Source organism: Prinia subflava, chromosome 12 (genome assembly GCF_021018805.1).
Source record: "Prinia subflava isolate CZ2003 ecotype Zambia chromosome 12, Cam_Psub_1.2, whole genome shotgun sequence".
In the NCBI taxonomy this organism is placed as follows: Eukaryota; Metazoa; Chordata; class Aves; order Passeriformes; family Cisticolidae; genus Prinia; species Prinia subflava.
In genome coordinates this window covers 17,733,234-17,855,129 of record NC_086258.1, presented here as the reverse complement: position 1 = coordinate 17,855,129, position 121,896 = coordinate 17,733,234, and the positions used below count along the sequence as shown (strand labels likewise).

General features: G+C 47.2%; 2 protein-coding genes across 11 annotated transcripts; one reads left to right on the top strand and one right to left on the bottom strand.

Annotated features, from left to right (window-relative positions):
• Positions 1–2,140: 2,140 nt before the first annotated feature.
• Positions 2,141–98,377, bottom strand: LOC134556854 (uncharacterized). 9 transcript variants are annotated; one of them, XM_063409236.1, is made up of 28 exons: positions 97,754–98,377; positions 35,837–35,957; positions 35,448–35,537; positions 34,216–34,295; positions 33,909–34,031; positions 33,700–33,779; positions 33,483–33,603; positions 33,094–33,183; positions 32,637–32,741; positions 32,255–32,420; positions 31,710–31,804; positions 31,163–31,312; positions 30,815–30,969; positions 30,361–30,496; positions 30,149–30,283; positions 29,766–29,942; positions 29,413–29,568; positions 28,826–28,927; positions 28,421–28,523; positions 28,077–28,136; positions 27,870–27,999; positions 25,379–25,752; positions 13,038–13,158; positions 8,890–9,052; positions 7,881–8,198; positions 6,315–6,467; positions 5,429–5,551; positions 2,141–4,268 (listed from the first exon to the last, which is right to left on the bottom strand). In XM_063409236.1, the coding sequence occupies exons 4-22, from the start codon at positions 34,240–34,242 to the stop codon at positions 25,455–25,457; spliced, it is 2,409 nt and encodes an 802-aa protein (XP_063265306.1). In that variant the 5' UTR covers positions 34,243–34,295; positions 35,448–35,537; positions 35,837–35,957; positions 97,754–98,377; the 3' UTR covers positions 2,141–4,268; positions 5,429–5,551; positions 6,315–6,467; positions 7,881–8,198; positions 8,890–9,052; positions 13,038–13,158; positions 25,379–25,454. The 9 variants fall into 9 exon arrangements, with proteins under 9 accessions (XP_063265306.1, XP_063265304.1, XP_063265305.1 ...); XM_063409234.1 differs by lacking the exon at positions 13,038–13,158 and having other exon boundaries at positions 33,483–33,779; XM_063409235.1 differs by lacking the exons at positions 2,141–4,268; positions 5,429–5,551; positions 6,315–6,467; ... (1 more) ...; positions 8,890–9,052; positions 13,038–13,158 and adding an exon at positions 23,306–23,447 and having other exon boundaries at positions 33,483–33,779.
• LOC134557048 (urotensin-2 receptor-like) lies at positions 54,172–65,251 on the top strand. Of its 2 annotated transcripts, XM_063409664.1 has the most exons (3): positions 54,172–58,423; positions 60,792–61,708; positions 61,820–65,251. In XM_063409664.1, the coding sequence occupies exons 2-3, from the start codon at positions 60,932–60,934 to the stop codon at positions 62,078–62,080; spliced, it is 1,038 nt and encodes a 345-aa protein (XP_063265734.1). In that variant the 5' UTR covers positions 54,172–58,423; positions 60,792–60,931; the 3' UTR covers positions 62,081–65,251. The 2 variants fall into 2 exon arrangements, with proteins under 2 accessions (XP_063265734.1, XP_063265733.1); XM_063409663.1 differs by having other exon boundaries at positions 54,173–58,423; positions 60,792–65,250.
• Positions 98,378–121,896: the final 23,519 nt, after the last annotated feature.

The window sequence follows — 121,896 nt, the reverse complement described above, 5'->3', positions numbered from 1 at the left end:
ATCTTGGGGTTCTTCACACTTAAACCACCCCTGATTTCCTGCTGCTGAGCAACCCCCGGCCCCTAGGAGAAAGTTGTCTACAAGGAGCCCCTACCTCCCCTCTGAAGACAACTGGGAAAAGGGAGGCTCAAATTTGCTCTTCCCAGTTCCAAAGTCAGGCAGTTTTCCCCAGTTGTGGCCTCCCTGCAAATGCAGGGGCTTGGTAGCATCAGTTCAGATTGCCAAGACTCCCACAGGCTTAGATTGGTGGCTGCAGATGCAGAAGTCTTGGCTTTGTAAGGAGAAAGGAGATGAGAGATGCTCCACTACTTCAGGAAAACCCTCAATTATTGTACAAACCCCGCACACAGATCAGCAGATTGGATCTGCATCTTGGCAATGACAATGTGAATAACTCCCATGCAGGAGGAGCTGAGTTCCTTCAGCAAACACCAGCCCCTCACACCCAGCTTCGCCCACAGGGCAGACCTGACCCACAAACCAACCCACCCAGCATCACCAGCAGGAGAAAGAGGATTTGACAGGAAATCTGTAGAACCCTAACAAGGTCTTTTGATTTTTTTGCTAAAAGGATCTATTTGAGGAAACATCATTACCTGAAACTTTCAGGCTTTTCCTTCTTCCTTAAGTTCATTGCAAAGCCAAGACAATAAATAATTCCAATCTTTACCAAAACAATAAAGCCTTTTCCACCAAAACAAAGTATACTCTCTCAAAGTGAGAATTAAAGTTGCAACCCAGAAGGCTGTTTATATTCTACACATGTACTTAACAAGTAGAAAGAGCAACAGTTTCTAAGAGAAGAGATTGGCTCTGAGACAGAAGCACTTAAAGAAGATCGTGTGAGCACCTTGTTGGCATTTCTCCCATTTGCAGATGCCAAAGCATCTGCACACAGATATAAAGAGTCAGTGCAAGGCACCCGTGAGGAATTCTGCTTGTCTTAGGTTGCACTGCAAGATGTATTCAATCACCATCTGTTAAACCAGCTGGGGCAGGGTTCTTTATCCCTTCCAGGACCCATCCTCCCTCCAGGGGATCTCTGCTGTCCATGGGCCATCGAGGCTCCCTGCAGGGCTGATCCAATTCCATCATCCATGGGAGATGCTGCACCCAGGGGAGGAGCCCAGCATTCCCACCTGGATAAACCCTGGCATTCAGAGCCCAGCACAGCCTGTGTGCACTGCATTCCCACCTGGATAAACCCTGGCATTCAGAGCCCAGCACAGCCTGTGTGCTCTGCATTCCCAGAGGAACACCAGACCCATCTCACCACCACTGGAGCCTCAGGGGAAAACTACACCCTCCTACAGGATCAGTGCTTCAACAGAACCACATCTCTTGCTCCAGGAGGACCTGACTGGACTGCTACCAACTGGGTGTCAGGTCATATTCTGACTGTCAGTATTTTCTTTTTATCTGTTTTTTTGTACTACTATGTTTGTATTTTTTTTTAATTTTCCTAGTAAAGAACTGTTATTCCTATTCCCATATCTTTGCCTGAAAGCCCTTTCATTTCAAAATTATAACGATTCAGAGGGAGGGGGTTTCCATCTTCAAGGGATGCTCCTGCCTTCCTTAGCAGACACCTGTCTTTCCAAACCAGGACACCGCTGGAGGGCAGGGAATGCTCACTCTGGATGCTTTTGTGTCTCCCCAAGGGGTGAAGAGTTGGGCCTCAAGCAAGGGGGGGATCAGCCCAGGATCCATCATTGTTTGGGGATCCACCAAGAGCAGCAAATGGGAGAGACCCTGGCTCAGACAGGCCCCATTCAGAGGAAGGTCCCTGGTCCAGGAGAGCTCCAAGGGTCTGGGTTTTCATCCCTATTTACAGGGTCACAAGAGAGGGGCTTTAATCTCAACAGTGTTTCGTCCTGGCCCCACTTCAGACTGGCACACGTTCTTTGGAAGTGTGAGAACAGGGATGTTGTGCCATTCAGGCAAGAAAAATCATTTCCAAGGCTGCTCCTAAGGAAGCCAGGAGCTGGTTGGACAGCAGCAGTGCCTGGGAGCAGAGAGTGTCTCTGATGAACTCCAGAGGAGCAGAGCCAGAGGCTGCTCATCAAGGCTGAGGCTGAATGAGCATTTCTCAGATCCAAGTGTGGCCTGGAAAAGGGAGGATGCACCACCACACAGTGAATTGCCAGTGCTTAAGATGAAGTTTTATTGTGATTATTATGACCCTGAAATGCAAAAACAGCTATCAAATTATGGCTTTTTGGTGAGTCAGGCCTTTAAGTATTTTTTGTCATTTTTTTATGCCATAAGACAAAATAAGATGATCTTTTAGGTTCCTTCCAACACCAACCATCCCATGATCCTATGACTACAAATATTTGCCTCTATGTGTACATATTCAATAGTAAAATGCACTTGCTGAGGACAAACACTGTAGATGCTTAAAGCAAGTTCTCACTGCTTTTCCTGAGATGTGGCACCTTTGCTGTGCATCAGCACAACACAGCTCCAAAGGGGCAAAGTGGAACAGTTGGTAGGGATGTCCCCAAATACCACAATCTGCATAATCACCTGTAGGAAGAAGAGAAGTGAAGGAAACAGTATTTGAGTGAGACATAAAGATGAGTCTGGGACTTGTGTTTCCTGACTGATATCACTGAGGTGCCCATATGAGTTTCCCTCTCAAAACATGTCCAGGTCTCTGGCCCCAGCTGTTGTTACAGAGTAGAAATTAAATCTGCACATCATTAAATCTCAAGACCTCAAGATAATACAGTGCAATTTCAAAAGAGAACCTTCCTCACTCCTTCCAAAGCTTCCAGCAGTTTTGTTGAGGGGAAGAAAAATGGAACTGCAATTGTGATAGAGGCTATATAAAGAGGAAAAATATTTTTCCATCTATTTCTTAGTTCATCCACAGTCTGGACTTTTTACAGGCAACCTTAGTTTTGATTTATTGAGTAAATATAACATTCCTTATGACAAAACACAGCTGACAACAGGATCATCAACACCACAGCCTTGGAATACCTGGATTCTCAACCCTTCAGGAAGGTTTAAGTGCATTCCACCACACTAAAATTGAAAATTTGCATCCAAACAGCTGAGAACTGAGTTAAAAGTGTGAGTTTAAAGCCCTGACTGGGGAAAAAAAATCCCCTCCAACCCAAAAAAGCATTGGTCTCCTTTGCCAAAGAAAAGGTATATTTAAGCACAGAGGCCCTTCTACCTTTCTAAAAAATAATTATTATAATTATTTGGATCTTTTACATTAAGAACTTTTCCTTTTAGATTTGACTGTAGCAAAGTTCAAGAAGGACACAACGTCCTACATCCTTTGTGATTTCCTGCTGGAAGTTTCAGCTACAGGTGTATGGGGAACTAAACAATGGGAAAAATGACAGCAAACTTTAACTTTGCTTGAGAATTTGCTCTGCCATTTGTGCTCCCACTGATTTTTGCTCAACAGTCCTGATACTAAGTTAGATCCAATGCAAAAGTTGAGGATTTATTCAAATCAAGTGGGAATGGGGAATGATTTAAAGATACCAAGTACCCCACGGGATTTCTGATTTCTGTATTCATCACACGCTGTCTAAACTTGCCTAATTTGTCAGGAAGATTGATGGAAGAATTCTGTTCAGCCTGGGGGGAGGCCAAGGCCTCTGTGACCCTGAGGGAGCTGGACACAGCCTCCCACCCACCCCTGCTCAGGAACAAACACACAGACATGTCCTCAGCCTGGGGGTGGGGGCAAAATCAAACATCTCTTCCAAAAACCAAACCAGTCCAACCAATCAGCCAGCTGTGCAAAACGCTTTGGAGAATCCTGAGACGACCTGAGAATTAAAAATATACAAACACTTTGGGTGGTGCAGTGGTATTACCAAGGGAAAGACATGCAGAGGGCATGGGAAACATTTCAGAGCAGTTCACACTTCCACTCAGAGAGAATTCAGCTGGTTTCAGCCTGTGCTGCTGAGTCAGCCACACACCCTGGGGTGCCTGCAGCCAAGCATCAGGAGAGGATGGGGGCTCCTGGTGCTGCTTGTGCTGCTCACAAAGGCCTGGAGCTGGACAAGAGTCACAGTGCTCAGGGAAGGTGTGGATGTGGTGAAGGTACATTGGTGAAAACAGGACTATTTGTGAATAAAAGAGCAGGACTTTGCATGGAAAATCAGTCTGTGTTCAGCTGGTTGCTGTACATCAGGAGAGAGGAGGAGGATGCAGCTGGTGGAGAGGTTTTCTCCCTTGTAGATGGTTATCAAAGATGTGTCAGGCTTTCTCTGTCAGGAACCTGTCTGTGTTGCCTAAATTGCAGAATTGGCAAAAAAAAAAAAAAAAAGTGAGGCCACCAAGGAAATTGGTAGATTCCAGTTAGAATTACAAACAAAATGCCTGTATTTGTGAAGTCCTCTAGGGCACCTCCCCTCTCCCATCTGCTACTGGGCCACCCCTTGCTCCACAAAGGGGGCAGCAGCCTCATGGCCATGAACGTGGGTTCAAGGCTCTGCTGTGACTCTGCCCTGGTGCTGTGACCCATCAGCCTGTGCCTTAGAGGGGCTCTAGGACACACCTGAGACATCACTGGGCATTGCACCCCTGGGTAGGACCTCAGGGCAGCCATTACTGGTAAATTTTTTACCCCTCACACCAATATATCCAATTATCTATTGATGTAACAACAGCAGTGAGACTCATTTAGTGTTCCTTTGCTGGGCTTTGCAAGCACTGGTGCAGCTCCTCCCAAAACAAATTTAGACTAGGAAATTTAATCCTTTGACTTTTACAAAGAAACAACCAACATCAGTTTCTAGGGGATGGACTAGCTGAGTAACTGAGAGGAGTCCCAGGCATACACAAGGTGCCAAAAACACTGGAGCCAAGAGGACACAGGATGGAGGGGGAAGGACATATGGCAGGTGCAAGAAGTGTCTGTAGAAGTCTCCAGAGAGCCCATCCCACCTCTCTCCATGCATCTGGGTTTGCAAAACAAACTTCCCTCTTGGATGCATTTAGGGAAATACTCGTTCTTAAATTAAAGCTGAGAGAAGGGCAGGGCTGAGAGAAGGAGCCACTCTCCTGAGGGCCCTGTCAGCCCGTGCCTGGATGTCCATCTGTGTCCTGGCTGGGACTCATCTCTGCCAGAGAAGCTGCACAGCAGTGCTGCAGTCTGGGACTGCTCCAAGGAACAGGATCCCACGGAGGGAAGGCTGACCCTGTGATTTCCTGGTCCTGCCAGTGCTTTTCCCCTTGTTTCAGGAGGAAGCAGTGAGGCAATTCCGTCTGTGCTTACTTTTCATAACAAAGGCCCCGAGTGGGCACTGTCATGGGAGTTCATTCTGGCTGTCAGCACAGGGAAGACCATTAAGAACTGCATGAAGAACACAATGGAGATGAGATCCAGGAGGAAAACCCTTTGTGCTTTTTCCACTTCCAAGTATGCAACACACGATTTGTCAGCCTTTACCTCGGCGACGCCGCTGCCTCAAGAAGCAATACGTGGTGGCACATCCTGCCACAGCCACAGTAACCAGCAATGCAGACACGATGCCAATGCTGTTGTTTTTGCTGGTGAGAAATTCAGCATTACCTGCAGAGCAGAAGAAAACAGAGCATCCAAGTGAAGCAAGCAGGAGTGCCAAGCCATGACCTGCCTCGTAATACCACACAAAGGAACTGGCCCCATCTGATAAAGAGAGAAGGAACTGATGAATGAGAGAACAAAGAGCCTCCAGGTCACCATATCTTACTGAAGGTACCTGGCATAATGCTCACTTTATCAACATTCAAAGAAATTCTTGTCAGCCCACCACAACAGATACCTTTGAACATCAATCTTGTCTGAAATAACCAACAAGTGGTGAGAGACCCATCCTTGATGAAGTGTTCAAATAAGGAAATCCACTTTGAATGGTTTTTAAAAACCTTCTTGTCCTAAAAATGACCTAAGGTAGATGACGGGTTTCTACCATGAAAGAAATCTGAATATATAAATGTCACCTTTAGTTGACAAACGTCCTCTTAGTCTGGAGGCAAAGTCTCATTTAGCACTTACAGATAAGGTCAGTCCTTGGGAACTTGCTGCACGCCCAACATGTGGCCCCCTCCCTCAGCACCCCTGTGTCTGTCACCAGATAATTACAGGAACCTGGGCCTGTGGGCATCTCTGTCCAGGACTGGACATGTCCATTTGCCAAGGCTAAGGCTCTGAGACTAGATGGCTGCATCATGTGCAGATTCAAGTTATGAATGTACAGGACATCTCCCTGCCCATGTAAAACTCCATTCACATCAAGCTGTCTGGACAAACCCCTCTCAAAGCAAAAGGCAAACAAAAATGAGATGAGATTAACCTATAATTCCCTCAGGAACGCCAACTGGCAGTGCGGTGAGTTTTGGACCCGACTTTTGAATGTAGCACTTCAGGATAGGGTTGCTTCTCCAGACATTTGTCTCAGCTTCACAGCAAACATTCTTCTCAGTACTGATGTTATCTCTTCCATTTTCTGAGAAAGATAGAAGGTAAAAAAGTTTTGATTCTAAATAAGGATCATGTAGAAAATCGTCAGTGAAGGTGTTGAAGAGGTTAACAGATTTAAAAAGTGGATCATGTTGCACAAAATGTTGGAGATTGCTATGATTGCTATGAGTTAGAGATGTTTAATTCCCTAACAGTCCAAATCAACTATTGTCATTAAATTTCCTTCTCACTAAATGAATCACAACTGATCAGTTGTTCTAGGAATCAAGAATGGAAATATCTGAAGAAGGTAAGAAAGTTTTCACATGCAGTTAAGAATAACAAGACATCTGTAAAAAGCCTAGCATTACCTCTATGCAATAAAAATATATTCAAAAATTTTGTCTTTTACCCACAGGAACCAAAGAAAAGGAACAAGCAAGCCCAGTAGCTGAGTAAATCTCTAAGAACCTGCAGTGCATCTCCTACCAACCCTGCATCCCACTGTGCCATTATAGAGATTATTTTTATAAGAGAATCTGGAAAACTCCCTCCTACCTTCACCTGTACATCCACCCCTTCCCCTCTCAAGGGATACAGTCATCCCTGTCTACAGCAATTTCCAGATTGAGTGTTTTAGTGTCACCAAAGTTTTACACAGTAGTGACAGCGTGTCAATATTTTGCAGTGGTGAGCATAAATACAAGAGAGAAGTGGTTTATGGTGGCCAGAATTAAATACAGGAGGAATTGCTAGGTTAAATAAAGGCATACAAAGGAGAGAACTCTTTTTTCTTTGTTTTCTTCTGTCAGCAAGAAAATTAGAAAGGATGCTCTGACTCCAACAGGAGAGGTGATAACAGCTGCTCTCAGAGAACCAACTACAGACAGAAATGTCACTGACTTGGATGGAGCTCAACTAAGTCACACCCCTGCAACCTGAGCCACCATGTGGTTTTGTCCTCGTGGAGCCACTTGCTCCATGCTCTGACAGGGGTTTGAATCCCTGACTTTGGCAGTTTTGTGAGGAAGATGGAAAGATGCTCCTGGGTGTTAATTGAATTGGACAGAAGAGCAGCACAGAGCAGCTCTGGAGGCTGCACCTGGGTCTGGGTGTGTTCTGGCTGAAGCAGGTGGGACTCACACATTGCAGCATGGCACAGAATTCCACCATGGGAATTGCTGTTGCCAAAAAAAAAGAAGAAAAACATATCTTTATAAGTCAGAGTAATGTATGTTTATCTGAATCTCTCCTAATGTAGTTTTAAGCAGTATGTGACCTGAAAGAACTGAATTTACTTTTGTGAATTACTTTATGACTTTTTTGCACAGAAGAAACCTATTCATTCCAGTTTATTCACTCATAAGCCTTGCTGTCTGCCCTAACAGAGGACAGTCCAGTTTCCTACCCAGCAGTATGTTTTCCAGCAGTAAATAACCAGGCTCCCAACACAGCATACCTCCAGCATTCAGGGTGCCACACGAGAATCCTGCTCCCTCATCTTTCTCCCACAAGATACCATAAATTCCTTCCAGACAGGAATCTGCTCGTTCAAAGCAAATAGTGATGTGTGTTTCATTGGTCACCAGCTCAGTTATTGCATCTGAAAGTGTCTTGTTTGATGTTCCAGCGATTATTTCAAAGTTTTCAAAACTTATTGCCTTAGTCTTGCATGTGCTGCTCTCACAGTCCTTACAGTGGTAGACTGTCACACTTATGCTGCCAGAGGAAGAGTCTTCTGTCCCTTCAGCAGGACCAACAGCAGACATGGCAATATCTAAATCAGAAAACAGAGAAAAAAAACATTTTCTACCAATTTTCTACCCAGAGGTTTAGCATCAGAGAACAGGATGGGTTTTGGTGGACAAGCTCAGTCATGGCTTTGGAGACGCTGTCTGCCAATGGGCAAGTTTTATACAGTATTGTGGCCAGTTCACAGGATAATTTTTGGGGTAGGAACATGATAGGATTCCCCCACTGCTTCCACTGTTTTTTTAAGTAGGAAGCTGGTAGCTTGGGAAGTGAGTTGAAAGATGTTTCTCTTGCTGAGCTCATCTGTTCTTGTCCTCTTTCCTTCCCCAACTCCTTGGCACAATCCCACCAGGTGTCCCTCCAACACACTGCCAGATCCCAAGACCACTGAATTTCAGAGCTGAGCTGCCAGATTGGCCACTCTGGGTGCAGTGTCCCAGGCTTCCTCCCTCAGACTCTCCTGGGAAAGAGTCGGTCCTTTGGGAGAGGACTCACCTCATCTGACATCAGGCAGACCCAAACAGTCACCTCTCCCAAAGGAGGTGATTGTGACAGGTCAAACACATCAACCTCCACCTCTGTAATTTCTCTTCTCACCTTAGAGGTTTTGTGGTCTTGGTTTTAACTGGGCACAGCTGAGCTTTCTGCTAACAGCTCAGAGGTTTTGAGCTATGGAAGTGCGGGGGAAAGCACTGAAGTCAAACACAGAGACTCACTTGGATGGGGAGCAGCAAGAGCCAGGAGCAGCAAACCCAAGTGCAGAAGGTGGGGAGAGTCCATGGGGCTGCCCAGGGGGCTCAGCTCCAGCTGGGCTGGAGCTCTCCCAGATCCTCCACAGAGCCAGGGCAGGCTCAGCAGGCTCCTCACTCAGTCTTCTCCCTGTTGGGAATTAAAGGCAGTGCTTAGCACCCAAGTGTCTCCGTTCTCTTTGTCCAGACAAAAAAATAACAATAAAAGCTCACAGACCAAATGCCAGGCAGCTGCCTCCAGCCCAGGTCACGGTGATGGGAGCAAGAGGAACCCTCACACTGCTCAGTGCTACTGCACCCTGCAAGGGCTTTGCAAGGGCCAAACTCACAGCCCCTTCCACCTCTGGCTCAAGCACAGCAGTGCTTGACACGAGGTCCCTCTGCAGGGAGAGGGAAATCCCTCCTGAGCCTGGGGGGCTCCATCCATGTCCACGACCTCCGGGCACCTCCAGGCAGTGGCCCTGCACAGAGCCCTCAGCAGGAGCAGCAAATAACAGCTTGGTTTGCTGTCACTTCCAAAACACACCAGAAAACTAACTAAGGAAGATGGATTATGCTGAAGGAATATTTTGCTTGGCCTAAGATGAAATATTTATTTTGAATTTAGGAGATCTCATGGGATATATCTGTTCAAGTCAAATGAACAAGCAAACAATAACTTGGTATTTCTTTTCAAAACATCCTCGGATTTAGTCAGAAATTAATTATCAACCATTTAAATAAAACTGTCACGACTTTGTGAAGTAAATTTTTGCAAAATACTGTCAAATAAGAAAAGAAATTATAGAAAATTCACCTAACTTTCCTCACCAGACTAGCTCTGGAAAACACCAATTGCTTTGTTCCTGGGAGCTTTTCATCCAAAGCTTTCATTAAAACAACTTTTTTTGCTGTCACTACCTGAGAAGTACCTTGAGGAAATTTCCAAATTAGTTAGTACACTAATTCCTAATTACACATTCAACAGAAGTTAATAAATGTTTGTCTTTCATGGTCTGTGCTGATCCATGTCTGCTGAGACTTCCATCCCATTTCCCAGAAAGAGGTGATCCAGGAGAAATGCAACCCACGGGACACACCCTTGGGTGCAAACCCAGTCCTTGAGACCAGCTGCAAAATTTCCTGTGGAATAAAACCTGGGACACCTCCGGCTCTCGACACCCCTGTGCAGGATCAACTGCAGGAAATGCTGGACAGAGGCAGCCCCTGGCACTGCTCCATGCACACCCTGCAAGGAGTGATCCCTCCTCTTCCACCACCACACCAGGGAACCGTTTGCACTTTATGCACAGAGCTCCTGCTCACCTGGACAGTCCTGCAAGGGTTTCCTCTGACCCCACCAAGTATTAACAACAAGCTCTTCTCATCCTCTTCCCATACATCAAAAAAATGTATCCTGTCTATTTATTTATTTTTTTTTTCTGATCATTTTGCACACATTATCCCATTTCCTGATTCGCAAAGCAAAGTTAACAACGCCTGTCCCTCCTGCCCTGAAGATGAACAGAGTTCCATGGATTGACACCAGTCTTGGAATCACAGAACCATAATCTGGGAAAAGATCCTCAAGACTATCAAGTCCAGCTGTTAACACAGCGCTGCCAAATCCACTCCATAGATCATGCCACCTCTTGTCTTTTAAATGCCTCCAGAGGATTTAAAGCCCAGAGCATGGTCACTGCACAGAGCAGCTGCAGCACATCTGGCAGAGTTTTTATACCCAGAGGTTAAGATTTGGGTTTTCCCCAGTAGTTTTCAGCCTGATGTCTATATCTTGTATCCTCATTCATTTGGTTCTCTCTTGTGTGGTCTCCTTGCCCCTCTCCCTATTCTGGTCAAAGGACCTCTCCCTTCCTCTCCTCCCTGGTGACATTCCCTCCCTCTGCCCCTCTTCTCTTTGGTTTCAACAGCCAGAACATCAAATCTCTGTTTCCCACCACTGATCTGTCTTAAAATCCGGAGACTCTCCAGCTGTCTTGGCCAGCTCTTGCCATTGTTTTAAACTTACTTCTATGAAACACTCAAATCTAAAGTGAAACACATTCTTTGGACAGAAAACATTTGTCATCCAGTTTGGGTTTTTTTTGCCTGCTTCCCGTTCTTTTTCAAAGCAACATAAATTTTCACTTTTCAGAGCTACTGGAATTGTCTGCAGAGCTGTAAGAGAGCAAAGTCAGATCTAAAAGCAGAACAAGCAGCAGATGAATAAAGTAACAAACAGGAAGAGCTTGAATTCCTTCAGCAAACCCCAGCCATTCACACTCAGCTTCCCCCCCGGTCCGACGTGACCCACAGACCAGCCCACCTGAGATGACCAGCAGGAGAAAGAGGATTTGACAGGAAATCTGCAGAGCCCTATCAAGGTCCTTTAGTTTTCAAAAGGATCTACTTGAGGAAACATTACTGCCTGAAACTTGAAGGCTTTTCCTTCCCCCATGGCAAACACAAGATAGTAATTAACTCCAGTGTTTGCCAACAGAAGGAAATTCAGTCTCCAGTGCAATGGCATCACTCCAGGGGAGCAAAGGTTCTCTCTCAAAGTTAAAATTGAATGACCTGGAACACTCTGACCCATGTTTCCTCCTACTTCAGCACAAGTTAAACCAGCTGACTGCCTTTCCAGTGTGTGTCCTCAGGCTTTCTGCCTCCAGCACAGGTTCAGTGGGGACCCCCAAAGTGACCAAAGCAGAGTCCCCCCAACACCCCCCAGGAGCCAGCAGAGCAGAGCTGCTGCCCCAGGGTTTACACATCCTCCCCTCTCCAACCAACCATTAAGCCCAGTCACAGACACACAAAATCCAGTGCTGTTCTCCAGCTGTAAACGCTGCATTTTCTCACTCCTTTTCCCTCTTCCAGCCACAGACCCTGGGCCTTATAGCTTTAAGAGTGATTTAGTCTGTAGGTTTTTTGGTCTGTAGGTTTTTTGGTCAGGAGCAGCTTGGTGGAGCATGACACCACAATCTCTAAAAGATGTATCTGGCATCCTAAGGGTCCCATGGAGAAGGCTTAAGTTGCAGTGAGTTTGGAGAAAATAATAGTACTGAAGGAAGTAAGGCAACAGAATAAAACTCAAGGAACTTTAGAAGATCCTACAGATTTTATTTTCTAAGTTCTTTCCCAGAAGAGGCGAAGTACTTACATAAGATCATTTTAGTATCACTTTCTCTATCACTTTTCCCTCAGTTTCGTGAGTGAGTGTATGACTGACTCAGTTTGTATCCACAGCTCCAAAAGCCATTGCAGAGAGAGCAACCAGCAGGACATTGTGGTAGAGCTGAGAAATCTCTGCAAAATATCCTAAGTGTAAAGCACACTTTGGCTTTCCCCTACCTGCTCTGAAAAAATTTTTCCACAGCAATCACTAGAAAACATTGGTAACACTTTTTTACTTCCTGCAGTGCATCAAGTAGAATTAGTGGTTTAACTACTTCTGGTTTAAAACCACTGTCCTTAGTTACTAATGCTTTGTGTTTTGGTTCTGTTTTGGCTCAGTCTGAAGCCAGAGCTGCCAGGTTGGATTGATCATTAGTTAGGTTCGACCTGGGAGCATGAACAACCAGCACCAGCTTGGGTGGCAGCTTCTCCTTGGAAAGGAGGAGAGCTGCAGGGATTTCTCTTGCAACTCTGCTGACAAATTCTCCCTTATTTGCAAACATGACAGGATGGCACTTTTGGAAAAGAAGATATTAGCAAGACATGCTAAGGAGTGATGAGGAAAAAAAAAGATAAATGGATATGGGGAAAATTATTCAGGAATTACATGAACAGGAAAATGCTATTAATACACTTTTTCTTTCTGAGGTCGCTCACACTTTTATATAAATGCACCAACAGGAAGCTGTCGAGTTTCTGCATTCACACAATCAGTGTGAGTTCACACAGAGCTCTCTGGAAGTTCCAGTCTGGGCTACAGATGTGCTGGTATTTCATTACAGAGATCACCAGCACCAGTAACACATCCCTCCCTCTGGAGAAAACGTGCAGCACATTGATAATTTCCCTACAGCCACAGACATTCCAGTGCCTGCTTCTGAATGTTTACTTCAAAGCAAGAAAGGAAGAATTTGTAAGAGAACAGGGTGGAAAACAAGACCCCCTAAAGAAGAAGACAGTACCTCAGAAGTTGTGTCCAAGGAAGCCTTCATGCCTCTTCTCTTCTCCAAGTGCCTGCACAGCCTTTCCACATCCCATTTCATTTAGTGCCTCTTCCAGAGGAAATGCAGAAGTCCATGGGATCTGAGAGATTAAGGCACTTGACTGACTCCTCCCATCTGTAAATTTTCGCTTTCACTTCAAGTGCTTTCATCAGTGTCAAAGAACAATGCAAACAGGGCAAGTCCTTTAACTGCTGGGACTGCAGTAGGAAAACATAAAAAAAACCCAATCACAGTCCCAAAAACTTCCCAGGAGCCTGCTTAGAAGTACCTGGGCAGTCACCCTGTCCCCTGGGTACTGCAGCAGCCAAGTGAAATGACTGGATTTGAGATCTGCTGCCCAGGCTGGCACCACCTGGCCATGCAAGGGCTCCCAAGGTCTGTTGTGAGTTCAGAGCCTGTAAGCACAGGGTACAGATGAGGATAAGATCTGCTGCTTTCTTCTCTCTTTTTTTGGATGAGTTTTTTTGGGGTGGCATAAGGCAAATCAAACTATCAGAGCCAATTTTAACTCTCAGCAAATGCAGAACAAGGTTACAACAGGAGGGTGACATGGAGAGTTCCTGATCCTCTCTTTTCGCCTTTTCCCTGCTCCAGATCTCAACTCCAGATCTCTCCCCAGAGCCAAAAGATTTTTTGCCTTGACTTTGGCCTCTGCCTTTGACACACAACAAATTTATGGTTTTATTTTGTTGCCCTGTGTGAGCTGTCCCTCAGCTAGTCACAAGCATCAGACCCAGCCCTGGGCTGGCACAAACTGCAGCTGGATCTAAGAATAGCAATACTTTCTCTCAGTCCACAGTTCACCCTTTCACCAAGCCTCTGTTTTGTTGCATTTTGTCCATATTTCTATCACGATCCACAGCCCAGAAAGTCCAAACAAGGATTTCCTGCTTGCAAATTCTGCTCTGGTAGCAAATGAGTATTCCTGGAAGCCTTAACGTGCTTGGTTTATGCTGAGCACTGCAGCACCTGTGCCCCTGAAGTGGAATACGTGAAGGCTGATCCTTAGGGAAACTCAGTTTCAGGGGTTTATTTAGCAGACATCATAGAAAACTGATCAGCCTTCAATTTAATCACTGTGCTGCACACCCACACTGCCCCTCCAGGGAATGTGTGTGGCTTGGTTTGCTCTCACAGCCCCAGCTCAGAGCAGCTGTGTGTCAGATAAATGCTCCAAAACTCAGACATTTGTCTACCATTTCACTCTCATGTTTCAGGCTCAGGACATTAAATTGGAGACATTTCCTTGAAAAGAAACCCAAAACCACCACAACAACAAACACAGCCAAAACCAAACAAGCCAACAACAAAGCCCACAATAGAACACCTTGTTTCCCTTATCTTATGCCCTTCCCTCATGCAAGGTCTACCCTGACCTGGAAGGATCACCCCTCCACCATAAAAATAAGGTTTCCACATCTCTAGAGATATGAAATATAGGCAGCAGTGAGTCATGAGGTGGGTAATCATTTACAGGAATGAGCCAAGGTGATGTAGCCACTCCTGCAGGAAACCCCAGGTCTGCAGGTTTTTTCCCTCCAGTCCCCTGGCTCTCAGCACAGTCAGTCTGGCAGCGGTTTCACAGCAGGGTTGTGCTCCAAACAAACCTGTGTGCTGCTCCCAACCTGTCCCCAGTGCCACCCACACCGAGTTCACCCTGAACAACCCATGGCAGCAGAGTCTCCCTGGGTGCCACGGGCTGGGCTGGACTGCTCAGACAGGACTGCCTGAACGTGCTGTAACATGGGATGTGAACTGGCACAGGGGAACGAGCTGCAGTTCTGGAATGCAGCAGAAAAAATCCACTTTGAGGGGCTTGGGGGCTTCTAGAAGATTGCCTGGTTTGAGGAATTGCTAACAAGACTGAAACCTTCAAACCCAGCCAACATAAATAGCAACTGTTCTAGTGCAAGCTGGCAGAACTGAAGATACCAATGTTCTGGGAATATGACACAAAAATTTTAATTTTTCTTTTGTCTTGTTTCATTTTCCACAGAAAGCGTTAGTCTCTAAGGACAAGATTTGGTAATACCAAACCACATAAGAGTGGTTTCAGATTTACATCTTCCTCAGAGAGACAGGATTGAGTTCCCCTGGCCCTGCTATAAGGTGATTTTCCATTTTCAGTGTTCCCTCTGTGTGATACCAAATCCTCAAACATCTGCTTTCTGCAAGCATAGGGCAGAAATTCAGGGGTAACATATGCTGCCTAATTTAGAATTACCAGAACCAGACAAAGATCTTCTGTATCCAAAAACTGGAGAAGCTTGTACAGCGTTTGCACTGCATCCTTTGACTATAAACTCTGTGATGGATAGAAAAAATATTAGTAATTTGTGTCTTCAGTAAGAAGTTTCTCCTTCTGGTTAATTAAATTGTATTTATATTGCAGTAATCCCAGAAACTCCACTCCTGAACAAGGCTTCATTTCGACTTCCAAGAGAGAGAACCTCCAACATGAATTTTCTCCTATGGCCAAGGAATCCTACACTTTGATTCATCCTGACAGCACAAAGTCCCTTCTATCTGAATCCAGTATTGTCACTCCAGAAAACCACTGTTAACTTCAACCAGAATTTTACCCAGAAACTCAACATGATAAATGAACCAGAAGATATGAAAGTCAAATGTTATGAATATAGAAGAACCTGTTTTTCTTAGCTATATGCATGATTACAAGTGCTTTGGGCTTTTATTCCTTTTTGTTTCAAGCAACTGTAGTATCTTATATATCTTATTTCATGTTCTGGGAAGTTGAAAGGATGAAGACAGGGATCTTTCCCAAGTCTCAGCATTAACAGCCTTTCACCCAATAGACTGCTGGTCTCAGTGTGTTTCATCTCAGATTTTGGCTTCCAAATCTCACTTATTTACAGAACCTCCACTTTCATGTTGGCAAGGAATTCCCATGCTAATCTGGTACATTAAGAAAATAGAACATGAGATTGGAACATGAAAATGATAACCCCTAAGAAGGACAGCCATTGTAGGGTCATAAAATTCTCTTTTATTGCCAGGCTATTCACCAGTCAGGTGCCACAAGAAAAAAACAAAGCTGTTTTCTGGCTTTGGTTAATAAGTTACCCTACAATTTTGAGCATACATGTTCAGCTTTCCTCAGAAGAGTGAGAAGAGAGGCTACTGTGAAAAAACACACATCTCCTATCTTGGCACCTGCAAATTACTGCAAAAGGAATCAACAGCTACCTGAGACGTTGGAGGCAGAAAGAGCTCATGCTAAGCCCCTGTGCACACCCCATGAGCAATCTCTACTGCCAGGAGCTGCCCTGGAGGCAGAAGAGTGACCAAGGGCAGGAATGAGAAGAGATTAACTTCTTAACCCCAAGGACAGATGGACTGTAGACAATTTTGATCTTTTGCTCAGAGTCATCAAATCATTATGGTTGGAAAAGTTCTCCAAAATAATGAAGTCCAACATTTGACCAAACTTCTTTGACTTCAAGGCCATGGTCAGAAACAAAGATGCGGCCACAGGGGTGAACCTTCTCTGTACAGGAGCTACTCTTCAGTGTTCCATGGGTTAACACAGCTCAAGGATCCCCTCATGCTCTGGGCACTAATGTAAATTATAGAATCACAGAATGCTTTGTGTTGAAAGGGAACTTGGAGGTGTAGTTAATGATCTAGTCCCACGCCCTAGGGATAAGTTCCACTACAGCAGGTTGTCCAGAATCCCATCCAGCAGGCCTTGGACACTTTCAGGGATGGGGCAGCCACAGCTCCTCTGGGAAACCTTTACCAGGGCCTCACCATCCTCAGAGCAAAACAACTTCCTCCTAATCTCTCATCTAAAGCTACTCCATGAGTCTGAAGCCATTCCCTCCTGCCCTGTCACTGCATGTGCTTGTGGAAAATTCCTGGCCATCTCCCTTGCAGGCTCCTTCAGGTCTGGAATCCTCATCATTGTTAGTTCCCAGGGCAACTGTGCTGGGCAGGACCCCATTGCCAGGGCACAAACATTTCACCAGCTTTTCCTCTGATGAACATGGAAATGCTGTGATGTCCCCCATGTGCTGTCCTCTGCTCCAGAAATCTGCAGGGTGCTGGATGAGTCAGCATCGTCTTGATAGGCTCACCTGGAACAGAGACTGGACAGAGCTGGAGAATAAAGCAGAGATTTATTGAAAGGCCTCCAGGATACACCTTGGGCAGGACAGGGCCTGACCAGGGCTACACCTAAGGTGGATTAAGAATGGTCACAAAAATGGGTGACCAGTCACAAGGTCTCACATTATTATAAGTTTTGGTCCCTTTGCATATTGGGGTTTAATTTTCCAGTTACAGCTCCAGGCTGTGAGGTCCCATCCTTCTTGTTCCTCCCTCCAGCCCACTCTTGTTTGTGCTTTTGGGCTGAAAGTTGTCCTTTGTGTGCAGCAGGAGAAGGATTTGTTTTGTGTCCCTGCTGTGTGCAGAGCTGAGTGACCCTGAGTGTGAGCTCAGAGCTGCACCCCTGGGCAGCACAGAGTCTGAAATACATGAAAACTCAAACTTAAGGCATCAATAACACTTTCTCCAGCAAAACTACTTGACAGTACAAACAAATGGATGGATGGAGCAAATGTAGGTGATCTTGAACATCACAAGGCAACAAGGCCCAACACAGCAGCTGCCCACCTGCCCTGTGCTGTGGCACACTTGTGCCAGGCCCAGCAGCTCTGTAACCACCCAAACTCCTTCATTCCTTCACTGCAGGATGATCCAATCACCTTCTCAAGTATTAGGTAGCTTCTGTTGTGATTTTTTTTTTTTAATTTAAGTGGTGGGAGAGTTATTTTGAGGCCTGCCAAGAAGCTGACCTCTCTCCAAGACAAGATCATGCACTATTTGTGTTTGGGCTGTTTCACTGTTGACCTGGTTAGAGCTACAAATATTGGCCGAATCACCCTGAAACAGCAATTTTGTCTGGGGAGACAGCAAGTGTGAAATAAATCACCTCTCTTCCAGAGCTGAGTCTCGTTTTTGTACTATTGCCAATACCAGAGTTTGGAAAATTACTGTAAGGAATGCAACCAAGATTGTCTTGCAAGAAATACATTGGGAGCTCTAGTGTTTGTGGCAATGCTCCAAAACCTCTACAAAATAAACTTCCTCTAAAAGTCAGACCATTTCCTAGAACACTCTCTTCCAAGAGGGCCAAACCAGAGCTGTATTTGCTGTTGTTACTCTCTGACTTCAAAATGCTTTGATATCTTTTCAGAAGAAGCAGCCCCCTTTTCCAAGCATTGGTGCACCCGCCGTGCGTGTCCAGGGGAGCTGGTTTTGGCTGCTATGGCACAGTCAGTACCCAACAGCATCCCAGAAATCCAAAACCCCTCCAGTTTTGCAGAGACACAACCTGAGATCAGCTGAGTTGTCAGAGCAGGTGCTAATAGTGCCAAGGTTTTGGGGTTGATCCCAAATGGGCCATTCACTTAAGAGCTGGACTTGATGATCCTTGATGATCCTTCTGAGTCCCTTCCAACTCAGGCTATTCTGTGATTCTGTGAACCAACAATATTTTGGATAAAGCAGTTCCATCACAGTTTGATGGATCCAAAGATTCAAAGCCTTCTGTGAAAGGAAACTAAACAGTTAACAGTTAATTAACAGTTAACTAAACTTATCAGAATAAGTTGTTTACTTGCTGCATAATATCGAAACTAGCTGTTACAGCTGTTCCTTTAATAAAAGAGGGGTCATAAAAGAGAAAGTTGTAAATTAAATCCAAAATGGGACCCACATTTTCTTTGATTACTCCCTGAAAAAAAAATCTGAGCCGCCTGTAAAAGGAGACACACAGCTTCTTTCAAAATCATCTTAAAGAAATTGGATATTTCCCTGGCCATCTTGTCCTAAGACACAGGGGTGTGCAGAGGGGCCCTAATACCCTTTGGGATAAGCAACTCCTGCTTGCAGATTTGCCCTACAGCCAGCAAGTGCACAAGGGTTTATGCACTGGAGCCCAACGCAGCATCCTGCAGTGCAGTCAGACGGACTCATGGACAGACACACAGACAGAGAGGCTGCCTACCCACGGGCTCACTGGCTGAGCTCACACATGTCAGTGCCTCCACCTTGCCCTTGAGATGGCAATCACAACCCACAGGCCAAGGCCAGGGACAGAAGTGACACAGAAGAAAAACCCAGTTAATTTTCCCTTCCTCTTCAATCAGGCCTGATATTTTTCTTCTCAGTGTTTGCTTTCTGTTGCAACATAAGCACAAGTTTATCTTTGAGTTTATGGCTGCGGGGGAGATTTATAGTCGGGGTCATTGCCACATTGTCTGATTATCCAAGCTCTCTCCTCATGCCCTGCACCATGAGTGTGTCTTGGCCATCCTGACTCACCCCTTTCCAACACACCCTGCACACTCAATTCTGTGATTTGATTTCCAAGCCCAGCCTTGTTCCTTCTTCCACCAACCTGTTTGCCCTGACAAGCAGAAAATTTAATCTTTTTTTTCTTTCCTTAGAGCCTATGACAGTCAACAGCCTAATTTGAACCCTCCTTGGAAAAGTCACTGCTGAGGAACATTTGCAACCAGCCTCATCCTCCTTCATCTCTTTGTTGTATTCTGGACTGCACAGACAAGGTTTAGTGCAGAGCACGTGTTGTTCTCTTTGCCCTACCCCTGTCCCATGATGTGATCCATGCAGCCACACTGAACCCCAGCCAACACAGGAATGAACCAAATACAAGGGTACTGCTGCCATGACCTGCCCCAGCTCATAAAAACTGTTAATGTAGATATGTCTCACACAAAAACAGCCTAGAGGCAATTTTTCAATCTCTGGAAAAGTTGAGGTTGCACATTTGGGACCATAATTGAAAGCACTTCCAGCTTGAAGTGAGTCACAAGAAGCTGTGACATTGCTCTTTCTACCACAAGTCTGTGGTAGAAAGAGCAATGAGCAAATCATTTAAGTGCTCCAAAGCAGAGGTCTCTACAGTGTGAGACAGGATGGGGCACAGGAGGAGGCAGCTCCCAATGACTGATAGCCCAACTTCAGATTTATTTGTTTTTAGAACTCCATCACCTGGTTTCTGTGAGAAACTGGATCTCACCAAAAGATTCACAGGTCTGAGAAAACTGTGCTGCAGCCCTTTTAGCCCCAGCACAAAGGGATTAATTCACCACCTGCCAGGTAAAAGTCACTGCTTTTCTGCACATCCCTGCCCTGCCAGAGGCCAAGCAAACACAGTGCTGCCTGCAGCAGCAGGGTGGGATCTTCCTTTTGCAAGGGGAAATCCTCAACAAGGGAAAAATCAGCTTTAAGCTGTCAAGCTTTCCCCATCAGCCTTTCATCAGACAAGGAACATGTTCCTCAGAAGAGGAACAGCAGCAACAGCTAGCAACAGCAGCAAACTGGATCTGAAAAATATGCACATGTGGGAAATGGACAATGTGGGAAATACAGGCTGCAGGAGCAAGGGCTCAGGAGACAACAAAGATGTGCAAGAGATGGCCATGGAGATGTAAATGACCCTGAGAAACAAGGAATGTCACCTCCCCTGTCCTTGCAGGACAAGAAAGTGGGGTTCACAAAAACCATCATTGTGCTCTGTGCTTAAAATGATTGAGAGAAGGGCCCTTTGCTCGGGGACCAGGTGCCAGCCCAGAAACTCTCAGTACATTTGGGATTAGACAGATCCATGGGAGGAAAGTCCAGCAACCAGGGCTCTTCAACACTTTGGCTCTGATGTGAATTCCAGCTCAGGGAGTCTTGCCCTCCACAGGTGTCAAGTCAAGATGTTCTTTGCCTCTGAAATAAACACAATAACTTCCTTTTTCTGCTCAGAAGAGCATGAGGGAAAGTGGATGAAACAGGTGAGGCAGCAGGCACTGAATCCAAACAACTCTGAGTTTTTTGAGGATTATGGATGGAACAGAATGGGGTTAACTAAGAGGCACTGTATTTGCATTTTTCCATCCATAAACACACATTTAAAAATTGAGTAATTAAAAACACTTGTGAAACATCCAAATCACAACCAGAGTGACTTTCATTTCAACACAATGCTGGTTCAAATTCAAATCATAGAAACTTGTAACACAAAACTGCAGCAAAACATTGGCAAGAGACAGTCAGGAGCTACATCAGCACCTCACACCCCACATTTCCTTTAGATTAATTCCCAGAAATGTTGTGAGTTTTTATATCAGACCATGCCCACTTCTCCTCAGCAATGAAATAGGAAACCCATGGAATAGATGACATGACAGATAGATAGATAGATAGATAGACAGACAGATAGACAGATAGATAGATAGGTGACATGACCTTAGTATCAACATAGCTTGTTGATACCATTAATGTTAAAATGGTAAAGGCAGAAATCAATCAGGTAGGCATCATAAAATAGTGAGCAAATATTTTTGACATGATGTGATAAGATCTCTAAAATTGCACTGTGAGAAGGCAACTCCCTGAAATTTCAAGGGACCCTTTCCTTTTGTTCTATTATGTCAGGGAATTAGGCTGATTTCCCGTAAAAAGCCTGGATCTTTGACCCCTCCACTACTGGGCTGAAATTTCCAGGGCTGGATCTGTTCCCAGTGGCCTGTCAAGAGTCAGAGCCCATAGATAAGAAGGAGAATGAAGGGAAGAGGTTGATTGTGCAGATGAAGCTCCCAGGACAGGTGAGGGAGGTCACTGCTGTTCATCCAGAGTTGAGTTTGAGTTTTCTCTCATACATGTTTAGAGTATTCACTTTGTCTCCTCAGTCTCCAGCCATTTAACTCACACTTCTTAAACTTCCATTTCCTTCTATTGTGCTGACCCCTGGGCAGACAAAAGCTCTACAGGGATGTTTATTCTCAGAGAGTCCAAAATAATCTACAATTACCATCCTAGTGCAGAACTGATATACCCTTCAAAAACTTCTGCTTCAAATATTTTGTTTATTATTTTAAAATTATTTTTATGACCAAGCACAAGCTCCTGCTCTAAGAGAAAAACTCATTAACAACCATAACAGCACATGCACTGAAGCTTTTGAAGTCTGAAAGGTTGCCTTTTAAAAGCATCCCCAGTCTGGGCATCAATCCTTTTCCTGCAGCCCATGCTGGGGCTCAGCCCAGGGCAGGGGGTTCAGGGCTGGGGCAGGTCCAGCTCTCACCCACAGCACCCCCAGGCCCCTCTCCCAGGGCTGCTCCATCTGCCCATCCCCAGCCTTGCCCCGACCCAGGTGCAGCCCCAGCGTTTGTCTTGTTAAACCTCATGAGATTCCCATGGGCCACTTCTGGGGCTTGCCCAGGTCCCTCTGGATGTCCCTGTCCCTCAGGGTGGCACTGCACCCTCGGCTTGGTGCAAACCTACCAAGGGTGCCCTCAATCCCTTCATCCGTGTCTTTAATGAAAATATAAAATAACACCGGTCCCAACACAGACCTCTGGTCACTGATGTCCACCAGGACTCTGAGCCATTGGCCACAGCCCTGTGCAAGTGACCATCCAAACACTCTCTTATCCATCCTACAGTCCACCCATCAAATCCACCTCTGTCCAATTTAGAGTCACTTTAGGGTCAAGCACCCCTAGCAGCAGGTACACAGGAGATCCTTTGAGAACTCTGTGTTCCCACTTGCAGGTTATTTTTCAGTGGTGCTCCCCAACAGCTGCTTTCCTGCAAGCCTGGAAAAGCCTGGAGGGAAAAGCATCAGACCCCATTAGCATGGGATTTGGTTTGGGGTTTTTCTAAAGACTAAAATGTGGTCTCTTTTCTCATAGAAAACAATAGACTGGAGCAAACTCAGTGCACAGCTCTGTGCCCAGGCACGTTGGCATGGCAGGGCCCTGGGGCATGAGGTTCCCTGGGGTGGCAGAGGAGCCATGGCAGAGCTGCTGGGCACCCCCTGCCTGCCAAATGCGTGCCTGGTGCTCTGCCACCTCACAGAGCTCATTTACTGCTCACACAGCCTTGGGCAGAGGGTCAGGACATGTATGATCCTCCCAGGGGCTGGCAAGAGAATAAATCCACATATTGCAAAATCTGTGTCAATTGGAACCATCTGCAGCCTTTCAATGCCTTCAGAGCCCAAGCATCGCAGCCTGTGGGTTTGTGTTTGTCCTCCTGGCAGGAAACAATGCTTTTTCTGAGACCAGATTAGCACCAGAAGGTGTCATTGTCACCAGTGTGGAGCAGACACAGGACCAGCAGAATGCTTGTCTGCAGCTTTTGGGTGCCCTCCAGCCAGCTCACAGGAATAATTTACTCACCAAGGGTGAGACCCCTGTCAGATTTGCTGGTGATTGATAACATGAGGTGACAACAGGAAAAGGAAAAGCAAAGCAGGTAAGTCCATCTAGCAGAGAAAAACAGGACCCATATTCCACTGTTTCTATTTTCTCACTTATTTCTTCTTTTCTAGAACAAAATTAAATAGATAAATGTGTGTTTCCTGCAGAGTAAGATAATATAATTCATAAAAAACAACATCAACATTCATCAAGAGCCTAGGGTGTCTGTACAATGCCTGACATTCTCAGAGGGAGTCTGTAAATTGATTGTTTTAGAAAAAGGAAAGGCAAAGCTTGTGTTTTCCTTACCAGGGAGTAAGTGTCCTTCACAATGTTTTTGTCACAATAGAAGTTTCTTTAATGTAAACAGAAGCAGCAACGCTTCCTAAACTGAGAAACAAGTTAGCTGAAGGACTAAAATGAAACCTCCCATCCCTGAGACAGCAGAGCTGCTGACCAAGTCCCCAGACAGGACCATTTCTGTTCTTTGTAGAGACAGCCCAGAGCCTAAGAACCATAACATGCTCATATCCCTGATCCAAACACCTAATTCAGGCAGAGCAGGAGCAAAGCTCTGACTTTGGACTTCAACCATCACTAGAAACTCACTTTCAAACCCTCCCACGCCTTTTTTTCCTCACCCCAAGCCATCAGGGCTGCTGCAGCAGCCCAACCACATCCAGCTCCTTCCCAAAGCCAGGCAGCATCTCCCAAGCCACTAACCACTCATTCCAGCAGCACCAGTACTGCTGTCAGAGAAACACAGATCATCTTGCTGGAGAACTCAGGGGGTTGTGCCAGGCTGGTTCTCCAAGATCCAGATAATAGATTTACAATCTCAGTGTGAAATATTTAAGATACAGACCTGGGAAACACACAGCAGCCATTTCCACCTCAGATCTAAAGCAGCTACTCAAAAGTTTATTCCCAGGTAGAGTTGTCCTGTCCTTTTTTCAGCTCTCCTTGACCTTTTTACCTCACTCCAGAAGGGCAGAAGATCACTCACACTCTGCTTATGCTTTCATTTACACAAATCCAGGCACTGAAACTTTTCCTTCAGTTCCAGCCATAGGAATGTTTTGAAGCACGGCTAGGTCAGCTGTAAGACCATTTATAGATGAAAACACCTGGACACAAGATGGTTTTTAATACCTTTACCACAAATATGCTTATAAGGGATCAATTCCTTTTATCCTTTTTGCAAAAGGGTCCAGAATGTGAACAGGATTTTGGTGAAATGGTGTTTGCATGTAGGGTTTGGGAGAAAGCTCCCACCTGGTCTCTGTGTCACAGCAGCAGTCCCAGTCCTGGCACAGGATCACATTATATACAGAACTGTGCAAATCAGAAACTACTTTGGTCAGTCTTTTGTTTCTATATTTCTTTATTTCTATATTTAATCTTTTGTTTCTATATTTAATCCTGAAATCACTACAAGTGACTTCAAACAAACTAAAAGCATTAGAAAGGGACAACAGCCTCTGAACCTGAAATGAGGAACCAATCCTACCAGTGTTAAGATTGTGGTCCCTGGGGAAGCCACACATTTCCTCGGGGAGAGACGCTAAATACTCAGCAGATAAGAAGTGTCAACACAAAAGAAATCACAGAAGTTGTCCATTAAGGCTTTTTGTGCCTGGAATTGTGCACTGCCCAACACAAACCTGTACTGTCCTTGCACTTCTGCAGCTTGGATGCTGTGCTGCATTTCCAGTATATGCAGGCACTAATTGAGGTATTAATTGGACTAATACCAAGTGTCTCTTCAGTGGCAGCTGTCTGCTACAAATCCAGCTGAAGGCTGTCCCCTGAGCTCACATCTCACCTCCCAGCCTCACCCGTGTCCCTGCAGTGCTCCTGTGCCACTTTAGTGCTCAGCATCCAATACTGAGCACAGAACAGACACAGCCTCAGCCTGGGCTCTCACTCCTGAGCCAGGAGGGAACAGAGAGGAGCTGTGTTCCCCAAATTGTTCCACGAGTGGATTTCCTTCCTCCAGCTGCTGGTCTGCACCCTTTCCCCAGCCATGCCAGCCTTGCATTCCCCTGCAGTACTCACGGAGGTGTTTCACAGTCCAGAGGCTTCTGGCAGGCTCCGAGGAGCCTGAGCTGCAGCTTCCCTGTGTCCGTGCAATCTAAACTCCAGGCAGCAACTTGCCCAGTGGCTTTGTGCCTTCCATCCCTTCAACCTGTGGCATAAGAAGTGTTTTCTTCTGGAGGAGAGCCTCAGCTTGAAGATGGAAACAAGGTTTGTAGGTAATGTCACTACCACTTGTAAACTCAAAGCATATTCCTTCCCCGGGGCAGCCGGCCATCAGCTTGCTCCAAAGCCACTGGCAGAGGTGTTTGTGGGCTGCTGTTGGAGGCATGATTGCCTTAGGAAGGGCCCTAAGCTCTTCTTGAAGCTTCCTTCCTGTTCTGCTCGTGGTTGGCCTGAAAAAAACAGTAACGCTTAAAAAAACCCCGAAACATTAAATTGTTCTGGTGAAAACATTCAGGAGAATAAACTTGTCCAGCTTAAGAGCTTTGCATAAGTCATTCATTTCTTGTTGCAGAGCATGGTGGACAAAGCTCAACTTTAAAGTGACGTTAAAATGAAAAACACCTTTGCAGGCAGACAGAGGGGAATGACAGGATTCACTGATCAGGGCACTGCCCAAACAGGGCATCAAGGCACAGATCCCAGCAGAAAAACAAGGGACAGGGCACTGAAAGAAATAAATAATATCAACCAAATATTTCTTAAGGGCTTTTTGTAGATAGATAGATAGATAGATAGATAGATAGATAGATAGATAGATAGATAGATAGATAGATATGTAGATATGAATCAATTATTTGAGCTGATGGAAATCCCTAACAGCTCAACTCCAACACAGCTGATCTTCAGAACAGGCATTGTGCTCAGGGCAGGGGTTGTTCTCCCTTTGCTTTACCCCTGGAGCAGCAGCTTTCCTGGGCAAGCACAGGACAGAAAAAACCAGATAAACCCTCAGGCACTGATTTGAGTTTTGCCCAGTGATTGAACCCTTCGCTGACCTGACACTCCCGCCACTCCCTACAGAGCAGGACGGGATTTTGCACGCTCTGCTGGAGCAGCCTGGGATAAAAAGCTCCTGTGCCAGTCCCAGCACCAGCCACTTGATGGCCATCCTGCTCTGCAGGAGAAGGACACCGGGGACAGAGCAGGGCCCGGGGCTGGGACCTGCCAGGGACCCCTGAGCTGATCAGCAGGGAGCAGAGGGGTCCCCTGACACCCCTGAGCAGCTGCCCCACGGTGCTGCCCCTCACCTGGGAGCTATGAACCAGAGATTTGAGATCACTTAAAAATCACTGACAAGGGTATGAGCTAAAGATTTAATATTAAGTGACAAAGCATGACAACTCTACTACTTACAGGAGAGCTGAGGCAGAGCAAGGGAAAACAAAAAACAAGAAGATATGGAAAAGATGAAGGCCTGGAAAGCTGGAGATTCCCCAGCCAAGAAAAAGAGGATTAAAGGATGAAAAAATGTGTTGCAAAATAGCATGAAGAGTGAGAAAGCAATCACCAGTAGAGGACAGAATACTAATTAGACTTAGAACCAATGAACATTAATTTCTTTGTTTGCTAAAAATGTATAAATAAGTGGAACAGTTCTGTATTGGTGTCAATGTGGAGGCCAGAATTTGGTGGGTCAGCCATCCCTGTTGGCCAAAAATAAAGGAACACCTCCCTCTCTAACACTCAAAGACACTGTTAAAGGGAGTCTTTATCCTGACAATTTCGGAGGGTTTCGGTAACAGCAGCACTGGTGAAAAGACCCCAAACCCTGCAGCCTGCACATGCTCTGCCCCTCTAAACAAAAAACAGGGCAGGACACACTGGTTCCTCCCCCAGGTGCCCGGGCTGCCCATTCCTTCTCACTCTTCGAGCCCTGGTGCTGCTTTTCCCAGTGCCTGGGGATGGCATCACCTCCTCGTTGTTGGGGATGTGTGGTGGGGAGCTGGAGGCTTTCCCCAGAGTGCGTGGAGGGAGCTTGTTTTGGTGGGAAACACAGAGATGCCACATTCAAAACAGAGGGCTTCACTCATTTCCAGCTTCGAGCCCCTGGCATTCCCCAGGAGCTCTGGAACCCACTGAGGTCCACTCAGTGCTGAACATTCTCTCATGATTCCACACCTAGTGGGGCTGCCAGAGCCCATCTGGGGTCTCATAGCTGCACTCCAGGACTCAGTGGGGCATTTTGGAATACATGGAATGGAATCTGGAGTCTGTCGAGGACACTGTGGGGCTCTGCAGAGACAATTCAAGGTTCACAGGAACATTTTGGGGTAGCAGGGATGCAATTTGAGGCCCTCTGCACAAAATCTGGGGCCCCGTGCCTGCAATCTGGGGCCAAGTGGGACATTTTGGGATGGCAGGGGTGTGAAGAGGAAGCATCCCACTGCCTGTGGGACAGGCCAAGAAGGACACAGTCTGCTCAGCACACTCTGTGGGATACCACGGGCTTGGATGCGTTTCTCCACCTTTATTAATCCACAGAAAGCTGCAGCTCTGCTGAGCTCACCGGCGCCAGCAGCACAACTGTGGAACGATCCACGATCTTCGCTGGGCCCTTGGAGCCCTCAGGATCAAGCCCGTGTGGGCTGCCAGGGAGCTGATTGAGATATCCCTGTCTGTCTCCAGGGGCTGAAGGGCTGTGGCCAAAAGAAACAGAGCCAAGATGAAGCCTCATGTGTGCAGAGCCCCTCCAGATCCCCCACAGCCCACTCACCTCTGAGGACATGAGCCTGAGTCTCCAGATCCTGGTTCCTCATGTGCCTCGTGGCGCTCCCTGGGCACAGAGCTCTGTCATTCCCTGCTCCCAGGGCGCTCCCAGCAGGGTGACACCGGCCCTGCCACCCTCCCACTGTGCAGGGCTGGCCCAGGGGCCACCCGCAGCCATGGGGGTGGCACTGAGCAAGGTGGCCACCGAGCCCAGCTCGTGGCAGGGGGGCAGAGGGAGGCTGAGGCTCTGCACAGGGTGGCTGGGGTAGCCACAGGGTGGCTGGGGTAGCCACAGGGTTGCTGCCTGTGCAGGGCAGGGACGTGGCCATGAACCCAGGGGCTGGGACTCACTGATGAACCTGACGGCCGCCAGGCGCACGGAGGGCTGAGGGTCCCTCAGGTAGGGCAGGCTCTGCTGCATGTACTCTTCAGCCCTGCTCTCCCTCTTCATCAGCTGCAGGGAGCACCAGGGATGTCTCCAGGCTTGTCACAGAGCCCCCCAGTTGGCTGGAGCTGTCCCTCCTGCCAGCACCCCTCATTGCTGAGCCCTCCCTCCTGCTGGGTACAGCAAGGGGAACAGGACCTGGAGAGGAGCCTCTGGGGCTCTGCTCTCAAGGACAGGAACAAGGTCCTTGTGCTCCTGCCCAGCCCTGGCAGCAGGACTCAGAGCAGCCTCTGCTCCCCTGGGCTCTCATGGGCACACACACAGGGCAGGGACAGCCCTCACCCAGCCTGGGCCCTGTGGCTCATCCTTACCAAGCATTCTCCAAGCTCCCACATCCGCTCTTTCTGCAGCAGGTGCCTGAGCTGCTTCCATTTGAAAAGCTCTGCAAGAGCAAAAAGGGCTTCCCTAGAAGCCTGCAGAACAGCATTAGCTCAGAGGTGGCACCAGGGCCTGGGGAAAGAGACCTCTTGGCTTTATTCCTGTGGTGATCCCACCCTTAGAAAGCTGTGACTTGTCCTAGCCTGAATGTCTTGGAGTATCCTGGGGACAGCCCTGGGTGACTGACTGAGGCTTGAAGCACTGGCCTCTGATGCTTATGGGGAAGCTGAGAAGCCTCTGGGCTTCTGGAGGGTTCAGAAGCCTCTGGGCTTCACGTTCAGGCCTCGGGTGCTGCCTCAGTGTCCACGAGCTGCTGCTGGGCCTGGCTGGAGCAGGCAGGACTGGTGTTAAAAATGGCTGAGCCACCTAGTCCACCCCTGCTCGTGCTGTATCCACACGGACCCTGCCCAGGGGCTGCACTGGGGGAGCCCTGCCCCATGCCAGCAGCCCTTGCCCCAGTACCTGCTATCCCTGGGAGGTGCCAGCCCCCCAGATCAGTGCTCAGCCTTCAAATCCGTACCTTGGCTACTCCGGCGTACTGATCGTTCACACGGAAGAGGAGCGGGATCACTGCACTCTGCACCTCCCTCCTCATCTTCCTCTCATCCCTGCTCACCACGGACCTCAGCAGGTCTCTGAGGAGACAGAGGGCGAGCTCTCGCAGCTGGCTGCACTCCTGCTAGGGAGGAGGAGAGGTGAGCTTTGGAAACTGCCTGCCCGTGGCTGCGGTGAGGGCAGAGCGGGCACAAGCAGCGTTGGGCTGCAAAGCCCAGAATCCATTCCAGGGGGCTGAGCCTGCTCTGAGCGCTGCTTTCAGGGCAGGGCTGTGGGGCAGTGCCCGTCTGTGGGGCTCAGACCCCACATCAGCCTCACCGAGTCAAAGAGGGGCACGATCTTCCCCACCAGTGCCACAGCGATGGAGCTGATCTTTGACTTTTTCAGCTGACGCAGGACGTTTCGGAGGACCACAACAACCTTCAGTTTTTCATCTTCACTGCCAACTTCCAGTATCTTCATCATGCTTGGCAGGAAGGCTTCAATTTTTTTAGCCTTTATGAAGAAGAGAGTTTCTATTTTCTGACAAGGCTACGTCTGGACATCTCCCAGGGCAGCCACCCCAAGGCCCCACCACAGCAGGGAGGCTTTTTGGAGCGGTCACCCCACATCCTGACTCCCAGCCCAAAACAAGCCACTGCCTTGTACTCAGCCCCAGGCCCTGGCTGCCAGCGTGGCTGCCCCAATACCACCCTGCTCACCATCTCAGCTCTCTCTGACAGCCTAACGAGGACTTCCAGCATCAGGAAGGCCGTCACCTCATTGAGATGCCCCTGATCCCTCCAGATGTGGGGCTCATCATCAAACGCCTCCCAGTCAGTGTGCTCCAAGGATGGCTGGAGGAACAAACACAGACACGAGGTGCTGGCAGAGGGTTCATGGAAAGGGATCGGGGCCTTTTCTGGTAACTCACAGATCTGTGAAAGGTGCTGGTGCCTTCTCTGGGAGGGTCACACCACTGGTGCAGGAGCAAGGTAGCAAACTCCGTTATGACCTTGTCCAAAATCATAGGTGTGAAGGACAGAGTGTCCCACAGCTCCTGCACAGCGCTGGAAGCCAGGGGGCTGCCTCAGCCACAGCACCATGGCCAGGACCAGCCCTACAGAGCAGAGCCCGTGCTGGGGGTCCCCAGGGCCCTGCAGGGGGAATTCTCTGCAGGGCTGGGAGCATAGAGCTGGATCTGGAGTGGCTTGGTTGGCTTTAGCTGCTACGGGCCTGGCCAACATGCCAGAGAGCTGGAAAGGTTTGTGGGATGGAGAGCCCAGCTCCGTGGGATGCCCTGCAGCATTCCTTGGATCTGGCAGCCACGGAGGCTCAGGGTCCCTCTCCCCACACAGAGCAACCCTTCAGATGGTCAGGGCCAGTACCTGTCTCCTTGAAGAGCCATCTCACACAGGCCGATGACCACTGCTGAGGAGTACTCGTTGGTCATCAGGAGAAACAGCGACTCCACTTTCTTACAGCCTGACTCTGTGGTGATGCACGGCAGATTTTCAAGAATGCAGTTCACTGTCTTGGGTGGCTGGAGAGGATACAGTGAGGATGGCACTGCCACTGCAGTGCAGCCATGTCCTCAGCTGCCCTTCCCATTCCTCTCTGCTGCCCCTGGACAGCTTCACATGCCCAAGTCACCTGGATTTGTGAGGAAGGGATGGAGGGAGGAACAAGGCCTGAGAGGGCTGAAGATCAGGGCAATGCAGCCCCAGGGCACTCACATCTGTCAGCCAGAAGTCTGGGTCTTCTATGACCACATCCAGCATGCTGCTGGGCACCTCCTTGTCAAGGATGCTGTCATCTCTCATGGCACTGATGGCCTCGAGGATGACATCTGTCCTCTCACTAGAGTGGAGGTACTTTCCAAAGGCCTACAGCAGGAAGGAGGGAAGACATGTCACTGAGTGCCCTGCTGGTGCTGCTTGGCTGGGCAGAGGGTCCTGGCAGTGCTGGCAGCAGACCCCACAGGAAAGTCCTTGTGTGGGAGGGGGTGAGGAGAGAGGGGCCTCCACATCAGGGAGGAGGGCTCATGGGCATGGAGTGCTGGCCCTGCAGAGAACCAGGGGCTTGCTGGGGGCCAGGGCTGGAGCTCCTGCTGGAGCTGGAGCTGCTGGCAGGACACCAGAGTTGTAGCCATGTGTTGTCCCTGCTCAGGGATGGCAGGAGCCTTCTAGCCCCACCAGCCCCACTGATTTTGGGTCCCTTTACTCACACAAGTGCCCTGCTGATGCCACAGATGAGAGTCCCAGCAAGGAGGGGGATCATTACCTGGGTACAGTCTCTGATGCTCAGGGAACACAGCGAGGAGGTGGTCACAACTTCCCAAGTGAGTTGGTCTGATTCGTCCCTTGGCCTTGACTTGTCTAAACAGCAGAGCAAACACAGAAGGGACAGTAAGACAGAGCTGCTTTTCCAGCAAGGTCATCAAACCACCCTGAGATCTGCTTGCAAGATGACAGGACAGAATCAGTTGAGATTTCTGGAGGGCATCAGGAAGAGCTTCCTGCTATAGGCAAGAGGCACCAGCCAGGGTGGTGGATCTGCACTTCTCCAACGGGGAAGACTCAGCTTTGGGACCTGGGAGTCAGCTGGAGCTTTGGCTGTGGGGGCCACAGGGTTCAAGGTCCTGAAAGGAAAGGGGGGAAGGAGAGCAGTAACAAACAGATCCTGGACTTGAGGTGAGCACTCAGCTCCTGCAGCAAAGTGACAGCTGGGATTCTAAGGGAAGCAAAGGAGGTCAGGAAGCAGATCTGTCACGAGAGGTCTGTGTGCACAGGGATGAAGGCCACAGTTGCTCTTGCTTTTATACTTACAGAAGAATTCAACGAGGGAAAAAAGTGCATGGAAAGCTGAGTAGCTTGCTTGTTCCTTGGCATATCGGAACAGAATGAGACGTCCCACCAGCCTTCCCATGACTGGGACTGAGATGTCTTCAGGGGAGACACGTCCAGAATCATCTCTTCCAAAGCTGACAGAGGCCTGGTTGAGGGAGGTGTGAGAAGAAGGGCTAAGAGAAGGAAGTTGGTGCCAAACACCTGTACCCAAGAATGTGCCCAGGTCTGGATTCCTGGTGAATCTGGGCTTTGCAGGGCTCTATGGCCCCATCTCTTGGGGCAACCAGCTGGGCAGCAGCCCTGGCATGGAGAGTGGCAGGGAGGGGGGCCTGGGGCTGGCTGGAGGGTCCCTGGTCCTTGCCTTCAGAGTGGAATAGTTGGACAGTAAAGGGGTCAGGACACCAATCCTCCCCACAGCCCTGTCCTGCACGACTTTTCTCTCGGATTTGGTGAAGTCCAGCAGCATCTAGGAGGAGAGAAGCTGTTAGTGAACATGAAGAATAAACACAGCTCTGCTCCTGGGCCAGACTTGTACCATCCCTCACGGCTTCCTCTGACCTCACACAAAGCCTGCAGTGGGGTGCCTGTCCCTGGGGTCCCTGACAGGCCTGGACAAAAGGTCCCAGGACAAGGTTTTGGCCATGCAGGTGAACCCTCTGCAGCCACTGTGCTTCACAGGAGCCTGGAAGCTCCTGCTTCCTCACAGGAGCTGAACGCCCTCCCCACACCACGCTCTGCCTGCTCAGCACTGGACTGGGCAACTCCTCCCCTCCAGGGTGAGGAACAGCCCTGGCACCCCCACTCTGCTCGTGCCACACCTCAAAGATGTCCTGCAGCTCCTTGCTGACACTGGAGGCAGGGAAGCTGAGCACCACGGTCCTCAGCATTGTGTCCAAGGCTTTCAGGGTCTGCAAACACAACAGACAGCAGTGCCTGTCATTCTGCTGCTCTGTCCCCCATGCCCAGGAGGCTGAGCTGAGCTCTCAGGGCCTGAGGAGGACACCTGAACTGCCCAGGTGAGACACAGGGATACACAAACTGCTGGGGACACAGCAGCCAGGCCCATGGAAAGGGCACAGAGCCACGAGGGTGGGAAAGCAACAGCAAGACCTCAGGCTGCCTCTGATCTGTGGTGATGGGGCAGCACAGGGGGAGCAGGGAGCAGCCCAGGGGGACTGCAGGCTCCTGGAGCTCCCCCAGCTCTTACCTTGGTGTAGAGGGAAGCGCTGTGGTATGGCATTTCCCTTTCTGAGGGAAGCAAGAGGACACTTGAGAAACACGCAGAGAGGAGGCTTTTGGTTTTGCCCTCCAGCACATTCTCCACCAAGCTGCAAGGACAGAGGAGGGACAGTTGGACAATGGTGCTGGGAGCAGCCCTTGAGGCCTTGTGCAGGTGCCCCAGAGCTCTGGGGCAGGGGGCCCACCATAACTCGTCGATGGTAATCATGGCGAGATACCGGATCTGTGAGGACACACGGTCCCGGGGCTCCTTTTCCAGGAGGTCCTGCAGAACACAGCCAGGATGGGACCTGGCAGCACCCAGTGCCTCCAGTCCCTGGCTCACCCAAGCACTGTCCACACTGAGTGCCAGGGGTGTCTGTCCCCATCCCCAGAGCACCGGGTGCCCCCTCACCGTGATATTCTCTACCACTTCACACGTTTGGCAGAATAAAGCCAGGCCCTGGGTCAAGCCACGTTTCAAGGCGGTTTTGCACAGGACGTAGGTGCTCTTCAGAAATGTGAACTTGTGGGTGTCCTGGCAGCCAGGGGACAGAGACAGACAGGGAGTGTGGGAGGGTGGACACAGCCAGCAGGACTGGAGCACTGGGGGTGCAGTGCCCTGTGAGAAAGGCAGCTCTGCCCAGGCAGCAGCCCTCCACAGCCCAGCAAAGCCCCTGCCAGCAAATGCCAGCACAGCCACTGTCCAGCTGGCCAGTTACCTTGTCAAGGCTGCTGACAAAGGCCATGATGAATTCCACAGCGTCCTCTTCTACTTCGTATATAGGCAACCAGCTGGCATCTGCCAGAGGGGAAGAGCAGGAGGGCTGCAGAGGCTCTGGCCACAGGAGACAGCCAAGGAGACCTACCCTCCACCCAGCCCCCTGCCCACACCCCTGGCACAGCCTTTTCCCTGAGCAGCTCGTGGCTGCAGGTGATGGGCAGAGGAGCTGCTCTGCTGGAGCCAGGAGGATCCCTAAGCCCTGGGCTGAGGAACGTGCTGGGATATGGACAGGAAAGGTCCAGAGTCCCACTGCTTCTCCCTGCCCATGCCAGCTGGAGCCCCTCTGTCCTGTTTGTTTTTGGGAGAGGCTGTGCTGAGGCTGGCATCCAGCCCCGAGCTGCTCTGGCACTCAGGTGACATCATGCCTGTCCCCCAGGCCTGCTGTTGTCATCGTGCCAGGAAAACATGATCCTGGCATCGTGCAGGGTGTGCTGGTGGGCCCCAGCCCTGCCCAGCCCCATGGGGCCCCACGCTCACCAAGCTGCAGTGACTGCATGGTGGTTGTGTCGTAGAAGGAGAAGGGTGGGGAAGAAGGGCTGCTCTCCTGGGAAGAGCTTTCCTCCTCCCAGGCCTGCCTGGGGGAGCCAGGGGGTCTGTTCTCCATCCTGTGGGATAGACAGTATGGGGGATCCTGGGATAGGTGTTGGGGTGGTGTGGGAAGCTTTGGCAAAACACTTCAGCCCCACAGGGCTGCCAGGGGTGGTGGGGCAAGACATGGGCTGCACTCGGGGGCTCCTTTTCCGTCCCAGGCTCCTGCCTGACACCTTCCACTGCGAGCAGCAGCCATGCTGGGCACACGTGCTGCCCTGGGGTGTCACAAAGGGCCCCTCTGTGACACAGCACCTCTGACAGTGGGTGCCAGTGCTTGTTGACATGGCAGCTGTCCCCAGCAACAGGTGGCAGTGACCCACCACCCAGGCAGGGAAGGGCAGGGTGTCCCCCAGGGCACAGCCTGGCACAGCCCTGGGCACCGCCTGGCACAGCCCTGGGCACCGCCTGGCACAGCCCTGGGCACCGCCTGGCACAGCCCTGGGCACCGCCTGGCACAGCCCTGGGCACCTGGGCGCTCTAAGGGTGGAAACAAAGAGTGCTGCTCAGCACTGGACTGGGCAACTCCTCGCCTCCAAGGTGAGGAACAGCCCTGGCATCCCCACTCTGCTCCTGCCACACCTCAAAGATGTCCTGCAGCTCCTTGCTGACACTGGAGGCAGGGAAGCTGAGCACCACGGTCCTCAGCATTGTGTCCATGGCTTTCAGGGTCTGCAAACACAACAGACAGCAGTGCCTGTCATTCTGCTGCTCTGTCCCCCATGCCCAGGAGGCTGGGCTGAGCTCTCAGGGCCTGAGGAGGACACCTGAACTGCCCAGGTGAGACACAGGGATACACAAACTGCTGGGGACACAGCAGCCAGGCCCACGGGAAGGGCACAGAGCCACGAGGGTGGGAAAGCAACAGCAAGACCTCAGGCTGCCTCTGATCTGTGGTGATGGGGCAGCACAGGGGGAGCAGGGAGCAGCCCAGGGGGACTGCAGGCTCCTGGAGCTCCCCCAGCTCTTACCTTGGTGTAGAGGGAAGCGCTGTGGTACGGCATTTCCCTTTCTGAGGGAAGCAAGAGGACACTTGAGAAACACGCAGAGAGGAGGCTTTTGGTTTTGCCCTCCAGCACATTCTCCACCAAGCTGCAAGGACAGAGGAGGGACTGCTGTGATGCCTTAAGTTTTATCTTTCATGTGTTTCAGATTCTGTCCTGCCCAGGGGTGCAGCTCTGAGCTCACAGTCAGTGTCACCCAGCTCTCTTCACAGAGTAGGTAGACAAAAATCAAATCCTTTTCCAGACGGAGACTAAGGACCACTGTTAAAAGTTTCTAGGCCCAAAAGCAGAAATATTGGTGGGCTGAAGAGGGAAAACAAGAAGGATGGGACTTCATAATCTGAAGCTGTAATTGGACAATTAAACCCCAAGATGTGAATGGACCAAAACTTATCAAAGTGTGAGACCTGGTGACCGTTTGTCCATTTTGTGACCATTTTGGGTCCACCTCGGGTGTAGCCCTGGCCAGGCTCTTGTCCTGCCCAAGGTCCTTAAAGAGCTTTCAATAAATCTCTACTTTATTCTCTAGCTCTGTCCTGTCTCTGCAAGGTCCAGTCTCTGTTCCAGGTCAGCCCTCCCAAGGCATCAGTTGGACCCTGGTGCTGGGAGCAGCCCCTCCAGGCCTTGTGCAGGGCACCCATCAGAGATGAGCAGATTTCCCCCCAGAACAGGGGGTGTCCTCTCACCTTCCTTTTCTCTACCAGCTTGTCTGTGTGGCAGAATAAATCCCAGGACAAGCTGCAGTTCCAGGTGGTTCTGCACAGGGAGGTGACCAGGAGGGTTTTTTAGCTGCTCTGAGCTGGAGGTCCCCAAGGACGAGAGCAGCCAAGCCAGCTCATAGGCAGCTGCAGGGTGGGAGGAGAGACTCCCCTTGGGCATCACAGCTACTCTCAGCCCCCTTCTGTCCCTGGAGGGGCCTTTTTTCATGCAAAAGTATCTACATATTGAAAAAAAATGGAGAAAAACACCTTTTGCTCTCAGCCCTTCTCAATCCCATTGCCTACTCCTGAAGAGGATCTTTAATAGTGATGACCTCAAGTGCATCATCAACTTCTGCTCTATTACAAGGCCAGATTGGGCTGTAGAGCTGATTTACTCTGTGGGAGGTTGGGCAGCAGAACCTGTGGTAGCTCTACATGAGAGCATTAAAATCTCAGGCAGTGATTCAGGGGTCAGAAAAGCCACAGCTCACTTTAGGGTCTCAACCCAGACGTGGGGGGGTACATACAGGAGAAAATTTTACTGCTGCCACTAATGATAGCAGCTTTACTAAACCCATAAAAAACAATTACTGTTGGAGTTGGAAAATAATGAAGTAAGTAAATAATTCACAGGGAGGAGGAGAGGGCCTGTTTAAAATCCTACCAACTGTGACTGCTCTGAAGCAGCCTCCAGAGCCTGCAGCAGTTTTCAGTTAGGTGCACATTATTTAATTGGTTCCAAGTGATTTTCTGGACTGCTAATCACCATGATGTAATTAAAAACCTGGGCAGGATGCTGAGTGCTATAACACATTAGAGATCTTAAACTCCTGAGAGTTCCTGAACTAGGGATGGCTGCTCCCCTTGCCTGGAGTGTGAAACACCCAGACAGGAACATCTGCAGGTGGGTGAGGCAGAGGAATGCAGGGAAAGTGGCCACCAGTAACTGCTGAGAAGTCAAGGAGCTGTGGCTGCCCCATTCCTGGCAGTGCCCAAGGCCAGGCTGGACAGGGCTTGGAACATCCTGAGGTAGTGGAAGGTGTCCCTGCCCACGACAGGGGGTGGAACTGGGTGGGCTTTAATGTCCTTTCCAACCCAAGCTTTTCTAATATTAATCATACCATTACCCTGAAATGCAGGGGAACCACTTGTGTTTACAATTCTTCATAGCAATGCATCACCGTGTCTGTACTGACTCATGTACAAGGAAAAAATAAAAATTATTCAGCACATTAGTCACTAGAGATCAAAATCACTTCCCCACATTATGACTTTGTAAGCATTACTCTGCAAATCTTCTGCAAGAAACGAGGTAATTATCATCCCAAAGAAAACAATACTCTTTATCAGATCACTTTCAAAAACATAATAATAGAAGAATCACAACTTCCATCCTTAGGAAGTAAACAGGAGCAAAGGTCATGACAACAGCAAACACAAACAGTGTAGGCAGAACAATAATTTCACTTCCCAGAACCTGCTGCCATTTTCTGCTAGGTTTTATTCAACCATGTCCAATCACAGGGGAAAGACTCTTCCAGCAGGCTTCCCTCTGCCTGGCCCTTCCCAACAAGATTCCCTGTCCATGGTCACATATCCTTTTAGTGCCACATCAAGCTCAAACCTGTCCCAAGCTCTCAGGGCTGTACACTCAGACCGAGCCAGGGACCAGCTCAATCAATGCACCAGCAGGGACACAAATAAAGTGAGGGACCTAAGTACAGGTGACAGCTGTCCCAGAGTCCCACAAATCAAAATCACAGCCAGTGACGAGGTGACAGCAGCTGAGACCTGCTCAGCCCACGCCTGGGGTGCCACAGGCAGTTGTTTATCAGCAGAATGTGTCCTCTGGAGCAAAGCTGTGGTTTTACAAGAACAGGTGAATCTGTGGAGATCAACTCATTTTCTTAACCACATAATATTGGAAAGATTTGTTTCATCCCAAATTCAGAGGCTGAGGAAAAAGAGAGATTAAGGATGGGGCAGCAAATTAGCAAAAACACAGATGGCATAAAGCAACACCCTTATGAGGGGCAGAAATACAAAACAAACACTTTAAAGGAGATTAAATTTAATAAGAAGGACAGTCAGCTGGAAAAAATAGGGTGACATGCTCTGAGGATGGAGTAATGAATCCAAAAGGACAACAAGGATAACACATCCTCTCAGGATCGAGCACTTTCTCACTTCATCAGGCCACCAGGGTTTTTGTAAAAGCTAAGAATGCATCTGGTCTCCCCTCAAAACTCAAACAGGTGCTCAGGTTGATGTCTCTAATGTGAGTCACAGGGGCACAAAATCACCAAAGTGTTTTACACACATACCAACTCAGAGCTGCACAAGCCTTTGTAGAAATACTTGTAATGGAGGAGCAGCATTTCAACCACCCTAAATCTTGAGTGGTCCTCAAAAACGTTTCAAGAATTGCAGTTGATATATATTGAATATGGACATTTTTATCTTCTCCAGCCCAGTGTACTGTTCCCTCCATAATAAATGCAATTTATTTTTACACTAAAACTATTTTAAGAACTTGCACTCAGAATCATTACAATCACAGATCAGGATTGCTGTACTTCATGGCAGAAGACCAAAACGCCTTGCAATTAATTTTGTATTTTTATTCTCTAGCAGACTTTTCCTTCAGGCCTACAGAAATACTTCAGTAGTTCCCCAAATGTGAAAATTATCTTTACACCATTCTGCTAATGAGAGCTCTTCCTTTACAATATCACTGCTGAATAACTTTCTCCTGGCTGTGCACACACTCCCACCCATGTGCTAATTCACTCTGGAATATTAATGCCATGACTCAGTGGGATGTTGAGTCACCAGTGATGCAAGACCTGTCCCCACAGCCCAGCTCATCCTAACCCAGGAGCAGGCAGAGATTCCAGAGCTGCCATACAAGAAGCAGGGATGGTTGTGGCACTTCAGGGACAACCCTCCAGCCCTCCCTGTGCTCTTGCAGTGCCACAGAAACCAAAGGGAAGCAGGAGCTGGGCCCTGTGCAGGGGAAGGTCAGGTTGCTCTGCAGAGGGCAAGGAAAGGACAGATTTATTTGTGTCTAAGGAAAGATACCCCATTTCCAGTTATCCCCAATACTGCCTCCACATCCATCCTCCTCCTTTCTGCTCTCTGCCTTCCACCCCGGGGCCACAGGGCAGTGATGGTTGATCAGAATCTGGTGACTCCTGCCGGGACAGGATTCAGGTGTCTCCATCTCAGTGGGAAGTCACCCCCAGGCAGAGTGCAGCCCACAGGGAGCATCACCACAGCTGAGATAAGGAGATGACTCAAACCCTGGTAGAGACCCAGTTCCTTCCTCCAGGAACCAGCAGACACAGGAATAACCTCACTCAGCATTATCACACAATCTGGACCTTCCTTCCCTTCCCCTCTGGCAACTCTTGGGAAGACTGGCAGCTCACTTGGCTCACTGCAGCCTCAGCCTTTGTCTCAAAGTTCTTGTCTCTTATTCACAGTGAGAGCTGCAGGGAGGGCATCCAAGCTGCTCCTCCTTCCCCCTTGGAATGAGCAGTGCTGCTCTGGGGATTCCCCTCAGTGGGGGAAACTCCAAGTACCCAAAAAGGTCCTGCACAGCCTCAGTGAACAGCCAAGGACTTTGCCAGGGAGGAGGAATCTAAGTAGCCCTCACCTTTCTGGGAAAAGGAAATGCAAACCTGTAAAGTTTATTCACTGAGCAGACTGGATTTCTTCTTGCTGAGAAGGTCATCATTCCATTTCTCATGAGATTTTATTTATTGCTGCAACTTTCCTACTGAATCTCACAATTTAAACTCCTATTTAAGCACTAACCCAGCTCCCCAGTGACTGCTCCAGCTCTTGCCAGACAAAGCAGCCACGCCTTCAGGCAACACCCCCAAAATAGAAATCACCACCTTTGGGTCAGTCTGAGCTTTTGGGGGCTGCAGATGTGGGAACAGCTACGTCAGGACTGAGGTGTCAACCAGCACCCCTGAGTGACCCTTTTCCCGGGAGACACAAGTGCCACCATTCCTCATGGAATGCCTGGCTGCCTCCCAGGCACGTAGTCACAGCCTGACTTTTCAAAGCAGAGCTCCCTGCTTTCCCCAGTTAGGTGTTCAACTCTCCTCTCTCTGTGCATCAGCTCAAGGAAAAAGCCTGAAGGCTCCAACTTGACCAGGAGCTTTTGCAAAGGCAGTTTAAAGGAGCTGAATCCTTTTCAATAAGGCTTACAGAAGGATTAACAGAGCTGGAAGATGAGCACAGACCTCCCGAGTTTCATCTCATTCACAACATCAGACTCCTGCATTCTCTGCAGCAAGAAAAATCTTCATAAAAAAAATAAAAATAGTAATACCAAGAGTGCCTGGCACCCTGAATGCAGAACTAATCCACAAGGATTTAGTTGTGGATTACTTTGCCATTGTCAACTCACTGTCTCACAACAGTTAAGAAATTTCTGTCAATCAAATTAAACCCATTTTAGCAGATGGAAACAATTAGCAATGTTGCATGTGAAATATTGAATTTGAGGCTTTATTTCACCACTGTACAGAGCCACAGAAATTGCCCTCTGCAAGAGAAAAAACATTCCCTCCTGAACAAGTGTTTCCTATATTAAAAAAATAAATAAAAGAGCATAATTCACTTTTAAAATTTCCCTCCCTCTCAGATGCTGGGTTAATTGATAGAAGGAATTGCAAGAGAGGCAGGGTTAGAGTAGCAGAGCACTGGAACTGAGCTCCAGCAGGGTAGGGCTGCTGGATGGACTAAACCAAAATTGGCAGTCATTAGTCAAACCCATTGTCCTCATCTCTGGCTATTCAGGAATATCACAGAATCACAGAAGGATTTGGGTTGGAAGGGACCTTAAAGCTCACCCAGTGCCACCCCCTGCCATGGGCATGATCCAAAACTCCCCCGGGATCTGCAGTAGGAAAATGCAGCAACTTCTCCAGTGGTTATCCACAGAGTGAAGCATCCTAGCCCAGCTGCTGCCTGCAGAGATCAGGGTGTCACAGCCCCTGCTCAGCCCAGTGCTGGCCCTTGGAAGCTGCTGGTGAGCCAGGACCCAGCACCTGACACACCTGCAAGGACCTGGCAGCCACCTCTGGGCAGGACAAAGCCCCCTTGGTGGGTGACCCCACCCAGCAGGTCTGGTGGGGCAGTGCTGCAGTGGAACAAGTGCTGCTGTAAATCCACCAGCCTGTCATGGCACAGCTCCCACTGGGGCCCTGCAGCCTCCTCTGGGCACTGCTCTGGGGGCAGGAATGGCCCAGGGACCCTTAAACTGTCACCTATTCCTACATTTATCAACTAACACGGGCTGTCTACTCATATTTCTCCATGCCTTGCCTTCACCTCCCTGCAATGTGTATCAGCAGCTCCCAGCCTCCTTCCAGTCTCTGCTCCACAGGCAGGATAAACACAGGGAAGCTTCCCTAATCCCCTCAAGGGGGATGGCCACGCTTCACCCTCCCTCCACCTGCTCAGACTGCAGATTCTCACTCTAAATAGTCAGCTCTTATTCCCAAAATCATTTAAGACACAGCTGCAGCTAAACCCTCAGCATAATATTAAAAAATCTTTCTCTTTTCCAAGTAAAAGAGACATCTCCTCTTCAAGAGCTTTCCCAGGAGAGGCAGAACAGGGAATACTTCCAGGTCCTTCACCCTGAGAAGGTTTCAGTGAGCCAGTTCAGGGTTCAGAGATTTCCATTTCCATTCTGATTCTGCAGTCGGGAGAGACAAGGGCTGGCTTTGCAGTAATCTCCTCTCTTTTCTGTGCATCCAAATGAGCTGTGAAATTGGAAAGGGGGGAGTCTGAGCATCCTCACCTGAGCCAGCCTTGCAGCCACCTCAGCAGCAGGAACAGCTGCCACACATAATGCTCAGCCTCTCCTTGCTCTGCCAGCCCAAGTGTCATGAGAAACTGGGGAGGGGAAACAGAAAAAATAAACTAAAGCAAGGCCCATCCTCCTCTTCCCCTTCCCTGGTTACCCCCATCAGAACAATAATCTCAAATCCCAGCAGCTGACAGGTCTGCAAGGGATCTGTAAGGAAAGAGCAGTGCCCTTGCAATGCAGGATGGCCTTTTTGGAGAAGAAAAATTTGCCTCACGAGAAACCCCATGAGGTGCTGCTGTTGGACTGATGCAAGTTAGCAACACCTCTGTTTTGAAAGGCTGTTGAGAGAGATGATCAGATTTGACTTCTGGACTGCTTGCAGTGAGGCAGAGAGGATGCAGATCCCTTAGTGGCAAACCCTGACTGCCCTCTGGCACTGCCACCTGCTCTGGCACCCAGGAAGAGCTTTTGGGAAGCTCCCAGAGCTGCTCTCCAGGGCACTGCCAGCAGCTGGTCCAACCTGCAGAGCCACAGCCCTTCAGAGCTCCTGCCCCACCAGCTCCTGGGCAAGCAGGGCAACACCTCCAGAAGGAACAGACAAAATGCTTCACTCTCAGAGTGCAAGCACAGATAAAAGTCTTAGCTGTTCAAAGCGGTTGCAGTTTCCAAAACATGGACACAGAGACAAGATCTGGGGGAGCTGAGCAACTCAGAAGCTTAAAACTTTTGTCAGACAACAATTCTTCATTAATTGCTCTGAGCAACAGCAAGGTCCAACAGCTGTTAATTCCCTAAAGCAGAAAATTAGTGGCGGAATTTTTAAGTCCCATTTTTTTCCTTCTTTCTCTGTTAGTAGGAGCCTGGAGAGCACAAACTTTTGTCATCTCTCCACATTCCCTTGGATAAGGATCAGTGCAGAGATGTTTTCCTTATAGGAGCCAGACAAAGCCTCACTTGGCTCAGGTCTCATCTCTGCTTCAAAGAGAAAAGTAGCTGGACAGAGCCCAGCCCAACACAGCAGAGTGGGCAGAGAGCCCATGGAGCTGCCAGAAGGAATCACCCAACAGATACACAGAGCAAACCAGAGACTCAGAGCACCTGGACCCAGGGGCTGCTCCCAGAGGTGAGGTCCCCACAGTGCCAGCTTGTTTTCCAGGCAGGTGATGCCTCCAGGAGTGGAATGCTGAGCATACTGAGAGCTGGGATGAGACAATTCCTGATGGGAAAAGGGATCGTGTCTAAATTCAATATCAGGGGACTGGATTGCTGTCAGTGCTGCCACAGACAGGCTCTGGCTGCAGACCACAGCTATTTTCCAGCTTTTCAGGTACCATCCATCCCCAGGCTCCAGGTGCAGAGGAAAGAGGAAAGCTGCGTTTGACAGCATTTGCATTTGTCTCTCTACACATTAAAATATGATTAAGGCTATTAAATGAACCAATTTGTTTTTATGAGATTGTTTCCCTGGTTAGAGCTAGTGCTGAGAAAAGCATGAGCCTTGCACACAATTCCCACTGGGAAGCATGAGGCAGAAGCTGGCTGCTGGGTGAAATTAAAGCTGCACTGGGTAAAAGGAAGAGCATTCATTTTCTTGTAGATGCAGGTTTTCTTTAAATTAGGAAAATGCTTGCACACACTCATCAGTGAAAACCAAACAGAAAAGAGAATAGAAGACTTTTGTGAGGAAAATCATCACTTAGCCCCAAAAATTAATTTAAACCAGAAGTTTAGACATTTGAAATTACTTTCAATTCCAAACAAGAAAGGAAAGCTGGAATGCTGAGGTCTCTTGTGAGCTGGAAAATGAGACATTAGGGAGCCCTGGAAGAAAAAGTTTGAAATTAAATGTTTCTTTTCAACAAAATCACAGTGTTTTGCTAAATACTAACACCCTTAACCTTGAGGTGAAGCAATAGGAAAAAAATCTTTTAAAAGTCTCAATGAATATTTACCATGAAAAATACCAGTGGAAGCACATTTTTTAATTACAGAAGTCTCTTTTCTCTGATATTACTCATCTGTGGTTTTAGGAGGCTTTGGAGCAGACTGGGATTTCGGAGGAGGAGTATCAATTACTGATTAACTCCACAGGAGAGCTCCAAGCTGTGAAATCTCAGGGCTGGAAAGCAGCATTTCAACTTGTGTCATCTTTACATCGTCTGTAGGCAGGAATTATACAGCAAGCAGACAAGGTGAGATGTGTGCACTGCTCTGCTGAAGGGATTTCAGTGTAACCACAGGAAGGATTTCAGGCTGAGGGACCATTGACAGCACAGGTAGCTGTGAGTTGGTAAGTCAATACCACTGGGACAAGGGCTTGTCTTTTGAATTCAAACTCTTATTAAATACATTTTAAGCTCATCTCTTTTTTTTGCTTTTTTTTTGTTTGCTTTTTAAGCTAACTTTACTGGAAAGAGGAGATGGAAAAAGGATATCCCTGAGCAGAGGCCGCAGCCAGACAGAAGTTGTATGACACGCTGACAGCCGAGGGTCCATATGTTTCCCTCATGGACAGTGTGTTACTCCTCATCTATAAATAATGCAAGAGAACTGTCTGCAAGGAATTAGCCTGTGGTTATTCTGTTATTCAGTGCACACAGGGCTGAGACCTGGACTCATTAACCTGAGCAGTGGGAGAACAGGCTGGGACATGTCAGCACAGCTGTCACTGCCGCGGCGTGGCCAAAGGAGAAGTGACAGGGGGATTTGGGCAAATTATGCTTCCCACAGCTGGGAGCTTGGGCTGATAACACCAGAATGGAGATGTGGGATGAAGGGACAGCCCAGGTCCTAATTTACAGTGCACAAGCTGTCAATTGCCAAGGTATCACATTGTCCAGCTGCCAGCTCTTCCCTCCATGAGGAGCCTGCCCATCCCAGCAGCTCCAGGGCAGTGCTGGCTCTGTGTGTTCAATGCTGCCTCATCTCTCCACACAAACCACACATGGAGCATCAAATCCAACCACTCCTCAACCCAAGGGACTGCTCCACGGGGCTCTTTGCTTTCCATCTCCCCCATTCTGCAGTTCCCCTCTGGTTTCTGTACACAAAGCCCCAGACTCCTCCCTGCTCTGTAGAATGGCTGTGATGTCACTCCGAGCCACCCTGGGGACCAGAAGCAGCAAACTCCCACCAGCACAGGCCTGCACCCAAATGAAGCAGCTGCAGGGAGCTGCAGGGCTGATGGCACCACGGAGTGCTGCTGTGCCTGCCCTGCCTCGGGGACTGCAGCCTGGCACTGTCACACACAGCTCAGAGCTCGCTGCTCCTCACACCCTGCGGCCACGCCAAGGGCAGAGGAGCATCCCACAGACACCTCTGTAAGAAACAGCACAGAATTTCCCTCCCTTCCACCCCCCTGCAGGAACAGCCCAGGACAGACATTAACTGGCCCAGCTGGGACAGACGAGGGTCTCTTCTCCTCCCCTCAAACTGGAAGCACAAGGTTGGTCCATTTAACTCCAACACCAGGCTCCAGGGTCCACATGCACTAAACCTGACTGCCCAGCTGTGTGAGCAGAACATTTCAAGGTTTCACCAAAGTCTAGGTGGGCTTTAGTGAGCTTTAAAGATGCCAATAAACCTTTGAGCAACTTGAGTAACCTTTAAGGAAACCAGCAGACATTTGAGCAGCCCTCTGAGCTGGAGCAACCCAAAGAAGAACCCACCAGATTTTCTCCTTCTCCTGTCATTCCTCACTTTCATGGTTTCTCTTCACTCTTATTTTTCCCCATGCTCTCCCACCAGCCATTTAGTCCTACTTCCCATCTACCAAGGCACCAGATTTTTGCTGCTACCTGAGGTGTCACAGACACAGGGACCATTAGATCAGCACAGGTTTGGGAACAGCAATTCTTGGCAAGTCTCGAAGTGATGCCTTAAGATTTCAGCCTTTATATTTTTCAAATCCTGTACTGCATTAGTGCATAACTCTAAACAGCATATAGAGTGTTAGTTACTGTCTTCACATTTTGGTTAGACAGAAAAATTCCTCTGGGCCTGGAACTCAAGAACACCCTCAGGCCCTGAAAAGTATAAACAAAAGTGAATTGGGGGAATTACCTGAAACTGTAATTGGAGGATTAACCCCTGATATATAAATGGACCAAACTTATAATTGTCTGAAACACTCCTGACTGTAGTCCTTTTGGGGTGTAACCTCTGTGAGGCTTCTGACTGCCCAAGGTCAGTCTATTTATTGAAGGTATTTAATAAGTACCTACTCCTATTCTCTTAATCTTGTCTAGCCTCTGTTCTAGGTAGGCACTGCAAGGCATCAAAAGCAATCCACAAAACCATAGAAAGCTGCCCCAAGGTGCCCACAAAGGGTGGCCTTGGAGGCTGAGACTGTGTGTGCTGCACAGTTACTGAACACCCACCCACACGAGGACATTTGGGGTTTGCTCAGCAGGAGCACTGGGACACAGGCAGAAAAGGAACACTGACAGAGATGGAGAAGTTTGGCACAAGGCAAGGGCTGTGCAAGATGAGAGATAACAGGTGAGGTGAGAATCTGGCACAGGGAGAGGAAAGAGGGATAAAGATGAGAGCGTTTGAGAGGTGCTGCCTGCCAGGTGCTGGCACACAGCAGCAGAAATCACATCAAAACTCATCAAGTGTCCTGACAAGAAGCTTTGTCAAGGAATGCTGACCAGGGAGATTTGGGATATTTTTGCACAACAAGCTGCCAGTTTGGAGAGAGAAAGCAGGAGCTCTTGTCAGAATGGGAGAAAAACCATTTCCTTATGTTACTCCCACTATATATTTTAAAGTCTTGAAAAATCATCCTGATGGAAAAGGTCTGTGTTGTTCAGCAGTGAGTTACAGTTCCAGGGAACATCCAGTGCAGCTCTTGGGAAAGGCTCCAAGAGTGAAGTTTTCTTGTTTCTTTGGCAAACTGTTCACATCGGATGCTCTCGTGGGGAAGGGACACAGATCTGTGCACGTCTCTTGTTCCAGCCTCATTCTGGCTGGAAGCAGGGGAGAGCATCAGCTCCAGTTTGGGAGGGGATGGGTTTTCACCAAGCTCTTTCACCCACTCCACTCCGCAGGAGTCACAGGAGCCTTCCCCTCTCTGGCATCTCCCAGGCGTGGAGGGAGCTGAGGCAGCAGAGGCACAGCAGGTTTGGTGTCAGACCCAGGGCATGGACAGCCTGCCAGCTTTAAATCCCAAATCCAGGCACCCTGGACATGCCAGCATCCCCAGCATCCCCTGCATTTAGATCTGCTTTGTCACAGTCTGAGCCAAGGCAGCAGGAGATGAAGGGCTGAACTTTTACATGAGATGGATCAAAAAAAAAAATTGAGTCAATTTTATCTTACCCTGTAAAGAAGAGAATGAGAAAATACTGATGAGCAGAAATGACAAATGCAGAAAATCTGAAGCAGAAAGATGACTCAGAAGGGAGAGGCTGAAGCACTTCAGCATTCAGAAGGCTGCACATAATCACCTGGAAACAGGCAGAGACTGTGCAAGGAAAAAGAGGATTGGTTCTTTGTGCAAAACTGAACTTCCTTGCAGGGACACGAGGAAGAAAGGGTTTCCCAGCACAGGGAGCTGCTGGAGGACCAGGCTGGAGCTGCAGACACCTGCCTCCCATCCAGCTGTGTGCTGCTGAACAGGAGAGAGGAGGCAGCTGGGCCACCCTGGTGGGACAAGGGATGCCCTTAGGTCTGAGCAAACAGCTCCCCAAACTCCCTCAGCTTAAACACACCAATTTGCATTAACATACCCCATGGGGACTTATTTTCCAGACTCATGTGTGCAAAACTGGCAGAAAATTCCTCTAGGGATGTGTAAAAACACTGAAACCCCCAGATTCATGACAAGATCTATGATCAGAGGGAGCTGTGAAGGCAGCCTGGAACACTGAGAGTCTGGGCATAACCAGCCCTTGCATGGGAGAATTTGTTCTGTACCATAGAGAGATGATTTTTGTTATCATTTTTCTTCTTGTCCATTGTTCCTTTTCTTCCTAAATCCCTCGAAAACCACCAGGGATTATGTATTGAGGGCTGCAGATGTCAAAGAATACTCTCTGATATATTTAAACAGCTTCTTTATCACTTCTGAAAGGACCTGGGGTCAGCAGTCCAGGCTTGATACCTTCAAATGGTTTTTTAAAAGCAACATTTTTCAGTCCAAGTATTCTTAATTCAGTGTAGGCACCACATGCCTTGAAACACAGATTTCTTTTTATATAGTGAGTTAAAAGCCAGAAAATCAATGTAATAAAATAAATACACCTGACTATGGTCTCCCCTGCTGTATGAGCTTATTTCAAGGATGCCACAACTGTATTCAGCCAAAAGCTATGAAGAGGCCCAGGGATGGAACAGCTTCAGCTTTAACTCTGGAGTGTTGCTTCTTGCTTCAAGCTCTGTGTAGTGAATAACTAGAAAGTGGTGAATGTGATGCCAGTTTTCCAAAGAAGGTTTCACTGATGAGTAGGGGGACTAAGGAAGAGTAAGGATGGGGAATTAGGAGAAACTGGAGTAAAGAGAGTGAACAGGCACTTGGATAAGCAGAGTGGGGGAAAGGCAGCTTCCAGAAAGAGAAGCTCTGCCTCAGGAACAGATTGGAGCTCTCTCAAGGAGCCCATGAGGGTATAGAAATGTAATTCCAGCAGTTTGTTTGGATTACCAGAAAGCAGTCAGCAAGATCCTCCAACAGCTCATCTTCCACCAGCCAAGAGCAGCGGTCATCAGACAAATATAATTGGTTAAAAGTTAAGAAACAAAGTGTGGGGGTAAATGGCCAATTTTCAGAGGAGACAGTCACCTGTGGTGTTCAACCTTCCAGGACCTTCCTTAGCAAGCAGGGGGAAAAGGACTGAAGGGGAAGTGACAAAGTTTGCCAATGATGCAAAGAGGTTCTGGAGAGTGAAGTCCAACTGACACATTAAACTTGTTTGCTTCTTGACCCAGATAATATCTGAGTCTCCCAGCAGGGCTCCAGCAACAAATGCTCCTCCTGCTCACACCCTGCCAAGCCCTTGCAATGTAATTAATGTGCTCACAAAAGCCATGACAAGCCCTTGCAATGTAATCAATGGCCATGAAACAGCCAAGTGGGTCCCTGCACTGTGCCCTGGGCATGGCTGGAGGGCTGCCAAGCCACAGCCATGCCACGAGCAGCTCGTGGGAAGCTCTGGCAATGAAAGTTTGAAGGGAAAATGCTTCAAACTGCTGGGCAGAGGTGGCACAGGTAGCAACAGCAAAATCCTGCCCTTCCCTTCTGCCCCAGTGAAGTTTTGTCAGCTCCCGCTGCTTTCTGTGCACAACTGAGGGATTTCTGTTTGCTATGCCACAGGAGGAGGCACAGCCAGATGTTGCACTGGCACAGAACCCTGGAGCATCACTTGGATAATGTCCCAAGGGAACAGGAACTCAGCCAAGGCCAGCACAGGTCACCCAGAGCCTCTTTGCAAAAAGTTGTGGGATGTCTAATTGCAGTCATTACCAAATTGAGTCACGCACTGCTAATGCAGGCTGGCAAAAGGAGCTTCAAGCCATGAAAATCCTCGAATGTTTTCCTTGCACTTAACACTGGAGGTGTTTAAAGGCTCTCAACAACCTCCCTCCCGTGCAGCAGGTGCCCAGAGCAAACCTGCAAAGCACAAAATGCTTCAAGGCACCCTGCCAGCCCCAGCCCCAGCCCCTGAGCCTGGCTGTGTTTCCCAGCTTCAGTGCCCTGTCCTGGAGAATCATCTTATTCCAAAAACCCTGCTAAAGACAGTGCTGCTTTTCAGCCCTGCTAAAAATAATGCTGGCAACTTGGGAATAGCCAGGGTGTGGGCTAGCAAGCAAATGTGGAGATTTGGGTGGCAGGGATGGGACAGGCTCCCCTCTGCCAGGGGCTCAGGAGGGGACCAGACCAGCCTGAAGTGCTCTGAGTGCAGAAGATCCATGGGAAACCTTCCTGTGTTGCAGCAGCCCTCTTATTAGAGGGTTAAAATGAGCCAAGGCACAGACTCCTTGTTAAACACAGCATAAAGGGGTTCTGGTTTATTCATCTTCATGGCTTAGTCATCTTAACTCCAACTACTTACTGACTCTGGCTGCAGCAAGCTCCTCCTGCAGGTTTCCCTTGCAGCCTCTCACTGCTGGTTATTTCCTCATAAACTCTGACTGCAGGGATCAGTGTGCAGGGTACATTTTGACCAGTGTGGAAAAGGAGGGATGCTGTTCCCTTTGTCTCACCAATAAAACAGCTTTGACACTCTTCCCAAAACCCAAATCCCTCCCAGTCTTCAGCCATATGAAGCACCCTAAGGCCATGGCACACTGCAAAGACTGTTCCCACTGGGAACAGTCTGCTTTAAAGACCTCCAGTTGTATAGCACTAATACAATAAAAATGTACCAGCAGGGTATTTTGTGCTGCAGGTTGCATGAAAGTACCAGCTCATGGTACTTTCATGCAATGTCTTCGTGATTTTTTTGGTGGCTGCTGCCACAAGTTCTTCTGTGCCATGGCTGGGAATTCAGCAGAGAGAATAAAATATTTGCAGTGAGTCCAACCAGGGCAAGGTGCTGTGTCCACACACAGAGTGAGGTGAGAGGAGATTTGAAAGTTATCAAGTGCTTGAGGAATAAGAGGGAAATGATCTCCGGGTGCCAAGAGGGCACTGCCAGAGCAGCTCAGCATGGATGAGAGCAGGAAGGGAGGCAGGGTGGGAGCAGCTCAGCTGGGGCAGGTCAGGCGTTTGCCTCGGTGTGGCCTTGGCCACCACAGTGATGAAAACTCAAAATAAACTGAGCTGCACCAGATCAGTCAGTCTAACAGGGGCAGAAGGGCATTGCCTGGGCTGCAAATGGGGAGTTTCATGGGCTTGGCTTCATCCCCTTCTCACACAGTGATGGGGTGAGCCCTCAGCAACCCCAAGCCCTCCCTCAGCGCCCCCATCTGCTGTGGGCAGCCCCCTCCCATTGAGTGGGGCAGCACCTGGAGACAAAAAAGCAAAGTATTACTTCAAAGTACTAGTATCAAAGTATTGCTCCATCAAGCAAAGTGTTACTTTGGACCAAACCAAGGCAAAGGAAAGCATTTTGAGACAATCAAACACACTTTCCAACTGTGAAGCCAGGTACCTGCTCAGTCTTCCCACTGCTTTTGACTGGGGAATTAACCCACTTATTCTACATTAGAGCCATTTCCAGAGGAGTTTCCCTCTGACACAAAATTCCAGCAGCCACTTCCCTCTGAAGGAGGGTTTTCAAAATGCAGGAGCAAACAATGGTGGGAAGGGAGAGCTGGCAGGGGAGTGCTGCACCCGGAGAGAAGGGAAGTGAAAGAAGAAACCACAAGAGAGTGGCCCAGGTGGAGTGCCACATCCACTGCTCACTTCAGCCACAATCCCCCATCCTGTTCCTACATCAAAAGTGCCAACAGAGGAACAAAAACTGCACAGCCACCTCCCCTGTGCCCTGCAGGGTCCTTTGCTGCTGCCCAGAGCGTGTGCTGGTGACACAGATGTCCCTGCAGAGAGGGACCATCTGACTGGCACAGAGGAGGCATCTGCTCCCTGTTCTTCATCCCAGGAAGCAACCCATGGAGGGCAAAATGCTTTATTTAAAAACTGGCACATACTTTTGAGTCTTTTAACTAGCACCTGTCATTTTTGGCAGTGCTTTTAGCTCCAAGTCTTTCTTTTTCAAGGCCCCTGCAAAGAGCTGTTCCCACCTACCTGGGCAGGCAGCTCACAGCAGTGCACAGGGTGCAGGTTTATGAGCAAATCCCTGAGGAGAAAGACTCAGCTGCTGGATTTTGAGAAGAAGAGAGAGTTCATCTCACTCCCAGCCTGTCCTGCAGCCCTGTCTAGGCCCAGGTTGAATGGTGGCCCACTGGTACCCAGTGCCACCACCATCACTGGATGGCAGGAACACCTCCATCACCTCAGCCTTGAGAAGGCACGACTGAGAGGGGACCTGGGAACCTCATTCCTGTCTGTCAGAGCCTGCAGGGAGGGCTCATGCTGCAGCAGCCCCCTCATTAGGGGTAGAAATGAGCCAAGACACGGTAACAGTCTCACACACAGACTTCTTGTTTATCACAGCATGAAAAGGGTCCTGGTTTATTCCTCTTTACAGCTCAGCCATACTGACTCTGGCTACAGCAAGCTTCCACTGTAGGGCCCATCTGCAGACTCTGACTGCTGGTTATTTCCTGCTGGAATATGACTGCAAGTATTTCTTTGCCACCTCTGACCACAGGTTTTTACCTACCTCAACTATGACTGCAGCCTCTAACTCCACCAGACGCACACTGACCTCACAGCACATCTACAGCAGCACCTCTCTTCCTTGTTTCATTCTCATTTTTGTTTCTCTGGATTGTTCCTTCTTCCTCAGGGGTCCTCTTGCTCCAGGTCCTCCCCTAATGAACTGACCCACCCCTTTTAACACACTAATCTTTATTAGTCAAGGCTGCTCCTCTTCTCAGGTAATTATTACAACTGTGACTTACCAGGGATGAGGTTGCCTGTAATCCTTTCTTCTACACCCACAGACTCAGAGCAGGCACCAGGCTCTGCTGCCTGTGGCCCAGCAATGGCACAAGAGGAACAGGCAGAAACCTCACTTGGACATGGGGAAGAACCTCCCTGTGCAGTGACCAAGCACTGGATTGGCCAGAGAGGCTATAGAGTCTCCCTCACTGGAGAAATTCCAGAGCCTGGACACAATCCTATGCCCTGAGCTCTGGAGTGGCCCTGCTGGAGCAGGGAGGTGGCACTAGATGAGCCACAGTGGTCCTTTCCAGCCTGACCCAACCTGTGTGACTGTGATGGCCCCACATGCCACACACTGAGCCACGGGGACAAAGCCCTGGCCAGGGGACAGGCAGCTGGATCAGCTGGGGCTGTCCATGGCCAGGGACATCCCCTCTGTACAGCCCAGCCATGCTGGGATGGCTTTTGGAGGGGGGCACAGCCCTGCCCCTGCTCGGTGACCCCCAAACTGCCCCTGGCACCACTCGCTGGCAGGGGCTGGGTGCTTCTGATGCCCTGAAAGACTCAAGGGAACACGGAGCAGAGCAGAGAGGGGCTGCAGCCCCAGAGGGGCTGACACAGCATCAGGAGGACTCTGGCTCAGTTTGGTGACACTGCCACAAGGGGGAAAAAAGGACTTTACTGTCTCCTCTACTGTCTCCTCAGAGAAGTGAAGACAGGCACTGGAAGTCAGCACTGAGCCACCACCACTGGGAATGGAAGTTACCCATCCAAGTGAGCAAGGACATAAATTATGTGGGAGTGTGATTTATTGTAGGAAAGCAGCTTTTTAAAGGAGCATTTGATTCAGCATCTGCCGCTCCAGAGAGGTGGCCCACACCAGCACCAGCTGTCACCGTCCCCAGCTCCTCCCAGCCCCACCCCACTGTGTGCAGGATGGCAAATGCCACCACCGAGTCCACAGTGGCACCAACTCAAGGCAGTGACATTTGCTGCTCTTTATGCACTGCCAGACAACTTTTCACACTTCATCTCTTGTCTCCTGTGAGAGGGTTTTGAGAGCTCCAGCAGAAATCTTTGCTGCCAGGCTGAGGATGTGTGCTGCCCTCCATGCTGAGAAAACACCTCGGATCAGCAGCAGGGGCTTGAGCTGGAAATTATGGAGCCTGACCTTTTCCTAGCACTCTTCTGGCCCCAGGGCACTTTCCTAAATCTTCTCATTCCCAGCTATGAGGAACCAGGCTGAGAAATACAGAATAGTGTCCCAGGAGGGAACAGGGCAGCTGCTCAGCTGAACAGGGGAGGAGAGGCTGAGAACATGGAACCAAACTGCAAAGGAATGGTGTGGTCAGCACCAGGCAGAGCAGAGCACAGAGGTGCTGCACAGGGTATCTGGGATGCAAAATAATGGCAAAAAGGCTTTTGTCTCCGGTTTAGCAACAGCTTTTGGCCCATGGAAGGTGTGTGTCAGTTTGTCTGTACTCCCCATGGCTTCTGATGATGATTTGATGGATTTCCTGGAGAATTTTGCTGGGATTTTTGTTGTTGTTGATCTCTAATGCTTTGCAATAAAGAAAATTCAGTAACATTTGTCTGTGCCTTTACCCCAGCACTCAAAAATTGTTGACAAAGAGATGACCAGGTTTTAACTGGCAGAGAGGAAAATGTGACATATTACCCAGCCCAAATCTTGTCCCTGAAGAGGTTCCTTGATAGACATTTGTGAGAGGGAAGCTTCTCTGTAAGGGATCCTGGATGAGGGAAAGCAAACTGGAGATTTCAGCCCCCAGAGTTTCACTTCCACACAAAGCAGCCAAGTGCAAAGCCATACTGACTCCAGAAGGACAACTGGAGTCTCACATTCCAAAAAAAACAGGAAGAAAGGAGACCAAAATTCAAAAAGCCTCAGTGAAGTCTCCAAATGCGTGGGCTGAGTTTGAGTGGCTCTTCCACTGGTGGGGACAGACAGTGGGAAGAGTGGAGAAAACATCTGGGGACCAGCTGGGAATTTGAATATCACATTTGCATGTGTCCAAGACCATGAGTGCTGGAACAGAGGGATTTAAATGCAGCTTTCCTTGGAACAAGAGATGACCAGGGGACTGCCAGGTCTCACCAATGCTCCTCCTCAGGAGCTGCTGCAATTCCTGTGTGTTCCTGAAGCAGATCTTCAGCAGGACTTGAGCTCAGCACAACACTGCAAATCCTTGCTGTCCTCTGGGCTGATCCCAAAGTCAGGACAGATTCTCAAGAGCTGATCTGAATTTCTGTGTGACCACAAGAGCACAGGCAGTGGACACTCCAAAGATGGATGTTGGACTGTGATTGCCTGTGGGTGTTACAGGGTCTGGAGTTGAGTAAACCAAGCCAGGCAAACAGGAATCACACCTTATCCTGAGCCTGCACACGTTTCTAGATCTGACCCAGACCAAGAATGCAGACACATTCATGAGATTCTTTTCTTTTATCAATTTTTGCTGCATTTTTACAGATTTTTTTCACAGAAGGAAGGAGCAGCCCTTATTAGATTTTTAAAATGTGATATGTAGTCAAAATTATATGTCCTGCTTGGAGCACAAAGAAGCCCTTGGCTGCTGGAAAATTTGGACTCAAAACTGCCCCAGAAAAAGTGGAATATGCCAAAGGGCCTGGCAGAGACCTGCAAAGGCAGCAGACAGCTGGGAGGGCACAGCTGGGAGGGCACAGCTGGGAGGGCACAGCTGGGAGGGCACAGCTGGGAGGGCACAGCTGGGAGGGCACCACTCAGTTCAAGACACACTAGAAATTCTACTCCTTCCATGAGGTTTGAATGAGTAACCAAACACAATTAAATTCACATAGCACTGGCATAAATCCTCACATCAAAGGGGAGAGTGAGTCTCTTTTGCCCTGTATTTAATAGAATAAATATGGTTATTGCCTGTGCAGTAACTTCAGGAGGCTCCTGTGCAGAACTCCAGCCCTGCAGCAGTGGGTGTTGTCTGAATGATTAAACAGACCTGTTACATATTTTAGAGGACTCCTATCTTCACCCAGGATTGACTGTGCAGCTCCTGCTCCTGTTTCACAAGATTACAGGGGCTGCCACCCCTGTCTGCAGCTCTGACAGCATCAGACAAACATTAAAACCCCTGAAACTCAGAGCACTGGGAGATGAGTGAGCACAGTGATCCCTGCTCTAAAGATGAGGAAATAAAGTGAAGAGAAGCAGCAAAACTACCACCACCAACAGCCCTTTTGAGCCAGGGCTGTGAAACACTGCTCCCAGCCACTTCTCCTCTAATGACTGCAGCAGGACACAGACATCTGGGAGCCCAGCTTCCCCCAATGGCAGCCCCATGGGCACTGAGATTTCCTGAAAAGTTTAATCACCAGTTTAATGTTTTTTGAAAGTTTTAAGTGCCACAAAAGGAAGGATCAAATTGGAATCCACAGGCCCGGAAAACTGATGGATTACCCAGATGGATTACCCTTCCTCCATCCCACAGCTCCTTCCTTTCCCTGGGATGGGTCAACACCAACTCGAGTGGCCCTTTGGGGACAGAGGAGTGGCAGGAGTGTGGCAGCTCCAGTGTAAGTGGGTGGACAGACACCTGGACACACCTACCATGTGCTGGAGGTGCTGAGCAGAGGCACCCACGTCCCCATGGCATCCCAGCACTCCCCAGCCCTTTGGGCCACATGCAGGCAGCAGGAAAGGGATTCAAGGACAGCAGCAGGTTGTCCTTGCTCTGCCTGGGAGGAGGGCACTGCCACATCAGTGATCTCCTCACTCCCAGTGGGAGCAAATTAAGCGCTTTGCCAATGGCTTCACTCTCAGTGCTCACCTGGGGGCTGTTCCTGCTCCCTGGAGTCACACTCCAGGCAGGGAGAAGTTGGGTTTCCCTCAGAAGACAGCCTGAGAAGCAGCTCCCATCCCACGCTTCTCCAAAGATTTCCAGAGGCCAAACACAAAATGCAAAGTCAGAGCAAAACATGTACATTTGAGAGCGTTCAAGCTGGGGTTTCTCAGCCAACCCTTGTTAGAGCTGCTAATATAAGATCTATTTTTACTGCAAAATCCAGCTTCCACATGGATTTGCTCTTAAGCTAAGCCCTCACCCCTCTCGAAAGCCTGTCCCTGAGCAGGGCCCTGCTTTGCCCACCAGCTGCCCCACTGTGGGGAGGCACAGTCAGAGCTCACCAAGCTGTCCAGGTGCTACCACGGCCACCCTGGGCAGCTGGAGCCAAACTGGGCTCCCACTGCAGGAGGACAAGACCTCAGACACAAGATGCACCTCCAGGCACCCAGACTGCAGAGTGCAGAAGGTTGGGAGCACAGAAGCAGTGATATGAGCATCCAGGGAAAGAGGCAGAGGAGGGAAGAGCACTCAGAGCAGCGCTGCAGGATGGATGTGCCAGGGCCAGCTGCTGTGCCAGGTGCTGGTTTCTCCCTGGAGCTGGGATGCATCACCTGCCCACTGTGGGTGCCCAGTGCGAGCCAGTGAAGCGGGCAATGGGCCTGGCAGGCATCTCACACTCCTGTGTCCTGCAGGAGACACCTGCCACAGGTGAGTGCTCCTCACTCCCCCTGGCACTAACACTGCAGGCCACAGAGACAAAGCAGGAATCTGGGAGAAAAAGCAATCTCAGTGTGTGCACCACGTTCAGCTGCTCACAAAACCATCCAGAGCTCAGCTTCAGCATTTCCCAGCCCATCCAAACGCTGCTCTGTTTCAAGGTGCTGGGTTGATCTCGCTCGGTGTTTGAGTATCAGCGGAAAGGGAAACACCCAACCCCCAAACAACTCAGGTAATATTTTGTTACTGCCAACCTGAAATGTCTCAGATGCTGTGGTGTGTGATCCCACTGCACAGATTCATCTCTTAGCACGCCATCCAACCCAAATAAACTTCGGCTTCGCTTTGGAACTGATCTCCAGATCCAGGGGCTCTGCTGTTTCCTGGGCAGCCCACCCTCCCGCAGGAATTTGACCCTCCCGCAGGATTTTAACCCTCCCTGGCCCTCTCTCCTTCCCCGGCCGTGCTGGCTGTGCTCGGGCAGCGTCAGGAATTTCGGAATTTCGGAATTTGGGAATTCTCCCTCTCCCGTGCGGTGACGGGGGGATGCTTTGCCTTTCAGCGCTCCTGCGATGGAACCACCCGAGCCTGTCTCATCCCCAGCGCAGGGCAGGGGCTGCGGCTGGGCAGGGCACGGTTATCAAACCCTGCTTCTTTAAACAAGCTCTCCGCCGGCTGCAGTCAAAGCCACGCTATGCCTAACGTCACCGGGGAGCAAAAATAGCCGGCACGAGTGGAGGGAGGGGAATGTGAGTACTGAGAGCGCCCAGATTTCAAACATACTTGGCTTGGCAGCACGCTCCCTCCCTGCCCCTGCGCTCCAGATGCGACCGAGCACCGGGACCTCACTCTCTGCCCGTGAAGAAGGATTCTCTCCTTTCTATTTTTCCCCCTCTTTTTCTGGTTTTCTTTCTTTAAGTTTCAGCTTTGATCTACTACTAGCTAGATTTTTTTTTTTTTTTTTAATTTTCTTTCTTGTAGGAAACTTCATCTGCCGGATTTAAGAGCAAGGTTTGAGCAGGAGAAATTAATTTCTGTTTACAGCTGTAAATATGCATGGTACTCCTGTGGGATGATACTGTCGAGGGAAAGGCAAGATTGGCTGGGAGAATCGCTGGACTGTAAGATGCTTGAATGGCTGCTTGGAATAACAAGCTCTCTATTGTGTGTGCATGTGTGTGAGTGTGTGTTTGTGTACGACAGCAGCAATGATGGGAACTTTAAAATCATGTAAGGGCTCCCCACTTGGCTTAATTTTCCTCTTCTAGCTCTGTCTGGAGATGGGCAAAGTGTCTGAATGGAATCAGTGCTGTGGGAATTTTATGAATGGAGCAAAAGGCAGGTTCAGCAGAAGAGGAGCAGAGCAGGGAGATGCCGTGGGCTCGGCTGTCTCCAGCAGGAGCTGTCACTCCAAGGAGCTGCACAGACAGGCACCAGCATGGCACAAACCTGCTATAAGTCTCTGGGACACCAAGTGAGGCAGCTGCAAGGAGGCAGCACCTGAACCATGGAAATATTCTCCTGAAAATGAGCTATCACCAGCACACTGAGCTGAGAGCTGCTTGTGGGACCAGCTCCGGGCTCAGCTGGAGCATCCCATGCAGAGCTTTCATTTCTGACCGAGGGTGCTGCTGATTGTGAGGCAGAGGAGCAGCCACAGCTCCTGGAGCAGCTGTGTCCCTTCACGGGAGTCACGTTCACTGCCAGCACAGCTCGGACACCAACATCGATAAAAGGGAGCAGGACAGACTGGCTACCCCTGCCCTGCAGCAGGAGGGCACTGCACAGCACAGCAGCAGCAGGACCAGGCAGATTTGGGGTTGCAAGGTCCAAGAAATGGATCTTGGTGCTGGTGAAGCTGCTGGGGACCAGCCCAGAGCAGCACTGTCCTGAAGGAGCACTGCAGAACCACGCTCATCTCTCTCCTGTACTCAGGGACTGGGGTGGGAAATGGGCTCTGTGTGTTTCTCTGGGTTTTTTTGCACTTCTATCCCAATTGCTAAGTGAGGGAAAACCTCCCTCTGCACTGGATTGTATTCTCTTATGCAGAGTTTTTTATGACAGCTCTGTAGCACCCGTCATGCTCAGCAGGTGCTAATGGGGAGAGGATGAAAACTGTCCATCCTCAGGTGCCACAGAGGTCACTGACAGGGGACAAGGGCAGCAGGGGAGGGCCTGGGACTGTAATCCTCCTGCCAAGGAGACAGTGGGAGGAAAGAGGCAAAGGAGTCAGAGCTGGTGAGGAGGGAAAGGGACACCTAACTGGGAAAAGCTGCAAATTCCCAGGATTAAACAAATCCAACCTGCCCATTGGAGCAAGGCAGAGGGGAATCTTTGCCTGCTGAGCCCTACAAGGACCAGGCAGTCCAGCACCCCTCCCCTTCAGCATTTTCCAAAGGAAAAGAGACAGTCTGAGTGCTGTAAAACACACAGTGCAAATGCACTTCTGTATGCAGTGACCTTTAGGATGGCACAGGCTTTTGGTAGGCCTTAAAATCTGGGCATTTTAGCTACATCTTCAGCATTTCTCTGAGGTAGGTTTGCTCTCCATTTGCCTACACTCAGAATGAATTCAAAGCAACACACTCCTGATTTGCTGGCTCTAGATGTGTTAGCTGAGTCTGAGCTGAGCAGAAGCTCCCACGTTCAGGGTTGCCTCACACCTCACTGCTCAAGGCTGTTCAGGCAGTTCACACCCAGCTCTGGCTGAAATAGTTCTGTTTTACAGACACATGGACATCTCTGGTATCACACTGGACAGACAGCATGAAAAACCCTGTGTTTACAAACATAGAAATCCCACAGGGAAACTACACTTTGCTTTATAAAGTGCCTTTTTCTCCATCACTCGAATACTGTTTGAAACTGCAGGACAGAGGAGGAGCTTCTCATTCAAGGGAAGCTGCTCTGTGAAAACACTGCAGGAATGCTGGACAGGACTTTGAATGCATCACTAACACAGAACAGACAATTTGGCTGCAAATGATAAATCTAAAGTTTGTTTTCCCTTTTTAGGGGCCTTCCGCTCCTTCGGGGTTAAGAATGTAGCAAAGAGGTTTAAGCAATCTTGTGATAGCTCTGTAAATCACTGTTGTGAATTTAAGAAGGATTTTTATTTCCTCCAACCCCAAACTAAGGACTGCACTGAGTGGTTCTAGTGATCCACACCACCTTTTTTGTCTCTTTTCCATGGACACACCTCTCAGCTGGGCGGTAATGCTCTCTTGTAATGAGAGCACGAGCCCTTCAAGAGTGGCCTCAGTGCTGAAGACCTTTGCTAAATTCAGGCAGCGCAGATATGTGCTCAGGGACAGGTAAATGATCTTTTGTGTTGCTCTGGCAGATTTCTAACATGTTGTTTTTGATGTCTTTCCTCTAGTGGAGCATGCAGATGGTCCCTGGATGAGACACTCTAAGAAATGGTTCAGCATCTCCCAGCAGCCGCGTTTGTCGGAGCAGAAAGAGCCCCCTCAGAGCCCTGTGGCGTGAGCAAAGCTTCTGGCATTTAAACCCAGGAGGATGTCCCTGGCTGACGAGCTGGAGAGCCACTTCTCTGCCACCCCCTACACGGTGACAGACCTGGGTGAGGATAATGCATTCAGGATCAGGCCCAACGTCTCGGCCAATGCCACCGGGGACGGCGCGTGGGCAGCCAGTGCCACGGAGGACATGATTGCCATCTGCACCATCGGGGCCATCCTGTCGCTCATGTGCGTGGTTGGGGTGACAGGCAACGTCTACACCCTGCTGGTGATGTGCCACTACCTGCGATCCTCTGCCTCCATGTACATCTACATCATCAACCTGGCCCTGGCCGACCTGCTCTACCTCCTCACCATCCCCTTCATCGTTGGCACCTACTTCATTCAGAAGTGGTACTTTGGGGACGTTGGCTGCCGCATCCTGTTCAGCCTGGACTTCCTCACCATGCACGCCAGCATCTTCACCCTCACAGTCATGAGCACGGAGCGTTACTTCGCCGTGCTGAAGCCCCTGGACACGGTGAAGAGGTCCAAGAGCTACCGCAAGGCCATCGCTGTGGCCATCTGGCTGGTGTCCCTGCTGCTCACCCTGCCCATGCTCATCATGATCCAGCTGGTGCAAAGGGACAACAAAAGCATCTGCCTGCCCACCTGGAGCAAGCTGTCCTACAAAGTCTATCTCACCATCCTCTTTGGCACCAGCATCGTGGGCCCGGGGGTGGTCATTGGCTACCTTTACATCCGCCTGGCCAGGATTTACTGGGTGTCACAGACTGCCTCCTTCAAGCAGACCAAGAGGCTGCCCAACCAGAAGGTACTCTATTTAATCTTCACCATAGTGCTGGTCTTCTGGGCTTGCTTCTTGCCTTTCTGGATATGGCAGCTCCTCTTCCAGTATTATGAGTCCTTCCCTTTATCTCCCAAGGTGATGAAGAACATTAATTACCTGACAACCTGCCTGACCTACAGCAACAGCTGCATCAACCCCTTCCTCTACACCCTGCTCACCAAAAATTACCGGGAGTACCTGAAGAACAGGCAGCGGTCCCTCAGCAGCAGCAGCGGGTACTTCCAGAGGAGGAATCGTTTCCAGAGGATTTCAGGGAGATCCCTGTCCACGAGCAGCCAGCACTGCACAGAGACTTACGTCCTTGCTCACGCCCCCCTGGGAAACAGCAGTGCCTGAAGGTAAAATATATCTCCAAGAACAATCAATATTGACTTCAGCGTTGCTTTGATTTAAAGTGTCCATTGTGCAGGAGCAGCCTTGGCAGGCCCAGAATGTGCTCACACATTTAGTCCAGAGGCTGTGCTGTGTGTCTCTTCCCATTTCTCCAGTGCCACTGATTTGATGCTAGCAGCACTCAGCTGAACATCTATCTAAATAGCCTTTCACTTTTTATCTTTATATTTTATAGCATATGTCTCCTCAAGTAGCCATCAATAATGAAAGCCCATGACAGGGCCGTGATTTTTAATAGTATCAGCTGTCTCACAACCTTTAAAATTATGTTACCCCATGAATGGCTGTAGTTTGCTCTTTTTTTCTTTAATAGTAGTGCTAAATTTGTAGTTGTATGAGGACTGAAGGCAACAAAATAAAGAAAAAGCAGCTGATGTTTGTGACATGCCATACAGTTTGCATTTGGGATAGGACAATGTGGGTGAGGCATATCCAGGGTAGCTTGTCCTGATTTGGGTCATATTCACATTTATTCTGCGCTCCTGTGTATGCACTGGGCTGGATTCTCCACTCACACTGACCACAAACACCCACGTGGAGCAGCATCATCTGTCCTGGGCAAGAATATCCACCCTCTGCCCTCCTCCAAGGAGGAATTGGGAACCTCTGATGTTGCTGTCCTCAGGACATCCACTGGCAAGCTGCAACATCCAGCCTGAAGCACCAGATCTCCACCACCAGGTCCAGGAGGAAAGGACAGAGGGACAGGAGGGGTTTGAGGAGATGTGATTATCCCCAGGCAAAACAATGTTCTCTGAAGTGCTTAATACTCCCAATTATAAAAGTGCTGGTTCTTGGTTAGGGAGAAAATTTGTTCCCTTCATCAAAAGTGATTTTTTGCCTTTCTGCTACAAAAACATAGTCCTGCCTACACCAAGAATTCATTGCCTGCCCTGACTTTCACCAATGCTAGGGCATCATTTGTATAAATATATAATCTGTGATGTCTGGCACTTCCCCAGTGAGTCTGAAAGTCCCTTCCATGGGCTGCTGCCAACATCCCTACAGGAGTGATCTGCGTGCAGCAGCCCTGCTTATCCTTAGCACGGATATGAGGATGCAATGCCAACACAACCAAGGCACAGAATTAGAACCAAATGAATGTTGAGCAGCAAACTCAGAACTGCAGTGTGAAATCCCTCTGGCAGTGAGCTCTGTTTGCTCAGACTGAGCCTGAACTCGGGATTTAACCATCTATTCCCCTTCAAGGGGTTTAAATGGTCACTGCTCGTGGGGACAGGGCAAGCTCTGCATGCAGCCTCCCTTGGGGATACACTTGGACAAGTCGTTGTCTCTTCCACTCATGGGCTTGAAGTTTGTTATGAATGGGGGAAGGTTCATACCAGGAGAGAGGGCTCTGGTGCCTGCAGTTCTGCTGGTGAACTGCTGCAGGAACTGGTGGGGTCTTGCTGTGTTCCCAGCCCCTCCACACCCCCCAGCAGCAGTGGTCCTGGGGCAGGCTGCTTTCCCTGCACCCTGCGTGCAGCACAGCAAGTCCCACTCCAGGATCAGCCCCTTCCTGATTCCAGAAGAGCAGGAATACCATGTATTTGGCCATTTCCTCTGCTGGCAGTAGTTGTGAGCTTCCAGACCCTCTCAGCTTGGAGACATTAGTGAAAGCTCATCAGAGAGAGAAAAGCACCTTCAGCCCTCTGTGAGGGGAGCCCGTGGATGAAGAGGTTTGTTATGGAATCATGAAGATTGGAAGAGACCTTCAAGAACAAGTCCTGCCATCACCCCAGCACCCCCTCGTTCACCACGTGTTCCCCAGTGCCACACACACACATTTGGAACACTTCCAAGGATCCAAGGGTGGTGGTTCCACACCTCCTGGGGCAGCCTGTTCCAATGCCTGACCACCCCTTCATGGAGGAATGTTTCCTAATATCCAATCTAATTTCCTGACCTCATTTTCCACTTACGTAGTCAGGTGCTTTTCATGAGTCAGAATGTAAAGTTTAACCTCCTTTTTTTTTTTTTTTTTTTTTTTCCTTTCAAATGGCAGTTTTAGCTTCTCCTTGCTCAGGAAGAACCTGACAAGCTCAGGATGAGCAGTTCCCATGGTTGTGAAGGAAAGCCACTGCAGCCTGAGCCTTTAGAAAGCACTGTCCATCTTGCCTAAAATCAGACAGCCAAAGTGACAGGGGGTTTGCAAATCTCAGCTCATCCAGGTGTCACACACCCATGCAGACAGTGCAGAAGCTACTGAAAGATATTGGAGCAGATCTGCCTTCAATTATTCAGTCTGACCCCCTCACCCTCAACAGCTCTGCTCTGATTCTCTTCTCCAAACCCTCCCCAAGCAATCCATCTCACAGAAAAGCATTGCAAAACTCCTTTCATGGCTCTGTCAGTGCAGGGAGAACCCTGAAAGCAGCAGTGTTGAAGGCACAAGGCCGTGCCAGACGTCCAGGGAAAGGAGCTGGCATTCCCTGTTTTCCTGGAAGGACACACAGCCTCAGCCCTGGGCTGCACAGTTTCCCTTCTCCTTGAAGCTTGTGCTGTCTCAGCAGGGGTTTGTGCTGTGTTTGTCAAATCAGCACAACAAAGCCAAGAGAAAAGACAGCCCCGGGTCAGGGCCTGGCTGTGGGAGATGCTTCTGTCAGTGCTGGGTCATCTCTGAATGATGAAATGTTTCATTCAAGCCTTTCCCTTCCCACCCCAGGCTTTAGTTGGTTTTTGCTCCTTCAAACACTCACATTCTTCAGCACTCAGCTCATGCAGCAGTAAGGGAAGATTATTCCAAGCCTGCAGGTACAAGCAAGGCTCTGAGCATTTCCCAAGCAGCTGAGTCCCAGCCCTGCATCCCAAACTGGCTTCACAGGGCACCAGCCATGCTCAGGTAACCCCAGGGACTGTTCTCTGCCTGAAATCAAAGAGCAGCTCAGCCCCAGGAGCCTGCTGAATATTAACAGGGGAGCAGGAGCAGCAGTGAGAGCCAAGGAAGGAACTGCCTCCTCCAAGACACAGATTAATTGTGTGTTTAATGATAGCTACAAAATTACTGTGCCCTATTTATTCCTCCTTGCACAAACCTATCATCAGTCAAAGACCCAAGAGCAGTCCTTTGCATAAATAAAATCTGAAATTGGTGTGAAAGAGAAGTGTGTATATGTGTGGGCTTGCATAGCTCAGAGCTGACTCTGTTTGTTAGTTTTCCCCCGTGGGGTAAAGCCAGGAGTTCTTTCATCATCCTAAATCCTTAAGTCCCCCATCTCTGAGGTGTTTTATGCCCCATAAACTGGAATCAACTCCAGTTGTACTCCAGACAGTAAAATCCAAAACACCAAATTTTTTGCCCATTTAAGCCAGGAAGCATTAACAGTGTCTCAAAACTCAATGAAAGTATTCCAAAGTTATAAATTATAAAATCTCCAAAGTTTTCCAAAAGGGTCAGGGCAAGGATCTTACAGCTAGGAAAGGCCAGGTACCCACTCTGGTGGCTGAAACAGGCAGCAAAGTACAGCTGGGGCCAGGCAGTGTTCTCAGCTGGATGTGGTCTTTGCCAGAAAAGGATGACGTCTATGTTTACCCAAACGATTTGCAAATCCACTCAGAAATTTAAGAATCCTTCTGGAAATTCTTTTATTTCTCCTTTTTCCAAATTCTGAATTGTCTTGTTTCAGCCTTTAGGAGGCAAGACAGCACAATTTCTCACTTCAGGGTGAAGCTTTACCCATCAGTTTGCTTACACTTAATTTTAAAAAGCCTTTTTTCCATTTTGTTCGAACCACAGGACTCTTACAAAAGTTCTGTGGTCCAAGTAGGAAAGCAGAGAGCAGCTGTGCATCCCTCCGTCCAAACCCTGCCTGGACAGGGTGGCACCCACCAAACTGGCACCCCCTGCCCAATTCTCACGTGCCACAGCAATCCCAGGCACAAACCCCCTCCTCAGCTGCTGATGGAGCCTGATTTAAGCTCAAACCCAGGCCCAGTCTGAGCCCCCTCCTTGCTCCTGCAGCCCAGTGAGTGCCAGGCCACCCTCTCCTCCTGTGAGTGTCCCACCTCACCCACTGGGACACGGCCAGTCCAGGAGCTATTCAGCCTCCAAGCACCCAAAAAACCTCAGCACAAGCTCCCAGAGAGGATCTGGGCAGGATTATGCACATTTTCGTTCACTACAGCTCAGGATGGGCCAGGCTGGCTGGGTGAGAAGGTGAGACTTAAGGAGCACTTTAGCTCTTGGTCACCAGCTCAGTGATTGCCCCACAGGGCCAGGGGGTGACCATTTCCAGATTGTCAGATGATCCCTTTCCAATTTTCTGGGCTGTGTGCTCAGAAATGTCTCAATTCAGTGTTTGCTTCAAGACATTAAAAGGAGAGGCCAAAGACTGAGCAGAGGTTGGAGAGCAAATCCAGCCCTTGGCAGAGCTGCCCAGAAAAAACCTTCCTCTTGCCAGGGCTGCCACACCAGGATGTCTCCACTGACATGATCTGCCCCAGCCACATCTGAGCAGCACACTCAGACTGGCTGGTCTGGGATTTTTCTTTCTCAAAGTGCCCAATTAAATCTTGAGATCTCCACACAGCCAAGGCTCCCTCCCCAGATCAAACTCCAGCTGTCTCTCCAGTGCAACAGTGATGAGTTCATTGAAAGAAAAATATCAGACCCTGCCTTGTTCTTGGCAGCTTTGCTTTAAAGTGACATCTGGGCACTCTGAATATTGTTGTCCTATGCACTCCTGGAGCCAGGCCAGCTCTGATTGAGCATCTTTGCCATTTATTTGCTGCCATATCCTGGAAAAACAGTGTCAGTTCTAAATGATTCTGAGCACTTTTGCACCTCCAAAATCAGTATTTTATCTGCAAGTCCTGCTTTGACCTGTTTTTCAGCTGAGGATGCTGATCCAGGCACATCAGAAGTGTGGTGGAATCAAGGTGATCAAGGAGACAGAGGGAGAGCAGAGAATGAATTATGCTGCCAGAATATAGAGGGGTATTTGAAAGTGGGCTGGAAAGGGCAAGGCAGAGCAAAACCAGGTGATTTTTTGCTGACTCCCAATTCTTCAGTGCAGTAAAAATGAAAATTCCCTACAAACATTGCAGAAAAAAGACCAAAATCCCACATCTCTGAATGAAAGCTGAGCAGCAGATAAATCCATTGCTGGTAATAACAAAGCAGCTCACTTTTATTCTGGTTTCCCAGGAACAAATACCCCACCACCATACTCAAAGATCAGGGGATCCACCTGTCAAAAAGTCAGAGTTTTCTCTGCACACTGAAGGCTTGCTGCTAAATCCACTCTTCCCAAACATTTATCACCAGCAGAGCCATCTGTCTGCAAGAAAAGCACATGTTTTTGCCAAAAGAGAAAGTGTAAATATCACAATTTGTGTTTCAAAGACCAAACCACTCAAGCATGCATAATTTCAATTGTTCCTAGCTTTGATTACATGTCAAGCAGCTGCTGTTATTAGTTTAAAGCTGTCTAGGAAGATGATAAAATAGCACACTAAGTGTAAATATATGACAAAAATCAGTGGACTACCCTGCCTCAGTGATAGAGTGGAACATCCCCTGGCACAGGAGCAGGCAGGACAGGATTTGCCACACCAGCTCTGACTGGTACAACCACCCCTGGACAACTCTGGCATCTCCCTTTCACAGACATCCTGGAGAACTCATAACAATTAATTCATTGTCATCAGCTGCAGTTCCAGCCACAAAACACCCAAGATTTATTTTTATTTTCAGTTGTGCCAAAGGCAGCACAAAGGGTGCACCCACCAGTGGACAGATCCTCAAACTAAATTAATCCTTGTGGGAAAGAAAGGCAATGCCAGGGGTGAGATGTGAGCATCAGTAAGGAAATTCTTTGATCCCTATGAACATGAGAATCAAATATTATGACAAAGGTTTCTAATTCTTAATCACTATTTCACAAAGGGGGAAAAAAAAACTTAAAAGGAGGGAGGTTTTATTGATACCCTAGTGGCAACAGGTACCCACATGCTTTGGGAATTAAATTAGCCACACTTCTTCCAAGGTTTTCCTTTCCATACTGAATTTGGTGCCCATGTCTGAGCACACTGGGCAGCAGAAGTGCACTTTGGCTTTTTCTGTGTTTGTGTTTATTTGAAGCACAACAGGAAACACAGACAGCAAAGCCTCCTGCTGATTGTTTGGTTTAGTTTATGGCTTGCTGCTCAAAGGAGAGTGTAACATAATTAATTCATTACCTGCAAACATTCCACAAACTGAGTTGCTCCATATTTATGTGAACTGCAAAATGTTTATGTGAGTCTGTGAGTCTCCTCTGGTGCCCTCAGAGGAGAGATTCCTTCAGGATCCAGAGCAGAGAGCTCAGTTCTGAGCACAAGGCATGGGGTGCCAGCAGCTCCAGCAGCCTCTGACCCCCTCCCTGGGGACCAGGGGTTCTCCATTCCTGCCACTCCACTGGGAGATGCTGGATCCCAGCTCCTCAGAGCAGCATCAACGCTGAACTCCAGGCAGGAACAAACTCTCAGGTAGTTTGGCAACACTTTGCACAACCCAGAGAGGAGCAAGGCAGGAGCAGCTGGCATTGGCTGAAATGTGCAGGTAGCCCAAGGAAAAGAAAGTCTGAATGTGAGGAACATGGGCCAAACTACACAGGGAGCCCGGGACTGACGCATTCAGGCTGAGATTTCTGAAGGAAATACATATTTAATTTGCACAGAGTCTGTCTATCTTAAGTTTTCAGCTGAGCTATTAATTTCTTGTTTCATGCAAATTAAGATTTCCAAGGAAAAGCTGCAAGCCTCTAAACAATAAAAGTAGGTTTGTTCCCACTGGAGTCAATGCAGTTGTACCCGTTTATGCTAAAAACAAACCCCAAACTCAAAACCAAAAAGACCCCAAACATTTTTTACCCTCTGAGTCCAGGAAATCTGCATTTCAGCTGCCCACATGAGTAACAGTGAAGATATTAAGTGATTCCATGAATGACAAAGTCCTCCATTTACTAGGACTTGATGTATTCAAGAGTGAGACCCATCCCATCACACCAGAATCTGTGGTGGAGGAAGGAGGAGGAGGAGGAGGAGGAGGAGGAGGAGGAGGAGAAACTTTGTCAGCACCTGTGTCTCTGCTGGCAGAAGGGAGGATGATTTCTCTGTTGACATTACAAAGCAAATAGGCTCAGACATTTTAATCAAGTAATTGAAATTTAGTAACACCCATAAGTACTCTCACAAAAGTTTAAAAAACTACCTTATAGCTACAAAATAAATTCATAATTACTGTTACAAATCTCCTAAAAAAACCAACAAGCATTCATCCCTTCATAGTTCAAAAACCCATCACAATATAAAAAAGAAACTTACTACTCCAATAAAAAACAAAACTAAAAGTAAACCTTTAATAAAAACCACATCCATAACCATGTGAAGTGAGGTGGAATTTCCAAAATTTCCCACTCTCTGGAGTATCAGAGAATGTTAAATTTCCTCTCTTTAAGGGCAGCTTGTGCTGTTCCAGCCTCCTCCTCCTCCATGGCTGGGTTTCAGTACAGCAGCTTTGGCCATCTGGCTTCATTAGAACATCATCCCTGGCTTCTTTGTGATGGACCAAAAATAGCAAAAGCAGTTTCCCTTTGGGCATTTATCAAGCTAACTGGTGGGCTGATTAAGATTTAGTTTAGCTAATTAAGGAAGAAAACATTTTTGTAAGCTGCTGGGCCTTGATTTGCTTTCTGCTGCCTAAAACTTCTTCCTTGCTTTGAAAACTGTGTCTGGAAAAAGCTGCTGTTGGGCCAGCCTGCACCAGAACAAATCCTGAGGCACTGAATTCTGCCACACTCCTGCACTGCAGCAAGGGAGGAGCTTTAATTGATGCCATCCCTGATCAATGGATGGAGCAGAAACTCAATGACACCTGAGAGAAAACAGCCAGTAGCTGCAGGATTTTGGACACTCATGCAGACCCCACTGAGGTTGTTCTTTATGGTTTCCTTGCCCAGGGAGGTTGGGCACGTCTGTGCCCAGCTGGGCTCCATCCTACCCTCAGACCCCCTGCCCAGGTTAAAGGACAAAGTGACTGCAGTGCATGGAGCTGTGCTCAGCCAGCAGAGACATAAAAGCTCCTTTTCCCACCCTGCAGGAACCCCAGGATATTAGAATCCTTCACCAAAAAGAGAAACCCACAGGCACCCAGACACAGGTCTGCAGTGATTGAGGATGATCTTGCGTAGCTTAAGAGTCACAAATATCTGCTTTAAACATTTCTTTGGAGGAAAAGAACCTTCTCAAAGGTGATGAAAGTAAAAGCCTAACTTATATCCCAACACCTGAAGAACAAAACACCCTTCTCAGGAGCAGGAGGTGGTTATTGTACCCTTCCCACGTGAGGAAATCCACATCCCCTTGGCATGGAGGGCAGCAATGGAGATGTGCTGAAGACACTTGGCTGAAACAGGAGAAATTTTGGTGAAACTGGCTTCAACACAGCCTTTCATGTGAACCCAGGCCAGACAATTTTTCTGTGTTTGAGATTTTCTGTGTTTGAGATTCTCATCACTAACCTGCCTTTTCTTTCCTCCAGTTTTGTCCCTCTCCTCTATTTAGGACATAAATTCCCCAGGACACTGAGAACTCCTTGCAAAGCCTGTGCAGATGTTTTCAGTACAGTGGGCCACAAACAGTGACTTCAAAAGCAGTGTGACACAAACAACAAACTTCAGCTGCTAATGGTGAAAGCAGAGGTATTTACAGAGAGGCTTTAATCCTGTACAAAGCTGGTGCCCTGCCATCAGATGCCCCCATCCTTGTTCCTGAGCAGGGAAGGGACAGGACACGTCTCTGTAACAGAACAGAGCTCACCCTGTGCTTGTTACCCCCTCTGTGAGATGGCTCTGCCCTTCCTCAGCCAGGTTATGCAGCTGCCTCCAGTCATTGCAGCAAATATCCTTTTTTTTCCTTTTTTTCCTTTTTTTTTCTTTTTTCCATTGAGTAATAAAGCAGCTTTTCTGCCCTGCTGTGAAAAGACTGGATATCTCTGGATATGTGCTTAGGGAAGAGCTGCACTGGCATATTTAGAGCTTCTCTGACTGGTCAGGTAAATCCATCAGTGACACGTAAAAATGCTGCCCAAAAGGATCAGCTATCAGTTTGCAGGAAAGGCATAAGTCAGGAAAGCAGGCAACTCAGATGACCCAGGATTAGTTAAGTGCAGTTATTTCTCCTCAGAGAAGCTGCTGAATGTGCAGCTTTGGGAGCCTGAGTTATGCACAGCACCCACAGCCCATCCAGCAAGCTGCACCTGAAAACTGGCTTTGTAGGATTAAAAAAACTGCAGAAATTGTCTTTATGGGGCTTTTCCACACAAGCCTCTGAGCTCCTGGGTGTGCTGTGCTGAAGCTCAGCACATTGCAAAATACCTGGGGACCTCAGAGCGACCAAATCTCTCCACACACCTGAGAAACAGAGCAACAAGGTGGTGTATACAGAGGGAAGGGGGTTTGCAGTTTGGGGTAGCAGTCTGCCAGACCAGGATGGAGAAGGGCTGTGGAGGTGTCTCCTGGGGGCTGGCAAACTCCTCCAGAACAGCTCCACTCTCAAACTGCTTAGCTCCAAACAGGAGCAGCTCTGTGGCAGGGTGTCCCCTCGCCTCTCCTGAGGGAAGGTGAGCTCCATTCCCAGGTCTGGGCCTTGAACTGGTATTGCTGCATTCCTGTTGGTAAAGAAATGCTCAAAAAAATTCATTTTTCATCCTGAAGTCCACTGAGATCAATGCATGAAACAACAGTATGTCCCATACCTCTTGGATCTTCTCTCTGGCATAAACTAACACACAGCTCTGTGCTTTCCTTATTTCTGAGCAAAATAATTCCCAAGAAGAGAGACAATCTGCCAGGTTGATTGGAGAAGGGAGCAAGAAACATTTGGGTGCAAGCAGGGAGACCTCAGAGCTCTGCCCAAGGCCACGTGAGCCGAAATCATCTGCCTGGCAAAGGGCATGACAGCTTCATCCCCAGGGGTTTGGCCTCTCCTGGCTGTGGGGCCTGGCTGAGGCTGAGGAAAAGCCTGTCCTGGGATGAGAGCTGGAATGGGAATGCTGCTGGAATGGGAATGCTGCTGGAATTGGAATTCTGCTGAAAGGGAATTCTGCTGGAATGGGAATGGTGCTGGAACGGGAATGGTGCTGGAATGGGAATGGTGCTGAAATGGGAATGGTGCTGGAACGGGAATGGTGCTGGAACGGGAATGGTGCTGAAATGGGAATGGTGCTGAAATTGGAATTCTGCTGAAAGGGAATGGTGCTGGAATGGGAATGGTGCTGGAATTGGAATGGTGCTGGAACGGGAATGGTGCTGAAATGGGAATGGTGCTGAAATGGGAATGGTGCTGAAATTGGAATTCTGCTGAAAGGGAATGGTGCTGGAATGGGAATGGTGCTGGAATGGGAATGGTGCTGGAACGGGAACGGTGCTGAAATGGGAATGGTGCTGAAATGGGAATGGTGCTGGAATGGGAATGGTGCTGGAATTGGAATGGTGCTGGAATGGGAATGTTGTTGGAATAGGAGTGCTGCTGGAATGGGAATTCTGCTGAAATTGGAATTCTGCTGGAATTGGAATTCTGCTGGAATGGGAATTCTGCTGCAATGGGAATTCTGCTGAAAGGGAACACTGGTGAAATGGGAACACTGCTCAGCCCTCTGCTGCTCCCGACAGGGCTGAGTTATCCTTGGCATGTCTCCCTCGAGCTGGAGGGATGTTTATAAGGGTGCTCTTTTAAATGGAAGAAAAATACACCGCAGCTGAATTAAATGGCAGACATCTCTTTAGAGTGAAATTTGGCAGGGAATGCAGAACAGGATTGTTCTGGCACCCTCCAAGGCAGCTCCACTCCTGTGGAGGTTTCTCTGTCTCCATTCCATTTATTTATGTACTTCTGGTGAATGTGTAGTTCTCATTCGGGGCTTGGCATGGCATGGGGTGAAAGGGCTCACAGTGCCCACTGAGGGGGAATCCAAAACTCTCTGTGGGCAGCAGAGTGACCACGTGGGAGAGCAGATGCAGAGCTGAGGTCACAGGAATGTGGTCATGCCAGCATGGAAGTGTTTGGAAGAGCAATTGGACGCTCCTTTTGTGCTTGACAGAGGCAGATGAGTGAGGTGTTCGTGGCTGTGCATGTGAGCAAAAGCAGCAAATTCCTCCTAACCCACTCTGTTGACATTCCTGATGGATCAGCCACTGAGATAACAGAGCTGTATTTCAGTCCTGGAAAGAGTAAGTGTATTTTTTGGGTAAAGGGTCACTGGAGACATTTAAAACCCACCAGCCCTGACTTTCACTCATTTCTGATTGAAAACTTTCACATTTGCAAATTGACACTTTGCTTCCTGCAGATCACTCCCAATGACTTTTCCCAAAGGCAATTCTGACAAATTATTAGCAAATGCATTAGCTCAGGTATTTGGGGATTCCACCACAAACAAGGGTACAAAAACCAGCAGAAACAAATGCAACATTTAATTTGACAAATATTTCCTGAAAAAAAAACAGCACCCAGCCCCTGTGGCAGCCATCCCACAGAAATTATACTGCATGTCTAATTTAGAAAGCCTGAATGGAAGGAAATCATCAGTATTCTTTGCGGGAAACTAAATTTACCTTGAGTAATATCTAGCTTATGCAACCAAAAGTCCTGCCAAACTCCCAGGCAGGCCTTAAGGACAAATTTTGCCAGCTGTGGGCTATGGAAGTCTGTGTTTAATAAATGTTGACCCATCAGTAAGTCCCTGGCAGGAGCCTGAAGTGAGGGCATGGCAGGTTTTGAAAGGCACCAGGCTGAGGGAGCTCACAGATTTACTCGTCATGGATGACAGTGAAAAACCTCTCAAAAGGCAAACTGAGAAAATTGGTTTATGTAATTACAGAGATTTATGTCTGTTACAGCTCCAGAAGTTTCACTGTATCCTGGGGATCTCGGCACACAGAAGTTAAAAAAAGAGAAATGTAACATCATCTTTGGACAGAGATTGTGGGATCAACACCCATGGGGTAAATAAAGTGTTTGGTTAGGATGGAACAAAGCAATCCCTCCCTTGGAGGAGACAGAGGTGGCAGAAGGCAGCAAAGCACCCTGGTGAGCAGGAAAAGCCATGAGAGCTGGGAACCAGCAGCCACATTTTGATTTATTTCCATGGGGCAGAGAGAAGCAGCTCATTATCGAAGGCACTGGGTGTGCCAGGACCTCTCATTAGCAGTGCACAGTTGTGTGGTCAGCCTGAGATGATTTTCAGGGCTGCCATGTACTAAAGTCAGAGTGTTGAGGTCTCATTTAGGGGTAGGGTGTCTAGAGTAAACACCTCCAGCTCTAAACCACAAGAGTCTTTGGCACAGCCCTGAATTTCCCCAGTGTTGTGTAACAGTAAATTCATCACTTAAATAGCACCCCGACTGAGATTTCAATGAACCAAATATATGAAAAATAAATGTCCAAGCCCATCTCTGTTTTTCAGGGTACATACAAGGCAGAAATAATGACTCCACAGAGATGGAAATCAAGGACTTTTAAAACCAGATTTGCCATTGCCCTGTCAAGCTTACAACTGGACATTGTGCCACCAGCTCCAACAGTTTTATATTAAGTCTCAGATGCAAAATGATTTTTTTAAACACTCTGGTTCCTAAAATCCCTGGATTGTTGGAAAACTTCACCTTACTTTGAAAAAATACATAGAGTTTCGTTTCTAGCCCCTCAGATTAGCTCACAAGTGTGACAAAGATGATTAATAGAAACCCAGGTCTATTTTATCACACTGTCCTGTGCTACCTAAGTCAGTCCCAGCCAGAATTCCAGCTCAGCTCAGGGCTGATGCTCCTGCTGCCCAGCACCCATGGATTCACTGCCCTGACCTGGCATTTACATCCTGGGAAAGTCTTGTGCCAAAGACAAGGGCCGGAGAAAGACAGTGAAGAAGAACAAACTAAAAAGGCTTTTTGGGTTCTTCCTGATGCAGCATTTCCTCAGACAGCATTTCTAGAGAAAGGACCACCATAAAGAACCCAACCCAAAACCTTGTGATGGGAGAATGGCAGGCTGCAAGGAATTTGGAAAGTTGGCTTTTGGCTGTACTATATGTTGATGACAACATATGGGTAGAAAGTTTTGAATGAATAACTCTTTGAATTTGATGCCTGAGCTCCTGGCCAGGGCAGCAGCCCCCTCCCAGGACAGGAAGGCTGGCTCTGGCTGCTCGCTGAGGCAGAGGACAGGAAAGGCTTCACGTCAGCACAGTGCTGAGGTTTTCTCTGACTGGAAACGTTCCTTCTGTTATTCTGAACAGTCTGTCCACACTTCACAGCATAAACTGCTTTAGAAATTACAGCCTGGAATGTAAAGCCAGGCCTGGCTGGCTGCGTGCCCTGGCTGCTCCTGCTGGCCTCCCTGCCAAAGGGTATCTGGTGTCAGCAAGAGGGACAGAAGCATAGAAAAGCAAACACCTGGCTCCAGCAGCCATCCACCCTTCTAACCAGCACTGTTTGCTTTGTGCCACAAGAGAAGGGAGAAGAGAAGCCACATTTTGGGCTGTCAACAGCCAAAAGCAGCACACAGACAAAACACATCCTCCAGCAATTACACTCCCCTCATGTGGTTTCCATCCACATCTGGATTTTGCCCCAATACCATAGAACTGAGCCTCTTGAAATGGCTCCTTGATCTGCCAGCATGTGTGGAAGGCAAGCAAGGAGGTTTTTTGGGTGAGAAATGCTCAGAACTGCCACTTTGAGTGGTTTGGGGGAAGGATCCCCAGCAGCTGAGGGCAGGGCAGTGCAGGGACCATGTGTGCCTGCCCTGGCCCAGCAGCAGGAGAAACCAGGATACGTGTGAATCCACCCCAAACACAGCCAGTGCATGGGAACACAGCCAAGGGGAGCAGTCTGCTCCAAGGTCCAGATGTTGCCAGATAAGATAAACAGCTTTGCACCACAGCAGTCAGACTTTTCCTCCCTTCTGTTAACTCCTAACTTATCAAGGGTTAGGAGGGCTGAAGTTCACACACATCAGTGAGGTTCAGACAGAGTCATCCACCCCATATTAAAGCAAAAATCCCCAAAGCACAGCCCAGCTAAATCATGCTGAAGGGTTGCATTCCTCAGCCCCGGTGATGGCTCCCATTTTATCAACATACCAGCCAGAAAAGGGTTTCTGGCCCCAGATGATGTGCAATAATTATATCCTAACAGCACTACTTGAAGGACACATCTCCATTACTCCTGTGTTTTTAACGTTAAAACTCTCTACCACCATATTTAAGAGCAAAGAGAGTTTGCAGGCCAAAAGCCAAATATGTTAAGAAAGTCTCATCACATGAAATTGCATCTTAGGCACCAAAGAGAACAAAAGAGAAACTGGGTGAAGGCAGAAGCCAAAATGATGAAGCTAATGCTGGAACTCTTTATCTCACAGAAAAATGACTGGGTAGCTTCTCATTTGATGTGCAGCAATTAAAGACTAATTTACACAGTGCCACTTAGTGACAAGTATAATTATGTCCTACTCAGGGTACAGATCAGATAATAATTGCCTCCAGCTGAGCTGGAGGTTGTAACCCACTAAAAGGGACTTTAATGATGTGACCAAAGATGGATTTCAGCTGGAAAGTTTATGTCTGACCAGAAGAGCACAGGAGTTGCTCACAGCTTTTTTGGAAAACTGCAATAGAAGCTTGATCTCCTCTATATAAATAATTGCACTGATCTATGTGTAGGTAGATAACAAAGATAAGAAGGTACAAAACAAAATAGATTTCTAGGGCAGATCATACAGCAATTTGTTTGATTCACAGGGTTCTGGGGCCAAAAACTTTTTAAAAAGTACTCTGCAGTGTCTTATCTGGCTGTGGTCACTCCAAACGACATCAACTACCACCCCCAGGATGCTGCTGAAATTAACGTTTAACATCCCTCATTGAAATAAACCCTCAAAGCACAGAAACAAGCCTGACTTGTAACATTGGCATTAAAAAATGAAGTCTCAAATTGTGGGCAGACTCAAGCTCTTCCACAGAGCAGAAGTGCTCAGCTGCACACTGTGGAAGAGATGTCCAGCGAGGTTGTAACTCTGAACGTGTCACCAAAGCTCCTCAAGGAGAAGGAGGAATTGCAAAACACGATGGTGCTTTAGAGCATGTACTCAGTATTTTTCTCCCCAGACTCCATTGGTGTTCCCAGCCCCCAGCTGAGCACTGCAGAGGGAGAGGGGCTGGGATGAGGGTGTGGGAGCAGAGATGGGATCAGAGCAGCATAAATAAAAGCCAAGCTGATTTCAGAAGGCTTTGGGATGCTGTGGCTCCACACCAAAAATCCAGCTATACTTATCATAACCATATTGATGCTAAAATCCCATGAATTGGGGTGTACTTCAGTTGGCAGCTGCGTTACACTGAGCAGCAAGGAGCACGAAAATAAAGCAGGACAACAGCACAGGTCATAAAACCTGAGGTCAGTAATAATTTGTGCTGTTACCTAAGCAGCCTTAGGGCTTCTCGTAGATTTTATCAGCCTGCTCAGGAGGACAGCATTAATAGTAGAGGTAGTTTTGATTAACTGACATAACACGACTCAAATGTGCAAGTGTAGAAATGCATCGGAGTGGGATGTCAGCTGAATGGAACAAAGTCACTTCAAATGAAAGCTCAAGGCGTTTTCTCACATGTATTTGTCTTCCTCCTCCTCTGACGTGATGAGAGATATGAGCCACATTTTATCTCTACTGCTAGTTCTGGTTTCTAACTAGAAAAGGATTCTCAAACAATTTCATTAAACAGGTGAGGTGGCTGAAGAGTTCACCCTGAGTAGTTCCACTCACTGTCACCCTCACCATGACCACCCCACAGAGGAAACACAGCACGACCTGGGGCTGTAACTCCTCCTGGCTGCCCCCTGAGCAGGGTCCCTGTCCAGGACAGCCCGGGGCTCCCCCGTTCCTCTGAGAGCTGCTGACAGTCTTGCTCCCCAGGCCAGGCTTGGCTAAGCCAGAGCAGCCAAGACCTGAATTTTCACCTGGCACTTCACTTGTCCTTGGGAGTAAAGATCTCCTAAGGTTAGCCTGGGGTGAGGGATTCCAGTGTGATGATCACCGTCATTTTGGGAGGAGGCCAATGACTGTGATCATTGGACTAAAATTGGCTTAGCAGGGCTGGGTATGATGTCCTGTGACCCTTTGTGCACTGCCCCCACTGTAAAAATAACTTCACGTGGGCTCATACTTCCAGGCAGGAGCAGGGGTAACACACAGGGCTCAGACAGTCCTGTCCCCAGGCTCAGCAGGAATGAACACCCTGTTCCTGCTCTCCACCATCCTGTCTGCTGTCCCTGCTTCCCTCACCCACTGGATTCTCTCTCAGATGTTGGGACATGACCAAGCTTCCCAGGCCATCTGTGCTCTCCCCTGATGCAGCACCAACAGCCATGCCCAGCCCTCCTGTTCCCAGCCAAACCCTTCAGCACACACCATCTCAGATTTTATGCCAATTCTTGCTGGATTTGAGAGTTTGCAGCACCCAAGGTCCCAGCACAGGCTCCGGGATGGGTGTGTTTGCTCATACAGGCATATCCAGATAAAGCACCTTGTTAACTGTGTTGATAATGGATCCAAAGGTGACCTGGGCTGTCTCCACAGAGCCTTGGTAATTAATGCCTTGCACTTCTCAAGCTTCACAGAAAGCATTTATAATTAACCTCTTCTTCTTTCCTGCTGTACGGTGCAAAAAACAACTGCTATTCTATCAAGAGCTCAGGAATATCTATTAAGCCATCTCAGTCAAATCAGGGCAGAAGTAATTTAAAAGACAATTACAGGCAGGAGATGTGAGCTCCATTCTCAACTCCAGACACAGCACTGAAGAATAAAATGCCTCAGCTCCCAGGCTCTCTGCCAAGGGTAAAGCAGCATGTGAAAACATCTTGAGCCCACAGCACAACTCAGAAGGCCTTGAATTGGAGAGGACAGAGCAAAACCACTAAAAACCCCAATTATCTAGGACTGATTGTTCTTATAATTGCTTGTTTCCAGGTTTACAGCAAAAGCATCGAGTACTTCACACTTTAATCTTGGTAACTAAAGTCTGAACATGTTCTCCTGTGAACTTCATCTCACATTTAGGAATACCTAATGAGTCCAGGCAGAATTGCTGAGTGTGCTCAGCACCATCTCAGGACAATGGGAAGCACAAGGATAAAGGGAAGTGTTGCTGGAGGGCACAGCAGGATCTGCAGCTGGGGCTGGAAAAACACCAGTGCCAGCCTGAGAAAGTTCTGACAGTCTGTAAAGCTCTGAGGGGGAATGTGTGTGACCTGCAGGACGCACACAAATCACTTCTCTTGGAGGGGATGTGGCCATGAAGCTGTCCCCACATCCAGCACTGACTCCTGAGTGATCACAGGAGGATATGGCAGAGCAGACATCTGCAGTGGGCAGGAAAACACACTGTACCTCCAGATAAATCAGCAGGTAAGGACACGCAGCAGCAGTGTCAATACTGGCTGAAAGTCATGTGGAGAACCCCCCCGAGCAAACCAATGCATTCAGTCAGTAACAGCACTAACATTTGAGATCAAATATAACCAGCATGCCCAGCAAACACCACACCACCAGCTGCAGGGCATTGTATCTCAACCCTTGCTCCAACTGGACCAAAAAACAAGGAATTTTTTTTTTTTTTTTTTTTTTTTGTTAGTAATTCTGCTTCTTCTAATTGATTCAAAATTGCATGTTCATTTTCAAAGTTTCCAGGCCAACACCCCACCACAAACAAGACAGTGTGATATTGCTCCAGGTATTGCTGAGCTCTCAGCTGGCACTTGCTGATGCTTCCATGGTCTTACGGAGCATAAAAAGGTCCAGCAGCTCCATGAGTCATAAATACTGTCTTCTTTTATGTCTTACAAGGGGGGAATGTTTTATTCAGAAGGAACTGAGGAGCTAAAGAAAATATTACTGTGGTATTGAAGCTGTTAATCACACAGTACAATAGTGAAAGGTGCACGGAAGGAAGCCCTGAAAATAATCAGGAAAAGTGAGCCTGCCTTGCTGTTTCACGATGGGCTTTGTCATCCTACACCACAGGTTTTCTTGGCTGTCTTTAACTTGATGCTCATTTCCCTCAGAGCCCTCCTCCTGCTCTGAAATCAGGCCCTGCTTTGCATATTCCAGTCTACCAGAGGAAGAAAACAAATCCAAACACCAGAAAACAAGAGTGGCGGCAAAAACCCCAATGAAACCAGCAGAAATATTTCCCCAAATGAAGCTGCAGTAGCTCCCAACAACACTAAGGATGTGTCCAGAGCCAGAGCACTGGGAATAACCACATTACAGAGGTCTCTGCACGTGTTCCCAGAGCAAACCTTTGTTGTTTTCCCACTGGCAAAGCAATTCCCTGCAGACACGGACACGGGAAGGGGAAGAACTTCTCCACACTCACTCAACAGGGCAGTGGCAAAGCTGAAACGTGTCCAAATCCCAAATCCCTGAGCTCTGGTCCAACACTCCAGGTACCAAGCCACATGTTCATGCAGATGCCAGCTGGCAACAGGAACAGCCAGCACAGGATGTGCCCTCGCTGGGAGGGGAAGAGCATCGAGTGGCAAAAGGGTTCAATATTTCATTATCACATCATTCCCCACCACTTCTAATGTTAAATTAATCTCTGTCTGTCCCCAGACTGCTTAGATCAGCTGAACTCATCCTCGAGATAAATTGGGTCAGCAATAGCCTGAATTTAAAAAGGAAAAAAAAAAAATCTGATTGAATGTTGCAAGTTTCTTCCACAGCTGATTTCCCCGTGAATTATTCATCCCAGCAGCAGCTCTGCATTGCTCAACAGAAACATTGCTATAGTCAAGAAAGCATTTCACCAGCAGGGCAGGGCAAAATAAGCCAAATTCCCCAAAATATGGTGGCAGGGCCCACCCTGGCCCACTGTAAATCATCCTTCACAGAGCTGCACCCCTGCCCACCACCTTTGCTTTCCTTGTTCAGCAGGCACAAAAGCATTTGCCTTTGAAGATTTGGCCTCAGGGTCAAAAACAGCCAAGAAATTCCTCTGGGGCTTTATTTTTTTCACCCTGCCGAGAGCAGATTGCTGCAACAGTCATTGATAAAGTGACTCAGAGCCTCTGTGAGCTACAGAAGAAAAATGGAACAGCAAAACCTTGGCTATTCTAAAGCTGTTGCAAAAACCTGTGTCAAATCATTTGTTGGCTGTACCTACATGCACTTTAGTTGGTCCTACAAGATTTTAAATGCCTCCTAATACAGTGGTGGCCCAGATTATCTTTTTACCTTACATAAATGAACTTAAAACTGTTTCAGATGCATAGAAAATTCTCTGCTTGCAAATAAATGTGCTTCTATCACAGAGAAACCTGAAAATGTTCTCTAAGAATAACCACCTTTTCTGAATAAAAGGCCTGATTGTTTTAGAGCTATGCAGCTATAACTTTCAGCATTAAACTGTTTTCCAGGGCTTAAATCCCATAAGTTTTAAGATAAAAGATGCTCTCAAAGATCTATTTAATTGTTATTAGGTGGAAGATTTTAAGATACCGGATGGGAGATAAGCCTGTACAGAGACAGAAGCTGTTTTCTAGTTCTAGGAGACAATAAATCATGCTATTGGTCTGTCTCTGGCCTTGGCTGATAATAAATCATTTGACAAAATATGACATTTTCATACCCAAGTTCAAGAAACACACAGAAAACCAGCCACAAAATAGTCACATTGCCAAAACACATCTTAAATAATACACAGAAAAAAAGGCCACAAAACCAGTCAGGGTGCCAAAATGCATCAAATGTTAAGCAGCCTGTGGTCTTCAGGATGTCAGGGTGAGACAGGCTGGTTGATGATGGCTTTTCAAGAGGAATTTTGGGGTTTACAGGCCATTCCTGACAGTGTTACGCCGCCTCAAAAGGAAGACTCCGTTATTAGAGATCACCATTTGAGGAGCCATTTCATGAAACTCCCTCTGAGATGGCTGTCTCAGAAAGGGTGGAAAGTGGTGTAAAATAGTCAGTGTTGTTAACATCTCAAAGACAAAGAGTACAAACAAAAGGCTGCCAGAGCAGAAGGTGGCTTCAGCTGCTGCCCAGACCTCTCCTCGTGGGGGCATCAGGAGGAGCCACAGTAAAAAAGGCAAAGGGAAAAAATGGTGAAAATTAACATGTTGGGATTAAAAACTCAGCACCTCTGAGCTGAGAGCCAGCTCCTCAGGCAAGGAAGGAAGAGCAGGGAGGTGGTTCCATGGTCAGGACTCAGGGACATGTGACCATGGGGAGTGCCACGGGCACATCCTCACACCTTGAGATAAACACCAGAGAGTGGCCTTGAGCTGGCCCTCAGGGTCCTTCACACCCTCCACACACAAACCCTCTGCCCCTGTGAGTGTAAAACTGCAGCACACCCAGGGTGGCACCCAACAGGAAAGCCACCACCTGAGTGTGACACCCGGGACACAAACCATGTCACCAGTGTCACCCCACCAGGACAGTGTGCAACACCCGTGGTCATTCTGTAACCACAGAAGGGAAAGGAGCATGAGAAAGGTCTCATGTGGAAGATAACTCAAAGGGAAGCAGCAGGATCCACCTTCAAAGAACAGCAGTGACTCAACCTTCCAGGAAGAGAGCGGGTGGCTCCGGGGAGACGCTGCTGCCTCACCCCTGAGCCATCAGTGGTGATTGCAGCTGAGAGAAAGGGAACTGGGCTGGCACCACAGCGCTGACCTTTGTGAAAATTGTGATGCAGACAGAGCTGAGGGAACAGTGCGTGCCTTCACCCGCTAATCCCAGCCCTTGCACGGCTCCAGAGCAGGAACTTGGTACCCAGCCCACGAGCACATAAGAGGGCTCTGCTGGCACTCAGAGGGACTCATGTTACTGTAATTCTTCTGTGTTGAGAAGAGATGGAAAATAAAACTCCATTTTCCTGAAATGATCCTGACTCTCCATACTTGCACGGTATCCGTGGCATGTGGGCACTGCACCAGCTCCAGCGGCGCCAAGGATACAGACACTGACTTGGGGAGCCCTTCCCTCCTCCTGCTAAATCCATCCAGCTAGGAGCAGTGAGCAGGCACAAACACACCGAGCTCTGAGGGGTGGGCTGAGGGCAGGCAGGAGATCAGACACAGACTGCTTCCCATAGCCCGGATGCACCAGCAGACAGCGGATGCTGCCCCATCACTTCACATTTTTGCGTCTGTCATACCTGGAATTTCTCAGCAAAGGAAGAACGAGGGGAAGCAGCAGCCCAGGGATCCCTCTGCTGGCCTCTGCTGCTTAGACCTACCATGGTGTGCTCCTCTGCACATCCCTCCTGCTCAAATGAGCATCCCCTTTGGAAATTCAGGCTTCATTAAAAGCAGCAGGCAGTTTGTGATCGTTTATCCTGCTTTAACGTGGATGCTCAGTAACAAATGTGCTGTAACTGTCACACGTTGTATTCCTCAGCTCTGTTTTCAGGCCTCATCTCCAAGTTTAATACTCCCTGGAATTGGTGAAGTCTGAAGAATATCACTCCTCATAGGTTCTGATTGAAGACTGGGAATAGGATTAGCTGACTTCTCTCAAAAGGTGCCAAGCGCTGTGGATTTGATGTGACAAATTGCAGGACAGAGAGGCTGAGGCAGAGCTACAGCACAAGCATGACACTGAGATGAGAGAGAAAAAGAGCAAGATTAAAATGGAGAAAACATGAGACAGTCAGAGGGCAAGGAAAATATAAAAAAGACAGACAATGCCCTCAAGAGTGAGCAGAAAATAAGTGTCCCTTTCTCCATTACCAACTCTCAGAAGCTGCTGCAGCCCTGCCATGAAGGGATACAGCAGGAATGGAGTTCGTCCTGTACATTTACAGCTGCCTTTTACTTCATACTTCCAGCTTTCTAATTCTACCAGTTGCAAGGGGGCTCTAAAGATCACAGCTATTCTGTATATTGAACTTCTGCTGCAGAGATCTCCACAGGCACAGCTCTGAACTGAGAGAAGTCTCTGGGAAATACTAATATTCAAAATAACAAAAACAAGGAAAAAATCTAAACAAAACCTCAAGGTTTATCCCATCCTTTATTAGCTGCTTTGTGATTCATTCATGTTACGGCTAAACACTTGGAAGCTGAAATGAATTGACAAAATTAAACTCTCAGTTTATCATTATCAGCTCCAAGCTGCACCTGAGGGTTCAGCCTGAGCTAATTTCTGAGACTTTTCTCCCCCAAGTATTGATCTGGCTGCTGGCTGTGCTGACACAGGACTTGTGCTGGCCTCCAATACACTATTGCTTAGCCATTCCTTTTCTAGCCCAGGCACTCCAAGGCAGCAAGATTCCATATTTATTAATAAAGGCAAATCACATTTCCCTGTGTGGAGCAGGTGTTCCCATGGGAACGATTCAGACACATTTATATGAATGAGCAATTTTACAAACTGCACAAAAATCTTTGACATCATCAGAGCTGAGGGCAGACTCAGGGACTAAACAAAGTTCTTCAAGCTCAGTGGCAGCAGTTTGGAGATAAATAGCCATGCAGCTGGCAGGCAGATAAACAGAGCTGGAATTTCCACTGGTGCTGGCTATGAGCAGTGGGATAGAGCAGGCAGGAGCAGCATAAACAGAGGGTGCCTAAGAATTTCTTTACTAATAGTTTCTTCTACCAAGTTTTTGACTTGTATAAATTGTAGTGAAGTCTCCCCCAAGACAGACCCACACTCCCCCAAGAGAAGGTTCTCCATCACCATTAACACTTGCACCAGGAAACAGGGGACTTTAAAGCTGGTTTTCATTACAGAGCTGCAGAACCCTCACAAGGAACCAAACCAGAGAGTAAGAAACCCACAGGCCAGCAAGGTCACAGTGCCCAAGTGAGCTTCAACAGAACCACTGCTGTGCACAGGGAAGCCTTTGGCCTTCACCCAAGCTGAGTCCAAAAACAAACCAGCTTTTGCCTGGTCTGTAAAGAAACTGAGACTGAAATGAGTCAGTACGTGTTTGTCAGCACACATTGCTTGGTCACCCTGAGAGTGTTTACTGGGGACAGCAGGAACAGGGGACAGTAGCCTCAGTGCTGGCTGGTGGCTCCCAGGAATGCTAGCTCTGAGGCAATGGCCACATTTGTAAAGTAGTATTTCTGATAATTTTTCAGCCACTTTAAACTGGAGTTCAGTCTCCAGGAGGCCCCCAGTGTAAGGCGAGTCACCCAATCCTTCATCTCACCCTGATTTCAAGGAGCAAAAAGCTTTTCTGATACAAACAAGTGGTTTCCAAACTCTTGACCCCAAATGGTTTTGGACATCGTGGAAAGGGGGCTGCAGACCTGCCTGGTGCTTGACCTGTCACAACTTCTGGGGTTAGTTCTCCGGCCAGAAGTATTTGAATATTCATTGCCCTTCATGTTTATATAAGAGGTTCCCACTGCTGTAGCCACAACCAATTCCCTGCAGATCTGACTCAGGGCTGGGTGAGAGCCACAAGCAAGTCCAGAGGCAACTGCTCAGGGACACCCAGAGCATGACACAGTCCTGCTTTCCTCTGCCACAGGCTCTCAAAGGACCCAGTGCTGCAGAAGAGGCAGCAAAAGCCATTCTTAGCTGAGGCTGCTGGAAAAAAACAGATTCAGATCTGCTCCTACTGTAACTCATTGCAGCTTTTGTGGCCACCACCATCATACGTGTGGCCCTGCCAGATGGGACACAGTTGCCATGAAAGTGTTCATCAGGCACATCCAAAGATCCTGTTCCCATTCCCAGTAACCCCATTCACAATCCCTCCTCCTTTGGAAAGCTGCTTTGCAGGCCAGGAGGACGGGCTGAATTAATCAGGCCTCATCCCAATCTGCCAGCTGTTTTCCTCCTCTCATTGAGAGGTTTTAGTGGGCAGAGGAGGGATGAGACTGTTCCTTCCTTCAGCTGGGATTTCAGCAGCAGCTCTGCAAATGCCATCTCACAAACAGAGAGTCTCAAAGGCACACACTGCCAAGGTTATCAGATTTGGGCAGCACTTGCCAAGTGACACAAGCAGGGCTCAGAGATGAGATTGTTCTAAGTGACAAAACAAGTTTCAATTCCTCAGTGGGAAAGACAAGTCTTTTCTATGAGAGATAATTTCTTTATTTGCATATCAACTAATGATCTTTTGACATTCATTTTAAAGCTACTCTAGAAAACTCTTTCTGCTGTAAAAATTTGAACTGGTCACACTCCAAAGTGCACAAAGAGCAGGCTGTGTCTGCACTGCCAGCACTAATCAGGGATCCAAGCTCAGCTTTTCCATATGTGCTCCTGCACTGGTCTCTCCAATTTACAAACCAGAAGTTATTTTGTGAACTCCTTTAAATTATGTGCAAGTATCAGAACTACTTTAAATTATATATGTGTGTCATCAATCTTTAAACTGCTCATGGATAATTCATTGCAATTGGGAGAAACCCATTATACAAATTTTTGGCCAAAGTAATTGCTTCCATGGCTTTGCAAACATGTCAGAAGTGAAGAAATTTACCAAATATGGGGCAAATTTGCACTCTGGGTTAGCTCCAGTCTCACTCATAGTATTGGTTGTGGCTACAGCAGTGGGAACCTCTTATATAAACATGAAGGGCAATGTTCTCCCTTGTCATGACTGACCAAGATCCCACCCCTGCAAGTGTTCAAAGTCAGGCTGGAGGGGGTTTTGAGCAGCCTGGTCTGGTGGAAGGTGCCCTGCACATGGAGGGAAGATGGGAACAAGATATTCTTTGAGGTTCCTTCCAACCCAAACCATTCTGTGCTTCTGGGGAGATACTTCCCCAGCCTAGAGATCCTCCACTATTGAATATGACACATTCACACATGCCAATGAAAAGCCAAGTGCAGTGTGGAATTATTGTCTTCCAATATGCCACTTTGGAAGGTTTTTTCAGTGTTTGTTGAAAAGTGTGCAAACAGCCTCCTGCTGTGATTGAACTGCCTTAATTCCCCCCAAAGGTCCCTTAGCCAGCCTTTGTGTGAAGCACAGAGAGTGGGGCAGGATAACCCTAGGGCAGGCTGGAAACATCACACTCCCCCAGGGACCCCTCAGGCTGCGCCTCTCCAGCAGCACAGCAGAGCCAAACAGCACCCCTGACCCCAAACAAGGCCACATGGAGCACCAAAAATTCATGCTCTTGCTTTTGTTTGTCACAAATCTTCTGTCCTGGCTCTGTGGGATTTCTGAGAGCTCTCTGACCTGTGTGTGAAACCACTTAGAGCTCAGGTGGTGACAGCCCCTGGGAAATCACTTTCTGTAATTCACTCTCATAAACAACTTGGTAAAGGAAAAATATCTGATGAAAAACAAATGAAACAAACAATACAAATGATGAAACAACTGACATGACTCAAACCCCCAAACCAGCATGAGATCTCAGAGGGAGGAATGCAGAGATTAAAAGCTTTCCCCTGAAGACAGTACTTAGAACAGGGGTGGTTTCCTTCCAAATTGGGTCACTAGTCCCATTTTTCAGACTACTACTTTGGATCTATTCCACCTGATAGACCAATTCTTCCACTTGGTCACATCCCTCAGGGAAGTCATAACCTTCTGTCTGCACTTTCCCTGTTTGCTTCCCTGGGAACAACATCAGCTACAAACCCAGATTTACGACTTGGCTAAGAGAGGAGAGCTGAGGAAAGGGGAGAAGGAACAATTCAGTCAAACAAGATACGGCTGTGATCAGTAGCAGAAGTGCCAAGGGAAACACTGGAGGAGGGGAGAGAGGTCTGAACGTGCTCTGCTCAAAGATGTGCTGATGTGCAACTCTCTGGAGAAACAGAGACACATCCAGAGAGCTGCCCTGGCCCAGCCCAGTGGCCCCAGAGGCCAGCAGGAAATGCGACAGTTCAGGGCATGTGAGCACATCCAGTCTGCAGCACAAATCAGCATTTCAGTCCTGGGAAGGTTCATTGCTTTTGGGTTTTCCCAAAGCCATTCTGGCTGGTCATCCCTGGCTGGGGCTTCCTGCATCACTGTCTCCTCTCTTTCCTTGCTATCCCAAAAAACAGTGTTGGGGAAACCAGTCTACCCTTGCACTGAAGAAACACACCAGAGTCTCTGCAGCCATTGCTCAGTAGAGCTTTTCTAAAAGAAAAAAAATAGTATAAATAAATATATATATTTCAGGGAACAATGTTCTCCCATGAGTTCCGTAGCTGTGTCAGGAAATTGCATTTATATTTGTTTCCCACTGACATTTTTTCCCTTACCTCCCTATAAACAACCACAGCATTCCCTAGCAGCTCTATTCCTCTGACACTTCTCTAACATCAATAAGGAGAAAAGCACTTGATTGTCCATGTTTTACAGCCAGGCCCACACTCCCACACACGGCACAGGCCCACAGAGCTGCACAGATGCTGGTGGTGTTCTGCCACCAAGGCACCACTTCAGGCAGACAGAACTGCCCACTTTCAAAATCCAATTTGCCAAAGAGCCTACAGAGCATCTGCATTTTCATTTAATTGGGTGGATGTGCACGGCATGAGACGATACCTAACATTTTCAACATCCATATATTCTTTTTCATTTCTTCCAATGTTTTTCCTTTTGAATTTCTGTCCAAAGGGACGTGATACCTCAGGCTGAAGCTCCCGTTCTAGGTCAGTTAAAACTTGTGGATAGAGTCAAAGCTGGCCTGTCATTGCTCCTACTGCAGCTAACAAGCAATTTGCAAGTTCCTTTATGGAGCTATTCTGAGAATGAGAAGTTCCTTTAACACAATTTATTCTGAGGATGAAAAATAAGTGTACCTGTAATAACAAGGGATTTGTCCCATGAGAATCAGTAAAGAAAATATGTAAACAATCCAAGAATAGAGAGATTTGATGGACAGGTAAAATACCTTTTACTAATCAATAGAATAAGTAGCAAGAAAGCTATTAACCAATTCAAAGTTACCCATGAGGTTTGTAAAAACTGTATAAAAGACAGCATGCTGCCATAATAAAGAGCCTTCTGAAGATTTTACCATGTTACGCTGTGTTTTGTTGCCCTTACAAAGACCAAAATCCACTTTTTGGCTAATCCACCTCAGTTCTGGTGTCTGCCTGTGTGCTGGGCAGGTCTGCACTCACCCTGCCCAGCTCTGAGATCCAACTACAGCTCTGAGCTTTGGTCACAGCCACTGGGACTCACCTCAAGAAATTCAGGGGTGAGTCAAACCTCAGGGTACCATCTGAAAGTGCTGGTCTCTCCTTTCCTTGACCAGACACCAAGCAGGAGTTTCAGGTGCTGAAAATGCATGGAATTAAGTCCAGGTTGCCGTGGGCATTTGGGCCCCAGGTAAAATGGATCCAGCACCTTCTGGCTGGTGACTTTGGCTGCCACACTTCACAAAGTTAAGGCAAAAACCCTCAGCTTTTCAACCTTTTCACACAGGAATGGCAGAGGAGGCCACAGGCACACTGCATCTTGTTTAGCAGCATGATTTAAATCTCATCTCTGGCTCATGCAAAATGGCTGGAAACTCTTCCTGACCCCAGTTGACTTCTCTTGATTAACAGCCTCTGTCACTTTTATTTTGGTTACTCTGAACACAGTTGCTATTCTGTGCCCTGATGTAACATCACCAAGATCCAAGGAATCAAACGAGCCTGGGAAGTGGTGTAAAAAAAACAAAACAAAACTGTGTAAGACTAGCCAGATGAAAAATAGAAAAGGCTGAAAAACAGTTTGGTGGCACTTTGAAGAGTGGGGAAGAGGAGTGCCATAATTCATGACATAACCAAACTCCAGACAGGACAGAATTAGCTCCCTGCAAGCTCAAATTAAACCTCCTCTTTAACAAACCTTGATGTGACTCAGGCTGCAGGTGCCAGGGAAGCAGCAGCCTGTGCCCAGCAGCCCCTCAGCACTGCACAGCCCCAGGCTGGCAGCCACAGCCTCTTCAGCCTCAAAATAGCTCCCAGAGGGAGCATTCCCAGAAAACAAGGAGATAGAGGTCAAAGATAAAATGTGACATTGGGCCAGATCCCAGGTATCTTCTCAGCTCTGTCATTACAGTGTAAACCCCACAGAATGTTTATCACATCTGAAATTATTAATGGGTTTTCCCCAGGACATGAAAGCCTTGTCCCCTTCCTGTACCACACACACGTTCAAAAACAGGGCAGAGCCAGAGCTCTCCATCTCAGACTGTGGTTTTGTGTGAACGTGGAGTTACAGGGCTAATCCCTGGAAATGGTTCAGCCACTGCCACGAGGGCAGAAGGAAATGGTGCTGGAGGAGCCTGGGCAGAGCCAGAGCTTCCCCCATGGTGGGACACACGGGCACAGCAGGTTTAGGTGACCTGTGCCACTCCAGGTGAGCTGGGCACAGCAGGGCAAGGCAGGGAATGAGAAGGAAACAGAGTGGGATGCATTAACCCAGAACATTCCAGGCGGAGAGGGGAGCTCCAGCCAAGCCAAACCATATTTGCATTCCTGCACAACAACTGAGGTACAAGGCATTGAACCAAAGACAGCCCATAAAAGATAATTATTCTGGAGACTGGCTAAAACACAACCACCTGTGCCCAGGCTCTGGTTAGGCACAGCCTTCCAAACCAATCTCCAGTGGAGTGCTGGTGGTTTGGGCTCGGACTCAGCCTCTCCTGGCCAAGGTCTGATGAATCAGAGACAGCTCACAGCCAGCTCCCAAAGCCCTTCTGACACGTTACCAGTGCAGGAGGGCAGCAGGCCGAATGTAGCAATGTGGTTTGGGGATTTCACGTGGATTCTTTCCAATTGTTTAATTACAAGACGAACTGGTGGAGAGAGCATTTCATTTTTGCTGCAGCAGTTTCAGTGAGGAATCCAAGTGAAGATCCCTTACAGGGACAGAGGCTGACAAGGAACATTTCATGGGTATTTTGCTTCCATCTTCTGTCTACCTGTTGCTTTCTACCTTTTCTGCTTTCTGCTTCTTGCCTTGCTCTCCCTTTTTCTTCGAGTGGCTCATCTGGTGCCTTTTTGGCTCAGATTTGATGAGGCTGTTCCAGCTCTGCAGCAGCTCCCTGCAGCACTGCTCTCAGTCAGTGCCATGCAGACAGGAGAGCCCTGACCACAGAGATGCTGCCATTGGATTGTCAGCATCAAAGCCAAGAGCTTGTGCCCATTCCTCACCAACCCTGGAGACACCTTTCATCTTTGTACACCTCTGACCCTCAAAACCACGTCACAGAGGGGTGGCCCCAGACCAGCAGGAGCTCTCAATGCTCACCCACCTTGGAGGTGCATTTGGCCTGCACAGCTCACCTGATGGAGCACAGCCTGTCCACAGCAGCCGCTCCACACCCACAGACCCTCTCCTCCTTCCCTCTCCTGCTCAGGATTCGACCCCTTCCTTGCAACAACACAATCAGCACTTGCACCCCTCCCAGGGAAAGCGGGGAGGGCTTTGGCAGGAGCCCTGCACCTTCCTTGTGCCTCTCCCCACAGGCAGGCACAGCCTCAGCCCTTCCCTCAGCTCGTTTGCTTTGGCTCCCAGGCTTATTTTTGCAAATCCCTGCCCTTAGGAACGTATTTCTAGCAGGCCATTTAAGAGCCTGGCGTTTTCCCTGCCCAGACGACCTGCTGTCTGTTAGTTCACCTCCCAAAGCCCAGCCTGGGACCCCCCTTCACACCTTCTGTCCAGTTTAGCAGTTTATTTAGTAAATGTTCTGGTCAGCACCTTGACCTGAGCCGTCACAGCTCACAGCACTTTGTCACTCCTTCCTGCACAAGTGGCATGAGCCAGCTATGCAGGAGGGTGTTTGTCCAAGTAACTGGAGCCCTGTCCTCAGCAGGGGCAGCCTGGCAGGGGAAAGAGTGTTTTCCTTGGTAGCAAACACCTGGCAGGCAAATCAGCTCCATCTTACAGCTCCCTCTTGCCTCCCTTGCTGTCAGAAGCATCTGCTTTGTGCAAAATTATCAGAACACCACCCTGTGCACTTCCCAGTCCTGGCCTTTACATTTAAGTGACTCATGGTAGGTGAGATTTACACTTTTTGCAATATTTGATGCTGCCAGCTCATCCTCTGCATTGATAGCAGGCTGCATCATCTGAAGTACATAATCACTTTCATAGCCCATTTCTTGGTAAACACTGTAAATGAAGTATGGAGAAGATTTTTCAGTCTATTCCTGCCTGCTGCTTCTTGCCCATAGATGCCAAGCACTTCAGGAGCCAGCAATACACAGCAGGCAGCAGGCTTTTATGGCTGGGGCCAATAAAATCAAATCAGGGGCAAAGTGGCTTGGAGATTTTCAGGGCCTGAGAAGCCCTGTGTTCTGAGGCTGCATGAAGAGGTTTGTTATTAAATGCTGCATTAAATAGACTGTCAAGCAAAGGAATCTGCCACCACAGGAACACAGCTGGAGTCCCCTTCTGTCCTCACCTCCGTGCAACGGGGATTTCCTAGTGACTCCCCAGTGCCCTGGCTCCGGCGATCCCAGTAAATCCACAGATTACACAGCTCAGATCCCGTGCAATTCCCGAAATCTAGGTGGCTCATGAACACTGTAACACTACATCAGCACTTAAAAGTCTGTACTAACCCTCTTCATGTTTTTTGTCTTCCCAAAACCCCTGAGCCAAAGCCCATGTGCCCATCTCCTCCTGATTTACTGGACCTGACCTGCTTCAGAGCAAATTTCAGCCTCCTGCGCTCATGAACCAGCTGCTTACACATCCAGAGCCTTCCATTATTAATGCCTTTGCTTTCTTTTTGGTCTTCAAGTTTCTCTATTCCTCATTATTTTTGGTTTTTTCCATTTTACTTCCCTGGAGGCTGATACATTTCTCCCACTCCTCCTTGATCTTGTTGCAATTCACAGGGCTAGTGATTGAAAAAGTCAAAACACACCACTTTTCTTATAGAATTAGGGATGATTCCAGTATTTATGAGCACTTTTTCCTCCAAGGAGGTGCACAAACACAGAAAAACTAAACACACTGAGCTCTGCAAGGGAGGAAATCCTTCACAGCTCAAAAAATGTACAAGTCTCTTTCTTCACAGAACAGTTATCCATGTTCCTAATTGGACTTAATGTTTATAATCACTCAGTTCATGTTGAAGAGCCCTGTTAACTCACCAGAGAATAATTACGCCAAGTCATCTTCATATTTCTCATTTATTTCAAGAGATAACCAAAGGAATTAGGGAAAAGACAATTACAAAGGACAATAAGTAAGCTGGAGAGAGGCAACTGAGATGGTGGCAGGCAGGGGCTGCAGAGACAGATCCAGAGCTGCCAGATGTCCCCCTGCCCTGGGAGGGTCTGGGCTGAGGTGTCACCTCCCAGGGCCCAGGAGGACAGGGGAGTTGTGTTTGTTCAAACTGGGACACACAAACACAAACACACTCCTGCCTGGGGACATCTCCTCACAGCGTTTATGCAGATGTGAGGTGATGCCAGCCTGGTCAAACCGGCCCAATTTCTGCACACAGGATTCTCTGCCAGCTCCTCTTAGAGCACTTTGCTGAGTTTTGATCTAACCTGTTATGGACGGGCTAGAGTTCACAGCAGAAGGGAAGCAAAACAGCAGAAGTGAGTTATTAAACTTGTCACTGACCAGCAACCTCAAGCTCTGAAATGAAATGCCTGATGCCAAAGGACGTTTCTGGAAATAGAGATCGAATCCAAACCCCAAAGGTCTCTTGCTCTTCCATGGTTTCTCTGTGGGTGGCTCATGGCTGTAATGCACAGGATGCTGTGCAGAAGGCAATGCTCTGCTGGGGGTGATCTCTAGCTCAGGACAGGGTTTCTGTCTTATTGTTAACAATGCCCAACGTAAAATTATCTTTAAAAAAAAAAGGGAGGGGGAAAAACAACCTACCAGAAAAACCCCAAACACAAAACAACACATAAAACCTTGACATTATAACATATATATTGATACTATAACATCCCTGTGTGCTGCAGGCTCTAAGCACCACATGAAACATTCCCTGCTTTTCCCTGGAGGCAGATCTTCAGCAACACCAACTTGCTGCTCAAGTCCAAGGTCTCTTTTTACGTGACTTTATTTTTTTTTCCCCAGCTCTACACTAACAGCAACAGCTAGCAAGATGTACAAAGCCATGGGATAAATTAGAGGGCTTACATATAGAGTTCAAGCTGTACTCCTCCTCTGGAGCTGTGCCATCTGTCCTTTCCCAATCCCATTCCACTCATCTCAAGAGCCCATAAAAATAGAGTAGAACACAGCCACAAAACAAACAAGTCTAAAGACACACAGCCATTTCTGAGAGCACAAAAAACCCCAAACCCCACAGCTTCTGGTGGTTTTCTGAGAACCCAAAAAGCCCCAAACCCCACAGCTTCTGGTGATTTTCTGAGAACCCAAAAAGCCCCAAACCCCACAGCTTCTGGTGATTTTCTGAGGGCACAAAAGGCCCCAAACCCCATAGCTTCTGGTGGTTTTCTGAGAACCCAAAAAGCCCCAAACCCCACAGCTTCTGGTGATTTTCTGAGGGTACAAAAAGCCCCCCAAAATCTTGTGCTTGACTGGTAATTTCACACAAAGAGATGATACAGATGCTTGAGGAGCAGGTAAACAGTTTACCCTGCTGAGCTGAGCAGGGAGAGGGACAAAACACAACATTCAGATAATCTGAGCAAAGCCAATTTATATGCAGAATCCACAACTCCCTCTAGGGATTCATTAGAGAAGGAAAGGAAACTTGCTTCTGTTTGTTTGGAACGCAGATTTATTAATGGCTGTGAAAAAGTTAGCACTTGCCAGCATTTCCCCAGATAATTTCTTGCAGACCAAGTCTAGTTTAAAGGGCAAAGAGCAGTTCACAGTTCAAAGTGAGAAAAGGATGAGCCAAGATTCAGGCTGGCCCTGATTTTATTTTGAAAGGGACCATAGGGCACTGCAAAACATTAACATCACTATTAAAGGGAGTTGCATCATCTGCAATGTGTTTTCTAACCAAAATATGCTCAAACTGTGACTCCTGGAGTGCACTCTAGTTCTGGATGTGAATTTCCAAAGATTTTGAATGGTTCTAAACTCCTCCAAGAGAGGAACATTTAAGCCAATCCTCACTTTCCTACATACTGAGATTAGATTTGATCCACATCTTTGGGTTGATGTCCCCCAGACCCTTGAGACAGCTGTGTCCTTTCTCTGCAATTGTTTTTAGTTATTGTCATTCCAGTTGCTTATTCCTGGGACAAGAAAAGCAGGATTCTCAGCCTCTGATTCTGGCACTTTCCCCATATAATGTGTGCTCTCCTCCCCTCACTGAAGGGCAACTGCTTCCATTTCTCATTAGGAGTAACCCAAAAACTTTAAAACTTCCCTTTCCAGTAAACCTGGCTGTCTCCAGGACACCTGAACTATTAATCAAAATAAATATCCTGCTTTTTCTTCTTTTTTTTTTTTTTTTTTTTTTTTTTTTTTTTTTTTTTTTTTTGGCTTGTATTAAAGATTTTCATGTAAATCCTCTCCACAAGTACAACAGAAGAAGTCCCAGGTGTTGTGCTCCATGTACAACATTAATTGTGATGCCAAGCTGTGAGCTCTGGTGCTCACAGAAAGAATGGACAAATGATAACACCCAGCACTTAACCTGTAATTATTTTCCTCAAAGGAGACCCAGGGGAATATTTACTCAAGGTTTTTTGATCATTTGGAAAACATAAATGAGATATTTAATAAGAAATGCTTTCTTTCCACTGTCTCATCAGTATCAAATGTCTCATTGTCATTAGATCATCTTGGCTAATGGGATCTTAAATTCTCATTAAGGTCTCAAAATGTGACTTTCACATGATATAATTATAAAATAAATGCTAGTCAAAAAGACATGAAATAAAGTGCAATTCCTTCCAAAATCATGTCAGAAATTTTTCAGAAGAAAATTCTGTTCTAGATCCTCAAGCCCTCAAAAAAAAAAAACCAAAAAATCAGTATTTTTCTTTCTGAACCAGAAGCTCTTTACTGTTGTTATTTCTGTACTGGTATAGCCCAGGTAGCTCAATTGCATCCTATTTAAAATTCCAAAGAACTTGTCTGGGCCTCTTGGGCAGTGTAAGCACCTCCCAATGACAGCCCTCAGCTGTTCCAATACACCCACCAAGCTATGGAGGGCTCCACGTGTTCCAGGGCAAGAAACTTTCCTTGGGAGAGCCAGCAATGAGGGATGAACCTCACAGCCCTGAAACATCTGATTCTCTAAATAGGGATGGGTCTCTGTTCACAGCAGGCCAGGAAACTTCTGCCAAAGGGCAATATTTCCTATTTCCAGTTGTGCATCCAATCTGTTTCTCTCTGCACCCACAGCTGCCTCCAATACTGCTGTTACAGGACACTGTACCAATAAATTAGTATTTTGGAGCTTGGATTAATTATTCCACTTACTAATATGTGCAGAGTTAATGCTTCATTGGTTTTGACTGGTTGTTAATAAATAATTTTGCTCCTGATCAGAGGAGTTCCCAGCAGTACAATTACCTGCGAGGAGCCAGTAAAGGCCATCTCCACAGCACAATGATGAATTTATAAATTAAAGTTTGCTTTGCCCTTGAGTCAGAGCAATTAGCATCACACAACCCTCTCACAGAGCAGTGATGGGAGATTTCTCAGAAGCTGCTTATTGTTGCTGCAGTCAATAGTTTGCTCTGGGGAGTCCATTGTGCACCACAGACAATAGTTCAGATAAACTCCAGCACAGCCAGGCTGAGTAAAAGAAGCCTCAGGTTCACCTGGTTGCCAGCTCTGACAGAAACATCAATTAACTCCTCAAAGACCCGGGAGCAAGGACAGGATGGGCAGAGCTGTGAGCAGGGCAGAACAGCTCCAACATCCTGCACACCCCAGGCTCCTCTTCCCACATCTATCCCAGTTAAACTGGCCCGAGTGCCACTGTCACCTCCAGCTCTGAATGTGCCCATACCTCACCATCAGCACAAGAAGTGACAAGTTATACCCAGGCACCCTAATTCATGGGGTTGTGGAGAGATCTGGCAACATCCTCCTCCTATGCTCATCAACTGCTGACAAGAAAGGTGCCCTAATTTCCTCCCACCCAATCTGTTTCCCTCCATTTCTTTCACAGTCTATATTTTTTTTATGTCACAAGCACAGGACCTTGTTCTGGGAGATTTATTTTGCTGCTGTGCATCCAGTTTTCCCAAGCAAACTGAGGACAAATACATATTCTCTTAACTCAACGAGGACTTAATTGCATCAACAAAAAATAGCAAACAGAAAATGTTACAGGTATGGATATATTGCACCCTGTCTGAGGCCATGGAGACAGATCTGGGGATGGAGATAAAGCCTGAGGTGAACGAAGAAGGAAAAGGTGTAATGAAATTTAAGACTAGAAATACAATTCCTCCCTTTTTTGCCTTTGCTGATAAACTTCATCATTGTTTCAACGCACTGTTTGGTAAGATCACCACCCTAAAAACCCAGGAGAAACAGATTCCTTGTTTCACATTTGATGTGAAAAAAGGCCCCAAAATCAAAACCTTCCCATTGCAACACGATCCAGAGCACATCTCCAACATCCACCTTCATTTCCCAGGCTCAGCACTGACAAAATTGACAAAAACAATTAATATAATGGCTCCACTGAGGCTCAAAGGCTTCACCCAGTTATTTTACAGTGAAAAAAGACTGCAGTAGAAATGTTTTACCTCTGAAGGTCAGCAGGACACGTGAACAGGGACTTTTCCTGAAAGACCATGTTGTGGGGACAGAAGCTTCGAGGACTTGCTGGAGTCTGAACTGCTCCAAGGTGAAAATTGTACAGCCCTGGAAATAAGTTAAATAAAAAAAAAGAAGGAAAGAGGAGAAGAAAATACAACTTCTGAGACTGCAGTGGAGGGTCACTAGAGCATTGAAGTTTTAATTAATGGTCTTTTCCTGGCAGAGCTGCACAGAGAAAAAAAATAGCTATAGCACAGCAGTGGCGCAGTCGTTTGCAAGTTCTGCACTTCTGATTACCATACAATAGCCAGGGATAATTACAAAGTTCCCACATTTATTTTAACCTTGGGATACACTCACCTTGATGGGCTGCTTTAAAGCACACTGCTCAAAGCCCTCTTCTTTGGCAGCACTACCAGCAGGACTTAAAAGTGAATTTTATCTTTCAAGTTTGGCCTTCTTCTTCACCATTAGATATGATGTTATGCCATGGTGTGAGGCAAGAGCTGACTCCCAAAATCCTGGAGAAATCAGTGCTGTTGGGGAATTGATAACTGGTGATGGCAAAGCACAGTTTTATCAGTGTGGGGGGTTTCTCTTGAATGGACAATGCCCACAGAACACATGGACATACTCAGCAGGCACCACGAGGGGGGAAATGCTCTCAGAATCATTTCAGGGCCTTTTGTTGGACAAGTGGTGCCTGATTGAAGTCGGTGCAGAATAGGACTCAGCAACCTTTCAAGCCTCAGCATCAAAACAGCCACCAAGAAATGTATTTATAATGACATCCAGAAAGTGCAATCTGTGTCCAAAAAGGTCCTTATCTCCCTTTGAACTCGAAATTACAAAAATGAGAACTATGGTAGCACAGTAGTTAGTTCAGAGTTCGCTCTGTTTGACTCTCCTACATCTCACAGCCAAATTATTGTAAAAACTCATCAGGATGTCCCCAGAGGATACCAGATCAAGAGATACTCATAGTTCAGATAGAAATCACCTGTGCAAGAGCCCTAAGGCTGCAGGAATAAGGCTAAACTGAAAAGGGAAATATGAATTAAATAAAAAAATTTCTCCCCTCAGCTTGTATCAGCTTTATTCTAAGACCAAGATACACCATAGATGTGAAAAGATTTATTAAATCACCTCATGGTCTCTGCAGGTTAATGAAATATTTCTACCAAATACAGAACTTCAAACAAGTCTTTAAAATATTATCTTTTCTTGTTTGTTTCTTTTCATCCTTTGCAAGCAGTAAGTGCCACTCAGGGCTTATGAATAATTAATGCAACTATCCCATTTGATCCTTTAGAGCAAAGTTCTTCCTGAAATTTACCTGTCAAAAATGTTGCCCATCTGATATGGTTTCTAACATCAGAAAGCAGGAAAAATAAAAAATCAGAAATGTTTTGGCTGCGTTGCTTTGACTTTTGAAATAAGGCCATTAGCTTAGTTTTCAAAATGTCCATGGTTTTTGCCTTCACAGCAGCCTTTATGAGGAGGGTTCTTTTGTGTCTCCATGGCAGAAGCTCTTTTTCAACCTCTTCTAGTCAAAAGCAAAAGAATCCAGCTTTCATCTGCTTTTTTATGCTTTTGATTGCTGGTAAACATGGGCTACAACATTTAGAGATGATTTCACAGTCTGTGTTACAAAAACAGAACACTCAAAGAAAATTATCAAATATGTTCAGGGTGGGGAAAAAACCAAACCACAAAAGGAAAAGGAACTCTGAGCAAGTTTCCCACTGAGAAATAAGGAACCATTTCCAACTTTTTGAGATAAAACTGAAATGCTCCCTTTTCAAGAAGGGATTCTTTCAAGGAGGAGACTTGTAAGAATTTCCCTGCAACAAAGACAACAGGAACCCCAAGGAGCTGAAACTCCATTTTTAGGGTGAGATTACCACGAGCCTTGAATTACTTTAATTCTGATGGAGTCATAGGGGAAGGCAGAAGAAAGGTGCATTTAAAGAACACTTCTAAGGTCACTTGAGGTTGGTCGTCAGTGGAGCGATGTTTGTCCACTAAACATCCAAGAAAACTTCCAAAACTAATAAAGGCAGGCCTGTGTGAGAACATCCACAGAATGAGGCTGTTTGTGCTCCCAAACCAGCTCCATTTCAGCCGAGCTTTTCAGGACAGCTGAAGGAATCCCGGAGCCTAAATCCCCACAAGGGCCAACTTTTATTAGCTTGTGCTCTTAGAAGTACTCAGTGCTTCTTACAACAGCGTGTGTCTGCTCTAGGCTCATGTGTTCCCAAGGAAAATTCAATCTTTGTGTCCCCATTCAGAAATATTCTTGAAATGCTGACCAGAGAGATCAGTTCTGCTTTTTCAGAATAAAACCAAACTCCAAACCAGGCTGTGTTTGGCCTGAGTGTGCACGGCAGGAGGATCTGGTGATGCTCAGTGCTCTCAGAGCAGATTCCCTTCTCTAATAAAATCCAAGTTTAGCAACAAGTGTATAAATATATATTCAGATACCAGGGGCTTTTTCCCCACACCACTTTTCACCCACACAAGAATCCCCGCATAAGCTGTGTAATTGCTGCCCAAAATGGCAACACATGCTCTGCAATTATCATTAGAGTTAATTAAAGCCCCTGACAGTAGGCAGCTTCAATTGCTGTTTACTCTCAAGCCTCTGAAAATGCTGCAGGTAATTGAAAGAGAAGCATCAACCCAATATTGCTGATTTTCTTATTGGCAAGGCTTTGATAATTTGATTTTGGTCATCACATAGTTCTAAAATTAAAAAAATTATTTTCTCTGAAGGCCTGAATCTCCCTTGCAGCACACTCCAGAGGTATTTTCACATTTCTGGGGCCTTTGCTCTACTGAATCTTGGGAGTTCTAAGAGAATCAGGTCAAAAAGGAGATCCTATAATAGAAAAAAATCTCGTGTATAGGAGGAAAAAGTCTTTTCTGCATTTCAGAGCACTCGGCCAGGTGTGTGTACCCCAGCATGTCAGTCAGAATGGGAGGGAGGCACAGGGTTTGAAAAGTCACTTTGGATAATCAACTGGAAGCAATCAATTTCTGTAAGACCTGAATATCCTCAGTATCCATGTGAGAACAGAAGAAAAACAAATGCTCAACCGCTCTATCCATCAGGGCAAAATATTTGTAAAATAGACACTTAGAGAAGCAAGATGTGCCTAAAATCTGTTAAAGAAGCAGAATCTCCATCCCACAATGAGGACTGATGGCTCTGGTTCCTGATCTAGCCCTGACAGCAGCCCCACATCTCCATTCTGCTCCCAGGGCCACGTGCTCCATGAAAATTTTGGGCTCTGGAGCACAGGGGGACCCAGGCTGGGGGAGCAAGTCCCAAGTCATTTGGTAAATAATTTCATTTCTGTTCAGTTGTCTGTGAATTAACCCTTCCTCTAAGTCATGCTGACAACTCTGCACAGATGCCACACACCCAGATTAGACATTTTGTGCCTCCCTTTCTCCAGGAAATGCTTTTCTCTTCCTTGTCTCCTGGTAAAGCAGCAGCAGGGTTGTGATTACACCAATATTTTGCTACTGGTGCTGGAAACCTGAACAGATTCTACAAAAACACCCAAGGTCAGTTGCTGGCAATGACCCTCTGTTGGCTCCTGTACATTTTAAAACACTTTGAAGGCTTCTGATGCCAACGTGCTGCTGAGCATGGAGCTATTTTGGGGCTGAAAGGGGCCCTGCCAAAGGAGAACAGTGGTCATTAAAAAGCACAAACTCCTCCATCTCCATTGAAACTCATCTCTTCAGACATCCTTCCTACCCCAACCTCCTCAAAATTCAAGCAGAGAAGAACGCACAAAATTCACCCAGCTTTTTCAACTTGAGATAGAAGGGGAAGAACTCTGCCTTAAGTCTGCCTCAGCCATTAAGAAAAATGTTCTCTGTGTCTCTATTAATCTCCTCTTCAGCTACAAAGCTGATTTTCTGACAAGAAGCTACAGGGAGTGACATAAAAATAAACTGGTTTGTAAAAAGCACAGATGAAACATTACCTGGACACAGGAAAGCACTCCTCCAGGAAGATCAAACCCCAAATGCTGCTGAAAACAAAATGGATTTTAATGAATGGCAGATCTTAGGCCAGCAATAGACAGAGAGATTAGTGGAAACCTGATTAAATCAAAGTCTCTGAAGATGGCTTAGAGACCACCACATCTGGGCATGGTCACTGAAACCTGAAGGTTGAATTCTGTGCTAGGAGGAATCTTTTTGTGTGTGTGCCTTTAATCAGAGGAAGAAGAAAAGCTGTTTGAAGAGTGCTTTGACAGGTGTGAGCAAGATAAGCTGGAAGCAGATCAGAAACACAGCAATGTTTGATAAAGAGAAGACTGGGGATTATCACCACAAATATGCATAAGCTCCATTCTCTATAGTAAAGCTTGTCATTATTAATAATACTACTTATCCCTCTTAAAGCATTTTAAGCTTTCAAGTGCTATACAAATACTAATCACTAAGCAAAGGTGCCAAAGAATCCTTCCCATACCCTGCTGATTGCACAGACTGAAAGCACAATGAGTACAACGTGTACAATGGCAAACATAGGCCTGAACAATCACTGTAGCTCACAGTATTACAAAAGAAATTGGGCTCAAAAGGGAAAGATATTAGTGTGCATCCATTAGGAAAGTGCTCCTACCTGCTGCTGGGGGTTGGGAACAGCAGACCTGCTGCTGGGAGGGAGTGGAGCACAGAGGGGAAATGGAGAACTTCCATCTACAGCATCATCTGGAGGAGATGAGGATAAAAACCTCCCCAGAGGAGGAAACCTGGGGAAACTGCAGCTGTACTGGACAGCAAAAGGTAAAGTTGGGGCAAAGATTCAAAGGTAAAGTCATTAAATCAGCAAAGAAGGAAGGTGCTGGACCTTGGAAGTTTGATGGGAAAGAGGGGGGAAATCAAATGAGAAGGGGTGATCAGTTCATTCCTTGGCAATGGGAACGAGGAACAAATTATATTAATTGTAGGTAATGATGGGAAACTGTTGGCAGTTTTGGTGGATGCTGGTTAGAAAGCTCACATGAATGAATCCTTTCCAGTCCTTGAGTCCTCAGGCTGCCCAGGAGTTCTGCAGGAGTGCTCAGACAGAATGCACAAAAAGCCAGAGTCTGTCATCACAGTCATCCCTCTCCCAGCAACACAGAACAACCACAATTCCCTCTGCTCAGATGTTCATCCCTGCAGCTGCTGACCCTCCCAGGGAGGGCTGCAGGATCCCACAGCCTGTGCAGGGGCACAATGTGGTTTTAGGTAGGAGCCTCTGCACCCAGGTGGGCTCTGTCCTAAGCACCTATCTGCAACCAGTGCCAGTAAAATGCTTTTTCAACTTGAACCATCTCTCCTACTAAGTGGGTCCCATATATCTGAGCTTTTTGGCCTCAGCTCTTAGTCAAACATGCACTGAAAACTCAGTTAGTGGCAAGTGTGTCCATACTGATGATGTAGGAAGAACAGAGAGAGCTCCTGCTCTGACCCTAAGCCAGAAGCTGCATGAGCTGCTGCAAAGGTGCAGAACAAACTCAAGTGCACTTTTCAGGCAAATCCCATTCCCATCCCTCCAGAAAAGGGCTGTGTTGTCTCCAAGGCAACAGGAAGGCAGACCTCAGGCCTGGATTAAATGAAATTATCTCATTAATATCTGTTCCCTTATCTCTGTTTCATTGGTTAGTACAGAAGATGCTACAGGTACCACAAAAAGACTCTTCCATGCAGAATGGGGAAACACAACAAGCAGTGGAGAGATCCCAATTTTTTTCCCTGAAGCTCTGGCAAAGCATCTTGGCTTTCAAGGAGGAAAGATCAATGCTTTCTGCATTAAAAATTATAAGGCATAATTCAGGATAAGGCATCTGATTTTTTATACCTGTTTAGTGATTCCCAGTGCTTTTTATTTGTAAATATTCATGTGGTTGATTTAATTAGTTTGACTTGTAAAAACATCCTGAGGTTAAGGGTCTCCAATGTTTCCCATCTCGAGCACACTCAAATGAGCAAAGCATAATGACATTTGTATCTATGGCTCCTTCTGAAAGTTTTGACCCTTTTTTCTCCCATTTTGCTGAACAAACTAAGGATCTTAGCAAGAGGGAGAAGAAAAGAACGTGATGGATAACAGAGAAACAACTCTTTGGAGATGCTGAAGTCTCACCCCTTGTTTTCTGCCTGCTATCAGGGATTCAGCCCCATCCATGAGCCCACACACTTAAAACACCAATATCTCCAAAATACCACATTTGAGTTAGGGTTGTCAAAAAATCAGGTTTCATTTAGTGAATCTCCAAGTGACAAGTTCCTCATTCATGTTGCGCTTTTGATGTCAAAGATTTGCTATGGGCTCCAGCAGGCATCAGTGTCACTGGGCAGAGCTGTGTGATCACCCACAGGGTCTGATTATTCTCCAGCTCCTTTTCCCACACCACACTGGAAATGGCCATGGCAGGACCAGCTCATCCTGTGAAGAAAAGTCAATAAAAGTAGTCCTTATTTTTCTGTTTTATCTCCTTTGCTCCTCGTTGCTCTTTTGGGTAATTCACTGCTTGTAGTTTCCATTCTTAAATCTGATAATATTTCCCAAATCCCTTCTCATCAGAGAGCTGCCATCCATGTGCTGTGGGATGTCTTCCCTGGGACTGCAGAAATCCTTTCCCTTTCCAAAAAAGCTCAACACTTCTTAGCAACAGACAGCAGCACCACTGAATTCCTCCAGTGCCCTTGGATGTGTTTTGGATGTTTAAAATTCAAGGCAACAGCTGTCAAGTGAGATGATAATTGTGCTGTCAGCATATCGAAGGAGAATTAGTGAAATTACCCTCCAAAGAATGTATGCTACATAATCCTGTAAGCAAAAAAAAAAATAGGTTTCCTTATCACATAGAAAGGGAGAGGTCTGAAATAAGAAACACTTCTCTGAAATCAATGCTATCTGAAAGATGAAGTGAACCACAGGCATTGCTGGAAGCTGTGACAAAAGAGACACAGGAGAGGCCAGCTGAGGCCACCAGGGACCATGGCAGCACTGAAGCTTCACTGCCACCCTCCAGAGCATTCGAGAGAGACTCCAGGCACCAACTGCACTGCTGTGACCCTCTGAAGAGCTCATGGCACTGAAAATCCCTACATGTTACATTAATGCCCCTTCCTGCAGTATGACATTGCACAGACATCTAAAAAACCCCACATCTGCTAAGCTGAGAGCTGGGTGCTGTTATGTTCTCATTCCCTTCTTTTCTGATCCAACTGACTTGGTAAAAAATAATCCTGGCCCCTAAGAAGTGATGCCAAGCTCAGGTGAGACAAAAGGAATTCAGACCCCTCTGTTGCCATTGAAAATTCCAGGATTGATCTCTCCAGCAAAATTTCAAAGGAGGCTTCCACTTTTCAGAAAATCCTGAAGAGCTGTAGCAGACACAAGCAGGGGATTCCTCAATTCCCACAAGGTGGATATGGCACCGAGCCAGGGTGGTTGGAATAAGATAAGGATCACAGCAATTCATTAAAAGACAAACTGCTGGAATAGGCAAGCAAGACAGTCCAGCTCCAATTCAGTGATTTACCATCTCCAGCTGGAAAAGATCAACAGCAATTTTCACATTCTGGAGAAAATCTTAATCAGACAGAAATGTGAAAAATATCAAAATTGGGAAATCACTTGTGAAATAGCTGCATTTGTCCTGTGGATCTTCCAACAGCATTTGTATAGAGCCAAATGCTCCCATTGCCCCTCTAGGATCAAAGACTCCCAGATTCCAAGGCAGTTTTCACCCTGAAATATTCCTCATCATTTCTCATAATGCAGAGGCAGAAATCAAGCCTTCCCTTTCAGTTATTAAAGAGTCATTAATTGTGATTTCTGCTGCATTTGTGTTGCTCCCACTCCCATTGAAACCACTGACCTGAAGAGAGGTTTTGTGTCTCCATCACATCTCTGTGATGGGACAAGATCCAGCCAGAGGCTTCACATGCTCAAAGGTTTCCACAGTTTCCCAAGACTCACAAGGACTCTGGAATGAATATAAAAAGGTCTCATGCATGCTACATGTGTCTTGAAAGTGGAGAGAAACATAATTTTCCATGGATAAGCACAGGCTGGCCTTTGGGACACTGAAAATTGGAAACCAGAGCCAGGATGAAAAGCAGCAGAACTAAACAGAATTGTTCATTCTGGTTAAAGCTAACTGTGAACAAAACACACCTAAATCAGTGCTGAAGTGAGAGGCAGCAGCTGTCTTCATTTTAGGGGTAACAAAGGGAATTCATCTGAAAGATTTTGGCAGGTGACAGCCAGGTCAGAGCACGCTTTGAAAAGCAGAGTCAGAACAAGGAGCCTTACAGAGTCCACATGTCACTGTCCCTTGCTTAGTCAAAATTTCCATCACATCAGGAGATTTTTATCCAGAATTAGATACCAGGCTTTAGCTCAATATAAGAGTCTTCACTTCTCACTATGAATATAAAGTCATCCCCATTTTTTAGCAAAACTACCTTCTGCAAGGAAGCTGGACTTGAATCTTCTCCATTTTTCCTTCCCCACAAAAATGCTGCACTTGGTTGAAAAAATTGTGGTTTCTCCTTGCGTTTTTTGGAAGAAGCCAATGCTTTCTGCTGGAAAAAGGGTGAGGAGGGAGGGAAAGATGAAAGAAATTATCACTTTCCAACCAGCAGTTCCTGGTTAGGTCAGAGGCTGCATTCAAGGAGCACAGGAAAAAAGGGGCAGACACCAAAGAATCATCCCCAAAGACAGCTCTACCAAAAACTTCTCCAGCTGCTTCTCTGCTTTATTCTCCAACTCCCCTTTGGAGAGGGAACTTGCTTCACTTCACCCCCTGCACACAGCGTGATGCTCCACCATGAGTAACTGAGCTCCTATATGAGCTTAGTTATCTGTTACCAGTGTCTTCTCCTGCCTTATGATTTTTTTTTTCCAACAGGGTTTTTAATTCAATAGAAATCTATCTGAAAAAGTTTCACAGTCACCCTTTCCACTTTCAGATTTTGAAGAGTGGAAATTATTTCACCTTTGCGAGTCTGATCTCTTACCAAAAAGCAACTGGCAGACAAAAGACAGAAGACAGACAGATGAATAAAATACAAAGGACAAGGAAAATGTGCCTGCTGGTGTACCCTGTCCTGAAGTAAAAAAATCCTTTAGAACTCAGCCAGGTTAATTACCCTTTGTATTCATCAATGTCTTTCCTTTGATTTTTACAGGCTTCCTGTAGAAAATATCTCTTACAAAAACCCGGGGGAAAAAAAAAAAACACAGTTTTAAGCCACCCTTTTTATTTCCATTTCCATGGAAGAAGAGAAAGGAGAACAGAGAGGTCAGGCCCAGACCACAAGAATGCTGTGGCAAAGCAGCTGCTGAAAGCCATTCCAGGAAGCCAAATAACCAAATGAACTGACATATTCAGGCAAATGGGAGCCCAGAAGATTTGCTGAAGTGCCCACCCAGACTGAACACCTCTAAACCCCAAAAGGTATTTTTCCCCCTTTGGAAGTGCCTCACACCCCCCTCATCTCCATCAGACCCAGATGCTGGTGGAAAGGCTGCAGAGCAGCATGAGGCATCATCTAGACCCTCAGCAGAAAAGGAATAATAAAACCAAATCTGTTTCCAAATGTGTTGGGAGCAGCAGGTGCTGATGGAAAGGGAAACCAGTCCCTGGGTCTGGATTCTTTCTCAGCCAGAGCTTGTGAGACTCATGACACTGAAAGGAACATGTTGCTCTAATTTAGCTGACTCTCTCTGCAGAAACCCAGACTCTTTCTGGGTTTCCTTGAAATCATCATTCCACTCCAGTTCTCCTCCTCCTTATTGAAGCTCACTATTCCCAGCAAGTGGCATTACAGATCAAGCTTGCAGCCTCTCTCCTGGCCAGGGAAAATCTTAGAGGATTCATTACTCCTGGCCCTTATCAGTGCAAAGCAGGTGCAGGGGAAGCATCCATAATCCCGGAGGGACCTTCCACTTGGCAAACTTTCCCTGCTCTCACAGCATAATTCACAACCCTCTTGTCTTAGATTTGGTTACTGAAACTACTCAAATACATTTAGCCACACAAAAGCTGAAAATATAAATGTGTGTGTCCATATGTACATCTGTGGGTGGTCATATATGATATATACATTTCCTCTGGAAATTTCCAGGCTGAACATTAGATCTGTACATATAATTGAGATTTTCATTTGTTTTAACCAACCCATAATGTCAAGAAATAGATTGATGACTGTCTGCACTGTATGTGGAAGATGACCAGCCCTGCAAGATTGTTGGAGCTGTTTCTTTTACCAGGAAAAGCCCCCCTTAAAGCCATCAGAGACCTCCCACCTCAAAACTTGCTGAGAACAGGCAGGATGAAATATCAGAGGGAGATCAGAAAGCTGGCTCTCACAGGGACCTTTTCCCAGAGCCCAGTTTCTGTATGAGATACAGAAACACCTCAGACAGCCCTGTACTTTTCACAGGATGCTGCCAGAGGGCTCTTCCCAGCCTCAAATCCACACATATTTTCTTCCCAACATCTTTTTCAAAATGATTCATATTTATAATTGTTCTTTGCCATCTCATCCAGTTGGGAATGCTGACAGCAAGAAGTTCCCTATAATGCAGGAGAAGCTGATGATGTTAAAAACTACATGGCACAGTCTTAAACCTTCACAAGCCCTCACTGTCAGATGGAGCTTGGTTTCCTATTGATAAATGTAAAGTAGTGCCTTGTCAAATCCATCTTTCTCCTCACTTTCTCGCCTCCCCTATGCAAATCTGGAGAGGAAACCACAGGCTGCAGCTGGCACCAGTCCTTAGGAATGAAAAGAGATACTTATGTAAAGTAAACAAATCACCATCAACATCTTTTTCAATATATCCTGAGGGTCCTCACTGTCAGACAGCCTCAAAAACACTCCCAGTGCTGTTCCACAGGAGCTGGAGTCCCAGTTTATTGAATACACCCCACAAAGAGAATAATCTTTCACCATCCTCTCATGCCCAGTTCCTTTTCCATGTGATTTGCATTTCCTGTCTCTTGCCCCATTAACATTTTATCACGGAGCACAGAGAGCTGTGTTTGAGCAGCCAAAGCCAGACCAAACAAAATCCAGCCAGAGGAGATGGATTACACTGCAGCACAAGGAACTGCATAACCACAGTGTGATTACATTTAAATACCCATCATATTATTGGAAATGGTCTTTGATGGGCCAGCAGAGGTTCTCCAGCTCTGGCTGGGAGCACAGGGAGCTGCACATCACAGGCAGGAGCAGAGGAACCACCTGGCACCTGAAGCAGCTGCTCCTGTAGAGCTGCAGAACAAAGAGGGAGAAACATCCACCACCTTTATTGTAATTCCCTGGTAGCCAGGCAGGAATCCTGTTCTCTAATGAGCAGAAAATTCAACCTCAGTAAAGCACAACCCAACACTTCAAATAGCTGCTTCTTGTTCTCCCAGCAGGGAGCCTCCAGGGATTGTGCATTAAAGTCATATTTGAAGATAAAGGGGGGGAAATTTTGCAGGAGACACAGGAAATTGAAGGAAGAGAAACTAAACTAACCTAACAAAAAAAAAATCCACCAAAATATATGGCAGAGAACAGGAAGAGGTTTGAAAAGGAAAATGAAGCTTTTAGATGGCAGAGGAGCTAAAGAAAATAGATATTCCTTTTGGGAACATGAGGTTTAGCCTGATAGATAACACACTTTACCCACAGCTCCATTAAAACCAGCACTGAGCCTTAGAGGAATAAAGGAAATCAAAATATTTGACAGGAAACCAACAAAGCAACAAACCACAAGAAAAACCTTATTTGTTTTTCAGTCCCTGCTGAGTTTCTTTGCAGAGCATCTCCAGAGGAAACTCCTCATCCCATTTGAGTCAACCAGACAATTTCAGCACACATTACAAGGCCCTCTGGGCACTCAGCTTTGGGGACCCAGGAAATGTCCAAGATAAAGCCACTTGATAAATCCGTAAATTGCTGTCATCAGGGGAATAAGGACATTTGGATCTGGGAGCAAACAGGATCAATTTTGCAGTGGTGAACCCCAGCTGGAAGAAAGTGGTAAAGAGTTGTTTTTCCTAATGAAATCTGCAGAAGAGAGTCATTCTACAGAACATTACCACAGGAATGGAAAGTTAAAACAAAGAGTGTCCTCCACACCCTGGTGCTAATTTAATGGTGAAAGGTTTGGGAAAATATTACAGTATATATGGAAAACACTCCACTGCAGATTAAGCACTGATGCACAAGAAGAAATACACTGACAATGCCAGAAACCCCAACATGAACCGGCTTTGTAAAAGCTCTGCCAGCATCAAGGGGCTCTTGGAAGACCCCAGATTCAAAGCAGTTTGCAGACCACACGAAATGTGAAGTCACCCCCAGAGATCCTTTCTGGAATGTGCACATGGCTCCCATCCCATTCCAACATCTGGTGGCACGAGATTATTTCTGTGCCACCAGAAAGACATATATATTTATTAAACTGATTTATGACAGAGTCAATGACTTAATCAATGACTTATTACGAAATATCACCCAAATTCCACAGATTTACCATTCTACCTGCAGAATATGGAGAAAATAGCTTCAAAACACTTCTTGAATATTAACACACTTGAGCTCTTATGGACCACAGGCAAAGACCCAATTTACAGCCCCTATTCTCACTGTCCTTCACAGAATATTTTGTAGTCCAAGGAGTGAAACCACAGCCTCAGGAAGAGGAACAGAGTCAGGGAGAGGCTGCCAGGGGACCTGAAGAGCCAGTGAAGGGAGGAGCAGAGCCCTGGGATAAAGAACAGCTCTATCAATTGAGCTGAGCTTCCCCTCCTCATCCTCCCCCCTTAGCACCAGCCGGGTGAGGGATGCAGACCCAGCCCAGCTGTGGGGTCAGGGAGGTGGTGCTTACTGACAAAAGTAACAACTCTATTTTTATTCCACATCCTCTCCCCAATGAGAGATGTGTGTCCATCCTGGCAGTCTCGACACTGGGCTGTTCAGGTTATTTACTGCACAAAGCTGCTCCCAAGATTTGGGCTTCATTTCTCTCTTCATTATTGCTGGGCTCCCCAGGAGCACCAGGCTGCTGGCAGCACTCTGTTTTGTTGTTAGGAGAAAGAACCACATCATTTATTTTGGAAGAACAAAACATTGTCACAGACACTTTTTCTTTTTAATTGTTTTTTTTTAGCACAATGGCTGCCCAGAACGCTGTCAGAAGAAACCTTTTGTCTCCCAGTTAATCTGCACTGGGAAATGATGAAGTGATGAACTTGCTGCTAATAAATAGATGAGCATCTGCCTCTGTGCAGCTGAGAAATCCTTCCCAGCACCATGTGCAGCCCCTGGCAGCGTGCTGGGCCTGATTAACACCATCCCAGTGCTGCAGGTGCCTCACACTGGGATTAATCAGACACACACGGGCTGAACTCCTGGTGTACACTCAAAGGGCATTACTGACATCGGCTGGGATGCTCTCTGTCCCTGCCTCCTAATGGAGCCTCTTCTCTTAGCAGCCCAGCTATTAGCAATCAGAAGATGCAGTAATTGTTTAGGGTCCAATCAGCAGGAAATTTCATTAGCTGCATAGATGCAGCCTGTGCTTTTTACAGAGGCCAGGAGGGGGGAAAAAATCCTCAGGTTTATTTAAGGAATATCTAAATGTTCCTTGGACACCTCTCTGAGTGGCCTTTCTAACCATGCTCTGTGATTCACAGACATTAAGATCATTAATTCCTTTCCAAAAAGGCTTCCCATAGATAGATACCACAGGAGCTTTGCGTCATTAATTAAGGTTTTTTTCTGAGAAGCTGCAGGAGGAGCCTTTGGGCTCCTGATTGCTTCTGCACAGGAGCAGGGGAGGGGAAAAGAAGGGTTCAGGTGATGAATGCCTGGCCAGTGTGAGCAGAGATGCAGCCAGAAGACCTCGTGTCCTGCAGCTCCCAGGGCCTTGGGTGCAGAGCCTGCACCTGAGGGGCTCTGTGCCTCAGTTTCCTTCATTTCTAAACCAGAACTGAATATGGTTTTCTGCATTCAGAAATGTTGCTGATACCCATGAGAGAAGATGTCTTAAACTTAAGGGGATGTACCAACACTGAGGGTTTTGTCTCATATTTTTTGTAGAGTATTTGGAAGCATTTCCATCTCCTACAAAAACTGGCTCTCTATAATTAAGCCACCCTCTAACAAGTCAGACTCATCTGCTGTGCCACATCTCTTATTTTTCTACACATTAAAATAAGATTTTCTGCATTTCATCTGCCTATTCCTGTTCCCTGTGCAAGAAACAGGACTTCAGCAATCCTTTTGAGTTTATTTCTTTCATTTAACTCTCCTACTCTGCTTAAGGGCCACTGGGATCACTTGGGAGATTTTAATCTCTCCTCCCTTGTTCCAGCCTGGCACTGACAGGTGCCATTCCCAAACTTGCCTCTTTTTTCTTCTCAGACTCACCCAGCAGCTCCATTAACCTGCTCTTATTGCAGTTATAAGTGAGAGGGCCACAATTTGATTTGCTCTGTGCACAGAAGCTGCAGCTGGATCCGTTTTCCACCTGGAGATGCTCAGAGTGGTGTGAGACCCCTCGAGGAAGCTCCTGCTCCTTTCTCCTGTTTCAGCCCAGATTTGGAAGATTTCTTGCCCTTTCCCATTCTGACTGCTTGTCACTGGTGGGCTCATTAGCAGAATTTTGCAAAGCTTTTTAAAAATACATCGAGGCACTTTATGAGGAGATATGTCATTTTGGACTCTCAAGTTTTTTATTACCTATAAGCTGCTGAGGTAATGAAGTCACACCAGTACCTTAAAGGAGTTTAAATCATGAAAATTTTACAAGAGAAGAAAGCAAGCCAATTTGAGTTATTAGAATTGCTTTTTCCTTTGGGTTTGCTGTTCACAGACCAGTTGGAGGCCCCAGCAGGTGAAGTCATGCTCAGGCTGATTCCAGGCTTGGAATTCAGCACAACTGACCAACCAGACTGTCTGGAGGCATCCAGACCTTGGGAGTGGACCTCATTTCCAAAAGAAAATTTAAATAGTAACAAATTAAGTATAGCAAGGCAAATTCTCTGTGCAGAACAGCTCATTTGAAGGCAAAGCCAAATTACAGCAAACAAAAATCCAGCTCATTGTGTTCTCTAATTCATTCTTTCATCCTTTCCTCTCCCCAGACTTTGACTAATTATTCTTTCCAACAGGTTGTCAAAACCCTCCCCATTCCCTGTAGCAATTACTGTTGTATGCTTTCATACCTATTACTCTTGTATATTTTAATAACTCTCTCTTCTGGGAAAATTGGATGCCCTGGGCTTCTTGTGCCCTGACATTTTGCAAGTTCCATGTGGAAACAGGACTCTAACTCAGAGTTAAGTCCCAACAGCAAAGTTGGAATTGTGTGAGAATGTCCCTCAATTTATGTGGCAAAACAATTGTAAATATCTGGTGGAAAATGAATTTAACTCTCCTCTGATGGCACAGGGAGGTCAAGTGGGGCAAGGCCTCTGATTTCATGATTTCATGTGTGTGCATGTGTCATTAGCAGCACCCATCAGCAACTCTGCTCCTCAAGGGCAGGAGAAACCAACAGCATGAATGCCTTCCCAAGCACCAACAGTTTTCCAGCAAAAAGTGGGTTTGGGCCATGCAAAAATTACCTCACCATTCCCTGTGGGCTTTTCAGCTCTGCATCAGAGAAGTTGTGACTAAGGGAGGGGGCTGGTGAGAAGAATTCCTGTTTTCAGCAGGTTATTAAGTTACTTGGGCACTCAGCATCATTGAAGCACGATGGAATTTTTATTTCTTCTGCTAAAATTTTTTCTCTCTCCTGCTAAGTTCAGCCCTGGCAGGGTTTGGTGTTACCCTCGAGTTCAAGAGCAGAGTCTTGCTCAGAGAAAGGCTCTGACCTACTCAAAACCCCCCCGGCTGATCAGAGGCAAAGGGGAGGGTACAGGACAGCTCAAAGTCGTGATGGTGAAAGCCCTTCAGTGGAAAGGAGAAATAGTCAGCCAATTATACACAAAAACCTCCAAATACCACCACACCACAATTTTCTTCAGCTTCTCTTCATTTTTGCTCATTAAAGAAACTCCCTCTGCCATGGGGACAACTGAAAGTCAGCACAGTTCCTCCAGAGGCTGAGCCAGAGGGACATGAGCATCCCTGTGCCCAGGCTGGCTGAAATCTCCTTTCAATTAACTCCCTGCTTCCTTGGCAGCACAGCCCACAAAAAAAAAAAGTTTCACCAACAACAGAGGATCTTTGAGCCAAATGAAGAGTGCTTAAGCTCTGCATTAGAACTAAAAATGCCTTTAAGGCACAAAATATAAATAACTTGACTGCAGCATAAACACAGATGGCAGGGGTGGTTTGTCTGCCAGCACAGAGAAATATTTTTTCCCCAGGTTGTTTCACCTGCTCCAAAAACAAGACAGGAGAGCAGCCAGTGGTCCTGGTGTATCCATTCCCTCCCCTGCCATTCCCTCAGTAACTGTGGGTGGCTCTCTGATTGCATGATTTGTTTATTTTGGGTGTGCTGCAGCCCCAGCCAGAGCAGTGTGAGTTGGTGTAAAGGTGATGGGCATGACTGGAGTCAAGGAAGAAGCAGGGGAGAGCACCCTGCACCCTCCAAAACACCTCAGCACCCACAGTCCTGGGGGCTCCAGTGGGATAAAGGGAGCTGCAGCCTTCAGACCTGTCCTGCTAAATAAAACAGGCTCAAAAATCAAACCCTGACACCAAATTGGCACCTCCTGCCTGGAACTATCCCCTCCTAGGGGAGATTTGGTTTGGAGACACCCACATCAGGATTCCTGAGGTACCTGGATGTGAAATAAAGACTGACCTGATGTTTGTGCAAAATTGAACACAGGGAAGAGAGTGAGCTCACCCATGGCTGCTGGGGATGGGTGATGTTCCCAGGAAAAGCAGGAGCCAGGAACACAGACATAGGTTTGGGAACACAGACATGGGTTTGGGAACACAGGAAAAGTTTTTAGGAACACAGATGTTGTTTTGGGAGCACAGAAATGGGTTTTGGGAACACAGACATGGTTTTGGGAGCACAGACATGGGTTTGGGAACACAGATGTCATTTTGGGAACATAGACATGGGTTTTGAGAACACAGACATATTTTGGGGAACACAGACATGGGTTTGGGAGCACAGACAAAGTTTTGGGAACACAGACATTGATTTTAAGAACATAGATGTGGGTTTGGGAGCACAGATATGGTTTTTGGGAATACAGACATGGGTTTGGGAGCAGAGATGTGGTTTTGGGAGAACAGACATGGTTTTGGGAACACAGACATGGGTTTGGGAGTACAGACATGGTTTTTGAGAACACAGACATGGTTTTTGAGAACACAGACATGGTTTTTGGGAGCACAGACGTGGTTTTGGTACTCGCTGCAGCAGTGACAGGCTTTGGCCAAGGCACTTCAGCACTTTGCTCTCCAAAGGTAAAATGGAGAAAATAAAACACTTCCTTCTCACACAGGGAAGCCATCAGGAAAAATGTAACTATTACTGTAAGGCTGAATACTACCATGTTTGAAAGCATGGCATTATTTAGAAGACTTCTTCTTGCAGCTTCTCCTCAGCTCTCTGGTGGAATTCTGGGCAAAAAGTTTGGCAGGATAGATCCAGGCCTTAGTCACTGCTGTGACCCCCCTCATCTCATGAATACAAAGGTCACCCAAACATTTTCATAAAGAAAGGACCGAGTGCCAAGTCCTAAACTGTGATATATTTCATTTCATTAGGTGGAATGGATTTTCTTTGGGGTTTTGTGGGTTTTCTTGTGGACCATGAGAGAAATTCATCCAAACAAAAAGTAGACAAAATACAACAAGCCCTGCTTTAAAGTTAATTGACTGATGTGTTCACCTCAAATTGTTATACATCAGCTTAAAAGAGGACCTTTCTATAGAATGAGTCATTTTAATTAAGGATATTAATTCCAGCACTCTCATTGAATGATTCTTTTTTCTTTTTTACCACTAAGAAATGCCCTTCTTTTAGCAGTAATAGCTGAGTGACAGTCTTTGTCCAACATTTCCCATCCAGGACATTGGTGAATAAGCACTGGAGACAAATTTGGTGAACAACAGCTGCTCAGGCCATGGGGAGATGGCAAATTTGATCTTACCCACCATAAATCACCTTTTACATCTGGTCCACAGCCACCTTTCCTAGAGTCAAACGTGGCTGACTTCAGTGGCTGCAAAAATAATCCCTGATTTTTTTATTTTTTATTTTTTATTTTTTATTTTTTATTTATTTGTATAGGTCCTGCCTATACAAATATGATGTAGGATGAGGGATGGGAGATCCCATGGAAAACCTCCCTGATCATTCCTGGGGCAGAGAGTAAAGCCACGGACCCAGCAGTTGTCCCTGAAAACAAGATAAAGCAATATCAGGGCTTTGGAGCCCTTGGGGAGGAAAAAGAGAAAAGGTAAAGATTAGTGACAGGTAACAAGTAGAAATTATCAACAGTGAAGGACAGGGAAGCCTTTTAAGAGTAAACAAACCCATCATCCTCATCACCACCTCCAAAATTCAGGGAAAGCACAAAGGACCAAAGAATGTTTGATTCCTTGAAAGCATTCCACCCTCCAGCTGCTGTAGGACAAGGATTATTTTTTTCCAAACCAGGAATTTCTAGGAAAGATGAACACTGAATGACATTTTAGAATTGTTTTCATAGAAAACAAGACATTCAGACTTAGGAGTGATGCTGATTTGGGGTTGGGTGATGTGATTTTATGCCACTTCAATGTAGTCTTTCCAAACAGCTCTATTTAATTTCTTTTTGGTTTTTTTCTGAGTGCAAGCAGTCAGCTCCCAGGTCAGCAGACACAAGAGTGTGGCATCAAGAGCTGGTGTTGACAGGGACGGAGGGAGCAGTTGAAGACTTTAATTTGTTATGAATAAAAATAAAAACAAGCACTGATGAGCAAATACATCACTTTTAGCATTTTTTCAGTGCTGCCTTCCTCTCCTGTGCTAATGCCCGTGGCCCTCAGCCTCCACGTGGGCTCTCCCAGGCTCTGCCATCCTGGGGTGCTGCTAATGCTGCCCCTTGCCTGGAGCAGGGAAAGGTCTCTCTGCAGCTTGGATCGATTCAATCCACTCAAGAGACACTGCAGTTTAGCAGTTCTCAACTCATTGGGCAGGGAACTATTCCCAGAGTGGAGCAATAATGTGCCTGAATTCCCAGAGAGCTCTGAATAGTCACCAATCAAAGCAAGGCTGAATTACATCTTCAGCCACAGCAGAGAAATGATTTTGAGCTGAAGCAAACAAACAAACAACCACATATATAGCAAAGCCATTTGAGCAGAAAATTTGCTCCTCTAGCACTTAGAATTCTGCCCAAATGCACCAGAGAACTCAGAAATCCCTCTCCAGCCTGAGCTGCCCAGTTTAAGTAGGTTTGAGGCCAAAAAGAGAGTGTTTTCATGGCACCATAGCTGCTGGGCAATAGCAATCTTGCTGTTAAATCCTAGTGCAGTGATGGCAGCTGGAGAAGGTTTCCTCTCCTGCTTTGTCAGTAAAACACCAGTATCTGATTTCAAATAATAGAGAGTTTCAGACAGATTTTGCCATTCTGCAAAGGAAAGAGCCAGGATTTATCAGTGTTGAAGGCAACCCTGCAGAGCAGCTGCTTGTTAAGGTAGACAAAGGTGGAAGAATCAGATGGTTTTTAAGAATTAAAGTAATACTGCTCAGTTAGAAAGTGCAGCACCAAATCCCTTCTCACCTATGAGTTTCCTTCTCCCAACCCAATTCCCATCCCTCCTTTGCTTTTGCTCTCACTGAAGGCAACATTATTAAAGTGAAGGCTAATGCAGGATGCATTTCATGCCCAAACTCCCAAAAACAGAGTCCCAGCATTGGCAATGATGGCAAAGGTGAGTTTACCCTGCACAGCAAATACTCCATAGCAGGGCATTACAATTTCAAGGCTTCAACTCTCTTGACAATATAGGAAATGTATTAATTTGAAAGTTAACATATGAGGAAATTGCACTCTGCTCACACAACAGTCATGGCCACAAAGACAAGTGGCAATACTCACAGGAAATAAAACTCACGATTTGAAAACAGCTGTACAAAGCCCTATTTGAAGTATTTTTCTCAAATTATTTTTCCTTCTATGGAAATAATAATTTTGCCTCAGATGGCAATGGCTTCTACCAGAAGATTGCATTTCAAGAGAGGCCCCAGCCCTTCTCCCCCACCAGCCAGGGTGGAAGAGGGTTGGGTCTCACCCCACAGGGCAGAGGAGACTTCAGTGGGCACAAGCCCCAAGAAGAGAGCCCAGAGGAGCACCAGATGTGCCATCAGTTTTGGGGACAACTCAGATCTCAAGGTTATCTTTCCCTGAGATTCTCCTTGGGGTTGCTGTTCCCCATGGTACTAAGGGTTCCCCCAAGGTTGCTGTTCCCTGGGAGTTTCCCCTGGGTTGCTGTTCCCAGAGGTAATCAGGTTTTCAGTCTTCTCTTTGCCCTGAGTGTTTCACACCTAAGGTAGAGACGACAAGCTGAGTCCCCAGTGCACATTTCCAAGGTTGTTTATTCTTCATTATCTCAGTTCTGTCTCAGCTCTGTGAGGTGTCCCCAGCAGAGCAGGACACGCGGGGGACTGGGCGGGTCAGAAAGCCCCACACCTTATGTACAGTACCCCTGACCCAACCACTGTCCACAAAGAACTTTTTATTTACAAAATTGTACCAATGCCTACTACCTATGCTAACATGTCATTTCTACTCTAAACCAATCTCTAAAATCCAACTCAGCAGAAAATGGGGGACGAGAGCAAGAACAAGGAGGACAGGGCCACTCCCCAATTCCTCCATCTTGCCTCTTCAACCCCATATACTGAGAATCCTAGATTCTACATTTACATTCTATGATAAACTAAATACTACTTATTTTGAATTCTCTCAGCTTGTGATTCTTCACACACTGTGGGCATTCACCCCCATGGCAGGGATCAGAGGCATTGTCCTCCTGGGCTCTGTGTGAGGCTGCCTGAGCCCCTTGGACAGACCCCAGACCCCCTGTCCGGTCTCCAAACCCTCCAGGGTGGCCAGAGGGATGTTCTAGACTCCGACACTCAGAGGCCTGGGTTGGGTGGGAGATGAGCAGAGACAACACAGAGCAAGCTTGGACTAAGAGGGTCCCAGAAATTCCCAGCCCTGATCTCAGCACAGCCCAGGTCTCCCTGTCCCACATTCACATGGCAGCTCAGTTGGCAGCTCTGTGCCACTCCCAGCACCTCGGAGGGAAATGAACCTCCACCAAACCGTTCCAGTGATGGCAGTGCCCTCCCACACCCCTCCCACCCCCCAGAGTCATCTCCCCATCTTCCCCAAATAAAAACTTTTCTCGTCACCCCATTTCTCCTGAGTTAACAATGACACTCAGTGGTCAGGAGGATTCCCTGCAGTCTGCACACATGCTCCAGCATCCAACAGTTAATATTCATTATATATTGCCCACAGCAAATGTTTTCTGTGAGCTTCAGGATCCTAAGAGAGGATCCAAGTGATACAGAAAGATCATGGAAGGGAAGGCTTAAGTAAAAGGTGAAACCAAACCATAATCTCTTTTCCAATTTGTGCAGTGACCTGGGAAAAATTTTCCATCAATCCACATCCAGGCTATAAAAAAAAAGCAGAGCAGAGGAGGCAAAGGCAGCTCTAGATCAAATTATTAAACAGAGACCATGCAATCAGAGAGAGTCCCACTGCCACCACAGAGATCCAAACCACAAGTGAAGTTAGGTACTCATAATGTGAAATTTCTGCTTTGTCCTCCTCTTCCACCCCCAAGGATGGATGAAAAACAATTGCACAGCTCCAAGCTCTGCCTCTGGAGCTTGGGTCTGTTGTATTTTTGCCACAACAGGATTTGTACCTGTACTCCACATCCAGTGAATCACAGTGTGATGTAAAACCAGAGGGGGACTGAAAGAAAATTCTCTTGTTTGTGGGTAAATACGTGGTGAATAATTCAAGTCCATTTCCAAACAGCATTTAATCAGCAGTATGAAGGATTCCTCCACGCCTCCAGCAGTAGAAATCACCCTGGGATGATGCCCTGCAGTTTTGATCTAGACACAAGACAGCTCTGCAATGAATTAAGAGTTTGATTTACAACGCCCCTGTGCTGAAAGGAAAAACAAGCAATTAAATATCACACTTCAGCACTGTAAATTATGCATATCCCAGATTCTGTTTCTCAAAATAATTCTCCACCTCCCTAAAGTGCTGTGCTTATTATTTTTCAGGAAATAGTTTGACATCTTTTTTTATTTTCAATATATGTGGGCTACATCTCAGGCAAATGCGCAAAAAGCAGGAATTATTCTTTTAAATTATTTTACAATGTAAAGCCACACAATTTTAAGTGTATTCATACATTAACAGAATATTAAACCATGTCTTTTACTCCTTCTAACAATAATAATTCTGCTTATTCAAGATTTCTTGTTTCCCTTTGGACTAGAACAGTAACTCACCAGAAAGAAAAAGGTTTTCCACCCTATTTATTTGCAAAGAGAATTCATTACAATCTTACCCAGGGTTCTGTTTTTTCTCTTACCTTTGTGACATAACTGTTTTCAATCAATCCAGTGAGAGCACCACTAAGATATACCTGATTATTAAACATCACAGCTGCCAAGTCGAGCATTTTAAAAGGAAATGCAACAATTCACGTTTGGCTCCCAGCATGTTTACATGCAGTAGGATATTAACTTTATAATAGGATCTGTCCCCTATATTCTCAATATTTTATGCTCAGAGCTGCACCCCCTGAGCAGAGTTTAGGCTCCCCTCTGGCAAGGCCCACACCTCTCCAGGTCCCACAGGGGTGTTGAGGGTCTCACCCAGCTGCAGGGAGAATTTGGGAATGCCCAGCACTGCAGTAACACCAGAATATCAAACAGAGAGAGGATTCCAAGGAAGGGACTGAAAACCATTTGAGCAAGCCATCTTTAAATCAACTTTCCCAGCATCAGCTCACAAGCCAGAGTGATTTGGAGGGGAATGGGCTGGCACAGGGGTCCCTGAGATGAGGCACCCTCAGGTCCCTGTGCCACCCAGCCCATGGGGAGAGCTCCAGGACACTCAGACACACTCAAGGAAAGGATTTTTGGAGCATTCAAGGCTGAGGTTGAAGAAGTCTCATGTGGGTTGCACATACCCAGAATAAATGAGCACAGTTCAGCACTGATGAGCAAATTGCACTGGGCCTTTCTAGTGCTGGAAGGCTTTTCATAATTAGCTCCATCTCTTTAAGCAGCCTAGAAAATAACATCCTTAAGCCATGCCCTTCCTCCTTGTTTACCATTCCAATGACGGAAATGTAAATTAAAATGCTCCAGCATAAAGAAGTATGAGAAAAACTGAAGATTCTATAGCTCATGAAACTTTAATGAGATTCACTGAGCAAAAAAAAAAAAAAAATCTGATTATTAAACTGATATTTAAATTGCAATTCAGAAGGACTCCAGCTACCAAAAAAAAAAGAGAACTCAGTCTTGCAAAGCCCTGACACATTAACATAAATCCCTGCCAGATTAATCAGCTCTGAAGGCCAGCAAAGTGACCCAAAATGTGACATTTGCCCAGAGAACTCAGCTCCCCTGGTAAGACTCCTGCAGGACTGACATCAGTCAGGAATTCAGCTTAGGAGGAAACTCAGCTCACGGTGAGGATTCAGGGTTGGAATGCACAGCACATGAGCCCTGTGCCCCAGAGACACCCGACACAGCAGCCAGGAAAGTCACTTTATTTCCAGGGCAAGTGCTGAGCATTTAATCTCACCCCAAGATCATCCTAAGCAGGTAATTACAGGCCACCTGCCAACTCATTATTTCTTCCTTTCCCCATCCTCAAGCCTGCAGCTGCCACACAACAGTGATCACACTCTGACTTTATTCAAACCTTCAATAAACACACAGTTAACGAAGAACTCTATTTAGTAAATAGTAGCTGGTATTAATATTAATGGCAATTCCATTTGCATGTTGCTGGGGAAATTATTTCCTTACTAAGGCCTGGGGGGGATGTTGGAAAGCAAATGAAGGTCAGTCAGAGATTAAATTTGC

Excerpts from the sequence above, each read along its gene's own strand:
- LOC134556854 (XM_063409234.1), bottom strand. The coding sequence starts at position 34,242 with ATGGCCTTTGTCAGCAGCCTTGACAAG. Across the intron at positions 32,742-33,093 it reads AGCTGCAGGACATCTTTGAG|ATGCTGCTGGACTTCACCAA; the intron begins GTGTGGCACGAG and ends CTCTCCTCCTAG. Across the intron at positions 31,313-31,709 it reads GCATCAGAGACTGTACCCAG|GCCTTTGGAAAGTACCTCCA; the intron begins GTAATGATCCCC and ends TTCCTGCTGTAG.
- LOC134557048 (XM_063409663.1), top strand. The coding sequence starts at position 60,932 with ATGTCCCTGGCTGACGAGCTGGAGAGCCACTTCTCTGCCACCCCCTAC.